Here is a 144,179-nt window from a genome sequence, read left to right as displayed (position 1 = left end):
ACCTTTCAATCATCATTGAACCACGTATATGAAAGATTCCTTGTATTTCATGCCCAAATCGCTTCACAGCTGCCTTAAGACCTTCTACACGTATTGTTTAAGTGTGACAGAGATTCCTTAGACCAGGTAGTACACGGAAGTGTTTCTCCAGCTGTGCCACCCTCAAGTTCTTGCAGGAATTTATAGATTTCATGGATTTTCAGCTTAACTCTAATCCTGTCGTTGTTATCTTTCAGTTCTGCCATTTTGCACTGCCTGGAGATCTTACATTATGAACCGAACAGTTTTAGCATAAACTTTGGCGTCGAGGTTCTCGAAATTACTCAACGTACTTAATATCAACTGTCTTTCTTCAATAAAACCACTATCAATTTTTAAGCTCAAATACTTTTGTTCGCCAACCTTCAAACAGGTTGGATGATAGACGTTTTAACACGAGATGCATTTTCCTGCATCCGTATTTCGAAGTGATTTAAACTTAATACTACATACGGCTAATTAATATACATAAACTGTAACCGCTGCTGAATACGACGACGATACCGAGGAGTCATGCACAATATTATGATGCGAACAAGAAGTCTCATGTAATAGAGCTCGGTTCACGCTCGACCTTAATCCGCTTAACTCGTGATAGTAAAAAACATTGTATTCCAAATGTTTGAGGTGAATGGAATAGATTTTGAACAATTTAAATGGTATAGAGCATACTCGAATAATTAAAGTATGTAAAATAATGAATTATGTAAAATCTAAACTGACATACTGTTATTACCCACTTCCTGAGCAGTGTAGAAAAAAATATTGTAAAAGTGATTGATTTAGACTGTTCGTGTAATATTGATGTTCTTACACAACATCAATGTCAATACAGGGTGAGTGGCTCTTGGTGTGACAAAATTTTTTTGGGTTATAATGTAAAGTAAATGTGATACAATGGTGGTTATAAAAAAGTCTAAATCAAAAAATTAGGTCTGAAAAAAATTATTTTCAGTTTTTCGAAAAACCCCGTGTTTTTTGTACGTACGTTTTTTTTAAAATGGCAAAGTTTTTTAATAATACTTGACACATTCTTGTGTACAGAGTTTGGCAAAAAAATGGGGTTCAATTATATTTAAGTTTTTCTGAAACTTAACAACTTTGCCATTTGAATCGACCTGAAGCTTAATTTTCTTTTATTACCGTTTGAACCGATAACTTTTTCAAATTGAAAATTTAACAGAGAATCTAAAAATTAAAATTTTGCTCACATATGTCTATACGTTGCTGAGAAATATCATATTTACGTACAAAAACACGGGTTTTTCGAAAAATTGAAAATAATTTTTTCAGACCTACTTTTTGGAGTTAGACTTTTTTATAACCACCATTGTATCACATTTACTTTACATTATAACCCATAAAATTTTTCTCACACCAAGAGCCACTCACCCTGTATATACACAATCATATTATAGTGTATGTGAAACAAGTTGTCAAATTTGCTGATACAGACTTTACAATAACTAGATATTAACCTAGATTAATCATGTATGGTATTAATTATTTATATAAACACACAGGAATCACCTCATGCTCTTTTAATTTTAGTAAAAAGTTTGTAAATTTTAGTTCCAAACAGTATCACACTAATGCCTCTTCCCAACTGTGGGATATGCTGATGATCCGAAAGACATCATTCCAAATGTCACTTAAAACAATAAAATTCTAGAGGATCTGATTATAAATGCCTTACATTATTATGTGCTCATATATTGGGTAATATATTAAGATTTTTTTATCATTATAGCAATAACTTGTCCGATAGTTAAACAGACACCATAAAAAACTAATTTGTAGTAGAGGTTAGACTGCGTTGGTCACTGGCGAGTAACATTGCGAGAAATCTTGAGAGATGATGTGAATGAGAATAAGCAATTATAATATAGTATGTATAGTATTTGCAATAGCTGCATAACTGGTAGTTGCGAGAGTATATTCACGACAGTAATATTTCGGCAATGTTTAGAATGGAAATATTAATGTCCGACTCAGCTCTCCAACAACTGTCGCGACACACACCGATCGCGGTACCAAATTGTTTACACTAGACGGTTTTGATATCAGAGCGGCTGACCTGTGCATCTGTCTGACACTAATCTATGGTAAGATAAATGAAAAGGAAAGATGTTTTTATTATATCTGGTAGGGAAGAGATTTATGTAAAATTAAATTATTACTATATTTAAACATTTTCAAATAATCAGACGGAATATAATTAAAATTTGTTATTAAAAATATATTAAGGCTTGTTTGTCACTTATTCTGTGGTACCTATCAAGATGCTGAGAGTATGTACTCGTGTTTGTACTGAGAAATAGTTTTATTCTTTAAAATAAAAATACAAATTAATAATCATTATTTACAGTTCTAAAGGTAAATAAGGCAATACATGTTCAACTTAAATTTAATGCATCTTGGCAATTAAATTGGCAATAAATGAATAAACGAAAAAATTGGTTCTATAAAGAAACTACCATGAAATAGAAACGATATAGATGATCCAAAAATGCAAGATAAGTTTTAATAATTAAAAGTCATTTTCTGAAATGTGCTGCAGAGAAAGCTTTTCTTCTGGCCACTATCCAAAGCTATAACTGTAAGTCACGTTCTTAATTCTTCTAGCTACTCTCAGCTGGCTCTTTGCATACTTGTGGTTCATTATAATTTCCTAATTTTATTTTCAATTGTTCTTAACTTTGTAAAAAATACTTGAAATTTAAATGAATTCAATTCAATTCTGGGTTATTTCTTTCGATGTGTTACGCTTTCAGCTGTCTTGGCAGCGTTTGTAGTCGAGATATCCTCCGTACTGTCTACTTTGCTCACGTACAATCCATCTAGAGGTACAGTGTATGGTTTTTGGGGAAGCTCAAGAGTCGGTAACCTTGAAAGGCTGTTTATTCTACAGAAATGATGCCTCCGTTCTCTCATCGGGCGTAAGCGGGCTGAGTCCTGTAGACAGTTGTTTAGGGAGCTTGGTATATTGACTCTAGTAGGACTTGTAGGGTACGAAGCCTGTATGTATGGAAAACGTAATGTGGCTGACTTTCGTACGAATAGAGACATGTTGCCAGTTGCCAGGCACTCCACCAGTGGGTTCAAGAGGCCAGTATAAATATGCAATATATTATAACAGGCTGCTACGGAATATACGTGTGACATCAACGGTTAATAGATTTAAAATTGAAATGAAAGCTTATTTTTTTAAGTAAGCGTGCCTACTCGATTGATAAATTATGATTGTTTTATTTATTATGTAATATAACAAACATCACGTCTAAGTTTACATATTATAAAATAATATCCTTGTTTGTTTCATTACATTATCTTCTATTTATTATGCTGACGTGTTCAAGGTTCTTTGTTTGGTTGAACGAATAAAAATTTAACTGACACTAAAATCACATACATACCAGGACTTTCGATCATCATCACGTTATGGTGATTAGGGAATGGAGTACTCGTACAACGAAATAAAGTTAGGCATTAGTTTTCAATCTTTGCTGGTTAGTTAAATAATACAGAAAATTCTAATATAATGGGAAATTGTCTGGATAATTTTAAAACCGATCGATGGGTTCCTGTGTACAAAGACGGTTTCTGATCAAATAAAAAAAGTCACTATAAAAGAGGCGACGCTAGGGCTATTTGCCCCTCTGTATCACGTAACCTCAATAATAATAATAACATTCTGTTTGTATCTAAACCACCTAATTCTGTAGTTAAAGTGTTTAATAAATTAACAATCCTATCCTAGGATTCTTTATGCTTCAAACATTTAGTAGTTTATCCACCTATTATCTATCGCTTACAAACCCTTAAGGGCTGTGTACTAATCAGAAAAGTTTATTTAAAAATAGTGGAACATAGTAATCAAATTTGATGAATACTATCCTAAAGTATTTTGTTTGCAGGATTAATATCACAGCGTCCCTATCTGCTAATGTAATTGATATTGTACAGTAGGTATAACAGGAGATTTTACTTATTAACAGATTAATTCATCAGGGTGCAAAACAACAGTATTAAACACCATCCAGTCCCAGCAGAGTAATGTTCATTCATTAAATTTAGACAACATTTTACCAGCATGTATCGTACATGAAAATATTTAACCGGTCAGCGTGTTTGGTTAAAAAAAAGATATATATATATTTATTTATTTATTTATATATCAAAGAAAGTGGTTATTTAGGTGAGTTTAACTGTTTTTGGCATATAAAAGAATGAAAAATATTTAATGCCGCCATTTAAAAATGGAAGTTTATTAAATTTTTCTTTTAATTAGCTTAAAATGACTGCCAATTCTGAGTAATGGGTTTTAAAATAAAAAAAACACATAAGACAGGGAGACAAAAAACAATGTGAGATAAGACAAATGTTCATATGAAATTCTTTATTGAACTAAAAGAAAGCTAAGTGCGGTGTCAATATATAAATCTGTCACTTAATTTTTTTTATTAACATTATCCTTTACATTATTATAAAATTGCTAAATAAGAACAGCAAAAACGCTTTACCTATGCCAAATTTCACGTTATCTGACATTATTGTACAAAAGTAAGTAAGACAGTATGATAAACTTCATATTATATTTGTTAAGTATTATTGCGTTAAATAACTTGTTTTTTATTGCCTAATAGGAAAAAGGCTACTTTTATTGAACAACAATTATGTATATATTTTTTGGGCAATTTATACTCTATATTTGCCTTTATTTTACTAAACTGTATATACTGCATTAATTCTATATCTCTTTCTGCGGCCTAGTGCCTACAATACCATTCCTTACTGGATTAAAATATTTATGTATAGTGACAGACCAATGAACCATTGTTTCAGCTGTTTACTGTACACTCACCAACCAATCACAACGGTTGACTTATCAAGGCTCCGTATTGCCCACCTTGCAAGCGACGGCACGCTTGCTCAGTACACTCTCAGTCCCGCCTGGGGCACTTAGCACTCTATCCACTGCTGACCATACTTACTCAACACGTGACTTTATGCCCCATGTGTTACTCTCTCACTTAAATATTAGTTTTTATCTCTATTTGTTGCACATTTACATTAACATTAAAGTCAGTGCTCTGGATTGGCAATCTTTACCAGAACGTCTCTGTTCTCGGACACCCGCGTCTATCGTGCTCTACAGGACTGGCCACAGTGTTATGAACTATTCGTTTGCAGTCTTATTGTGCGTGAGTGAATCCGTGAAGGACATCTTCCGTCTTCACGCCTGCCTAAAAGACAGCAGCCTATTTCCACACTTCCTGATCACAACCTGGCCCTAGACAACAGCAGACTACGATTACCCCTCATGAAAACAAAGGTAACTGTTTATTTTCTGCACTTTATTTGAATATGCACTGTTCATAAACTCATTATGTGTAACCTGGTGAACTCTTGTTAAAATGAGTGTGTTCGGCGTCTTTACTGCCTAGTGTGAAGTGGTCCTTCTTAATCGAGCCTCTAAAATCTTATTTCACGGTTCTCATAACCAAAATTCATTCTTGTCAATATTAAACTTATCATCGGCCACTGAGAACCATTTTATGACTAAATTACTACTGTTACTCAACGTTACTGAATAGATAAGTTAATCAAGGAGAAAAATCCCTAGGGGCTTAGGTGGCTAATGGCTTAATTTGACCAGTAGTGCGGTTACCCAGGTCATTACATTACCGATGGAGAGGGGTAGACTAACAAAGGGATTTGGTTACAGAGAATTCAATATACTAAAGGGCTAGTTGGATAGGGATTTAGTTTTACTAAGTTGGTGCTTAACCAAAGAGAGTAACTCATTACCATGATAATTACACACCGTTACGTTAATTTTTCCACAGTATAGTTAGTTTGATAGGTAGAAATGTAATATGTAAGGGATTTTATGTAAAACGATGTTTAGTTTATAATTCCGTATCTATTATTGTTGAATTAGTAAATTATAATTTTTATTTCAGTTATTATGATAAAAATTTTGGACGCAAAAGTGTTTGAGATTCAACATTTATAATATTCAGAACCATGGAAAATGTCCGAAAAAATCCTGTTTCCTTCACAATCCTTCCATCGTCAAAAATAAACTAAAAAAAAAAACAAGATCTGATTATAAGTTAGATTAAGCGCCTATATTTTTCTATCAATTTCAATATTCAGTGAAAGTTTGTAGTATTAAAAATTAAATTTTATAGTAATAATTTATTTCAATATCTTAATAGACTTGCAACCATTTTATTTTATTCTGTTGAACTAAAATGTAGTCTCCATGTAACAATCAATTATCTAAAAAATTTGCCTTGGCTTCAAATTTAGCAATATCTACAACAGTCCCAATGTAATAACTTGTAACGTAACACATCTATGCATCAATTTAAATTTACATTTTTAACTGCTTAATAAACAATATGAGGCATTACATATCTATGTACTCAATTCGATCAATACCAATTACATACATATAATTTGAGTCGTACGTATTTTAATGAAATATATTTAGGTTTATAAGTTATAACGATGTAGTAAATGTGTAATTTACATAACCATATTTTGTTTAGATGCTATGTGTTAGGTATGTAGAAATATATTAGTCTAACATTTCTTATATGCGCCTTAAAATATGGTAAGATAATTAAAAAACTTTTCATAAGATACGAATAAGTATTGTTGGTTCTTTACTGCAATATAGTAAGGTATTACGAAATTAGGTATTATATGGGCTATAATCAAAGTACACGTGACTCTGTACGGTTATAGGATATGCAATATATTTATTCCACTTTGCAATTTTAAAATTGAAGCTTTAGTTTATAATACTACCGTAAACCAGTTCAGGCTCTTGTTCAAACATTTGTTTCCTTTCTTTCGGTAACTGTATAGTTATAATTTAGCAATTTCTAATCTACTGCATACTTTAAATTATCTGCTCTTTTTAATTATAAAATATATATACATATATTTTTGAGAATTTTCAACAAATAGTTTTAATGTATATTAACTAGCAACATTATACAAAATTTATGGTTTTAAACATGTTTTATAAAAACAGTAAGATTGTTATTTATTTAAAGTTATTTATTTTCACAGACAATAACAATAATTAGTGTGAGCCTATAGCAGAGTTAAAATGTATGAAGAGAGAGTAGAGAGGAAGTATATCAGGTATTGCGTACCCCTCCAGGAGCATCACCCAGGCGCTACCACTTAGTCCTTCGTCAAATGTTCAGCCATCATGTATTTTCTGTAAGCAGTTCCTCAACCCACCTCATATGGTGGCTTTTATGAGTTCCCTGTTCAAACTAGCAGTAATATAAACATCCCTCTGTAATTTAATTAACAGTTTTACTTTTCAAACACCGGTTTTACCCCTATAAATCTGTGAATGGTGCAAGTGCTACAAGATACAGTGTGCAGAGACTTTCGCGCGAGACTACCACGGCTGTTGTTAACTAAACGTATATTTATTTAGATAAATAAATTTCTTGGATTTGTACAAAGTCTTTTTGTTATTTATTTTAGTCATTTTACAAGGAATTTTTAGTTCAAAAACTACTTTTTAATCATGATGTCGGTTGTTCAGAGGGATAATATTTTGTTTGTACTAATATAGTGTATTTTTACCACAAAACCAATCCATAGAATCGTGCTTTAACAATACAGTACAATATTAGGCTACAGAGTTGCAGCATAGCATGTGTATTTTATAAAGGAATTAGTGAACCCTCCACAACCACAACAGGCCTTAGATTTTGTAAAAATTGTGATATTTCTTTGTTTAATAAACAACCAGTGTGTGAGAAAGCGTGCATTCATTCCTGTACGCCCTGTGTAGATGGACATGAATCTGTGTCTGCCGGTAGCAGAAATTCGTGGATTACAAGAGGACAATTAGAGAACTCGATATCTCAGTAAAAATATAAAATAACAGCCATTTAACACTCGATTTACACGGATCTTGTCAGTTTGCCATTACTACCGAAATAAATAAACACTTTTTATAATGAGATAAAACGTTTTATGAAACTAAATAATTTGTTTTTAAAATACATAAATATCATTCCAAGGAATTTAATGCTCTTTTTCGATGCTGTATCGAATTATTTATAGTTCAGGACATAAAATGTTAAGTAGCAAGGACAATTTACACAATGCATCACCTGCAGTTCACAAATTCTTCTACAATACTGGGTGCGATACTATTCTGGCAGCCTTTTCAAAGATAATATTAATTTGTTTAGGCTAACTCCAATTCATTTAGAATCTATCTATAAAGTATATCTTCAAGATTTTTTCCCAATCCCTTCAAGATAGCCAAACGCCTTACAAAAATCCAACTAAATTTACAATTTCACTAATTTTGGTCCTGTTTCTCTCTATATTGTATTTTTGTGTTACGATAACTGAACATATTTAAAGAACGAACTAAAATTTTCTACAAAACTAGATACTAAATTCTCTCAACATGGGTTCTGAAAAAAAACTAGAATACTAATATTCTGTGTTTCAAGTTTAACTGAAATAACACGAATGTGTCATGTGGCAAAAACGCAGCCTGGTACTTTTGCTGCACTGGGCTGAAGGCTTTGACTGGGTTGATAGACTCATATATAAATCCAGATGCATAGGTTATCACGAGTACACTTTCTCGTGGTTTGAAACGGTTATTATCCAGGGTAGTACACTGGAGTAGATAATGTTTCTAATTTATACAACATCATTGTAAATATACAAGTATCAGTCAATTTTTATCTTATTCCTGGAGAAACTGAAAAAATTAATTAACACCTCACAGTGATAACTGGAACGAGGTTAAATGTAATGTATTTGAGGATCTGGAAAAGTTTAAGAAATTGTGTTATCAAAATTCATTAACACACCACAGTGTAGCTAAATAATTTTTTTTGCGATTTCAAGACATCTTTTATCCAATCCAAATTTAAATAACTTAACGTTACATACTTTTTGGGAATTTCATTGATAATTCTTGTGCGTTCCACTAAAAATACATATTAAAAAAATAGAGTATAATATTCAACTACAAAATTCTGTGGACAGCCTACGTAGATTACTTACAGAGTAGCATATTTTTGTTTTCAGGTATATAAATAGTATTTATACGATATAAAACTGCTATAGTTTTATTTCTGCAAGTCCTTGTTTTTGCATGGCACATTGGCCTGAAGTGCTGAGGACAACATTGAACTCTCTAGTCTTGAATCAGAAATTAATTGTTTTAGCAGTGCCAAATGTGAAAAAATGTTTCCAACGTTCTCTTCAAGACCCTTTTTCTAAGTTTTTAATCGAACACAACATTTTATTAAAATATTAAGGATATTCATACACAAAAACCTTTATGTTTCGTTCAAAGTATACACTACATATATTTCACAAGAAGCTCAGTTTCTATGAACATACAGTTTATCACACTACTTTACCTATATTATTCTTTGGAATATCCCACCGCACTTGAAGAAGGAATTAGGTAACATATATGAGTATTTAAAAAGCAGGTCGCAGCTTGGTTTGTGTAAGTTAAAAAGAACGCCACATAGGGGCATAACACTCGTTATCTGGCACGTATACTACAAGACATATGAGCCCTAGATGACCAATATTTATTTACGTACCGAATCAGAACAGAGAAGTTTGCTGTATATAACTATTCTGTAGGATTTAAAAACTGAACAAAAAGAGAAACTTCCCTGCGAAACGTGTTTGAAAACAACGACAAGGCGTCTTAACTTCCAAAAAGATGTTTTCTTGTATTCTCGTCTCAAATGCGATATGTATAAGAGATGCATATGGATAAGAAAACTCAATATTTTATGAAAAGTATCTTTGTTGTTGTGAATTTGTGATTCCTTTTTGCTACTACGTACCACTTTAAAAAGGAGTAAAAATTTTTCTTATTGCTTTAATTTAAGAAGAATTATCACCTTAAAAATGATTAAAAGCTTAGTAACTTAGACCGCAACTTATTATTATTCTATAAAGAATACATCTTTTCGAATATGGCCATTGCTTTGATCAATAAATCTTATCAGGTATTAAAGGTTTTTTTGTACCAACCTGTTTACCGCAGCCCTTTCGGCGTTATCTCATTGTAACGCTTTGTCTTATTGGTCTTATTTGAATTGCTGAAGATGAGCATATATTAGCATCTGATATGTGTCCTGCTCTTTATATAATATAATTAGTTAAGAAAAAAGAAAACATTAAATCATTTTCAATAACATATCGTTTTCCACTTTAAAACACTTTAAAATTTAAGTATCGGGCAATTATGATATTCATATATTGTTTAAATGTTAGTCAAAACGTACATTTTCAATCGAGTTTTTACAAATTATATACGATGTTTTTAGTATTAGTGGAAATTGCTCATTTCTTTAATGCTCCTGTTCACCTTTTGGTTTTTTTCCAAACGTTCAGGAGGAAAGAAGTTTTTTTAATAAAAATTATAACCTTTTGCTTTTTGTGTTTTAAAAATAAATAAAACCCTAATAAATAAAATTTATGTATTTAATATTTTGAAAATATATTTAGATATAAAAAATATTATTTGAGCAACAAATACGATAGTGGGGAAATTAGTTTTACTGATAAAATCAAACGTAATTAAACTTTGAATGTGTAACAATTTCTGAGAAAAATTATTACAAAGTAGTCTAATTTAACATGGGTTAGATAGGTATATAGAAATTCCTCCCCCTTACACCTCATTGTTAATTCACAACGCTAAACTATTAGTATCATTAATCTTATCTTTATGTATTCTAAAGCACTGCGCTGTATGAATAGTTACAGAACAAAGGATAGAACCTTGTGGTAACAAGTCAGCATCAAGAATAGATTGTAGCTATGGCTACAATCTCTGTTCTTATTGTTAACCGTAATGTTATTTATGATCTTTATTTCCAGTTATTTACACTCCAACACTTTCTGTAGGGTTATTTATGTAACGTTTACGAGTTATTTACGGCGATGAAAATGGGCACACACAATTAAAAGAGCGGAATGGACACAAAGGAAAGGATTTATACTTATGCTCTCGATATTATCCTTAATACCTGTTTAGTGTTATAACAGTTAAACATTTCATTAGCTGTAATTATTTTCCTCTACGTAATTTTAATTACTTATTTGCGTATTTGAAAATTTTAAAAAATATTTTTAATTAAAAAAATCTTATACAAATAAAAAAGTGTTCACCGACTTACAGACGGTTTGTATAATAATATTTTTATGAACAAAATAAATATTTCAACTGAGATTTAAATAAAAAATATTTGATATCTCAGCCTCATTACTTCTTTTTAATAATAACGTATTTTATATACGATTGTTTACTAATTAATTTCTAACAAATTGGACAATCCATTATTTTACAATCCTATAGCAGAGTTTAAACGTATTAAGAGAGAGTGGAGAGGAAGTATATCAGGTACTGTGTACCCCTGCAGAGAGCATCACCCAGGCGCTATCACTCAGTCCTTCGTCAAATGTTCAGCCATCATGTATTTTCTGTAAGCAGTTCCTCAACCCACCTCATATGGTGGCTTTTATGAGTTCCCTGTTCAAACTAGCAGTAATATAAACATCCCTCTGTAATTTAATTAACAGTTTTACTTGTCAAATCCCAGTTTTACCCCTATTAATCTGTGAATGGTGCAAGTGCTGCAAGATACAGTGTGCAGAGACTTTCGCGCGAGACTACCACGGCTGTTGTTAACTAATCGTATATTTATTTAGATAAATAAATTTGTAGGATTTGGAAAAGGTCTATTTGTTATTTATTTCAGTCATTGTAACAGCATCTTTTAGTTCCAAAACTATTTTTTAATCATGATGTCGGTTGTTCAGAAGGATTATATTTTGTTTGTACTAATATAGTGTATTTTTACCACAAAACCAATCCATAGCATCTTGTGTTAACAATAAAGTACAATATTAGGCTACAGAGTTGCAGCATAGCATGTGTATTTTATGAAGGAATTAATGAACCCTCCACAATAAAACTCGTGGATTACAAGCTCAGCGATAGCTCAGTAAAAATATAAGATAACAGCCATTTAACACCCGATTTAAACGAATTTTGTAAGTTTGTCATTACTACACAAACAAATAAACACTTTTCATAATGAGTTGAAACGTTTTATGAAACTAATAAATTTGTTTTTAAAATACATAAATATCTTTCCAAGGAATTTAATGCTCTTTTTCAATGCTGTATTGCATTATTTATGGTTCAGGACACAACATTTTAAGTAACAAGGAAAATGTACACAATGCATTGCAGGTCTCCTGAAGTTCACAAATTTGTCTACAATACTAGGTGAAATACTATTCTGGCAGCCCTTTTGAAAGATAATATTAATTATTTGTTTTAGCTAACTCAAATTCATATTTATAATCTATCTATAAAGTATTTCTACCAGATTTTTCCCCAATCTCTTCAAGATAGCTTAACCCCTTAAAATATCCAACTAAATTTCAAATTTCAATCATTTTGGTCATGTTTCTCTCTATAGTGTATTTTTGTGTTACGATGACTGAGCATATTTAAAAGAATGAACTAACATTTACTAGAATAGGCTACTAAATACTAAATTCTCTCAACATGGGTTCTGAAAAAAACGAGAATACTAATGTTCTGTGTTTCAAATTTAACTGGAATAACATGAATATTTCTTGTGGCAAATTAGTCAGCCTGGTACTTTTGTGCACTGGGCTAAGGGCTTTGACTGGGTTGATAGACTCATATATAAATCCAGATACATAGGTTATCACGAGTACACTTTTTCGTGGTTTAAAACGTTTTTATCCAGGGTAGTATACTATGGTACATCATTTTTCTAATTTATACTAACAGCTTTGTTAATATACAAGTATCAGTCAATTTTTATCTTATTCCTGATGAAATTGAAAAATTAATTAAAACCCTACAATGATAACTGGGACGAGTTTAAATGTAAGGTATTTGAGGATCGAGTAAAGTATAAGAAATTGTTTGATTAAAAATCATTAACATGCAGTGTGCCTAAATAATTTTTTTGGCAATTTCAAGACATCTTTTATTCAACCCAAATTTAAATAATTCAACGTTACATACTTTTTGGGAATTTCCTTGATTATTCTTGTGCGATGAACAAAAAATACATATTAAAAAATAGAATGTAATATTCAACTACAAAATTCTGTGGACGGCCTACGTAGATTACTTAAAGAGCAAAGTAAGGAAGCATATTTTTGTTTTCAGGCATATAGATAGTATTTATAAGATATAAAACTGATATAATTTTTGTTCTTGTTTTTGCATGTTATTATGGCCTGAAGTTTTGAGGACAACATTTAAATCTCTAGTCTTGAAGCAAAAAATTAATTCTTTTATCAGTTCGAACTGTGAAACAACGTTTCCAACGTTATCTTCAACACGATTTTCTAAGTTTTTAATAGAACACATCATTTTATTAAAATATTAATGATATTCATACACAAAAAATCCTTGATGTTTCGTTCAAAGTATACACCACATATATTTCACAAGAAGCTCAGTTTCTATGAACATACAGTTTATCACACTACTTTCCCCATATTATTCTTTAGAATATCCCACCGCACTTGAAGAAGGCATTAGGTAACATATATAACTATTTAAAAACAGGTCACAGCTTGGTTTGTGTAAGTTAAAAAGAACGCCACATATTGGCATAACACTCGTTATCTGGCACATATACTACAAGACATATGAGCTCTAGATGACCAATTTATTTACTTACCGAAACAGAACAAAAATGTATGCTGTATATAAATATTCTGAAGGATTTAAAAACTGAACATAGAGAAAACATTCCCTGCGAAACGAGTTTGAAAACAACGACAAAGCGTCTTAACTTCCAAAAAGATGTTTTCTTGTCTTTTCGTCTTAAATGCGTTATGTATAAGATATGCAGAGGATAAGAGACCTCAATATTTTATGAAAAGTATCTTTGTTGGTGTCAATTCGGGATTCCTTTTTGATACTACGTACCACTTTAAAAAAGGAATAAAAACCTTTTTTTATTTTTTTTATTTAAGAATAATTATCACCTTAAAAATGAGTAAAACCTTAGTAACTTAGACCGCAACTTATTATTATTCAATAAAATGTACTTGTTTCCAAATACGGCCATTGTTCAGAACAATAAATCTTAACCAGTAATAAACGATTCTCGTACCAACCTGTTTACCGCATCTCTCTCGGCGTTATCTCACTTTAACGCTTTGTCTGATTGGTTTTTCTGAATTGCTGAAGATAAGCAAATATTAGCATCTGATATGTGTCCTGCTCTTTATATAATATAATTAGTTTAAAAATTTACATTAAATCATTTTTAATAACATATCGTTTTTCTCTTCAAAACAAATTAACTATCGGGCAGTTATGATATTTATATATTGTTTAAATGTTAGTCAAAACTTACATTTTCAATCGAGTTTTTATTAAGTATATATGAAGTTTATAGCATTATTCGAAATAACTCATTTCATTAATTTTTCCTGTTCACTTTTCGGAGTGTTCAATCAACTCTTTGGGCACACCTCCGTACTTAGGAAAAAGTACCTAAATTTGAGCTCGGGTCACGTGACTGCTAGTAAATGTTTTATATTTATAATACAAATGTTTAAATTTGCCTCATATAGCCTAATAAAAAAACTTGCAGATGAGGACAGAGTTTCTTCCTCGCTGACATTGCTTCTTTTGTAGAATATACAACAAAAAAACGATTGTCATGATGATATGTAATTGACACAATATGTAAAATAAAGACGTTTATTTCTAATAATGTAATATTTATGTCTCCCATAAGAAAAACCGAACCAAAAATAGTGGCTTACGTACAATACCAAAGAATCGTAAAATAAAAGTAGGGTGAATACTTTAGCTCACTCTTTATAATTATATTTCCGAAGATATAAAATATGTTGTAGCTTGTAAAGCCTATCAAGCCAAATTAAAACAAATATTGCACGATGATAGTAGCTTTTAAATACTTTAGCTATAAAATCGTTAAAATTATTTTTAATTAATTAATTTAATACATAAATTTTAATTTATATATTGGTTTTCTATGTTAGTTTTAACATCACTTGTAGCTACAGTAATATTTGACTCGAGTCACTTTGAAACACTTTTGTAAACAAGAATCGCTTTAAAAAGGCACTTTCATTTATTTATTTATTTAGATGAATCTCGCTGTTTCACATAAGAGAACACAAATAAAGACTCACCTTAGAAAATTCGATCCCATTTTAAATTAATCCAGCAAAGTTAGTAAGCTTAGTATAAGTAATGGATTTGTCTTTTTAATATGTTTATTATCTTATTTCTGTATTTATTAAACTAAAAACATTACCTCAGATTATCACAACACGATAACTTACAAGAGAAAAACTCGCAGACAATAGAAGGTCAGATTGAGTCAACGGCTTTGGAACAGAAGATCTCACAGGCCACCGATATCATTTGTGTTTCTTTCTTTTCGAAGTAATTGCAGTGCGATCGGTGTTATTATTTAATGTAGTATTAAATGTCAAATGTTTCTGTTCTAATTTAAAGTTATTTGCGTAGAGACGCGAAATAACGATCATTTACTTTTAACATTATATATCATCTAGTTTTCTATAAGCTAATAGTGAGGGCGCTGGCAAGGAAAAAAATAAAAGGCTACACTAGAAATCCCTGGAATAGGACCCCACACGATTACAACTACCAGGTACAATGGAATAAAAAATTACTATCCAAAAGAAAACCTTATTTATTTAAAAAATGTATTTAATATTAATTCTGGTGCACTATTATTTAGTGATAAGTTTTTCTGGTATTGATACATTAAGAAACTATTTTAATACTTACAATCTAAATATATTATACCTAAATTGAAACACAGATCTTATAGAAAACCAGTTAATAAAAACTAAATGCTTTATAATCGCGTTCCTTTAATACACAATGGATACCAACAGTATCCCGTACAATATATTGATATATCTCATTTTTAAAAGTTACATACAAAAAGGGCAGCAAAAGTCTGGAGTAACTTGGGAAGTCAATGCAAAAGCTTATGGCAAATTTGACTTGTATCTAGCATACTCCACTGACGGTTATTGCGAGCGCTCAAGTCAAGTCTGGTTATAGTGCTCATGTCACGTGGTGAAAGAGATTAATGTAGAACCACATTACCATGGCTTCCTTAACTGTATCTTATAACTCCGTAAACTGTTTCTGTATTCAAGTGGATTGATATGGTTCTAGTAATGCCAAGGGGAGATAGGCTGAAGAGGAGGCCTATGAGTGTAGTGGAGAGTCCAAAAAATAACCATATTTTGCGTTTTTGTCGCAGTCACTCATTTCCAGAAGATATGTTTGAACTCCAAAACACTAATTGCGAAGCTCTTTCACTGACTTCGGCTATCGAATTTGGAACTGCAAATGTCGTATATTACACACAATACGTGTATTTTTCTTTATTACCTGTTGAAATCAGCACACTTTGCTGTAGCTGTTTGTTAAATTTTTATATTAAACCAATAGCGAAGCTCTTTTACTGACTTGAGGAGTTGGCTTTGGAACTGCAACTAGTATATAACCCTTTGATGGAGCTTATAGTTGTCAATAATTTTATTTAAGTTTTCTAACATTTCGAAAACAAGTGTTACCATTATATAACTATTACTTATCTATCTATTCTGACGATTAACTTTTTATTAGTGTGTTCCTGTATAGCCGTAAATTGGAAACGTAATTTAAAAGTTTAATATGCCTATTCTTATAATGCCAACGTTGGCAACCGCATAATTCCAGTACAAGCCATTAAGCGCAAATTTAATGCGAGTCTGAATCGATAAATGCATGTCACTCCAGCGCGGCGCCAGGTCCCAACTGAATAACTGAACATAATAACCTATTATTTCAATCTATATATAGTTTGACTGATTTAAGTGTGCCAGCTGTTTATTTAAAAAATAGGAGAAAATATAAACGGTTAAATAGCGATTTCCCTGGATATTTTAATATAAAACATTTTGCGGTTTTTAAATGTTCGTTATGTCAGCAGATTTTTTCCGAAATGGTAACTAACTCAAAAACTATAAATAAAAACAGAATGTATGGTTGAATTCGGGTATAAAATCCACTTTTAATAAATTTGTATTCTTCTTGCAATTTTTCATTAATTGCAAGAAGAATGCATTTGACGTTTTAGACGTATTAAGGTCTTGGGATTTAATACTTCTTCCCCTAGTAGAAGTATCAATTTTACTTAACAAGTACAAAAGGATTTGTTCAAAATGAAAATTTTCATCACATTAGAGTTTTAAAACATTAAGATTACTATTAATTTTCCGTACGAGCCCAATATGTACGCCCAAGACAACGTTTTCCATGGCTTCATAACCAATTATGGAAATCTGTTAACAATCGCAAAGCTTTTAATCATAATTTTAATCTCAATCAGAATTTTTAAAACATTACAATCACAATTAGGATCCTACAAGTCCTATAAATACGCTCAAGATGAGTTTTCCATGGTTTCATCAACAATCGAGGAAATACAAGAAAGCCTTTGTTACTGTTAATAGAAGCGTTTCCCACTACGAAATATTCGAAAGTAAATGACTGATTTAAATAAAACTTTGTCTACACGTTTCTCTTATATCTTAGACAACGGGGTCTAAGAAACGTTTTCAAATTTCGCAGCATATCCGTTAAAATCGGCGGAGAACAGGGATATTTCTAATAAAATAAAAAAACTGTTATTGAATGAATAAACTTGTTATTATAACATTTCCCTTTATTGAAAAAATTATTTCCTAGACACGGTACAGCCCCCTAGATTTACCTGTAATAATATATTCATACATCGCATATTTCAAGAAGTCTCATATAATTTAAATTGATATACAAACTTTTGTTTTTCAATTTAACTTTTTATAATTCTAGCTTGATTCTTTTGTTCGCCTCTCTTGATTTTAAAATGTAATCGATTGTTTAATTTACAAATGCAAGAAGTTATACTGTTTCATTCAGAAGTTTAACTGTGGGCTTAAGGTTGACTTCTCCACTCCAAAGTAAATTATGTTTACTCTTAAAATTGTCGTTCAAGTAAAAAACATATTTAATTCATTGAAAATTTCAGGTAACTTTAAACAGCTACTACATACTTCTGCAATACGATACTGGCCTATTTAAGAATACACACCATAAATTAGGTTTTATATTAGACAGTATCGTATGGAATATGAAGTTCGATTATATTTAATACGAAAATGTTTTCTCTAAATATGTTCTTAATAAAACGGTACAATCGAGTACACGACAGAATGTTTGGAAACCTTATCTTACCGAACAACCCTCAAATACCATGACACGAGATCTATTTATATTAGACAAGGAAAATACCACTCACTCATTATTTCTGAAAAAGAACACAACGCATGTATTTGAAACTTGTGGCACGGTGGTTACGCTTAAGCTTAAAATGTACAAACTTTGTATAGGACTATAAGTTATAGCTCACTCACGATAAGCTCACAATATACGAAACTGTATACTATAAGGAACATTCGGCCCACATAACATAACGTAGCTACGGTGGGAAAAGATTGATTCAGTTGTCGTGGGGGGATTACAGATTGTGCACATGATGAGATAATCAGAATACCTCTTCACTGTATTTTGTTTTCTAGGTGTCTATGGTGTCGAAAAAATATAAAGAGTTCCTTGGAGCTTCTTCGTCGCCGACTTTATTTCGTCGAAAATGACTAGAATATACTCCAGATTCCAGGAATAAATTCTATCACTACGTCATATTCTAGACGCTGCACTAAGAGGAAACTGAACTGGACATAAACTCAACATTCACGAGTAGATTCTGTTGCGATGCTAAAAGATAAGTTCAATATCGTAAACAATTTCACTACCTTTTAAATCCAACTCAGAAACTTTGCAATTACATGCGACTGCAGGTTAAGGCTTTACACAGAAACGGTAATGAAGCAACCATATTCATAGGTTGTTGTGCGGGTGAAACAGTTTTTTATATCTAAAATAACTTTGATTCTATCCGACTACTTTCGGTGTAAACGGATGCAAGGTCCTACTGAGTCTTGTTTCGCCATGATAACAAGGAAACCACAAGATCAGCCTTTGAAATTGACTGAGTGAATTTAAGGAATGGCTGTTTCTCCGACGGCTGAATGTTGCCTTCTCACAAATGAGCTCTTCCGACAGTCTGGTAATATTGTATCCTGAGAGGTGAACATAAAACTTGACTATCAGAAGGTTATTAAATTCTATGTTTTGTCCAGGAATTTACCATTGGAAGACTTATCTTGCGGATGGTGTAAGTAAAATTATTATCTTATATCTTCAAACCAAACAAAGCTATCGTCACATTGGTAATTATTTATGGTTATGAAGCACGAGAACTTTCAACTAGCTAAAATACATAGAATCTATATGTAATAACACATGACAAAGCCCTACGACACATAAAGAGCAGTAATTGTATACGTTATACACTCCACACAAGAGCGATCAGCTGTTTTAGTCCGGTTCAAGGTCACGACCGGCTGGCTGACCCATTGTGATACATTGACACCAGACGTTCACTTGCAAACGAAGCTATATTATTTTGCTTTTGTGATACCAACATTCCCTCATTTTATTATGTAATTTATACACCTCTCATTTTTCACAAATTGTTTCATATTTAAATTTAAGGCTGATCAAATCAAATCAAAACAGTTTTTTATTGTCGGAACATTATACAACGCATGGCAAATGTAAAATTTTTGCTTTTTACTTGCTAAAATTTTTGTCAAACACACCACAAGATATCTCATTCAAACATACAATTTTGCAAATGTACCTACATCCATTCCTTCACCAATTATTCCCACTTCCAGCGACGAATTTTGTCACTCTTTTTATTGGTGGTCTCCCAATCATAAGCGAAAAACTCGTCAACATAATAAAATGTTTCTGACACTAAAAAGCGTTTCAAACGAGTTTTTAACACTTTGAGCGTTGGAGTGTTTTTAATTGAATCAGGTAACTTATTGACGAGATGAACACCTGCCTGTCAAGGCAAGCTTTCATAAACCACCGTTCTGTGTGTACCAGTTCGGTAGTTATCTCTGCCTCTAGTCTCATACACATGTATGTCTCGGCCATTCGTCATGGCACATTTAGACACACAAAACAGAGTTTTTTTCCAAGATGAAGAGACTGGGTAGCGTCAACAGTTGCAAATTTGTGAAGGCTTCCTTGCACGACTCTCTAAATTTCAGCTTAGCGATAATGCGGATCGCTTGTTTTTGCAGCTTGAACACTCTCAGGAATTGATTGTTTGCACAAGCTCCCCACAACACCAGCCCGTGAGTGAGGTGGGGGTAAATCAAGCCATAATACGCCATCATCAGAACCTGACTCGGGCAGTATTTGGCTAGAGACATCAAAACGTAAATGCCTGAGGCCAATTTGGAGCAAACGTGGTCGATGTGATCGTTCAAAGTCAACCCTCGATCTAGGTATATTCCCAGGAATTTCGAACAATATACTTCTACCAGCATGGTTTCAGCCAACATAACGGCTGGGTCATCATGACTATTTACGGATCGTAAAGCAAAATTTATAAAATTTGATTCTGCAGAACTTGTTTTAAGATTGAGGCTGTTAAGATTTTGGACGTAGTTGTTAATTTCAACAAAACTCTGCTGTTCCAGAATCAATTTTGATTTGCTAGTGAAACAGGGAGTCGTGTCATCAGCATACTGCACTAGTCTTCTGTACATAAGTGATGAACCTACATCATTGACATATATCAGGAAGATAATTGGACTGAAAGTTGAGCCTTGTGGGGTACCATAACTCAGGTGAATTGGTTCAGATAATTTGTTCGAGATCTGGACAATTTGAGTTCTGTGGCTTAGAAATGATCTGAGCCACTGGAGAGGCACGCCTCGGATGCCATGAGATTCAAGTGTGTCAAGCATTGTAACATGGCCAACACAGTCGAATGCTTTCGATAAGTCCAGGAACACACTTAATGTGTGATCCCGACGTTCTAGTCCCTCTACAACCATGTCGACAAGATTTACAACAGCGTCTATTGTCGACTTGCCCTTCCTGAAGCCAAACTGGTATTCAGATAGCTGGTTGTGGTTATTCAAAAATTGAAGCATTCGTGTCAAGAAAAGCTTTTCGAATATTTTGCTCATAACTGGCAAAATTGAGACAGGCCGGTAATTTTGTGGGGATTCAGGATTGTCTTTCTTGAAAATAGGGGTTACTTTAGCGGTTTTGAGGAGTGAGGGAAAAAGTCCTTGTTCAAAAGATAAATTTACTAATTGTACGGCGCAATCAGCTGTACAGCCACCAGGAGTATCGAGCGGCGACAAGTTCGCTACAAACAGCTGATCGGTGAATTGGAGAAGACATCCGTCCGACTGAATAGAGTGGTCGAGTATTTGTTCTCGTTCAGCCGTAAGTTGGACGATACGCCTCCTCAATTCCAAGTTTTCGACTTTCCAACCCACTTGTACTCCAAGGAAGGGCGGAGCCAGATACGACATTGGGCGATGATACGGCAGGAGATGGTGTGACGAGCGTAGCGGGTGACGGGTAGCCAGACGTTGCAGTATGTGTCAGCGCCTCAATGGGTGACACCGGGTGCGCTGGAGAAGGCGTCGTAGAAGGTCGGGGCGTAGTGGTCTCGGCCGCGGGTGGAGTAGCCGGCAAGCTCATCCGCGGAGATGTAACAACACATCCCCACCGTGACAGAGTGTGGACCCATGTGTTTACAGTTGACTGTAGTAACGGTCGTCCTCTCTGAATTCGATTTAATTGTGGCTCCACAGTTCCTTCCCAGGCAGCGCCAAATAATTTTTCCAGATTTTAATGAGTATCTTTCACGGTACTTATTGCTGTTAAACAGAATATTTGGTTTTACATTTTTTGTGAATTCAGTTTTTAAACTCATGTCAGAAGTTCTAGTTTTGTAAAAAATAGTTAACGCAATAAACATATTAATGGTTTAATTAAATATTTAGTTACCACTGAAAGTGGTGTTTTATTAGTCTCTGAAACTGATACTGACGATTCATTTTCTAGCCTTTCACTTGCGTATTCATAATCTCATTTCAAATGGAGATATTTTAAGAAGGGTGAGAGATTGGCTCGTTAAATAAACAACAAATGCTCAGTGCAAACAATTATAACTGCCTTTAAATTTACAGTTTTTGAAATAAGCTCCTTACATGGTGCGAGTGTTTTATACCATAAAAAAGCCTTCTTCTTTAGTCATAACGAGTAATCAACTCAGAAAGAATATCTAATAATCAATATTAATTTTAAAAGTAAGAATTGACCTACAATAATTCAATACGAAGCATTTTTAGGTTACAATGGGCTTTCTACATGTAATTGAGATTTAACACTACTGGAGAAAAAACAAATTAACAAGCTCATTACGTCATACCTAGACTATTTAAAATTATATTTAAAATTTGTTTAATATAAAAATACTTCGTGCTTTTTATCATACAAACTACTGTACCTGAATTATTTGATTAGCTGATCTCTGTTAATGGAAAATAATGTCATAGAACATTCAGAATCTAATACATCAGTTTTAAATAATTATATCGTTTAAGAAGCGTTATCAAAAGCAAGCGTCTCTAGCTGTCATGCGAAAGATGGTCCGAATGCTGTGTACGATGGCATATTACAAATATGGAAGGATATTTACGAAGGAGATAAAATAAAGTTTTGCTTTGTTATAAAACAAGTATAAACATTGTTAGATGGAAAATAATATTCAACTGAAAATAGTCAAGACTACGGATCAATCTTACAGGAGGTGTCATAATCTATCTAACTGCTTCTACAAATATAACCACGTTCGATAGCAATTAATAGCTTTATGACATTATATATATATATATATGTGTGTGTGTGTGTGTGTGTATATATACATTTAAAATTAAAAATTTACATAAATGTTTGGTTTTAGCACTAGTTTAAATGCTTCTTAATGCAGCGTCTGAGATCTGGAGCTGTTGCAGAAAATTTAGCTCGATATTCTGGCCGATTGCTATAACATTGTTTTTATGTTCTACGCAACAAATAATTTATTATTATTATTACTTCCCATTTAAAGTAAGTAAAATTAACAATGATGTTAATATTGCTAATTCTAGTAAATTTTCTAATAATTCAAACTTGGGTATTTGCGAACATATGGTGATAAATGAAGACTATGATATCATATCTTATATAGATTTTTTAATTACATTTTTAAATGTTCAAGGTCTAAAAGATAAAACTTCAGTTTTAGAGAGTGTCTTACTAAATTCAAACATTTCCATAATATGTTTGCTGAACATTGGTTGAAACGCAAAGAAATAGATTTTGCTTTCCCTGGTGTATTTTACTGGGCAAATGCTTACAGTAGAGAAAATCATATTAGAGGAGGATCAGCAATATTTTTATTGAATAAATACGAATCAAGAATGTGTAACCTAAGTTCAATGAGGATCTAGGGTTTGAAGCAACTACGGTGTTCATAGACATGCTGAAAACTGTTTTAGTTTCATTATATCACTCAACCAATGGTAATATTAACTTTCCAAATATCTTAAAGCCTGTAACAAATCTTAGGTCAGTATAAATCCTACAATAGCTTAGTGAGGTTATAGCAGCGTGTGATAAAAAAATAATAAACATTAAGACACTATTATTAAGTGTAACTTGTAAGTTTACTATGAAGAAAAAAGATTCAAATGAGCTGCTCAATGGTAATTTCTCAACAATTACATTCTAAGTTAAGCACTATTTACCAAAAAAGTATAGCAGCATAGGCTTGAGTTTGGCTGCTTGTGATTGGTCAAAGATATTAATAGTCAATCTAGAAAGTAAGTGCTCAGAAACAATATTTATGGCTGTTTTCAATTTTATAACTCATAATATTTATCACTTTAAAACGATTTCAAAACCAAGAATAGTTTTTTTAATAAAGGAAATCCAGATAAAACATTTTTTTAGTGAGTAAGTTGTCTTCTATGACACAAAGACTTCCACTTTTGAACTCTTTGTTAAAGCATCTGAGCAATCAAAATAAATCATCATTTAAAGCAGTTCTTCTCAATCTATTACCAAACTTAATATCAGGCAATTAGTTGAACGTATTCATGATTAAAAAAGCAAAACAAGTGACCGATACCTGCCAAAATTATTCTCGTTATGATTATTATGAAAATCAATATTATGACTCAATTTAACAAGTTCTTCTTAATTTGTTGGTATCTAACTCCAGTTACACTATTATTGAGCCCTTCATGTGTATTCGTCACCTTCAGATTTTGGTTGTTGTTGTTATTTTATTCAGGTAATCTTTACATGTACAACAACAAAATTTGTGTATCTTTTGGCGAGTTTTAAGATAAAGTGGCTTTCCTTAAATTTAAAAACTTGTTTTAAGACACCAGTAACTCTGAGAGTAAATAAGAAATATTTCTGTTCTAATCAAAACTTAAGCCCATGTTCTGGGGTAATAAATTAAGTACATTGTCGGATTTCAACGTGATTATGCAATATGATCATGAGATACTTACTGAATAAAGAGCTAACGTGCTTGAAAGTCTTTGTTTAGAAATAATAATATATGATTTCAGCCCATCTGAAAAACCATGATAATGTATAGTTTACCTTTAATTTAAAAAGTAAACTAAAACCAAAAAGATTTGATAAACAACATTTTTAAATAATTAGAGTTCAAAAATATTTACATGCCAATATTGTTTGTGTACATTTTGTACAAGTGAGACACAAATTACCATGGAATTTTCGAATAAAAAGGCTTTATTGACGAGGTAAATTTATTACTCAGTTTTGTACAAATACAAATATATTTACGGAAAGTCCTCTTTCTATACGTCAAACAAATCATTGATGGAATATAACGTCCATATATATATACTGTGATTTTTTATAGGCAGAATGCATGTGGTGATCGGGAGTAACGGCGATGCGTTTAATTCAATTTTCGGCGACATCGCTTACTTATGGAAGGCAGAATACGATAATCGTTCATCATAGTGACTTTCAAATGTCAAAAGAGGTTAAATAAAGTATTTTCTGTTTATTGTTTACTGTGATTTATTTTCGTTCCCAAAAAGGAAAACTCTAAAAATAGTAGCCTCCGGATAATACCAAAGTACCGTATAATGTATACAGGTAGAATCTGTATACATTATAATGTATAAACTGTATACATTATACCGTATAATGTATACAGTAATGAATCAAAGATTACAATTTCGTGCACACTATGACTGGAAAGTATGGGAACCTTGTGAAAACAGATGGATACTTTAAAATTTCAAAATTACTTGCTGATGGTTTCAATGAAGTGTATTTAAATTTATTACAAATAATTTTAAGAACCTAACAAAAAATTTAAAATATCTACTTAGGTAACAGTATAGTAATTTGAAGTGAAAGTTTAATACATATTCTTCTACATACCTTTCAATTTTACTTACAACCAGATGATGTATACGTAATACGGTATAATATAAAAGAAGTTAATATACAACGTTACATGTGTTAAAACACATTTCACTAAGTCTTTCAATCAGTACAAGAATCCTGCAGAGCTGTTGTCTCACGGTGTATGGCGTCAGATTTTGAACATGGGAGATACCGCAAGGTTAGAGTTCTTCTTGGAGTGGAATACTGATAACTCCTACTGTACAATTTTTGTGAAGGTCTATCTTTTGCTAATTGGTGGCGTTAATAGTAAAAATACGTAATAGTAATCTTGAAAAATTTTACAAATAATATTAAATATAATTTTACAGTTTTTAGGAAATCGTTTTATATATTGTAAGAACGTTCATTTTATGTATTTAAAACAAGACAATTTGTTTGTGTTATAATTATTAAGCTCTTATTTAGCAAACACTATGAAAAATTTACTTGACAGAGTCTTAGGTTATTGGCACTTACTACATTAAAACAGTTAAAAAGGTTTTACTGTTTAACCTTATTTTACGTTTAAGGGTAGTTTCTTGATTGGATATCCTGTTTTCCATTTCACTCCCACTTGCCAGCTTTTCCAGATGTTCCTGAAGGGAAAATCTCAGAATCCTGTTAAAACTCAAAATGAGCTGTCTAACGGGAGAGGATATTATTAATAGTAGTATGAAACAAAATATTCAAAACATGTCATTGTGTAAGCAATGGTTCGATGTGGTGTTGAAAACTTCACAATTACAGGAGAACTTTGTAAAATGTAAAAACTGCGGAGCGCTATGTACACCACACCGGTTGAATTATTATAAACTATTCGTATCTACACATGGAACTTTGTAAGTGTTGGTCTGGGAGGGTTTAAGCAACCTCATGAATAATATTGAATTTTAAAATTAGAAGTGCAACGTCTATCCTTAGATTACAGCAATGGCGGGAAGATAAGTGGAATATTGTAAAGGAACACTCATAATAAAAAGTAAATTAAATCTATAATATTAAAAAATATACAACAAAATTAAAATCAACGTTACATTTATTTAAAACCACAACCTCAACTAAACACACATTCCAAAACCATTCCAACACACATTTAAATAATAAATGTATTTTAAATACCAAATAATTATTTTAATCTACACATTTCCCTATATTGGTCATAGACTAGTACAATATTATATTAAACCCTAATTGTAATATATTCATAGTATTAAAATATATAAGAATAAAAAAACATACGTAAGGAAAATTCATACGATATACCGTAAATTAAATTTGTAATAATTATATTTTGAGAATTGATTGTAATAATATTTTGATTAATTTATATAAAAAACCATTTGTAATAAGTTTTACATGAATACAGCGAAAAAAATGTATTGTACATTTTTTCTGTGGAACCACATAACACTCATCACATTTAACCCATCATGGTTATTTATTTAGCAGTATTTTATGAATATTGCAATGAATACTAAAATCTTCTATTCCTAAATTGAATTCAATTTCTTAATTATTTGCAAATATAAATGACGAAAAATCATACTGCAAAGCAAACTAGTACAAATTACTCATTTTAATTAATTGCTGATAAAAGATCCCAGCTAATTTAACCAGGACTACCAAACAACGCACTTATTCTCAGGATTCATAGCATCCTCAGAGCCACACTGGAACACCTTACTAAACTCTGGGAAGTTCTTCAGAACTCCGTTAATTCTAAACTCTGCCGGGGAATGTGGGTCTGTATGGATCCGCTCTCTGAGAGACTCGGGGCGATACCGCGTGCACTCGATGTTGGCCACACCGATCATAAACAGCTGATCGTTGCTGTATTGTTCCAAGTTTGGCAGCCCGGGTTCCGGTTCCATCAGCTGATCTGCCATCCAATGGTACGCAAGATAGGCCAACTTGAATCCACCGTTGTCCGCTATGTTTTCTCCCTGTGTGGTGATGCCGTTCAGCTGTAACATATGGGAGTTATTTATTATAAGTAAAAGCTGGAAATCGATACTTTCATATTAATTTTTATTATATATATTATTTATACCTTTGAGGGAGCTTAAATCAATGTTCAAATTATCTCGTTACATCAATCGCACCAACGACCATGCTCGTTCTCTTCCAACATTAACTTTAGGACGAACGGATTTGTCCGTCTTCTTTAACTGTTAAGATCAGAACAGCTCTAACGTAATCAGTTGTAATAAAAAAAATTAGGAGCATGATAGCATTGAGTTTTAAAACTTATTGGAAATTTGAAATTTTGAAAGGACTGATAACAAGGAGACGCTGAAGGAGTAGGTATTAACCACTGAACGACAGTGAGGTAGGGCAGGAGCTGAACTTGAGACACACAGATTGAGCATCAATTTAAAGATGGATGCGTTCCCTTGAGAGCTTTCAATAAAATAAAATATTCTTCTAAGATCAAGGATTGAAATTGTCTGTAATGTTCGTAAGGAAATGCGGAGCTTCCTCTAAAATACACCCCAAGTGTCTTTACATTAGATGAGAGGGGAAATCAGGGTCGTCTCTTACTAAACCACATTTTATCGTTTTCCCTTCCGCACGACGGTTGCAAAATAATCAATAATGATTTTCTGCCAATAAATTTTGGCCTATAGGAGAAACGAATTCTGCCTGAATTAGGAAATCAAATTGATTAAAAGTAAACACTGAATAATCTCTTTTAAAGTTAGATATTAACAGAAAAATAGGGATAACATTCAGCTAAAATTTGTTTTATTAGGTAATAAAAGTCTTTTTTACTTGTAAAATAAATACTAGGTGCATAAAAATATTAGCATAAAATATCTGAATGAAATGGCATCCACTTATATTAATATTGCATTGAAATATTAACAGAAATATGATCTGAAATAGATGTATACTCTTTAAATAACAGAAGACATTACCATGATGCCCACTACAAAAAACAATTTCGTATAAATGGAGAAAAGCAAATTAAGCGTTGGTTTGTCTATTCTGAATCGAAAGACTTTGTGTTCTTTTTTGCTTATCATTTATTTCATGATCATTCAAAATATAGTGTTAGTGCTCTTGGCTCTTTCACGGAAGTAAGTGATTGGAAACATTTATGAGAGACACTAAAAAGCCATTAAAACAGCAAATTCCACAAAGAGGGCATGATAAAATGGTTAACTTTTCAAAATAGGTTGTCTTTGGAAAAAGCAATTGGTTCTCAAATTAGGGGCAAACCGATTTAGAACAAGAATGCTGGAAAGATATCCTGGAGAGGTTCCTGTCGATTGGGGAGTTTTTGGCCAAGCACAATTTATATCTTCGAGGCCATGAAGAGAGTTTGGTTTCACAAAACTCTAGTGCAAACTTCCTACACATGGTTAGGCTGATTGCATGGTTTGACCCACCCCTCGAGAACACTTATATAATCCATATTCAGAAACCATTAACTGAACAAAAATATTTAAAATGATCTTATCGAAATAATGGCAGTACGTGTCAGAAAACAAATTGTTGAAAATGCAAAGAAAAAAATATTTTTCAATAATTCTGGATTGCAATCTGTATATTTCTATACTTGAGTAAATGTCCTTCATTTTGAGGACAACAAATCAAGAGTATGCAGAGATCGAGGAACACTTCTTATAATTTGTGGCTTTAGAACAAGCTATAGCAGAGAAGTTGACAGAATATATTATATACAAATTGGAAGGGTTAGGGAGGTCCATTTTTTTCACGGAGGACCCAAGCCGGAACCCTTTCGGATGACATCTTGTCTGGTCCGTGTGTCTTATGTCCCGTCCAGGACAAAATTACTTGTTTCGGAAGCTAGGGGTCAGCCAGGCATCCATCTTCACGCTTCTGATGAAGGGTCGCATGTACATGAGTAGTGACTGCATTCCATGCGTCCTCTCTCTGCAGCATCAGCTCCACAATGGTGTCTGCCAAAACATCGCCAACTGTGGTGACGAGCGTTCGCCTGGCCTCGGTGAAGCGCCCGCAAGCGAAGAAGGTGTGATGAACATCATCATCTTCCTCCGGGCAGTAAGCACACCAGGAACTGACACAGGTAGAAATCTATCTCCCCGTGGCTACGATCTATCCAGGATTGAAGCTCTCGAATGAGACGGAAGGTCCAGCGACCGTCCGATTCTTCCGTCCACCTCCGCTACCAAACCTGGAGAGTATCCACCCTGGCAGCAGCCAAGGAATCCTCTCTACCCCGCTCGGCAGCCTCCTGAAAGACGGTCTGTCTCTCGATGGCCAGCAGATTAATAGGAATCACCCCAGCCACGACCACCACGGCCGGAACCGGAAACGGTGCGGTAGGCGCAGGCGACCCTAAGTGCCGCTCTTATCTGTACCGATAACAGCCTTTGACTGTATCGCCTTATCCTCATGACACCCGCCCAAACCTCTGCGCCATACAGAAGGGTAGAGTTTACAGTAGACATGAGGAGGCGTCTCTTACCTTACCTACGTTAGCCATCAGCCTGCCGAGAGACAAAACCACTTTAGAGGCTTTGTCGCACACCTCCTGGATGTGCTCCCAATACCGAAGACGGCAGTGGAGTAACACACCCAGGTACTTCGCCGCAGTCCTTGTGCGAACCTCGACACCCTCTACATTCATGGGGGCTGTCCATTGCTTACTGCAGGGGTCAAGGTTAAGACAATGGGGCCAACATGCGTTGAGAAAAAAAGTGGCGTGAAGCGAAGACTTCTAAGTTTAAACCCTCTGGCATTCTTTGCTCTTTGTGGATAGCACAGCTGGAACTTATTTTAGGAGATGCTGGTTCTTCTTGTATTCAAGCACAAACATTTTTTTGTATTTTGCAAAGACTGTATACAATCTTTTCTTGCTCTAGTGAAAGATAAAGCATTTTGAATTCTCTTGTGACCATATCACTTAAACCACTTTAACAGACTAGATGGGAATGTAGAATCTGTTAAAGCTCTAAGATATCAGCTCAGTAATGTTTTTGATGCATTTTCGACTGTACGTGAAAAAATCTCAGTTTGTGGTTTTATAAATGAGCGTCAATCCTTGGACAACTTCAACAAAGTTTCAATCTAGGGATTTTGTTATATCTTTCGAAATATGGTACGAAATTCTCGTAAAAATCCATACTATGAGTAAAGTTTGACGAAGTGTAAATATGCAACCGGACTCGTTTTTGCAAGTTTTTCGAAATTAAAACTAATCAAGACTTACCTTAGAAACACAATGTCTCAGGACCGCTTATCATACCTGGCTTTACTCTACATAGAAAATGATTTGGTATCCAAAATATATTTTAAAGATGTCATTGAAGAGTTCAGTAGAAGGAAAAGTCGTAGAGTAAAGTTTTAACACATTTAAAGATGTCTAAAATAAAGAGTATATATTGACAAAGAGTTTTTGTTTTTATATATTAAATTAAATTAAAACAAAAGTGGAAATTAAATTAAATTCTCTAGAAGTGGAATTATGTTGCTAGTTTTAAACGTTCAAACGTTTTGTGGATGTTAGCTGTTTTGCTATCCTCAAATCAAACACTATCGTAAATTGACTTGGATATGGTAATTTTGGTTGTGCGCCTCTATATGTGTGAACATCTGTTTTTTCTTTTAGTAAGTTACTAAATAATAATGTCAGACTATGCAAAACATATATATGTGTAATGTATTTAGTGTGATAAATACTAAGTTGGTAATGTACCCATAGCTAAATTTAATGTCTGCACCAGTTATGGCGGCAGTATGGTATTGTCAGGCGATGTATCATACGATGTGGTCTGATACGAATAAAGAATGCTCATAGGCTGCTCTCCTGTGACGTCACATCACGCCACTACCCTACAACCAGCAACGGTCCAAGCTGGCTAGCCAGTAGTCCACCACCAGACACCGTCATGTAAACGTCAGTGTCCCGCCCGTTCCTTTATGAGCGGTCTTAGAGCAATGGTACTCTAAAATGTAACGTCTTATTATTTATCCCGAAACATAAAGTGTACAGTGACGACCCGAATACCTTACAATATGTATATAAGTAGAATCAGAATATTCAATTGTTTGACAAATAGACTACGTTAATTAAAACTTTTAAAATCATTTTAAATTTACCGTTGTTATTAGATTTTAATATTAATTTTAATACATTCTTTGATTATTTGTTGTAACTTCATTATTTCATCGAATACACATACTTAAAAATACTAAACAAATAATAACTAATAATAACTTTTTACTTTACAGTAGCTATTTCTAATTGTCATTCTATTTAATTCTATTATGAAACTATGTCAATTTTCTTTTTAGTTATAATTTCAGCTGTGTTTTTGTTTTATATTACTTCTCTACAATAAAACCTTATAGTTCTGTAATAAAAAGGTTTTGTTTTAATTTTTTCCCTCTCGCTACTAAATTATTTGGCGAAGAAGTTTCCACTTTACTTTTTTGCAACACCAAATAAAATTAGACGGTGGTATTGAAATAAAACTTGAAGGAATTTGATGAATTTTTACTAGTGGCTAAATTTACAGTTTTAATCTAGCATATTTCATGGCAAACCATGTCAACTTTTGGCTTTATATCCACAAAAAACGCACTATTTTGTATAAAAATTTCAATTCAGTCAATGCATACTACTTATAGTGCCAACCAATCAAATTTTCAGGCTCTTAATTTAGTACATTTGAAACTACTATAGTAGTACACAAATAATGTCAGTTTTATATTTTGGTCAAACACAGATAACTAGTTTTAAAAACCGCCCCAAAAACGCATTTTAGAATAATTAAAAATTCTAATAATAAAGCGAACTAAATAAATTTGTTCAATGAATCCTTACAAATAAAATAGAACTAAGTTACTCGATTGAGTGTAGCCTACAGGGTGTTTTAAAATAACATGCACAGTACGCATAGCAGCCAAACATATTGAGACTCATAGTTATATAAACTAAGGTCGTATAGTATGGACCATAAAACCTCAGATGTAGCGTTATCAATTCCCAAAAATCCAACTAATTAGAATATCTTAGGATGATTTTTGAATATATTTTTTTTATTACCATTACTTTCAGGCCAAAACGTTTTATTTATTCTAATTCTGAATTTGGCCTGAAGTCACAAAATCTAGTTCAAGTCTAAAAGATATAAATAGGCAATCAATATTTTTATCAGAAAGACAAACTAGTTTCCTTAGCTTTATCACATGCATTCAAAATAGTTTACACACATGTTGTGCATTTGTTAATTTTTTTGAAGATGACCTCTCTTAATTTACTTGTTTACAAATGTTTAATAAAGGTAAACGTTTTATTTAACATAAGAAGTTCGTAAACCATAAGTTTAACGAGTTTTTACAGGACAAAGTTTCCTGCTTAAATACCATATTTAATGTTCAATAAACTCTGTAAATATGTAATCTTTACAAAATTTAGCTCATTACGGTGAATGTATGAATTAGTGCGTTACCTTTATATTTCAAAAAATATAATTAGGACTCTCTGACTAAAAATTCCAAGGTTTATAAACTTTCCTGTTCAAAAAACTAAACAAAATAAATAGCAGGTGACTAATCTTTTCATGTCATGTTTAAAACTTATGTTAGTGTTTATTTGGCTATGTAAAATAATATTTTGAATATTTAATCCATAAAGTAGAACGGACTTCGAGATTTTTTCTGTCTAACCAATAAAACTATTGGATAACTAAAACATGTTATAAAGATATTCTTTTAATACAGGAGTTCATAAAAGACATAAAATGAAGCTTAAATAAAATTGCTTAAGTCATTAAATAAATTTAATTCAAATCGAGAAAATAATATATTTTATTATATGTATTTGTAAAGTTTATCACTTCCAAATACTGTCAAGATGTTAGGCAGTTGTTATGCGTGTGACATCTTTAAAGCAAATACTTTGCGACCTAACAAATTTATTTAGAGCGAACAAAATAATTAAATTAATATACTACTGTCATAGCCAAACGCCTCTTTCATTAGTTAAAGTAATCATTCATTTTTTACATGTAGATGTAAGCTGTTATTACGTTATTACTGTTTGTATAAAAGAAATTGCTTAGAACAAATGTGCTGACAAAAGGTCTTTTTATTGCACCTAAATGTGTCAATATTTCAAGAAAGAATAAAGGTACATAAAAACGGATTCCGCATCGTCTTCAATTTAGCAAAACATTTATCCGTGTTTGCCAATACCACCTTTACATAAAAACAAATATTCAATTAATATGGTGAATCCAAGATGAGGGCAAAAAATATGAACTTAATCAAAATGAAGTACTTATTGGACAATGGTCAATGATTGGGTCTGGCCAACCATACTGCACTTCCCCACGTTTCCAAACGTTTCAGATGTAGACCAGTTTGAAAAATTTTGAAACATGGGGGAATGTAGTTTTACAAATTCATCCTATAAATTATATGTTATTGAGCAGAACCGTACGCAGCAGTTTTAGAATTTTACTTACTTTCAGTTGAGTCTGGCTGTCTTTATAGCTGCCATATTGGTCTATTATACACATCTTCTTCTCATTAAAATTCTCCTTGCTCTCCGCCTCCCACCAATCGTTAAGATCACCCTTGTAGTCAAACTGGCTTCCCTGTAAGAAAGAGTCGTGCTGTAAATTTAATAATTTCTGCTTGTATGAATAATTCCTGCCTCACGTCAGGACGTTTGTATAAATGAAATGAAATGAATTGAAAAGTGCCTTTATTAGAGGCGAAGTTAGGATTGTAAAGTTCTCTCTATCACTTAACCTCGTAAAAAATTATACTAACATACATATACATGTATAACTAAGAATAAATCTATTTATTTACCTTATAATTTAAAAGAATCTTATCTTTACAATAAAAAATATATAATTAATGTAACTTTATAAATATTTACAATACTATAATAAGACATACACGCATTCATTCAACTTGCATTCAGTTGCCCTAAGTACCACATTCCAAAGCCGCCAACCGCTATACCCCCTGAGCCCCCAGTATCAAGGCCTTGACCTCCGCCCCAAAGCGAGCGCGCTTATCAATGGCTCTGAAGGTTATAGGTAAGGCATTCCACAATCGACAGGCTGAAACCGTAAACGACTTACTAAAGGTAGTTGTTCGATGAATTGGTGTAGATAATAGGGATGTACCCCTCCTTGTACTTCGTTCACTTATTTCAGACATAAATTGAAAGTTTTTTGAAAGATATCTGGGACAATTAGTATTTAAAAGAGCGTGCAACAGAATTAGTGATTGATAGTCTCGAAGATCTTGTAATTTTAAGATAGATAATTGTTTGAAGAAGGGCGTTACGTGATCATCACGTCTGAGATTGAAAATGAACGTAATTCAAAAGTTCTGAGCACGCTGGAGTCTATTTGAAAGCTCTACAGTCATGTCATTAATGACTATGTCACAGTAGTTGAAGTGAGGCAGTACAAGAGTCTTTATCAGCATTATTTTAACTTGCTGTGGTAGATATGAAGCCAGCCGCATGAGGCTGTGAAAACCGGCAAAGACCCTATTACATATCAAAGAAGCCTGTTCAGTCCATCTTAAGTGTTTGTCAATAATAAGTCCTAGATTTTTTACTTTATCAGAGTATTCTAGCTCTTGGTCATTTAGTTTTAATTTGGGAGCCATAGTGAAGTCAATTTTACGAACAAGCTTTGAATGACCTATCATAATACACTGAGTTTTGTCTACGTTTAACTTTAGTCCATGTTTCAAAGTCCAGTGAGTAACAGCGTCAATATCGAAATTCATGAGAGTCACACAAGTTTGTATGTCTCTTATAAAAAAGTGGCGGTATATTTGTAAGTCATCTGCATGTAAGTGAAAATTGGAATGAGTAATCTGAGTAGTAATGTCATCGATGTACAGTGAAAATAAAAGTGGCATTGAACCCTGTGGAACTCCACGAGTGACTGGTCTCCATCTCGACTGCTTCTCACCCTGACACACTGGCGTCGTCCCGAAAGATAAGACTCAACCCACTTGAAAATACCATCAGAGAAACCATCCTTCCTAAGTTTGATGAGTAGAAAGTAATAATAAACACAGTCAAAAGCCTTTGAAAAGTCGAAAAGGGTTAAAATGGTTACCTGACTCTTATCAATTCTAAGGCGTATATCATCAACTATTTTTAGAAGTGCAGTAGTAGTGCTGTGGTTGGAGCAAAAATCAGATTGAAAATTTCATAAAATGTTATTACTTTCCAGATATATTGAAAATTGCTGATGAACAATCCGTTCCAAACACTTTGATAAAGCAGGGAGTATATTTATTGGCTTGAATTGTGAAGGATTTTGTGGAGAGGAACACTTATGAAGTGGGAGAACTAAAGCAGACTTCCATGTCAATGGGAACGTTGAAGTAGCCAGAGATTTATTGAAAATAGCAGTGATAATTGGAAGAGTGACTGGAAGAGTATCTTTTATTAACCTTATAGGAATGCCATCGGCCCCGACTGCGTTACTGGACATCCTTACAATAACCTTTAACACATCTGTCTCTGTTACCGGAGTGAAAGAGAACTGAAACTCAGGTTTATCAAAAGTAGCACCTTCGAGCTCGGAGACATACATACTCCTGAGCCCCAGACCGATCAACAGGAATCTCAACAAAGTAGTTGTTGATATCATCGAGATTAAGGGAAACCGGAGAGTAAGTGTTAGGCTTGCCGACTCCAAGATCTTTTAGTTTTGACCATAAAACTCTGCTAGATTGTTTTTTAGACAGGAAAGAGTAGTAAAACCTGATCTTGGCACTTCCAATTTGTTGTTGCAAATTGTTTCTTTTTATATGCAGCCCAGTCATCACGTAACTTGGATCGCTTAGCCTTAATGAAAGCTCTATCTCTTTGCATCTGGATGTGTCAAATAAATTCAGAGATCCATGGAGCAGGCTGTTTTGTTACTCTTATTGAAACAAATGGAGCGTGTTTATCAAGATGACCAATCGTTAATGAATTAAATTTTACCATAATGATACCATAATGTCCACATTATCAGCCGATGTGACATTATGCCATGGAGTTCGAGAAGCATCGATAAGTAGGGAATAAAGATTGATATTTTTGTAGTTACTATAAAACGCAACTATTGGTTCGATCTTGGGAGTTCTTACTTTATAAGCAAGAAAAATAAGGTCATGTTTGGAAAGGCCAGGAGCAGGAAGTTGCCCGTGGTGCGCAACCAGGGTTTGGCCACAGACAGCAGTGATATCAAGCCATGTTTCGGCAGTCTCAGTGTGGTGAGTGGCTAGCAGAGGAAGTATGGTCATGTTACACGAGTAAAACATATTAGTTAAAAAAGTTTGGTCATATGTAATTGGTCCAAGTAAATCAGTATTAAAATCTCCCATCACAATAACATGACTGTAGTGAGCCAAAAAACCCAGAAGATCATGTTCAAACTCAGCCATGTAGCCCAGGTGAGGAGCTCTGTAACATACAGCAATTAAAATGTGTGTTTCATTAACACAGACGTCCAGAAACATGTATTCTGGTCGTCCATCTCTGGATGTATCGGATGATAGCAGGACAGAGACAAGGAAGTGTGACCTGACGTACACAGCTACCCCGCCACCTCCTTTGTGCAGGCAATCATTTCTGTACAGGTTAAAACCTGGAAGCTCGACACTTCTGTCACTTAAGTGAGGTTTCAGCCATGTTTCTGAAATTAGAATAATGTCAACAGGAGATGGTTGAAAAAGGAACGAAATTCATCAATGTGGCCATAAAGAGATTGTGCATTGACATGAGCTGCCTTTAAGAAGTTTGAGAAAGGAGTAAGAGATTGGCAGAGAAGGTCCTGGGATAGGTGACGGAAGCACGCGCTGGCTCGGGGCAGCACCGTCAGAAGCCAGCACCACAACACGCCGCGAGGCCCCGCGGGCAGCGACCGGCAGACCGTGGCTGCGTCACTGCAGGAAACCCTTTCATGCAACACACACACACATTTCCAACTTCAACGTGTAGTTTTAATGTGCAAAACTTAAAACTAACATTATTCGAAAAAAGGGCTATATATAAGTAACATACAGTAACACAAAATAGATCCATCAGCTCAAATCAATTCAATCTAATCAACTAAAATAAACAAATCCATATCAATAATGCTAAAATAGTGTCTAAATAAATACACCACAATTGACTTCCACTTACTTAAAAAAAGTCACAATATAAACAAATCAATTATTATGTAATAAAAATTTTCTATATAACTAATACTATTTACAATTTACCACAAACTTGTATATATATTATGACTATTGATTATTATGTGAGACTTAATAGAATATATCATTGTTTTGTAAAAAAAGTAATTTTCTGAATGTTTTAAAGAATAATATTGTGTACCGAAATAAAATTCATGTTTATGAAATAAATGTATTGTGTAAATGCAATATTTTATTAACAGAAAATAGTAAATGGTGGAAATATATTGTAAAAAATATTATTTTACTCTAAACTTGTATAGAATAATATAAATAACAATTATTATACGATTTTATGAAGTAGGTGTTTATAAAAACGGAATATTTAGACTATTTCATTAGAAGAAGTACTATTGATTAACAAAATAAAAATTGATATTAATAAAATAATATTGAACTAAACATAGAATATAGACTGATTATTAATTGAATGATTTACAGAAATTATTTGTATTATTAAACGAAATAGTTATATTATGATATTTGTTTTAAGTTTATTTGGAATAAATAAAATGTGTATATGTAAAATTTAATTATATTCATATTCTTAAAAAATAAGGTAATATTTATATAATAATTTTATGAACCAAAAATAATAAAAGCAACAAAGAAATGAAAAATAAATAACTTGATAGATACAACAAACGATTTACTTGGTGCCTGTTGAATTCGATGCGAGGTCCGCCAGCCGAGTACCAACACCTTTCCTGCCGCCCCGATCAACCCACAGAACACGACCATACAGCGTCCAAGTGTTCCTCGGTCCCGTGCTGAGCTACTGCCGCCCGGAACACCTCCATTCTGCGTGTGGTCAGATCTTCGCGGATGGTAACTCCTGAGCCCTTTAACTTCTTCTTCGATGCATGCACTTGCTGGCGCTGCCGGTAGATGGTAAACCTCACAATAATAGGGCGAGGCAGCTGCTTCCCATCAACGTTTTGCCTGGGCTGTTGACCGATGCGATGACTACGGTGAATCGCGGCATCGGACAACTCCACTCCCAGCTTCTCCCGACACAACTCGACGACCAGCTTGTCCGTGTCTTCACCCTTGGTCTCCTGGATTCCAAAGATTCTCAGGTTATCCCGCCTTTGGTATTGTTCAAGATCGTCCGTCTTGTCCAGCATTCGATCCTCCAGCTCGCCCACTCTTGCTGTCATGGTGACCAACTCGTCATGCAGCCTCTTCAATTCTTCTTGGAAGGTAGCTAACGCAGCTCGTACCGCTACCTCCACAATGTCATTTATTTGGTCTGCGAGGCGCTGAAGAAGCTCATTAATTACACCCGCACTCGACAAATAAGAATTGACGCAACTATCCACAGATACCGAATCGAGACCTCCCGTGTTTTTATTAGAACTTGCCATTGTTGTGGATCCGGTCGAAGTTATCGCTGGTGACGCTGATAATGAACGATGGAAGGTAGGATTACTCTTATCAGTTGTAGATAAGGGAAAGGGTTTGCCCTTCGCTCCCGACCTCAGATGCGGTGTCGACGGAAACATAAAATCTTTTTTATAAAATAATAAAACTCTTCGGCCAGTTTACCCGTAACTATTACACTAAAACGAAGTGGAAGGAAATGCTTTAAAAACTTATATAACTTTAAATAAAAACTGTGAAGAAAAAGCACGTGAAATTAGACATAAAAGTATGAGCCGATGAAACTCGTGTTCACATGCAAAGAGTCATCCCCTCTCTCATACAGAGTGTCCCACGAAGAGGTTTAAACTTTTGATTTTATATTAATTGCCTATTTATGCACCGAAAATTTTCAAACTCCACATAATTGATAAGATAGGTTTTATAAGTATTCTGTGCAAATTAAAGCCCCCTATTAATTGTAGAAACAAAATGGTGTCGTATTGAAAATTTTACTATTTTGTTTCCTATAAATATTCATTTCTTTTAATTACCTGATTTGTTTACTGCGTTAAAGTTTTAAAGAACGAATATTCAATAACGTTCATTTTTGAAAAAAACATGTTTGAAGAATATTTCTTGTACTATAAAAACACTACCTAACCTACTCTATTACACTTTTACTGATATTGAAGTTCGAGAAATGGCTTTTAATGTTGAAAAAAGTGAAGTGTTGTGCGTGGGCTACTGCTTTTGGCAACTCTAGTACTCTAGAGGATCAAATGAGGAAAGAAAAGTGCTAGTATGCTCATCAATGCTCCGCTCTTCAGGTAAACCGAAATCATTAAAGAAGGTTGAACTTGAAACTGTTGTTCCAAAGTCGGCGGTACAGAGAATATTTCAGAAAAACTAAATTAAACTTTATAAAAGTCACCTAGTCCATAATACTTTTGAAGACGATCCGGAAAGGAGAGTGGAATTTTTTTCTCGTATTCAATGATACGAGAACAAATTTCCACTAATCTTGAACTCAATGGATTCATGATCCTAATTGGCATACTCAAATTGTATTTTCAGACGAGTCCACTTTTTTCCGCAATGGTGTTGTAAATAGGTATATTTGTAATTATTACGACACCGGTAATCCACACATTCTTGAACAGACTCTACTCAAATCAAAAGGAATTGCTGTTTGGGCAGCTGTCAGTTGTAATGGTGTGCTATCTTACGACATTTCAGACAGTACAATGACTGGGAATAGGTATGAACAGGTTTTAAATGAACATGGCTCTCCTCATTTTACGGTTGAAGAGATAGATCAAGCAATCTTCCAACAAGATGGCGTACTTCCTCATTTCACAAATACTGTCAAGCGATTACTAAATGACAACCTTCATGGCCGTTGGATTGGTCGTGGAAGTGATTTTTTAGATTGACCACCCCGATCCCCAGATATAACTGTGTGTGATTCCTTTCTGTGGGGTTACTTTAAGTAACAAGTTTATACTCGTAGCTTTAATAATGATGAGGAATTAAAAGAATCAATTGAAGAGGAACTTCTCCGGATACCGCATAATTGATACTTTTTAAGAGCTTACGATTCATTTGTTGAGCGCTGTTATCAGTGTGTCGATGTGAATCGATTTTAGTTCAAATAATTGTGGTCTGTAATTCTGTAATTGTAAGTTTTTAATACGATATGTTCTAATTTACTGATTGAAATGTGTTATTTCTCTAGAATATAACAATAAATAATTTTAAAAACCGAAAATACTGTTTTTACTGTTTTAAAGTGTAGTTTTCCAAAATACCACCATTTTGTTTCAACAGTTGCGAGAGAGTTTAAATTTTCACAGAATATTTTAAAAAGCTATTTGATAAATTGAGTAGACTTTGAAAATGTTCGGTGGCAATGAGCAAGTAATATAGAATCAAACGTTTAAACCTCTTCGTGGGACACCCGGTATACAGAAAACTTCCGAAGTACTTTAAAGTTCAAAAGTTCCAGCTCTGTAAACTATTGCATTGAGAAATTGATCTTATAGCAGAATTTAATGAAGGTTATTATTAAAATTATGAATATGTATACATTATAATACTTTTAGTAATACAATAAAACATAATATTAGAATATGGTTTATTACCGAACGAACAACAGGGAAAACGTTGCATTATAACAAAGAACTTACATAAAACTGTACCATACATGCCTAATCTCACTGACCATAAAATCATTTACTTACGACGCGTATGTTATAGCAAAAATTAATATAACTTTTCAATCTTACTACCCGTAAGATTGAAAAAAACGTTCAATTAATTTTACGGATTTTAACGGATTTTACAAAAATATATTTAAAATACATTATTTGATAACACTTGTTTACGTCGGGCTGGTAGTCTACTTTAATTATTTGTCAATTACATTTTATTTTATACATTCTTTTTCTTAGATATTCCTATTTATTTATTACTTTTTTTCACATGCTGAGCAATTCTCATTATTTTAAAACTAGTACAACTGAAAAAGAATATCGCATTAAAGTTAAAATAGATTGCACCACAAAATACATCATTTATCAACTAACCTGTAAATTCTGTTCCAAAGATTATGTTGGACAAACCATCATTAGTTGGTTTTTAACCATTAGTTAAAAACTCCATTAATAGTTGAAAATGACCAATTATTGGTTTGATGTTATTCATTACAATCATGAAAGACCATTATCTGCGTATTCGATTCAACACAATCAAAATAAATTAGAAACTTGCTTCAACCTAAAAGGAATTTATCACTTAAAGCCAAATACCAACCAAAGTATTAATCTGATTAATTTAAGAAATGTTGAAATAGCACATCAATTATTATGTTTACAATCAAAGCAACCAGATGGGTTGAACCTAAGGTGATTCTCTTTTCCTTCTTTTATACAAAAGTTACTTTCATTAATGAATGTGTTTCTGAAGAAGGGTTCAGGGAACCCTAAAATTAAAACATAAACTGTTTTACTGTTTATTATTAAATTTTGAACTTTTTGTTAGAATTTTTGTTTCCATTAAAATATTTAAATAAAGCAGCTATTTTTTACATTAGCTTTGTTTTTTTATATGTCCCACATCGCTCTACTGCGTCACGTGGTTTTAGAAAAAGTAAATCTTAAGGACTTCCTGTCACTTTTTTAAACACGTCAGATCAGTAAAATATTTACTTTCGTAATATGTTAAATTTTCAACCTTACAAAATTAATAAACTTAACAGTAAGTTCCATGTTATGTCGTAAACAAAAATGAAAATTAAGAGAGAAAAGAACTTGAATTCCCTGTGAAAACTTTACAAAAAAATATTTTGCACCTAATCAAATTTAACTATAGTAAACAAAGTAATTGAATAAACATAAATAATCGTTGTATATTTGGTATAAATAAAAGTGAACTTGCTAAAAATTTGGGTAGGATAGCTTTAAATGTCATCATACAACCTATTTACAAAATTTTAGTTTACAAAAATATGTAAAAAATTTGTAGAAATTAAACGTTTTGGATAGATTAATAATTAAAGGAACATATAATGAACAATAATTAATCAACATATTTAATGACATAAATTACAAATTGAATGAATTCCCCCAACCATAAATGCTGGCTGAAATAGTTGTCAGAACGAACAAAACCTTATCTAACCGTAATTTCTACAACTAGTTGCCAGAGCTATTAATTCTCTGATAAAAACTATTTTATTATATTAAATATCTTATACAGACAATGTAAAATTTTTGTCATACAATGTATTTCTTTTTATTCTTAAAACGTCTTACGTACAGGCAATAGTACAGAAAAGGTATTTTACATGTTCACGGCAGACAACAGAGAAATGGTGACAACCTTATGACTGGTCCACAATGATGATCCCATGTACCTGTATGACATGCTCTGACAATTGCATTAAGTTTCAATAAGCAATTCCATCAGTTTCGTTTATAACGTTTTGTATTTTAATACTATGAAGAAGGATTAGTTCGTTCGCGTACAATATATCTATTTAGTGAGTAAATCTGTGTGTAACAGCGGGCATAAAACATAACCTAAATGTTCTGTGGATACACGATAACACAGAACTTACACAGGCCCTGTTTAATTGTTACTCCTGTGCAGTGACGGCCTGAAGTGCTCGTCTCACACTGTAACTCGAGCCCTCGTGGAGCCGCGGCAGCGTTGCGGCGCTGAGTGTCTAAGGTCGTGCGTTCGAAACTAACTCAAGACTATATATTTCTGCAACTTATATAAAATCCAACTTGCTGTTTTACAGTGGAAAATGATTTTTTTTATTTTCACTGACTAGTTTTATCTAATAAGTAATGCGTACGCTATCACTAGAGTTTAAATAATCATACAAACTTATTACTGCTGTCCAGCGCATCCTCTCCGGATTTAGTATACTCTCGTGTATTGCATACCTGCACTGAAGTAGTGGAACACAGACTGAAGGCGTACTGAATGGTGACAATAATGACTCGACGTATACGCAGCAATTTACTTAAAACAACCCAAAATGATCTTTCGTCTCTGAAAGAGGAACTAATCCATGATGAAGTAATCGACTCAGCAATACAATTTCAAAGTTTACTGAAAGTTATTGCTGACAAATACTCAAATGATGCTGTCGTTGACCTGATCCTCGAGCTAATTCAACTGTTAAATAAATTAGACGCTGCTCTTAAGGTCAATGACGACTTGAAAAAATCGCTGAGTGCTATAATGAAGAGAATTCTGCCATTAATAAATGTCTGGAAATCGAAAAACGTAACAAAAAAACAAGTTCTGGAAGAATTTTTGACCTTAGAGGATTCTATGGAAAATAAAATTGAATTATTGAAAGCGGAAATAAACACTCTCAAGCACTCCATAAATAAAAACGGTCGAAAAAAATTTACATGAAGAAATTATAATCAGTACTCTGAAATCTGTTTGAAATCAGTACACCTAAACAGAATTCTGATTCTGAATAAAATATTTAAGGAATGTGCTGTTCAGGTTTCTGAGACAGAAATCAAGGCAACTGTGTCAGTGAACAATAAAGAGTTACAGCAACAAAATAACTGCGTGGCTCCACCGAAATATCTCCGGAGGAAAACGATAGTCTTAAATCGGAAATATACAAGCAAGACAAAAATAATGTAAAGCCAAGTTTTGAAACCGAAGATACAAGCCTAATAAAAAATCTCAAAACAATATCAAAGCAGGAATAAAACGAAACCGAAAAACACAACAGCCGAACAAGAAAGTAAGAAGTAAACGTTTACACAGATAGGCATGGTCGGCATATGTCTAGGCACCTAATGTCTCATCTGGATAATAATGAATACAAAGTGATGGTTGAATGTAAACCTGGCGCTGAGACAACTGAAATTTTCCCTAAAATATCGGATTCCGAGTTAATTTAAGCTATTAAAAGTTCTTTATTTCTGAGTTGGTAAAATTGGTAATATCATTATTTGTCATTCCTGTTGCTAATGAAAAGAAACTAATTAAAACAAACAATACATTATACTAAAGTAATTGGAATGGAAACAAAACAATTTTTACATTACAGAAGAAATAAACAGCTGTTTACATTAATCAGCTCATTGACTTTAAATCAGCCGTTCAGAGTAAAACAGTTTAGAAAACTATACTTCCTGTTGTGTAGTGTGTAAAACACGGTATTATGTTTAATAGTACTAATCAGTTGTTTTTTATCCGATTTTAATAAAACAACCACTGTTAGATTTAGAATAAAGGTTACAAAATTTTAATATTCTTGTAAAATTTTCATACAGGGTATCGATTTTGCAAAATTTAACATCAAAATTTATGATTGGCTGCCATTTTGAAACGGGTAAAGGTAATTTGTGTATATTTTTTTCTCAAATGAGCATAAAAACGCCAACACAACTGCAAAGTTGCATAACTTTATCTTTACTGGTATAAAAGATATACATTTTTTGGTAAAAATCACATACAGACAGATAGACGGAAAACTAAACGTTTTAGGACATACCTTCATATGAAGTTTTTTTTGCTCATTTTTACGTCTAGGATAAAATACCAAAATATTGTTCCTTTAGGAAAACACCCTGTATATATACGAAGGTCTCATTCTCACTTATAAATATCTCTATTTCAATACAAGAAATAAAACTAAAGTATGCTTTCCACAGCACAGAACGGCCAAGTTTTAGAAGAGTCCGTTTTACTTTGGTATCCGGCTGTTCAATAAGTTACCGGAACAAATACTGTAAGAGCAGAAACCTCCCTTTCTGGGTTTAAGAGATCGCTGAGAAACCTCCTAAAGAGTTCAGTGTTTTATTCTCTTAAGGAGTTCCTTGATTTAAATTTTTTACTTTCTTTAAATTTTTACTTAGAAAGTTAGGGTATCTCGTTCTTGCTTGTCTTTAAGGGGGGTCGGGAGCTCCATTTAAGCCCATGTTAAATTCTCAAACTTTAAGGAACATTTACCAAAAAACTATAAATGATAGCACTTAGAACTTTTTTTCTCTTGATAAAACACAACAATATACATATTTTAACACAAGAGTTTTGTAAAAAAATATTTTTTGGATTTATGGGAATTTTTTTAAAAATACTCTAAAAATTAGCAATAATTTTTATAAATTAGTCGCAATAAAATATTTTATGATTGAAATTTTTTTAAATCCATGTGTTAAAATGTGTAGAATAATGCCCTCTCCAAGTTAAAAATAAAATATTGATCTATCATTTATAGTTTTGGAGATAATGTTCCTTATTTACAGAAAAAATTCATTTTCGGAAAAAGCCATTTATTTGGAACATTCATTAGCTTAGCAACTAAACTTGCTTTATAAATGCATTCCTGCACCATATGAGGGATTGTCTGCTTTCTCTGCTTCATAGTCATCTTCTAGCCTCTTTTTTGCCAGTGTAGTCTGTCTTCGACACTTTTTTTCTATTTCATCGACGGCTTTATTCGCTTTTTTGATGCGTAGCATGTCCATGTCTTGAAGCACATACACACAGTTTACCTCAGGTACAATCCCTAATTTAGCAAACACTTCGCATCTGAGAAACCTTTGCTTCTTTCTTCTTTGCTTGCCTTTGTTGAAGACAGCAATAGCATCATATACCCCTAATTCTAGAGTTGATAGCATGACAAAAGTTCGCTTAGGAATACGAGCCCAAATCATGTTATTGAGCGATTCACTTTCGTTCTGTTCAAGCAGGTTTTGAAGAATTTGCAAATTTACAATGCCATTAGTGCCACAGTTACCTTAGTACTTATTGTAATCTGCAAGACAAGAACTAATTTTCTTACTAGTCAAAGTCTTCTATTGAGGCTCTGGAGGAATTGGGCTTGGTGCACTAGTCCCAGGTTCTGGGCTTTGTGTACTTTATAGGCCTAGATTCTAGACTTCTCCCACAGTCACTATCTACAAACACCACTTTAGGCTTCCCTACTTGCTTACGTTTTTTAAAGACTTTGTTACAAAATCTAGGCATTGCTATACCTTTGAAATAAAACTTCTAACACACAGAAAACACCAGGAACTTCAGAAAATAAACTGTGACATTTGAAATGTTATTCTTGGTTATAAACAGAAGAAAACAATAACAAACAAGGTAATGAAAGAAAAAACAGGTGACAAACAACTGTACCAATAGCAAAAAACGTAATAGTAATACAGCTCTATTTTGCATAAAGAGTTATAGTACAATATAAAATACTGTCTCCTCAATGCTGAAACTCTTACCAAAAATTTGAAGTACAGCCTTTAGAAAAAAATTTTTATTCAAGAACTACTTGACCGATTTTCATGAAATTGGTCTTGAATTAACCGCTATGAAAAGCAGAATAATATTCAACAAAAACACAAAAAAAGGAATTTTTGACCCATTTGACCTCCCGACCCCCCTTAATTGATTATACATTACTCCTTTATATTACTTGACAAAACAAAATATTTGTATATTTTTTGTAAAATTGTACAAATCAAATGTGTGAATAAACAATTGAATTGAACTGTCATAGAACTAAGTTTTGTCTATGAAAACTAAGTTTCATGCACACTTTTCAGTCTACAGATCATATGTTTCTTGATACATATTACAGATAGCTGGGCTGTATGTGATACTGTTACGTGTTATCATTATTTATGAATGTTCTCCAATTGTTTACAAATGAATGTATTCCACAAATGTTCTCGTTGCCCTCACGGTTAAAAATGATACTAATGTTAAAATATTCGCTACCGTTCAGTCAAATTCTATGGAGTGTCATGCTCCACCATCAAACTGGAATAGAAATTAAGCATTAATCTAAATTACAATCCTATAAGCAATATCATTCTCGAGATATACGTACAGACATTCAGTTAGAAATAGAATTCTTCCAGCCCCTTGAATAATAGACTTCGTTAACACTTAGCGAATTACATGTAGCTTTCAAACTAGGGACATTTTCTGAAACGTTCACATAACTAACAGAAACTATATTTGAGTTGTTTGTTAACACGTGTAGACAAAATCGATAGCTCAGACACATTAAAACCACAAGATTGTTTAGTAGTCAAGACTAAAATTTGGGACCAAAAAATGGGATTTTTCATAACAAAATCCATATTTATTTCATTACCAAACAATCTTCACTTTTTTAACTACACCTTTGGCAGTGATCTTCCGTGCACTCAGCGACCAATTAGGGCTGCTGGACTCTATTAAATAATTTGTTGTCAAATGTTTGAGAGGTCTAATTACATAGTTTATTCCACGACTCGACATTTACCTCATCATCAAATCCATGCGTAATCTCGTGGCCGATAGTGACCCCTATCGTGGCGTAGTTCAGGTACTGAGGAACCCGAGCACTGAAGAACGGCTGCTGGAGAATCGCAGCTGGAAATTCTGGAACAAGAAGATGCGGGTTTACCATTGTATCAATTCATTTTGCCTCTGCCTTTAATGTAAAAGTACAGATTATTTATTCAATTAATTACTGAATTAATTCACATAAAATGTACACAGCATTTGTTTCTTGTATTAATACCTTTGACAAAACCTTTTGCCGATCCTCAAAAAGCGAAACTTTATATATAAATTGGTTAATAAGTAAAGCATAGTAATAGTAACCCGACCGTGTGATAGATCATCCTGAAGGCCAAGATAAAGAAATAACTTTTGAGAAAATTAGAATTCTCAAAGTTTTCTTATGCAGCATAACGTCCAATTAAAGTCCACCCTTGTTAGAACGTGACCTATTTCGGATTGAATGGCATAAAACTTATCTTAAAGTTGGATTAATTTTGTTTAATCAAGACTTAATGAGTGGTATCGGCCAAATGGGTTTACCTCCTGTAAAACCTTTGGGTTTAGAAAAATTGTAACTAACTTAATTACTATATTTAATCGGAAACGTCTTCAGAGTTATTACATTAGGACACACACACATACACGCACGCACGCACACACACACACACACACACACACACACACACACACACACACACACACACACACACACACATATATATATACCTTTATATACATACATGGTCTTGAATAAGGGGTGTCACAAACTTTATACAAACAGTTTTATACACAGATTGGACGATGAATGTTTCGTTTAGCTGCTAGCTGTAATTTTTTTAACAAAAACATAATTTCAAAAAATAGTTAAGGTAAAGAAATCAAATTAGCATATAATGTTTTGTAGGTAAAAGTAAGATTTTGAAATTGCTTTGATATAAAAAAATTGCACCTGGTGAAAATTTTTAAAATAAAATAAAAAAAATAATAAAAACTAATATAGTCATAAAAATGCTCGTCACCCACTATTTAGTACTTTTAACTAAAATTCCAACGGTACGTTTTAAAATGAAATCCGTAACGGATGAGCGAGCACGACGAATTTATAGGTTCGCTTCCGGGAGCAACAAATGTTTACTTATTTAATAGGCATTAGGTGTTTTAAGTAGGTTGTAAAAGTTTTACAATACACTATCTATGATTAAATTTTTATATAAACTCCAACGGTACTTTTTTAGTGAAATACGTCAACGTACAAGTGAGCACGACCACTTTAAAGACACCCTATATAATAATCTATATATATATATATATATATATATATATATATATATATATATATATATTACTTTGTTAAAGTAGGGTTTCTTGTGAGCACGTTGTTATGTATCGCTAACGATAAGCTTTTAGTTGCGGTTCGCGTTCCTTTTGTACTTTGTATTGTAAAGAGCATTTTACTTTTATCTAAGCGTAAACGCATCTTCTCTGTTTCATTCACACACTTGTCCTCGTGTTCTTTACATTTCTAATAGAACAGTCGAATAGTTACATCAATAAACAATAATATACACAGTGCTTACATCAAATTTAGTTCACAACAGAAAGATATCTATACCATTATATAAAAGTGTGTGTGTGTGTTTATGTATGGTGTGAAAGCTACTAGACCGATTATACTAACATTTAAATGGACATTGTTAGGGTCCTTGATTAAATCATGGTTTATTCTAATTTCAAAAGTCCCTCCGGACTACGCCTCATTGGTCTCTGAAGTTGCATTACAGATGTAATAATAATAATATTCTTGATTGCAGAAAACAATTCAGAATAATTGTATTGCAAGCGTCGTATCAAAATAAAAGTATAAATCTAAGCACTAACACAATTTTAACTGTAAGTAAAAATATAGATTAATAGATAAATATATAATTAATATTACTTTTTGGGTACTTGACACCTTCCGCCGGTTCCTCGATTGTGGCCTAATTTTCTTGGATATCAGAAGGGGAATTAGACAAATTATTTCATAAATTTTACTGAAGACTATCACAGCGGCCCATCGCAAACTCGTCAACTGAGTAAAATTCCATAGACACTAGGAAGTGTTTTAATCGAGATTTAAATTGTTTGTGGTTATTCACGGATTTGATCTCTTCAGGGAGCCTATTGATTAGCCTTACACCAACTTGAGATGGCAAGCATCCAAAAAAAGTTCTGTGCTGAGCCATATGAAAGTGTCACGTCCTCTAGTTTCGTATTGGTGTACGTCGCTACCCCGAAGTGAGACGCACTTGAATCTGCAGTATAACTCGACGTCGAGAATATAGAAGCTAGGCAAAGTCAGTAATCCAAGCTCCCCGAAGGCCACTTTACACGACTCACTTTGATTTATTTGTAAATTATTCTGACAGCTTTCTTTTGCATTCTAAAAACTCTATTAAATTTGTATCTAGAACAGCTACCCCACAATCTCAGACCATAAGCTAAATACGCATGTATTAGGCCACAGTAAGCTGTGTTCAGAATGTCCAATGAACAGAATTTTGCCAAATTGCTTAATATATCAATGCCTGAAGCAACCTTTCAACAGACACTATCAATGTGATCGTTCCATGTCAGCCCTCGATCAAGGTGCATCCCAAGAAACTTGGTGGGTTATTCTTTTTCTATTATGGTTTCATCCACCATCACAATTGGTCGGACTTCGTTTTCATGTAGACGAGAACAGAAATTATTCACGCTTTTTTGAACTATTTGTTTTCAATTTTTTTTTTAATGTTCAATGCATGAGTTGAGCTCTTCAAAGGCTCTGATTTCAAGATTTGGTTTAGTTTTTTTATCTAATGTAGAGAGTCGTATCGTCAGCATACTGAATCATCTTTTCATTATGGATTGATGAACTCAATCTGTTGACGTAGACGAGAAATAGGGCTGGCCCTATAATCAATCCATAGGGCCCGCACTATACGGACCAAATCCGCCTCGCTCACAGGACACAGGGCCATGAACGAGAACGGTCCCGTCAATGAGTCTTCTCGGGTGCTGTTCCCATTAAACCATGGGTCCGGCTCAACAACCGTGGAGAAAATTTTATTGACTGACTTGCCACTTGAAGCGCATGTTTTATAATTTTACCGTGTATTTTTAGCTTAGGTTTTAAATGTTTTGGGAGATGAGTTTTTGTATTTTTAATTATAATCCGTGCACTTTTAGAAACATTTTAGTATTTATAAGTCTATTTTCGATATCCCGAGCCTTAGCGGCTTTTATTTATTTGCGGTAATTTAGCTTATATGCTCGAAAGAAATCTTTAAATTCTTCATTTTTCGATTCAATGTAAACTGAATGATACAATTTTAAAGTTTCTCTTAAATTGAGAATGTTTTGATTAATCCAAGTGTACTTTTTTCCGATCGCTCTTTGAATGACTAGGGGCAAGTGATGCTCAAATAAACGTTCAAACGGTCTCTAAACGCAGAAAAAGCTTCCTCCACATGATCGAAATTATCTAAAAAAAAAACGATTTTTCCACCTGGTGAAATATGTTAAGAATTTGGATATTTAGAATTTAAGATTGCGACGATATTCGAAAACTGAATTTGGAAAGACTGGGTCCTAAATATTAAACGAGGTCGTGAAAACGTTGATTGGAAGGTAGGCATACGATATTAACACCAAAACACCGTGCCGGTTCGTAGAGGGAGCGGGCAGCCAGCTTTGATTTTGTAACTCCGACCACACAGAAAACTCCAAGATGTCCTTGCCCTATGGAAGTCAGAAAGAGAAGAGCACAAGAAACTTAATTCCAGATATCTAGAAAACCTGAAAATACTAGAACCAATCAAAAAGCCAGAAAGCCACAGAAACATCTAGAAAGAGAACAACCATCTGGTAAAACAGATGGCTCGACCAGCTGTAAGGAAACAGCTCCCGGTCCGTCCAAAGACCAACAAAATAAAGTGGCAAAACGCCACATCCTCCCCCTCTACCCCGGGAGAGAAAAAGAAAAAAACTCAAAGGATAAGGTAGGAAGACAAGGACGGAAAGATTAGAGACTACAACTGGTACTGCTGTCGTTAGCAAACAGCTAGAAATAGCTCTAGTATGGAAATCCTGCACGCTCGCGAGGGCGCTCCAAAAGCGTAACGGCTAGAATCCATTCCGACTGACCACACTACTCAAGATTAAATCTTTTTAGTTTAAAGAGGCTTGAGGAAAAGCCTTAGTAGTAGTAAAAAAAAACTTGAACAAAATTAACTACTTTCTGTGGTAGCTACCAATAAATAAAGGTCTGAAGTGTTGACACAAGGATGGGTTTTTTCGTTTGTTTCTACATCACTAATACGCTTGGTGGTCAAAAGGCTACAAGAGGGTGTTCCAGTAAGGTTGGGAAGGAAATTAAATAAGTGTACACTTATTAGCCAAAGCTTATTAGCCAAAGCACTTCCTAAAGTCTCCACCCTCGGGTATCTCCACCCCGGAACCCAAGGGCCACTTAAGCACCCGAATGGAAACCCCGAAACGGCTGGCGGAACTCCTTGGACCGCCGGGAGAGTATTACTCCAGACATAAGGTCTGTATCTTTTTTCTTCAAAGATGGGAGGAACAGAAGGGATGAAGAGACCATTCCAAAGCGAAAATTAAAAATATGAGAAAATTACACCCATCATAATATCAACAGACCCAAGTTCGTGTTGTAAAGGCTAATTAGGTAAAAAACCTGGTACTGGCAAAATTTAGCAATAGTGGGCCAGTACTCTCCTCCCCCTACGGGACGGCTGAGAAAAAAAATTGGTGGCCAGTGGGAAAAAGACAAAATAAAGTTTTATTTTTTCCATACTAGTTTTTTAAATTTAGAGACTTGGAGCAAATAAATTCAGGCTCTTAAAAAGGCGTGAAAGAAAAAACTGTAGAGCTACGGGAAGAGCTTAACGGAGTAAGGAAATCATTTGGTCGTGGTAAAGTAAAGTGGTTTAATTAGGAACTTTAAAAAACAAAAAAAAACAACTAGTTTCTAAGTGTTGGCCAGGAAAGGCAAAAAAAACCCTGAAACCTACGGAAAAGAGACCCAAAAAAAAACTAACTGGGCCAAAACCCAACAAAATTAGGTTAACAATCAATAAACCTCTAAAAACAATAACAATAAAAAAAGCCTTCAAAGGATAACAGTAAACAACAGTAAAAAAAAACACTTCCAATATAAACACTAAACAGCAAATAAATAAGATAGCTGCTGGAACATTTAGCAGCTTCAGAGACAAAAATTATAAAGTCTTTAAAGACACAAAGAGATAACAACAACAACTAACTACAAAAAATATATAGACAAACTACAATCTTCAACAATATTTTCAACATAAAAACTAAACCTATCCATCGCTGCTAAACTTAGCTGAATAACAAAGAATTCCACCTACTGCCAAAAGACTGACCCTACTAAGCAAGAGAAAGACAAAGAAAAGGAAAAGGGAAAGAAAAAGTAAGGTTGTGTTGTAAAATGTAATGGGTTGGCCGAACCAAGGATAGCAGGCTGCGCGACTGCATTAGGGAATGTTAAAAATAAATAAACATAAAATTCACTCCCAATGTACAGCCTAGAAAAATTGCCGAAGCAAAAAAAAATTCTCTAAACAGCCAATGCTAATCCTGATCCCCCCGTGTATATGTACTGTAAAAGAAGAGGAGTAAAAGTATCAGAGTGTTTAATGTGGTGTAAGGAAGAGAAGAAGAAGAAGAAGGAGGAGGGAAAAAACTAAACTAACATCACTATGCCCTAAACCATCCCTATAAACGTCCCGGCAGCGGCGCTTTGGTCTTAGATAGGCCCAAAATATTTCTTCAGGTGGGAAACATGGGCCGACCTAATAAGTTTCCCTGACTTGGGACACCTCAAAGTCACAGCAAAAAGTATTCAGAAAATCATTAGAGCAATTTTACTGTGGTGTGTGCAAAAAGTACAAGTTAAAAAAAAACTATTTCAATTCATAGTATTACAAATAAATAAAAGCATAAAGTACATTGCCTTATTATTACCATGAAAACCAACTTCCAGTGTCACCAACAGGTGAAGGCAGAAAATAAAATCAACAGTTTTGGCTTTTCAGAGCAAAAAATGTCGGCTGCCATCAGTCGGGGGTAGACTCAATTTGTTTCCTCTCAAAAGGTTGAGAAAGTTCAAAGTATTCAAAAAAAAACTAACAACACCTTTCAAAACCTAAAAAGAATAAGAGAGGGAAAACAAAGTAAACAAAAGAATTAATCAAAAGCAAGAGCAACTGTACCGTAGAAGAGCAAAAAAATATGTGGAGCAAGTCGTAAAGTAGCGCTACAGGTAACTACTACATAAAGTTCAACAAGTCCCAAGTGAATAAGACACAAGCCCAAATAGTAAACTCTCCCTTTAAACTGTAAATAATTTAGAACACCCCCCAAAAAAAAATCTCTTTTGAGGCCAAGAATCCAAAAAAAAAACCCCAGTGAAAAATTAAAAATTAAGAAATTAAAGACCAAAGGAAAAAAAAATTATTTAACCACTTAAGGCTTAAATTAGGCTAAACTGAAATTTAGGTAAGTTAAACACCCGAAGCTGAATCAAGCAAGCTGACATATCAATCAATCCAAAGAGTCCACTAGGGTTTGGTATATTATAAAATAGTGAACCCTCAAGGTGGCAAACTATAGTTTTAAAAGTTTGTAAAAGAAAGGATGTTTCAACATTTTGGAAAGAAAGTTTTAGTTTTGTAAGTAATTAAATCACTTATATGTATGTCAGGCAACGTCCAAATCCAACCCCAAGCTGCAACTTCATAAAAATTACAAAACAAGCCTAGGCCTATGTTACTTTCAATACTAGTTGAAACTAAAGGTGTACTCCATATTAACTTTAACTGTTTTAATTTAAACAGGCACTAGTCAAAAGAATCAAAGGCTTTTAAAAATAGACTATGAAAGAATTATTATTTTTACAATAACATTAAAGTTTTGAAGAAGGTTTTAGAAAAAAAATTGCAAAAACTGTTAGACTAAATCAACCCCTTAAGCTTGAACTGCCCCTAACAATCAAATAGCATAGGCCTACATAAAAGTTTGACATGTTTCTAAGTAGAAAAAATATCAGATAAATTTAACAGTAACACTTCACTTTACCTTGTGTATAGACTAAGATTAATTAACAAAATTGTGTAAGACTCGAATAAATTCAACGCAGTAGACAAAATCATCAAATTAGTGCTATTAAAAATTTAAACTCTTATCAACTTAAAACATGTACAAGTGGAGTAAATCCGCTGGAAGAATAAATAAATAACTAAATAATTAATTAAAATCCTAGAATAACAACAATTAATTGCATTTGGAACTAAGGGTAGGTGTGGAAAGGTTAAAAATTTTAATTAAATCAGATGTAGAGATGAAATATCAGAAGGAACGCAAGTTATATAAAAAAGAACACTTTTAATTATAAGCCAACCCAAAGTAAATAATCAGGTGAAACTGAATGGGGTTTCAAATATTAACCAGAAAGCTAAGAACTTTAAAAACAAAAAGGTAGGCTATACATAGGCGGCAGTACAATACGCAGTCACCAACAGCATCTAAGAAATCCTTCGACTTTACTTGCACAGATCTGAGCCAAAGTTTAAATTAAAATACTAAAAGGTGCTAATTAAAGTTTAGAAGGCACAAGTAATTAAGTACCAGGTATGTTTAAGGCAACAGGCTACACTGTAGGTGAAAGTAAAAGATAAAAGGTTAAGAGTTAACTTGGTGAGAGAAAAAAATTTATTAAAATTGGTTTAAAGTAAAATTTTAAGCTAGAAAAAAATCAAACCAAATACCTATGCCTAAATAATTAGTGAGAATAAAGTTACTAAAGTTTAAGAAATACTGCCACTCACATGTTCAATTATTACACAACTAGGCTTAGGTAGCAGTTGGTTGCAAGAACTGCTTGGCTCAGACTTGCACATTAAAAAACAAGCTACTTCGAAAAAGTTTAACATTTTGAGTAAAAAAAAAAGGCAGTGTAAGGAAAATTTAGAAAACTAAAAAAAAATTTAGAAAAACGTCTACCCCTTTAAAAAAACTTAAAACTAGGACTTAGCTCTCATAGCTGTGTAGAATTCCTCCGCTCCCACCGGCAAGCCTAGCCTTCCATTTCAAACCACGCTCTGCTACCAATTTGCGACGATATTCGAAAACTGAATTTGGAAAGACTGGGTCCTAAATAATTAAAACGAGGTCGTGAAACGTTGATTGGAAGGTAGGCATACGATATTAACACCAAAACACCGTGCCGGTTCGTAGAGGGAGCGGGCAGCCAGCTTTGATTTTGTAACTCCGACCACAGAAAACTCCAAGATGTCCTTGCCCTATGGAAGTCAGAAGAGAAGAGCACAAGAAACTTAATTCCAGATATCTAGAAAACCTGAAAATACTAGAACCAATCAAAAAGCCAGAAAGCCACAGAAACATCTAGAAAGAGAACAACCATCTGGTAAAACAGATGGCTCGACCAGCTGTAAGGAAACAGCTCCCGGTCCGTCCAAAGACCAACAAAATAAAGTGGCAAACGCCACAAGATCTCTTCTTATATTTTCCGATAGAGGTTCGAACTTAGGACTGAGATACCCGATCAAGTAGTCAGAGATAGCCGGGTCCAGAACGGAAACCGAAACGTCTATTACGTTTGTAATGACGTTGTGGATGGCCGTACTCCATGTGGCACTCACTCGTGTTGGCGTGTTCACGGACCAAACTAAGCCAAAAGAGGTGAAAATATTGCGTAGCTGCTGGGTCAGGGAGTTGGTGTAGTCCAAAACATCTATGTTAAAGTCTCTTGAAATTATAAACTTTAACGAATTAGAAGAGAGAAAATTTAGAAGGGATTCAAATTTTTTTAAACTTTATGGAGCAACCATTTGGGGATCTGTATAACCAACGATTGTAATTTTTACTACGAAATTTAGATTGACTTTTATACTTTCCACTTAAAAGTCTAGTTCACAACTGTAGTCAACCTTGAAGGTTTGAATATCAGTCTTTTCTTAACGAAAATTGCCAAACCTCCACCTTTTTAATGTTCTCGGTGAAATATTGCTGCCTATTGAAAATTATAAATTTTAAACACAATATCCGCTTCAGGTGAGAAGCTTTGCTCCGTGGCTATGAAAACGTCCAGATGGAGCTCCCCAGCCATGAGCGATAGCTCATCCACTTTGTTAGAAGCTGTTTGTGCGTTTTGGTGTACTACAGAACATTTTGATTGTGAACACTGAATTTTGTTATTGTTTAGAATTTATGTTATTCTTCTGATGCTGATATCCTTGATTTTATGTTCCATTTGATGTCACTTGAAGTAAAGAGTTTTTTTGTATTGTCGCCGTTTTTGTTGTTTTTAAACTTCACTGTGTCCGCAAACGTCTCGAAGGCCAGCGTCTGAGGCTCTACTGCAGCTAGTGACTTACAGGCAACCGATGTCTTTGACAGGTGGTCAGTCTGAGGCAGTGACGGTCTACAGTACTCGAGAGGAGGCTGACGCGATGTCGTGCGAACAGCACGGCTGAACCTTCCCATACACTCCACCAGACGCGTACTCGTACACTGAGGCTTTAGATGCATCCCATGGTTAGTGAATGCACCCCTTCCGATACGGTTGAAGTCCACCACCTCCACTCCACTCTGCCTCACGCAGAGCTCCTCTATGTACGCGTTAATTAAGGATGTCTCCTTGTTGATCGGATGCTGGGCGGGTAAGTCGTGTCGGTGATGCAGAGTAGATACCACTACCTTAGCTGTCCTCAATTTGGAAGTAAAGCATCGCTCCAGTTTTGTAAATGTTGCGCTGGCCGATGGTGACGTCGTTGCTGCCTGCAATAATTACATAACAGCTGTCTAGGGGAAGAGGACTGTTAGAAGTAACACTCAGCAGCCCAACCCCGGGTTGCAGACGCCCTTCACTGTCTTGTCAGCAGCCACCATACAGTGGACGAGGTCGACAACACCACGGCTGTGACTAATCAAATCAAATCAAATCAGTTTTTTATTGCCGGAACATTATACAACGCATGGCTAATGTCATATTTTTACTTTTTACTGGCTAAAATTATTGTCAAACACACCACAAGAAATCTCATTCAAACATACAATTTTGCAAACGTACCTACATCCATTCATTCACCAATTATTCTCACTTCCAGCGACGAATTTTGTCAGTCTTTTTAATTGGTGGTCTCCCAATCATAAGCAAAAAACTCGTCAACATTATAAAATGTTTTTGACACTAAAAAGCGTTTCAAATGAGTTTTTAACACTTTGAGTGTTGAAGTGTTTTTAATTGAATCTTGTAACTTATTGGCGAATTGAACACCTGCCTGTGAAGGCAAGCGTTCATAAACCACCGTTCTGTGTCTACCAGTTCGGTAGTTATCTCTGCCTCTAGTCTCATACATATGTATGTCTCGGCCATTCGTCATGGCACATTTAGACATACAAAACAGAGTTGTTTCCAAGATGTAGAGACTGGGCAGCGTCAACAGTTGCAAATTTTTGAAGGCTTCCTTGCACGTCTCTCTAAATTTCAACTTAGCGATAATGCGGATCGCTTGTTTTTGCAGCTTGAACACTCTCAGGAATTGATTGTTTGCACAAGCTCCCCACAACACCAGCTTGTAAGTGAGGTGGGGGTAAATCAAGCCATAATACGCCATCATCAGAACTTGAGTCGGGCAGTATTTGGCTAGAGACCTCAAAACATAAATGCCTGAGGCCAATTTGGAGCAAACGTGGTCGATGTGATCATTCCAAGTCAACCCTCGATCTAGGTATATTCCCAGGAATTTCGAACAATATACTTCTTCCAGCATAGTGTCAGCCAACATAACAGCTGCCTCATCATGACTATCTACTGGTTGTAAAGCAAAATTTATAAAATTGGATTTTGCAGAATTTGTTTTAAGATTGAGGCTGTTAAAATTGTGGACACAGTTGTTAATTTCAACAAAACTATGCTGTTCCAAAGTCAATTTTGATTTGCTAGTGAAACAGAGAGTCGTGTCATCAGCATACTGCACTAGTCTTCCGTGCAGAAGTGATGAACCTACATCATTGACATAGATCAGAGAATTGGACTGAGAATTGAGCCCTGTGGGACACCATAACTCAGGTGAATTGGTTCAGATAATTTATTTGAGATCTGGACAATTTGAGTTCTATGGCTTAGAAATGATCTGAGCCACTGGAGAGGCATGCCTCGGATGCCATGAGATTCAAGTTTGTCAAGCATTGTAACATGGTCAACACAGTCGAATGCTTTCGATAAGTCCAGGAACACACTCAATGTGTGATCCCGACGTTCTAGTCCCTCTACAACCATGTCGACAAGATTTACAACTGCGTCTATTGTCGACTTGCCCTTCCTGAAGCTAAACTGGTCTTCCGATAGCTGGTTGTGTTTATTCCAAAATTGAAGCATTCGTGTCAAGAAAAGCTTTTCGAATATTTTGCTCATAACTGGCAAAATTGAGACAGGCCGGTAATTGTGTGGGGATTGGGGATCGTCTTTCTTGAAAATAGGGGTTACTTTAGCGGTTTTGAGGAGTGAGGGAAAAACTCCTTGTTCAAAAGAGAAATTTACTAATTGGGTTAATGGTCTCACAATATGCTTTGAACATTTTTTTATGAGCCACGTTGACATTGAATTTAAATCATTTGTTTTTTTTGGCTGGGAGCTGCTGAATTATTTTTTCAAGCTCTTCCTCAACGACAGGTGCCAGTGCCAGGGAGGCTACTGGACACTGCCTACGTCTTGTGATTCCTTGTGGGGGTGATGGGCAAGGGCCTTGCTCACAAGCCACAGATCCGAAGAATCTGTTAAACCTATTTGCAACCTCCACCGCGTCCTCCACAAGTCTATCACCACTTTTTAATTTGATTTGTTTGTTACTTGATTTTTTATTGTTGATGATGTCCCATGCAGTTTTAGAAATATTTTTGGAAGATATAATCGATTTGGAAACATCATAATTATGCCTTTGCAGCTTGGATACCTTTTCTATAAATTCGTTTGTAATTTCGAAAAAACCGCTTGAATTCTTCATTTTGGGACGTTTTTTTGGATTTCTGAGAAAATCTTTAGTTTTTCTTTAGAAACCAAAATTCCTTTAGTTATCCATTTGTTGTTTACCCTTTTGGGACAAACTTTTATGGTTTTGAGTGGACAGTACATGTCAAGATGAAAGTTGAGTGTATCACTAAACCTTTTAAAATGCTCATCTACTGAATGAATTGAATCTTGGTGTTTCCAATTTTCTTTAGAAAGGGAAGTGTTGAGAAGAGCGATGTTTCCTGGCCTTAAGTCTCTTATTGTTTTCGTGATTTTTAGCTCCCTCTCGATTTTTACTCCACTAATTATGGCCTCTTGGCCATAGTGGTCCGAGTTAGCTGTATTGACCACGGACACTGCGACACTTGATAGATTGGAGATGATGTTGTCAATTGTCGACTGTGTTGAATGTGTCACACGCGTTGGCGTTTTTGACTAACAATTCTAGGTCAAATGACCTTAACAAGTCGACAAATCGTTTGGTGGAAGGATGATTAGTGTCCATTGCATTAATGTTGAAGTCACCCATTAGGACATAATCCTGTTGATGTCTAGTCAAATCCATCAGTAGGGCTTCAAAATGTGTAAAAAAATTTTCTTCATTGCCATTGGGAGACCTATAGATTCCGATGACGGTTAATTTTGATCTGTTTGAATTGAATTTTATCCCAACTGCTTCAAAATCTTTTTCGCTAGTTTTTATGGGTGAAAATGGAGAAAAAGTATAATTTTTTCTAACAAAAATGGCGACTCCTCCTCCTTTGGAAAGTTGTCGGCAATATGAATTAGCCAATGTGAAATATGGAATTTTGCATAGGTCGATGTTCTTGTCATTAAAACCGTTCTCAGTTAATACAAGTACATCTGTTTTCATTTCTGGACACATCAGTTGAATTTCGTCAAGCTTGTTAGTGGCAGATTGGGCATTTTGGTGAAGCAGTCGGATTTGAATCTGATTGAGAAATTTTGAACTCGTTTGTATTTGTTGGGTAACGTCAGTTAATTTTGTTCGTCGGCCAGGCGTGGGGCCCCTAAAAAAACAGAATAAAATTTGACCAAAGGCACCGGCGATGAGGTGGCAGGCGGACAGCTGTTGACGGCCTCGGCGAATGTCTTATTGCCAGGACGTGTCATCGCGCCCTCTGGAGATGGCACCAGCGCGAATCTCGAGGAAGCAGGTCCTGGCGTCATAAGTAGAGGAACTAGTCTCGATGTACTGGACCCAACGATTACCGGCTCCACAGGCTGCACTGCCGTTGGAGATAGTGCCTCCGAGCTCAGTTGTTGGCGATCTTGCACAGGCAGTGAAGACAACGGAGTGGAAGAGGCCCCACAAGAAGAGGCAGCATGAGCAGGCGAGGTTGGGGGTCGGATGGTTGGTGACTGACCGAAACGATCAAGACACCCCAACAGAAGCTCAGCCAGCAGCCGCTTGCCAGGCAGTCGCAAGTGCATACCGTGTTGGGTAAACCAGCGTCTTCCGATCTCGTTGAAATTTAGCACCTCTATTCCTTTATATCGAACAGACAGCTCCTCGATGTAGAAGTTAACGAGGGCAATACGCTGGTTCACGGCGTGGTCCATAGAGAGATCATGTCGATGCGGAACAGTTGACACGATGACGGCCGACGAGCTGAGGCGAGCAGTTAACTGTCGCTCTAGGTGGTCGAAGATGGTATAAGACTCATCGGCGGCGACATCGTTTGTTCCAGCGAACAGGACATAGCAGCTCCCAGGCGGAGGTAGACCATTATCAGTCACCGTCAGAAGCTTGGCCCCCGGCCTGCAGGTGCCGCCCACCCTGGTCGATGGACTCACGCGCTGTCGAACAAGGCCGATCAGATGACGGACATGGCTGTCACCCTCGATATACACCGCTGGAAATGGCAACTTTTTTTTCTCCGAACCCTTAACATTTTAGGGGTGGTTATTACCTGGATGATGGATGTGCGATATATTTGAGATGTTGTTCCTGTGGGCATTTTTTGTTAATTTGAATTTTGAATTTTGGTTTTTTTGAACAGATTTTATATGGCGCTTATGCTCGGATAAAATATTTTCAGATTTTGGGTTACTTTTTGAATTTCTTTTTGATTTATTTTGTACCACCACCCAGCCCTCATTTTCTGAATCGCTCCGAGTCTTACTTTTCTTCACCGTTTCAGCCTTAAAACACTCCAACTCAGCCTCCAGCACCTCCACGGTGGTCTTGAGGCTGGCATCTAAGTTGCGGATCTCACTGCAGCGCGGGTCTTGGCAGGCAGTAGACGACGACAGGTCACATTGTACGGCACAATCAGCTGTACGGCCACCAGGAGTCTTGATCGTCGACAAATTCGCTACAAACAGCTGATCGGTGAATTGGAGAAGACATCCGTCCGACTGAATAGAGTGGTCGAGAATTTGTTCTCGTTCAGCCGTAAGTTGGTCGATACGCCTCCTCAATTCCAAGTTTTCGGCTTCCAACCCACTTGAACTCCGAGGAAGGGCGGAGTCCGAGACGGCATCGGGCGATGATACGGCAGGAGATGGTGTGACGAGCGTAGCGGGTGACGGGTAGCCAGACGTTGCAGTTTGTGTCAGCGCCTCAATGGGAGACCCAGGGTGCGTTGGAGAAGGCGTCGTAGAAGAGCGGGGCGTAGTGGTCTCGGCCGCGGGTGGAGTAGCCGGCAACGATGAGCTCATCCGTGGAGATGTAAGGGCTCTCATCGTAACAGGGTGTGGACCCGAGTGTTTACAGTTGACTGTAGTAACGGTCGTCCTCTCTGAATTAGATTTAATTGTGGCTCCACAGTTCCTTCCCAGGCAGCGCCAAATAATTTCTCCAGACTTTAATGAGTAGCTTTCACGGTATTTATTATTGTTAAACAGAATGTTTGGTTTCCCATTTTTTGTGAATTCAATTTTTAAACTCATGTCAGAAGTTCTAGTTTGTTAGAAATAGTCAACGCAATAAAAACTTTAAAGATAAATAAATAAATAAGTAGATAACAATTATATAAATAAATAAGTAGATAGCAGTTATATAAATAAATAAGTAGATTACAATTATATAAATAAACAAGTAGATAACAATTATATAAATAAGTAACAGATTATAAAATATAAAAAGTGTAATAAAATTAAATGTGTTTACTGAATTAGCAAAAAGTTTAATCAGGTACTTGGACTTGAACCGGCGATGTGGATGCTACGAAAAGGAAGAGTTCTTATTTGATTGGAGACCGGTTGCCTAATTTGTTCCGCCCTCCGTTTAGCTCTGCAATCTACTGTTCTGTGTAAATATTGTTTATAACAGCACAGCCATATTTTAAATTAATTTAGCCACTGTGTGTGACGCCACCGATAACTGCCAGTTGTTAATAAAACCATTGTTTGAAAATGTTACTGAAATTCAGACTATTTATTTGCCAAATATATTTCTTGTAGAAATTTCCTTCAATTGTTTAGGCCAATAGGGTACAGCCCGTGTAATTTTTTCCTTCTATCTTGGTTATTAACATATTTTAGGATTTGAGTTTATTGCTCAATTTCAGCTCGATTCAGTAATGAAAGGTGGTTCAATTTAAGTCTTGGTGACATACACATAAAGAGAGTTTGCAATTTAATAGTAGGAAGTGAAAAATACAGTGTATTTAATTAAAAGAACAAAATTTTATTATTTTCATCTATATAGAAGCTTAGACTTTTGGAACATTCCGTACCATAATTGTAATATAATCTATCACGCATCAATATTAATTATAACGGCATGTTAACGGTGGTTCTTCGTCAAGGTGTCTAAAAGAGATAATCATACATTCGACGCAGAAGACTATCTTCATATAGTTTATGTAGTTCAAATTTTTCACAAAATCAAATTTGACAAAACATGAAACACTAATAATTGTTCTGCATATTGAATCTTGTGTTTCTATTTCGTTACCTGACTAAGATAGCATATATATATATATATATATATATATATATATATATATATATATATATATATATATATATTCTCATTTTACCAAATTTAAGCCAGCTGTTTAGTCACACATAATTAAAAGTTTTGAATGCATTAACAAGAGTGTTATTCTATTCAGATTCAGGGTTGCCAACAAATTTAACTCCACAGCTATAAAGGTTATGCCTTTAACAACCATTATAATCGGATTGTGAGATATACGCATGAAACGCATAGATCAGTTATATTTTTTTAATATTTTATGAATATATCGATAGTTAGTTTGTTGTATATATATTAGTTGCTTAAGTTAAGAAATCATAGTGGAAGGTGATACAAAAGAATTGTGATAAATTGACAGTTGTAAACCAAGGTTATTCAGCGTGAAGCATCGATACACTTTTCTGAGATAATATCATCATAATAGTGAATAAATACTGTCTACTTACCCATGGAATTCTCCCAAGGAACATAGAAAGCGTTTACTTCAGTGACTGTACCATGTGACCTCCAGTCTGTCCTGTTCACCACCTCTCGCAGTTGGCGGAACATGTAGTCGTTTTCCCAACGAGACAGATCGATCAACGCCTCAAAGTACTGATCCTGGTCGATGTCCAGCTGGGAAACAAAACTCTTACAGCAGAGTTGGCAAGGCATCAAATTCCCAATCCCTAATCCAATTTTCACATCGTGAATGGGTTAAAAAGTTAGATCCCAATTGCGTCTTCTACTATGTGATGAGGGGGAAAATATACACAATTATATCGATAATATATTATTTAGAGCAGAAAGATACTTTCTAATTCTAATGTCTTTTAAATATTTGTAACATCCGTTTCATAATTTTTTTATTGTAAAAACATATTTAATAAATTTAAGGATGAACAGCGTTGAATATTTTCTTAACGTTGATGGTAACACCTTTAACACTGTTCATGCTTAAATTACTTAATGTCTTTTAAAAACATTATGCCATGGTATTATAAAGATTTTCTTAACGTTGAGGATGGGTACAGCAAAAACCGATGTGTCACTTAAATCCTGGCAAGCTTATGGGTGTCCAGGAGCAGCAGATCACTAACCACAAATGTAAAGATTCTGGGGCGCAAGTTTGATAAGTCTAGTCTACTACGGAAGATAACTGATGGAGTTGGTGAAGTTTGTTCCTTAAGAGTCAGCCTAGAAATAAGGGTGTGCCACCCCCTGCCTGCTTTGACTGGAGAGGCTGGTTCAGAGCTGGCTTAGCTTTCTTCCGAAAGGATGCGACTAAAAATTAGAATTTTTCCTTATGAATCTCGACAGGAGGTGGCCCCTACTTCCAATATTACCCATCCAAAATATCCTGTCACTCCGAAAACAGTGCAAAGGTCCTTATATGACTAGGTTCAATTTTCTAAGCTTCTCTTGTAATAAGAGAATAAAAAAGTTGACAATTTTCTATTTTGTTTACAGTTCTACTACAAAGATTATTTATGTCAAAAATCCGCTTTTCATGGGAGTCTTTTTAAACTCAACAACTGTAACTTATCGCAAATATTTTCTTGTGTAAAATTAACGTTATTGTGCGTTTTACTTTGCGCAATACAAATTAAGGCAATTTTTGTCGAAAATATTATTTTATAATATTGACAGCTGCACTTTTTTGACGAAAGTCAAGTTTATAAATTTGTGAGCGTATGTCTATTGTTATATAACCCACTTTGATTTAACAAATTTTACTCTCGTGAAAGTAGTGGTCCTATTTACGTTGTATTAAATTATTAATTGCATTCTATTCCACTAAAAATTCTTTTAAAATCTTATACTCAAATTAATAAAATTAAAAAAGCCCACACTTTATTCTGAAACAGGTTCATGATAGACTATTTCAGTATAACAAATTTCGTTCTTGTTATTTTACTAGTACAAATAGTCTAATATATATGTCTATATCTATAGGTTTTGCAGATTTGTTATTGTTTACAAAGATTCTAATAAATATTTAATTTAACTAACCAAATTAAATATTGAGCTTTAGTTCATCTTCCTCTGGTACAACGTCTGGAATCTGTCGCTGTCCCAAATTTGACTACTGGATTCTGGGGTCACGTTCATCTAATGTATGGTATAGATCTCCTAATGGAAACGTTGATACTTTACAGAAAAAAAGAACCGCTTCTACAATGTTTGGAAAACATTTATTGAAAATTGCCTCTACTATTTTATTGAATAACTTAGTTTACCCACGTATATCATAAGGCATAACTTTATAGGGAGAGTGTGCTAATGTTCATCACCTGAGGTATTACGCCCTTCAGAAGAAAGATATAAGTTTCATTGTAAAGACAGGAATCAGAAAATGCTGCAGACATTGTTCCAGAGAACCTTATTTTCTGACCTCACCGGCCCTCTATATTTGCGAGGTCATCGTGTACTGTCGCTTCACACGCGAGCTGACGCGGAGCAGGGACATTCATGCGTACATTACCAGAGAACGGGATGCGTTTGGATCCGCGCAGCACAGGCTCTACCTGTACGAGGCCATCGTGTACTGTCGTTTCACACGCGAGGTGACGCGGAGCAGGGATATTCATGAGTACATTACCAGAGGACGGGATGCGTTTCCATCCGCGCAGCACAGGCTATTCATGTACAAATCTCTCGCTGTTAAACTGAGTGATTTAGGTTAAATATTCCTACTTATCTTTTGAAAACGAATTGTTAAGGAGAGCTAAATTGTATAGCCTAGTGTCTCTTACGATTTCTTAAATTTTGGCCTCTCGTTCGAATATCATGGCTCTTTAAATTTGATAACAAAATACAACGCGTCCTCGTTTAGAGTGAAGATGGCAGTACGCATAGGTCAGTTTTAATTTTTTATTTTGCAAAACTGGATATTTTCGTTGATAAACCAGTTTTTGGTTATAACAAGAAGATCCGCGTGCAGATCTTCGCACATAAACAAATTCTTCTATTTTGTTTGTTGCAAATTGGAAATTTTGGTGAAGCAGCTTAAAGTTTATTAATTCATAATTTGACTTGGTCAAACTATTGCGCGGTTTTGAAATGGGTTCCCTAAAAAGGTTTTTGTCACGGAATGCTGCTGGAGTACTGGAGGAGCTGGATGACTGCAATAGCTGCAGATGCAGGCGGGCGTACGTCCGCACAGGGAAAGGTTGAGGAGGCAGCGGTTTTATGTTGGCCAGTCTCCACACAATGGGTGGGGTAGGAGTCGCTTCCCACTTGCTTGTAGGTGGAGTCCGTGAGGAGAGTAGTGATTGCTGCCTTTCCGTGCTGCTAGTGTCAAGCAACTCTACGCCGCTATGACGGTAACAAAGTACGACCATATAATTATTCACCAAGTAGACGGTGTTGTGAAGGGGGCTGTTGGGGCTGACGTCGAACCCGGTGGTGATAGTAATTAACAGCTTTATATTTTTCCTTGGACGAAGTCAGGACGGACTCAAGATGGGAGAACACGACATCCTCTCTTCCATCGTCGACATCATTGGTCCCCGCGATAAACACGTAACAGAAGTCTAGAGGTGGTGAACAGGTAGGTCTGATATCCAGCAGACCGCCTTCAGACTTACATAGTACTCCTCTTATTATCGTGCCTGATCGCACACTCTTCTCCACGAACTTCACCAAACCGTGGATATGGCTGTCTACCATCTACGTAACTGTTAGGAATGGGATGTAAAGGGAGGTATCAGAAGTCGGATTGTTTTTGGAAGCTTTACTTCTGATGTTTTTCTGCCTTTGGCTTTGATTTTCCGCCTGTTCTTTCTTACTACAGTAAAAAAGCTCTTCTATCCGACTCGGGCCTTCATAAGCTGTCACATGGGATATGTTAGGCTATATACAGGTTTAGTTGAGGCAGTTAGTCTAACTGGCATGATGGACGGTTGGTGCATCCTATCATTTTTAACTGTCAACTCTCAATTTCTACGCATCTTAGGCTCTTCTATGAAGATAGTGCCTATCTAGCATGGTTGTTTAAGATTTATTATCATTTCCTCAAGCTCCTTAATTTTTCTTTGAGGCTATTCCAGGCCGTCTAGTGCGCAGCTGATCTCTTTTTCGTTGCTTGGTGTTTGGACGGTCTTGGAAGAGGGGTGCAGGAATATTTATTCGGTATATTGAAGAAGCCTCTGATCTGAGTAGATGAAGAGGTCGAGCACAACCTGCATCTCTGCCTGAGGTTTCTTATTTTCTCCTTAAGCGCGGCGTTCTCAACACGCGGGTCCAGCGATACCCGTTGGTCGAGCTTCCCGGAGAACTGGCATCTGCGGTGTCAGCAGAGGAGACTGTAGCATTTCGGGATGGAGTGGCAGTCTGCAAAGCACTCATGGTAACGTGGTGAGGGCTATTGTAAGTCGCACTAGAAGAATGTATAATTGTCTTTTCGCTGTCGGTTCTGACTGACGCTTTGCAATTCTTCCTAGGCCACACTACTTCTCCACATTTTACAGAATATGATTAACGAAGTTTATAATTCTCAAAAAGGATTACGTCTTTTCCGTTTTTACAAACTTTCAAAATGAAGGACGTTATGACGTTTTGCAGATTTAACATATAGAAACAAATAAAAAAGTAATTAAAGAACATAAAAGGCAAAGTTGCTATAACACTTTTAATATACATTTATTAAACCTATTTTAGTTGTATTTTTAAAAAGGTAGTATTCACTGATATGTGAAATTTATTTTCTTGGTCGGAAAACAAGGCAATACCAGTATGAAACAAAAAAATACTAAAAATGAAGTAAATTAGAATGGCCAAAAATATGACTTTTTGACGCATTTCTCTGTCCATAGCCAGAACAACATAGCATATATAACAATATAATATATTCTCGACATTGGCGTCGAAAATATAATTCACTCGAACTAGAAGTGCTTTGAATCTTAAGGTGCAAAAACTAATAATTGTGTGCAATGAAGTTACCCAAACTGTGTGTTGTGTGAAAACTAAGTATTTTGGGAAATTTATTTATAGAGAACTTTACTAACCTTATTCAGTGTGTTTAAGGAAGTTTGGTTTCCTAATTAAGAAATTGAATGAATAATAAATAAAAAATAAAAACGTCTTTATTGGTCGAGCGTTCATCAAAGTACAAACTCTGCCTTTCATGACAACTCCTGTCAAAGTGTACAAAATACATTATACATAGATCACACAATAATAAAATTATGAGTAACTTTATCACTTAAATATGCCTGTGAAGCTTTTCTTCAATATTAAGAGGCTGAGGTGCTTTATTGCAGTGGGCAGAGCATTATATTTTTTTGGTCAAAAGTGTCCAAATTCCTTTTTCCCTGTCTCTAAACTTGTCCTTGGTTGGTTTAATAGACCATCCTATCGAGGACAGCGCTGACTCACCCCGTGCCTAAAAACCAGCTTTCTCCTAAGACATTCCGGCCTTCTCGTCTGAAGAACCTTATGAATCAGCTTAAAGGTTTGAAAATGGGAGCAACCATCGACATCACCCAAGCACTTAATCGGTACTCGCTTATGTGATCAAACTTCCTCAAACCGTAAACAAATCTCAATGCTCTATTCTGTAAGCGGGTTAGAACCATCACGTTTTCCAGTGTTAAACAAAAAGCAAAGGTTGAAAGGTCATATGTTGATGGGAAAAATGGGAAAAAAATGGGAAACTTGTTGATCTTATAATTTCTAATTTAGAAGAGACTGGGAGTATTGTGCTTAGCTTAGATATAAATTTCAACTTGGTTGTAACATCTTTACATATGAATTTCAAGTAGTAAGAAAAGTAGAGTTGGCAATCAAGAGTGACGCCAAGAACCTTCAACGTATTACAAGAAGTAAAGGCTTACCCTCTACATGTATACAACCTTCAGCCATGCACTTTACCGATTGGCCATCCAAAGATGAGCCATTTACTAACAAAACAGTACATTTTTCGGAGTTTAGCCGAAGACCATGATCATCTGAGCACCTCTTTACTCTCTCCTAGTCATTGTTGACTTTACGTGCAGCTTCAGCCGACTCACCGGTTCGATAAGACAACAAAAGCTGAGACTCATCAGCATAGGAACTTAGCAAGCAGTATATTAACTGATACCTCAGATCAGCGGTATATATGAGGAAGAGAATGGATCCCAGGCAACTGCCTTGAGGAACTCCAACTGATCTAGGAATTGCTGATGACAATTTCCCGTCAACCTTTGTGCTCTGCGTTCGTCCAGATAAATAAGATGAGAACCATCTAACCGAAGTTTTATCAAATTGATAGAAAGCCAGCTTTACCAGCATCAACTCAAAGTTTACCGAGTCAAAGGCCTGTGAGAAGTCCAATGCAGTCATAAAACTCTCCAAACCAACATCCTTAGCTGAAATCATGTCATCCACTAGACTGAGGAGTGCCGAGCATGCACTAAAACCTTTCCGAAATCCTACTGAGACTCCGGTAACAGCCCTTCAAATTCCAAAAATAAGACAAACTGCTCTGAAACAACTTTTTCCAGTATTTTGGTCAGAACTGGAAGAATTGATATTGGCTGGAACTGGGATATAGAAGTAGGGTTATGTACTTTTGGAAGAGGTATCACCACACTCCCCTTCCAGCTGGTAGGAAAAGTGCCGGTTCTTAAAGAGAAGTTTATAAGGTGAGTCATTGCACCAATGCAGTAAGGACTCAAACCCCAAACCATTCTTATGGATATTCCATCCGCACCAATTGCAGTGCTTGTTATCCTGTTCATTAATTCTTTAAATTTATTGTGTGAAACGGAAGAAAACGCAAAGGAAGAACTTACTTCTTTAGTTCTTGAGATAAATTGAGATATATGGAGGCAAATAGCGTTACCTCTGGAGGGCAAACCCAAATTTACTGTGGCACACTGTAAAATGCAGTTAATCTCTATCAATACTACCAATTCCTTGTATATTACTTACCCCTTTATAGAATTCTTCAATTTTGTTTATATCCTTCAGCTCATCAGGATAGCCAATATGTTGAACAACGTGATATGCCTTGTACACGGCTCGCATTCTGGAAATTGTATGTCAATAATTTTGTAACGAGTTGTGCATTATTGGTTCAAATGTTAATAATTTGTAGTAAAACACTAAAATACAAACTTATTAACAAAATACATTTGTATTACTCATCATAGGATAGAATTTATGAAATACTGTTGTTAGTCTTATAAAGGTTATGTTATTGCAAGTAAGACAACACATCTCATCCGCATAATGCTTGTACAGAACATATTTTACCCTTTACCCAAGTATAACACGTTGGTCTATTTTAGTTATACCTTCTCGGAAGTCTTACGCAGCTTATTACTTACTTGGTTTCTTCATCCATCCAGTCTAGTTCTAGAATGCCACGCATCATCTCCTCACGTATCATATTGGTCATATTCAGAGCTACCTTTCTGGAGGTATCATCAAAGTATCTCTCAACATACATTGAAGAGAGGGCCAGTGGAAGTCTAAAATAGATAAATCAGCTGAGAGAACAATATATTATTGTTTATTTTAGAATTTACTATTTGATCATTTAGAAATATCAACGTCAATCCCACAAACAACTAATTGGGAAGTCCACCACATATTTGACAAGAGAAATTTAAATCAGCATTATGTTATCCTTCAAGCTTCTGTTTGTATAACGTTTACTTAAGGTTAATTGAAATATTTAAGATGATGTTACACACTAACCTTGAAGCGACTCCGATACACTCCTTCCACCGGGGCTCTCGCGCAGCTATCCCTTCCGTGGCACGGAGATATTCCATCTTCCTATTCCTCATCTGTTTAGTCAGATGGTCCGTCATACCTCTAGCTGCTTGCCACATCATGTAGTTGGCAATAACTCTGACCACAGTAAAAATTAAATTCTCTCTCTCTCTGTCTCTCTCTCTCTCTCTCTCTCTCTCTCTCTCTCTCTCTCTCTCTCTCTCTCTCTCTCTCTCTCTCTCTCTCTCTCTCTCTCTCTCTCCTCTCTCTCTCTCTCTCTCTCTCTCTCTCTCTCTCTCTCTCTCTCTCTCTCTCTCTCTCTCTCTCTCTCTCTCTCTCTCTCTCTCTCTCTCTCTCTCTCTCTCTCTCTCTCTCTCTCTCTCTCTCTCTCTCTCTCTCTCCTCTCTGTCTCTCTCTCTCTCTCTCTTTCTTTTTGTTTAGACAACAAAGAATCAGAACAAGTAATGGTTTATTGTCAGAATGGAAATGTTACGCAGTAGGAGTTCCGCAAGGATCTACATTATCAGCTCTATTGTTTACTTTACACAGAAATAGAATGTGTGATTCATTAATTTTCACTAAAACAATGCTTTATGCAGATGACTTACAAATGTATACTCATTCTTTTGTTAATAGAATAGTTGATGCTGTTTATTACTTGAATTCAGATTTAAGTACACTTATTCAATGGTGCAATAACCATGGCTTGAAACTTAATATTGCAAAGTGTAAACCAATAATCATGGGTACAAGTACATTATTAAATACAATAAATCTGGAAAATATTCCTAAAGTCATAACTGATAATAATTAATTAGCATATGAAGACACAATAAACAATCCAGGTTTAAGAATAATGAATAATTTGTCATAGTCAGATCAATTAGATTACATACATATAACAGTGTTCCAATGTTTATATTAGTTTAGACGTTTATGTTTTTATCCAACAGAGAAGGTTAGAAAGATGATGGTTTTGTCATTAGTATTTCCACTTTTTGATTACGCTAGTGTTGCTTTTAGTGATGTAAATAATACTCTTTTAAGTAAGTTATAGAGAGCTCAAAATGCTTGTGTAAGATTTATTTTCAAACTAAGATTAGATCAACATGTAACTAATTATTATAGGTAATTCAATGTTATGAAAATAAAAGAAAGATTAGAGTATAATAAGCTGTCTTTGGCTTACAAAACACTTGAAAGAGAAGAGCCGGGATACCTATATTAAAAGTATAAATTTATGAGAGATGTACATTTACGCCAAACAAGATTTGGTTAAAATGCCTTGTAATATCCTTTACATAGAACAGTAATATATACTAATTCTTTTCATACTCGGTCTATTAGGTTATTTAACTCATTGGAAAATTTTATCAGGAATTTTAATAGTGAAAAACTGTTTTAAAAAAATCAAAAGTATGTTGTTAAAAAGGTATGATGATTTTTGATAAAAAATAAACATTTGTAATAATTCAGTACAGAAAAATTGTGTAAGTAAAAATGTTGATTTTGATTAGAAGTGAATGTAGTTGTAGAAGTTAAAGTTATACTAAGAATAATAATCATTATTGTAGAATTATCTGTTTGAAGAAAAATGTTATAGACAATATTGTAACCAAAACTCATGTATTTTTGTGAATGTATTTTGTAGTCATTGTATTTGACTTTCACCATGAATATTCCAAAGTAAGACGTAGCTATATTTGTCAAAACAACTTAGTTCGGTGGCGAAAACAATTTATTCTTACCCTACTTTATTTCAATACATAATATTTCACCATTTATTCTGTAAATTTAACATGTAAATTACTATAGCGAGGAAGCTTATGAACGCAGAGAACAGGTTGGGACAAAATATTCACACTACAACAAATACTCGACTATAGAATGTCGGTAATTACTTTTATTGTTCAGGGTTGTCAATAAAGTCTTCCTTCAGTTTAATATTTTCTGAACGATTACAGATAAAGCAGTAAAACTTATTATATCACAACTGCACCTAAAAATGTAATTTTTAAAATAAATATCAGTTTTATGACACTGATATTCTATTTTTAATGATTATTTTTACTAATATATTAAACTACCCCATTTACATCCATTACTTTGAAGCTTGCCTTTTTAACAAAGATAAAAATACTTAGAGAAAAATAGAAACTGCAGAGAATAGAAAATCTTTTAGCTGGATAAAAACAAATAGGTACCAGACTATACCCCTTTCTATAAGTATTACAACTTACTCATCAGAGTGCTTCTGTAGGAGCACCTCAAGCTTTTTGAGGAATTCCACTTCTTTGACCAGTATCAGTTCGTTTTTTCTGAGCTGCACAGACGCTGGCATTATGCTTTCCAGAAGTGCTACCCAGTCTACCCACTCGAACTCTGTTCTTAGATCTTCCAGCTCGTAGGAATTGTACATGCGTTCAAATTCACGCCTTTGTTCTTGTGGTATTGTTATCTAGAAAATAAAGCATTCTTATATGAATTTGTAGCAGTTGTGCTTCAGTTTATTAGATTCACGATATAGGATATTGTCGTAAAGTTAGTTAAGGAGCATAATTGTCCAGATATTACGAATATTCTAAATTAATTATGAGTCATTGGAACCTCCAAAAATTGAGGGAAAATTTTTATCACCTAACTATGTTATTATCACTACTGAGTATAATCACCATATATTCTGTCCACCACTAATGAATTCATCCCGTGGCAATTGTTTTTGTATTAAAAGTTATTGTCTTAATTGTTGCACTCCATATTTTTAATTACATTTAGACAACACATTAATTTTTAAGCCATAAAACAGTAATGGATGTCTGGATTTGAATTTATTATTATAAATAATTACTATGCAGGAGAAAATTTTTAACTGTAAGCGGAAATGTGACACTGACGTCTAGAGAGAATTTATAAATGTAAAATCTTTAGTACACCTATTTACTGATTGTCGCGTCCTTATTTGGGTAGATCCACAATATTATAGTCTACTGTTCTTACCGATAACAAGTTTTGGTACGAATTTCCTTTATTAACACAACTGCTGATATGGTCTGAGTCGATGGTTTTCCTTATATATCCACTTTTATTCTAAATGTGCTAGAATTTCAACTAAACGAATGTAAACTTGACAATGGCTTTCACTGCAACCATCCGGTGCAGACAATAATATTAAGGCTAAAAATCATGGAAATTCACGAAGGTAATTTATTTATTGATATGGGAATCAAAATGTACTTGTGTAGGGCGTCTTCGATGCCCAGGGCTCCTGGACAGAAGTATTTCCTTCCTACTGTTACGGGTCTAAAAAGAAATTTTGTAATAAACTGAGGTGATTCTCATTAAGTAATTATACATAGAATGTTTTGTTACGAGTTTGCTTGAATGAAACACTCGGCGCATATTGAGTCCACTAAATATTTATTTATTTTACAAATCTAAATATAATACAGGCTGGAGTTAAGTAAACTACTTGTTTACCAAATTCACTGTCACTAATGTATTCTAACACAATCCACTGTGAGCTAAGTTGACTATCTAATTACAGTGGATACTATATTTAACACTTACACACTCAATGGCTATAACAAAACTCCAGCTGTCACGAGTATGATCACTAGTTTCTGTCACTTCATGAGTTCACTTCTTCAGCCCAACTCGACTCGCTGCGTTGCTACAGTTTCTTATAAGACCACTAGCGCTTCCAGAACATTCAAGTGGAGAAGTCCAGAACCCACGAGACGAATGGAGGAGGGTCACAGCGCCCATCCTTAGCTCAGATAAGAAAGAGTGGTGACGGTCGGATTAAAAAAAACCGACCCACCCCACTTACCACTCCTCTTTTAACAACGATATTCATCTATTATCTCTTTGTATAAGGGGTTTCCCCCCCGTGGGGGACTAGCATCCTCATCGGCATCAGCCATTGTCCCAGATGGGATCGTGGGTGATGTACCATCCTCGTCTTGTGCTGCAACTTCTAAGGGAGTGGCAGGGCAAGGGGAGGAAGCCACCTCCTTTTATCACTATTCCAGTGACAAGGAGCCAGAAGATCCTGGCTGACGACATAGGCGTGGTCCTGATCCAAGAACCATGGACCGTTGGCAGTCTTGTGATGGGGATGAGCACCGCTAAAGGTAATTTGATATACGATTCTGGCAGTAACAACCCTAGAGCATGTATATATGTCAGTAACAAAATCAAATCACTAAAAATGGCACAAATGTGTTCTAGAGACACAGCCGTGACAGAGGTTCACTTGCAGACAAGTGATGGCAACATCAGAATCCTGTTTGCAGCGGTTTACCTCCCATACGATTCTCCAGAACCACCGCCAACTGCGGAGATGAGGCGGATTGTGGAGTTCGGAACCCTTACGCGGAGGCACCTGATTGTCGGTTGTGATGCGAATGCCCACCACACCGCTTGGGGGAGCAGCAACATCAACAATCGGGGAGAGTGCCTCTTGAATTTTATAGTAGAATCTAACTTAGTTATTATGAAGGCCGTAAACCAACTTTTGTACAAAGAAGAGGTACAGGGGTAAGAGAAGAGGTCTTAGATATAACTCTGGCTAGCAACTATATTGCAACTAAAGTTTTAAACTGGAGTGTGCTAGATGAAGGATCTGCTTCAGATCATAGGTATATCACCTTTGACATGAGGTCGTACAAAATAAATATGAGACCTATAGAAACCCAAAGAAAACAGATTAGGTAGCTTTCAATGCAGAGCTAAAAACAATCTAGTAAGGGAAAATGGGTATCAGGGGCAAGGGGTCGAGGACATGGCGAACTCTTTGAAAAACGCCATGAAAGAATCGTACCACAAAGCCTGCCCCGTGATAGAAAAAAACTCAAGGAAAAAAGCATGTTGGTGGAACCAGGGGCTGGAAACCTTGAGGAAAAACCTTCGCAGAGCATATAATACATGCAAACATGCAGGGAACTGGGATAGCTACTCTGCTGCCCTAACAGAGTACAATAAAGAGGTGAGAAGAGCTAAGAGAAACTCGTGGAGAGAATTCTGTCAGAGTATTAATAAGGTACCTGACTGTGCTAAACTCCAAAAAGTCCTAGCTCGAAGCCCCATAAATGTGGTGCGTACTATACTTAGGGAAGATGGGACTCACACCAAGGATCCTGAGGAGACTCTTCAGTGTTTAGTGAATACACACTTCCCAGGATCTTTTCAAACCAGTGAAACAGTTGTTAGTGAATGGCGGCGAGAACCTAGAGATAGCTCGTCTAAGGAGGACTGGAACTGTGCAAAGACTGTTATCAAATACTTAGGGATAAAACGGGCCCTGGAGTCTTTTAAGCCGTTCAAATCACCAGGTACCGATGGCATTTTTCCTGCTTTACTGTAGGAAAGGGGGGACTTGGTGATACCTCTGCTTCTGTTTAGAACTAGTCTAGCGACAGGAGTCATACCTTCATCCTGGAGGACCTCTAGGGTTATATTTATCCCGAAGCCAGGTAAACCCTCCTATGAGGCTGCAAAGGCTTATAGACCAATAAGCCTAACATCCTTCTTCGTCAAGACCATGCAGGAGGTTCTGGATAGGCATTTAATGGACACAGTCCTCATCAACAGTCCCTTACATCCAAATCAACATGCCTATCAGAAAGGTAAATCTTGTGAAACAGCCCTACACTGTCTGGTTGGCAAGATTGAGCAAGCTATTGAACAAAATGAAATAGCTTTAGCAGTATTCCTGGATATAGAAGGAGCTTTTTATAATACGAGTACTCACTCTATAGTGTCTAAGCTTACATCCAGGGGTACGGAGAAAACTGTTGTTAGATGGATAAGTAACATGCTTAAGAGCAGAAGAGCACAGGCATCTCTGTGCGGAGTCACAAGAGAGGTCAAAACGCAACGAGGATGTCCACAAGGAGGTGTATTATCACCAAGCCTGTGGAATATAGTTGTGGATGACTTACTCTGGACTCTGAATGAACAGCGTATGTATGCTCAAGGCTATGCAGATGATGTTGTCATACTCATAAGAGGCAAGCATATGGTTACGTGTCTGGAAATGATGCAGAGAGCACTGGCCATTGTGGAGCGATGGTGTGATGAAGAAGGACTTGCAGTGAATCCTTCGAAGACCGTCATGATACCATTTACAAGTAGAAGGAAACTGGAAATCACACAGCCAGTCCTATGTGGGGGCCAGATACAGATAAGCAGGGAGTTCAAATATCTAGGAGTCAAACTAGATGATAAACTCACCTGGAATAGTCATCTGGAATACATAATCAGCCGATCTCAGACTACATTGATGATGGTGAGACATGCGGTAGGATGCACATGGGGGCTTAGACCCGACATGTCACATTGGCTGTACACCAGAGTCATCAGGCCAATGATGGTGTATGGCTCAGTGGTATGGTGGCCAAAAGTCCAACAGGTAACTGCCGCAAAAAACCTGTCAAAGGTACAGCGGTTGGCATGCTTGGGACAATGGGTGCCATGAGAGGAACACCAACCGCTGCTATGGTAGTAGCGCTAAACCTCCCACCTCTAGACATATTCGTCATAGGAAGAGGCTAGGATGGCTGCCTACAGACTGAAGTGCAATGGGAACTGGCATCATCACTATGCTAGTAAGCACTCCAAGATCGTTGACATTCTCAAACTGGATATTCTAGAAATGATGTCTGACAGAATGTCAAAGGTTACGGACTGGGAAAAACCATTTCAAGTCAACATTGTTGAAAGGAAGGAATGGTCAAAAGGTGAGCCTGACTACATGAAGAAGGCTCTAACCTGGTACACGGACGGGTCAAAGACTCTGAAGGGTACTGGGGCAGGGGTCTGGGGAGCCAGACCTAGTGTTAACTTAAGCTTTAGCCTAGGTAAACTGGCAACTGTCTTTCAGGCTGAAGTTACAGCCCTTGCAGAATGTGCAAGAGTTAATGTGGAAAGGAGCTACAAAGGCAAAACCATCTACATTAACTCGGACAGCAGGGCTGCTCTGCAGGCCTTGGACAACCATGACTGTAATTCGAAGACAGTCTGGGAATGCCATAAGGTCATGAAATTGCTGGCGAAAACCAATAAAGTTATTCTAACTTGGGTGCCTGGACATAGAGGAATCACAGGAAATTAAGGGGCAGACAGTTGCGCTAACTTGGGAGCCAACTGTCCTCTTACCGGTCCTGAACCAACGTGTGGGGTCTCATATAACTTAGCACGTAGATCAGTTACCAAGTGGATGGTTAACAAACACCTACAACATTGGAGAAATACTGAGGGGAATGTACAAGCAAAGCGGATGCTCAAGGGACCATCAAGGAACATTGCAGCAGATGCCCTTAGAATGAGTAGAACGGAGATCCGAAAGGTGACTGGTTTTATTACAGGTCATTGGATATTCCGAAGTCACCTGAACAGAATAGGTATTCCAGTTCAGGAAACACTGTGCAGGAAATGTGGCGAGGCTGACGAAACAGCCAAGCACGTCATATTTGAATGTCCGGCATTACAGAGCAAACGCTCAAGGTCCCTAGGTGTTCTTATGCATGCGGAAGAGGGGTTGGAACAGGAAAGCATTGTTCAGAAGATCTCATGGTTTTGTAAAGGCCTGGGATTTGATACAGCTTAAACCTGGGAGAGGGTGCACAATAAGCCGGATGGCTGATAGGCAATTACCAGGCCTAGGAAACCTGGCCCTCTGTTACAAAAAAGGGGTTTCCCAGTTCTTCTAGAACATTCTTCCACACCCTCTTAACAGTATCTTAGTGTCTGTCTGTCTGTTTGACAGCATTGTTATAGCCTAACGCATTGGCAGATTGCTTTACTGTATATCCATACGTGTATAAATGTGTCTTAATTTATTTATGTGCATGAATTACTGAAGGTACATTTATGTCTACATTGCACACATAAAATAATCTAATGAAAAGAGATGGTCACAGAGAACTACTACTTAAACAGTATAATATAATGACGCTCCTGCATCGGTTTTTTAGACTAGTAATTCTAAATTACTAGGATGTAAAAGTTTTAAATGACTAATTGTTTATCATATCCATTCTTAAGAAAGCATGGCAGAACAAACTTTAAGACTTGCAGTTGACAATACTCTTGAATTTTTTTCTGCAACCATAATTTTATCAGTACTAAGACTACATTAGGCCTTTCTAAGCGGTATTTGTGACTAGTTAACGTCCAAAGTTAATCAACATATATTTCAGAAATAAAGAGAAATATTGAACTTTGGAAAAAGAAATTATAAAAGTCCGCTTATTTAGGTTTTGTATACAAAGCCAAACTATTGCAATTGTATTCATGATAGCACATACCGAAAGGTTTTTCATAACTTCGCCAAACATGATCCTCATATGGCAAAAAACACCCCCGTTCCAAAGTTTCTATAACAGGGTGACTCAGAACTTTTATCAGATTCTTTGGTGGAACGTTCCAACGGTTATATTAAATTCATTTTTAACAATATTTTGACTTTTAAATATTTGTATTGTGTATGTATGTATTTTTATAGCACATTTTTCTATAAAACTTTTACTTTTAATTAACTCAATTATGTATGGGTTTAATCATTAATATTAACTAATAAATAAATAAATAATACATTTTACATCTAGAGAACATTTTACATCTAGTAATTTTAAGATAGCGACAATTTTTAAATTTTGACTTAAAGCAAAAGCATTTTACTAATATTAAAAAATTCTGGTTTAGAAAAAATATTTACAATTCATAATAACAAGTAAATAACAAGTAATTCATTATTCATAAATTGTTAAGTAAATTGGATGTTGAAGAAACTAAATATTGGAGCTTTAGGAAAGGTAGTACGCGTAGTACTTGAGCCGGTTCTTAGCACGATAATTTTTGCGTCAAAATATTTTATTAACTAACCAATCATTTATAGGATAGTGCTAGTAGTCATAAAGTAAAAGGAATAAAGTGTATTTAATCCATCTTTATGGTATTGAATTTATTGTCATACAAAATACATTAAATTTTTCATCGGTTATTATAAAGTACTGAGACGATTATTTTTGTTGCAATACTGTATGGTTGACAAACACCTACTTGTTTGGAACTAGCGCGTAATCAATCAACTGTGAAGTACATTGAAGTATTTTACTACACCATGTATCTAGTTTTTATGACAACAGCAGTAAACAGACAGGTTCTTATAGTTGACGTTTTTACGGATTCCCTGTAACAATGATTGTAGTTATTATAGAATATCCTTAATCGTAAAATTGTGAAATTCACGTTTATGAGCTGGCTGACGGAAAATCCGCTGAAGTAATAGCATTACCAATAACAAAGGGCGCGGTGTTTAATAACGACTGATGATGCATTGAAGGTCTTCTTGCAACGTAATATATTTTCTCACGGGAGCTTTAAATACATGTTATTCATTTAACGATGTGAGCACTACCAGTAACCTACATTTGGTAGTTAATAATGTCTTGTCACTTCAGTAATTTGAATTGTTGCGCTAAGAACCTACTCCAGTATTACCTTTACTAAAGTTTAAATATTTCAGTTCTACATTTAAAAAATATGTCGTTGGATTTTTAATAACTTAAAAAATAATCCATTTTCCATAATATGTGTAAAATGCTTATGTTTTGAGTGCTATTTTAATTGTTGAGTGGTAGACTGGGTCGAATAACTACGGAGTGTGCGTACTTACTACCTTTACTAAAGTGGCAATGTATCGGTTGTTTTACATTCAAATGTCTTAAACTATATATTCTTTGATTTTATAAAAACGTTATACAAACCATTATTCTTCTAAAATATTAGTAAATGCTTGTGCTTTTAGTGCTATTTACCTGTTGAGTGATAGACTGGCTCCAATAACCACGGAGTGTGCGTGCTAAAAATACATTTACCGAAGTTGTAATATATGGATTATTTTTCATTAAGTTTTTCTTAAGCAATATGTTCTTTGGATTTATAACACCGTTCTAAAAATCATTTTTCTTCCAAAATATTAGCAAAATGCTCTCGTTCTGAGTAATTTTAAGTCAAAAGTTCAAAGTGATAAATTGTAGATTTTTTAGATGTTAATAAATGTTTAAAATACATTTTATTAGTGTAAATATACGTGCAAAATTTTGCTAATGTATTTTTAATGGTTTTAAAGAATAATAAATTTAATAAAAACAGGAACAGGCCTATAAAGTACCCGAAAACAGTTCAGAAACACCTTATCACTGTATATAAAACACCAATATCATAATGCCGCCTTACTTACAACTAGAGAGTGTGCCATTGAGTGTTCACCAGCTTGATATTGAATATCCTATACAATTTATGTACATAATCTAACATTGGAGAGGGCTTTAGAGTAAATTGACTGTGTGTAACTTACCTTTGCTAGCTCTATCTCGAACATCAAGCTCTCGTTGAGTTTCACTTGTGCCAGACGTCTATCTGCCCCGTAAATCTCCGTTATGTCAATAATAATCATCGGAGAGGGCTTTAGAGTAAATTGAATTTGTGTAACTTACCTTTGCTAGCTCTATCTCGAACATCAAGCTCTCGTTGAGTTTCACTTGTGCCAGACGTCTATCTGCCCCGTAAATCTCCGTTTATGTCAATAACAATCATCGGAGAGGGCTTTAGAGTAAATTGCCTGTGTGTAATTTACCTTTGCTAGCTCTATCTCGAACATCAAGCTCTCGTTGAGTTTCACTTGTGCCAGACGTCTATCTCCCCGTACATTTCGGCTATGTCAATAATAATCATCGGAGAGGGGATTAGAGTAAATTGCCTGTGTGTAATTTACCTTTGCTAGCTCTATCTCGAACATCAAGCTCTCGTTGAGTTTCACTTGCGCCAAACGTCTCTCTGCCCCGTACATCTCCGCTATGTCAATAATAATCATCGGAGAGGGCTTTAGAGTAAATTGACTGTGTGTAACTTACCTTTGCTAGCTCTATCTCGAACATCAAGCTCTCGTTGAGTTTCACTTGTGCCAGACGTCTATCTCCCCGTACATTTCGGCTATGTCAATAATAATCATCGGAGAGGGTTTTAGAGTAAACTGACCTTGTGTAACTTACCTTTGCTAGCTCTATCTCGAACATCAAGCTCTCGTTGAGTTTTACTTGTGCCAGACGTCTATCTGCCCCGAACATCTCCGCTATGTCCACCATGTAGCTGTAGTAGGCCTGGACTATGGGGTTGCTCAGCCCCTTCACTAGAAACTCCCGTGACTGTCTCAAGACCTTGGGCTGGTCAATCTGTATAAATACACCGGTACTAAACATTTTGTAATTTAAATTTCTTTTCAAATATCTCCTATCTTAGTATTTCAGCAATTTCAATTAGATATGCACTCACATACGAGCCCTATAGTTTGAAGTTCAACATTGATTATGGATAACTTGAAACCAGTTCAGGATTATGAATAATTACCACAGTGGTATGTCTAAAAAATGAAACACAGCGGTTCAACAAGAAAGATTTGCTCTCTCTTTCGGCTGTTAAACTCTAGACGGCTGGTAAATTATCAGACATGAAGGTTAAGAACTGTTATAACTTGGGCATCGAATTCTGCTTTTTTTATTAATTTGTTTATGTTTAGTTTCTCGTAAATGATATGTTACAATTTTAGCTGTGGTGGTGGATTTGCTTTCAACATACTCAGTTTACTTGTATACTTAGAATTTGTTTACTTTATTAACTTTAAAGTTTACGATTTCTAAGTTCAAGATGTGAGCGGACTCCATCTTGACCGTGAGTCTAAGAGTGGAGTTGCATATGAAATACAATTTTCTTTTATTTTAATTCCAATTTTATTTGGATATAACAGGATATTAAATATTGGGGTCTACTCATGTTTCATATAATTAATAGTTAGGCTGTAATTATAGTTTAATACTTGATATAATACAAGGTTATGATCAAGACTATAATCTACAAACATCGTAGGAAAAACATTAAAAATACCAAAGTTGCCATCACTTTAAAGCTTTCAACTGTAAAATATCACTTCAATAATTTCAACTTATCTGCACCTGATAGCTTGAGTCGAAGGTAATGCTTTCAAACGGAAATGAACATACCACGTAATGCTTTATTAAAAAAGATTTGATTTACTAACACTGCGGCCATTCCATTTTTGCTTGATTATTAAAAATATAATATTTTTATTCCTTTCTGTATTTTAGGAAAATTAAATGAAAAAGAAAGAATTGTCTCATATTTTCTTCTCTTATACTATTCCCTAACTTTTACGCTATACACAAAATCACACCTGGATGACACGTTTGCTGGCATTCTTTAGATCTACGGATACGTCTATCTGGAAGAGACTTCCACCACCGATAGAGAGGTTTCTCAGTCGTATTTCGGTGTCCAGGAAGCTCCAGCCAAAGTGCCTCCAGTTTCCCAGCACCGGCCAGCCTCCAGCAGCCTCCAGCCTAGAGACCGCTGGACTTACTCCTCTGTCATCTATCTTGTCTAAAGCACCGAGAGTCAAATATTAAATAGTGTTATATAATACATTAGGTTTTGCTATGATATACGAGTGATGGAAAGGTCATTAATAAAAAATTTATCCAGAAATCGAATAAAATCTGTATTTTACGAAGATATAAAACATTTGTTTAATCAACTTTATTAGTAATTATAATATTATTCTTTATTTTTGTAATTGAAAATTCTAAATTTAAATTATGAATTATTTAATTCTTTTATTATTATATATATTATGTAATTTTGTTACTAATTAATGCGTAACACCGTTCTAAACAAACAATAGAATTATAAATCTCATTAATACTCTAACAAAAAGACAGATATATTTTATACTACACTTACCAAACAGACTGTTTGCAACATAAACAACTTATTTATAATTAATTACTTAAGTTAAATTTAATCTTAATTATAATAATTTAGAAGTTTAATATACACGTTTTTCATGGGTTTAATGTAACAAATAATTTATTTTACATATCATGTATTTATATTTAAGTTTTGAATTTTGTATAGTCATGTTAATATGTTTTATATTGTATAAATACAATATTGTATACATTGGACAAGTTTTATAGTTTAATAAATACAACAACATAACAAATTGCAACTAAATAATCAATATATTTATGAATAAATTTCCATATAAGTACTGTACAATGAAGCTATAAGAGATATTTTATCATTTTATAATAAGAAATATACTTTCAACATTTATTTTGTAAAACATAAATATTTTTGAATATCAGATAAAAAAACCAATCCATAATTAACTAAACAATTCAAAAGGCAGTGAATTTGACAGTATTTCGCATAGTATAGTTTAATTCAACGTTGTGTACTTTCAATTCTTATGAAATTCAGATAAAATAATAATTCTGTAATCTTTAAAGTGTTCATAAGTATTTAATTTGAACTAAATATTATTCAAGTACTAAATATCGACAATTATACCAAGAAAACTTATAAAAACCTACTATTTTTGAATACAAACATGAAAGAGGTTAACTAGCAGAAATTACAGAACCCCTAGATCTTCTAAATCCTTATGAATTTCGAAAACTTCCAAAAATTCCGTGAATTGAGATCAAAATCATCAATGATGACCATAATGGGTATGAATGCTATTTATGTATTGATGAGTTAAAAGACGGAAAACTGGAGGGACTTAATGTAAACGAATCCAATAGTTCGACGAGTGATAAACTTTCTTGCTATTATAAATTGATGGAATCTTTTATCAAAATGAAATAAAAGTTTAAAAACCTTTATATATTAAAAATTTAAAAACCTTTATTTAGTGAAAACCTTTTTTATACAATCTGTAATAAAAGAATTTTATTATCAAAATTTGTACACAAATAAAGAGTGCGGAGCAGTAAAAGCCTACAAAAGTTATTAACTAATAATTGTAAATTAAACTTTTTACCGTATGTAATTTAATGATTTAATTATGCAGTGGCTAATACAAGAAATGGAAACTAAATGCATTGATGTTGTATTGGTTACTATAAACTTAATTACACTTAAAACACACAAAACCAATACATACAAACTTTAAGTTTTGTGAGGCCTTTCGATAGCATATTTTTGTTTAAAATGTAATTAAGTTAAATTCATTCATATTATTATATTATTTTAAAGCCAATTTTAAGTGAAATGAAAATTTTAAATTTATTATTGCATTAATTATTAGTAAATATTATAAACACAGTTATATATACAAATATATATATATATATATATATATATATTTAGAATAAATAATAACAGCTTTATAATAGGTTATCGTACTTTGTAGTTATCGTAAATTATATTAGGCCTAAAGTATTATTAAATGTTTATAACCATATTTATACCAGTATGATACATAAATATTTTTCATTATAACTGGAAACGATTATTAAGCTTCATCCATCTGTTATAAAATCAATGAAACAGGCATACAAGCTTGTCTAAGTACTTATCGCAATTTAGTGCACACACAATTACCTTCATCCAAACACAGAGAAAACAGATGTTTCATTGTCTTGTATGGGTTAGGTTCATCTGGTGTGGACTCTTCGAAAAGGATAGCCTTCAACTGATCTTCCACTATTTCGTGAACTTGGATGAACGAAGAGTTACTTGACTGAAATCATGTTTTAACCATTGTAATAACACTAGCAAGATATTTACAATAAAATTATTGCTTGTGTTTTTATATCTGGATCATCAGATGTTTATTGTCAGATAAACAACCAAAATATTATAGATGTTTAAAACTTGACAAAATGTATATTTCTCATTGATATATTGAAACGTGCCTGTGACAGTTAGTACTATGACATAATGAGATACATTTGATGTAAGGAAGTTTTGTTAAATTTGTATATTAAACTTATCACTACAAGGAAATAAACATTCATTTACACCTAATGTTACACGTACCTTTGTGACACTTCCAAGATATTCGTGAAAGGCTTTTAACTACTTTAAAAACTTAAACCTCAGCTTGTGTTTACAGTCGTGGCAGAGTAATCACTCGCAATTATCTTGTGCTCTTTTTCAAACAAAATATTATATTAAATTCAAATACTACTAATCTTATGCCCGTCGTTTCTTGATTAATTAATCTCTGTTCCATTGTACAAATGAGATAATATGTGTTCTGTTTAATAACAGAAATAAACCAAAACCGGTTGTAGATAGATTATACGTAAATTTCAATCTCAGAAAAAAATACACGTTTAGAACCCATAAAATACAAGTGCACAGAGAGCATTGGTAGAAAAATGCATGTGTAATTATATAAATGTTCTATTTTTGAAAACTTTAACGATCTTAAATAATTAGGAATTAATGTTGATTCTTATGTAAATTGCAAAATTCATTCAACAAAAGTAATAGAAAACATAACATCACACTTAGATATTTCTGTTTCCCACAGAACATGAGCAGTACAAAGATCTTGAGAATTCTGTATTTTGTCATGGTACAAAGCAGGATAGAGTATGGAGTGATCTTATGGGGTAATACATATGAAATCTCCTTAAATATTATATACAGTATTTCCAACAAAATTATTTTACGAGATTTGTTCCATTTAAAAATAGTGTAAGCCCTCATTTCCATTATTGTTACCGTAAAATTTAGTTTTAAACTATCTATTCTTGTTCAAAGTTCTGAAATTGTTTTATGATACAAATGAAAATCTTACCCAGAACGAAAATACTTATGAGCTATGGCTGAGATATATCAACCTCTATACAGTTTCTAAGCGATACAATAATTTTTTTTTCAAGAAATGTAAACTTTATATCACCTAGAGCTTTTAGTGAATTTACAGAAATTACAAAACACTTTACATAATAGAAAAGTATTCCTTTTGAAGTAGAAATAAATTGTTGATTGATATTGACTGATGTTGAGCAAATACTGCTCATACAGCAATGATTATACACTTTTGAACATGTTTTATATAATTGAGTCTTGAGATTTATTTTGGATTATAGTTATTTTTAAAGATAAAATGAACTGAAACAGTATTAGCAGGAAAAACATTTATTTTATTGTTACTATTTTATATGTTAAATTATAAATTATATGTATATTTTTAGGTAATGGCATAGATTTATTTTTAGTGTTAGACCGCACTAAAAAATAACAAAATTTATCTAATCACTCATTAAATATTGTATTACTAACGATGATATCTCTAAACAGGCTTAGCTATAGATACCCTAAATTTCCTCAAATTAGGTGCTGTAATTGATATTTAGTTGTAGAATTAGTGATTAATTGAATGTTTTACTTAATTTTTTGTCTACAACTGTTAGTTAATTTAATTTATGTTTTATATGTCAGAACATCTAACATTGTTATGGAAAATAGTACATGTCTCAATATTAAATTAAAAGTAAAGGATTTAACATATGAAATAAAGTCACTGGAAGATGATTTTCGAACCGCCACGAATTCTTCAGATGGGCTACTTGCAAGGAAGGAGTCGCTCAGCAGTCGCCCATCCAAGGAGCAGCCCCACACGGCGTTCCTTCATTCGGTTATCTAATTCTAAGTGATATTTGCTTTAATACTTTGACAAGGTCATGGTCACCCCATCGGGGGACCTTTTCAAAATACAACTGGACTAACGTAGTCCGATTTAAATATGTACATTTTTTATGTTGAAGTTTAAATTGATTAATGTGTACAATTTATGTAAATCTAATCAGAATAACAGCCATAATAAGGGTTTAGATTAACAGTTTTAAATAAAGGTCATTTTAAAGTAATACAATAATATACATATAAAAGTGTATAACATTTTTAAAGTTAGCTTACAAACTGGACGTACCAAATAATCACGTAGTTCTGCAGATTCCAGGAATTTCCCGCAAGCAAATTTGTAAAAGTCATCGCAGGGCCTGACAGATGGATCCATGTAGTTCAGGATTCTATCGGCTGACAAAAAGCAATAATTTTATATATACATATACTGTATGTATGATATATTATATATAGTAAATACATATATATATATATATATATATATATATATATATATATATATATTAATATTTTGTTTAAACGCATTAGTTTTCATAAACCCCGTTTGTGAGGAGTAGGAATTTTGGTTCATGTTAGAGTTTATATGTTTTGTGTACGTAAAATTGGGTAACTATTTGATCATGATTTAATACTTATTTTTCTGGCGTTTCTTTTTGCGAGTCAAGTTAATGAGCATAGAAAAGGCGATGATAGCTTAAAGGCGTATTTCCTCATGGTATACTTACTCCAGCTTTTAAAACGTACTGATTATTAAAACTTTAAAACACTCTGTCGATAATTGCATGCTCCTTTGTGCTTTATGATATCATTTCAAGGCCAACTGAACATCGAAATACCATCCTTGTTAAGGACACGAGACCTTCTTAAAATCGTGTCGTCTGTCCTGTGATAACTCGATATAACATTATAAGAATGAAAAGTTGTACATAGATCCCTCTTGGTCTAAGACAAAATTGCTTTCGGGGTTTTAACAGTTAATACTATAGAAATAAACCCCATAATATGTTACGTATTTCTCGTTACTATACATAACGTATTTCAGCATAAATACGCTTTAAAATCTTTTATCTATTTTTGCTCTTAACAATTCTTTCTATAGTACCCTTAAACTTATATAATTATACTCCTATACATTTTATTTATACTTAAAAGAATACATATAAACATATTAGTCCATAATTAGTTATCCTTATAATTCTATCTGCATCCATTTTATTTATACTTATATAACACATATAACGTATACACATATAACGTAAGGGTCAGTGATATAGTTACTAAAAATCTGTCATAAAAATAGAATCAGTAGTTCATGATCTGTGGTCCCTTAAACAATAGCACAGTTTTAAAGTAAAATCTGCTTAATCTAATCGTGTAAGCGGAGGATAAATAATGCCTTACCAGCTGTCTTACATTCATCTGTCTCGCATATGGGTCGGATTGATTCACCTGCAAATTATAATAGTTTAGTATTATATAAATCTGAATTATCTGTCTGGTTCACTGACTTACTCATTCGTGCATTTACTTGCTGAGACATGGTATCAAGTACTTCAAATCCATTTTGAATAATGAAATTTCAACAATCAAAGGTTTATGGTATATTTTTAAAAGGTGAGCCCATTTGGAAAGTTTAAATTGTATTTACTTTTTGATAATGGGAAGATTTTGGGGAGGAAATTACTATTTTTCCCATAGGGAACAAAGGGAAAATAAGTTATTAATTTCCCCTCAAAATTTACTTATTTAAATATTACTAAAGAAGGTTCGTGCGTTCTTTAAAACCAGGCATTTCATATTTATATTTTAGGACAACTAACAAACAATGTATTGTATTGGAGTCAAAGAAATCTAAAACATTTGAAACATGGAGTTGTGTAAGTTATAGGCTGAATAGTAAAATTCCTCTTACTTTTTTATTACTAAATATTTACCAAATGTGTGTTTAACTAGGCCCAAAAATATAAAACATTGCTTAGTACTTTATAAAATTGCCTTTAAACATACTTAAATTACCTACTAATTTATAGGCGTTGTATTGGTAAAAATAAAATTATTTCAGATGTTGAAATAACTTCTGGTTTATCAGATTCCAAAAATAAAAATTTAAACTATTATTAGTAATTTTGAAAACGGTAAAAATGTTGTAAACATAGTTATACTTGAATAGGATATACATAAACAAATATTTTGGTATGTGTCAGAAAATCTCATTGATTGTTTCCCAAAGCTTATAGTTATTACTGTTACCAGAGCATTAATATTAAAACGTGTTTTAACAATTTCCCCCGTATATGTATGACACAATATTGTAATAAAACAAAAACAAAAATAATCTAAGAGTATTTTACTGAACACACTTCACCCTGTTGTTTCCCATGAACATTAGAGGGCGGTAACTATCGAGTTAAAATAACTCATTACGCTATGAAAACAACAATACGTACCTTAATCAATAATTACTTTCTTACTTACATCTTACTTTCTGGCGGGTAAATAAGATGATAATGCCGTAAATGATTACTTATGCAAACAATGTATGCTTGTGTTTTAAATAAACCTTAACTAAAAAGTTTAAATTATGCACTTACATTCAACTTCTGATGCACTTACTGCAGCGCGCGTATGTACTGTTCGCTAAGCTGGAATGGCATGTACTACCTAAGAGGTTAGCGCTCAACTTTTCGTCCTAGAGGTCCGGATTTGAACACGGTATTTTTCGCATTAGAAAAAATTAATTATTTTACCTTAGCCTGAAGTAATGTGACGAACGATTCTCAGGTCTAGCTTTCAGCCGCTAATACAAATAAAATTCTAAATATTTAAATAAATCCAAAACAATGGCATAAATCAGTACTTTGTGCCCACTTTAGTAGAATTAAATGCAGAAAATTGGTGTTTTTGATATTTAAACTAGACAGTATAGCTAGATTTCGTACATTTGCCATTGTTATTTGTTACAAAAGGTATAACAAAACGAGGATTGTAATCTATTCTATTCATCACATGGGGGGGAGGTTATGAATACATACAAAAATAAAGAACAGAGAGAAGAAAATAATGGAAAGATTTTGTTTTCTTCCGATCCTCGAAAAGTTGTGTTATACCTTTTGTTACATACAACGATGGCAAATTTCCGAATTCCTGTTATGTTTTCAAACCTTCCATCGTCAATAACAGACTTCCAGCATTCATGTTCTAGACTAATATCCCTATTTATAACTACAGCTGTAATGTCGAGCCAAGGTATTGAGGCCGCGGTGTGTGAATCGACATCCACGTGAAGGGAAATTATTTATATTTGTTTTTAATGATTAATTTCGCAGCCATAGAACATTGAACATTTTATAAAACATTGGAACCATTAGGCCCACCCCCAGATATCATTTAAGTTCATTAATTATGATGAAATAATTAAATTTATTCCTTTAAAATTACAACATACAGTATAAAATATACAGTATAATGAGAAAAAATTAACAAACAGGAATATTAGTTGACCATAATTACAAGTATGTGTGGCCAACTCTAACATAAAAACAACTTATTACACTATTTTGGCAGCAACGTGGCAAGTAATCATTTTATTTTATCATATAAAAGTGGCGTTTGTGAGTTTTATTTGTTACAATTAACCTTCTAAGTAAACTTCGCAAATCTAGTATTTATTACTAAGAGATCTCCAACCTCACGTGTTTCGTACATTCGGTAAAATCTCAAGGTGTATATGAAGTGGAATTTGAATAGTTTGTAAGGTGGAAGAAAGCCTGATACGTAAGTACTGTTAATGATTACATTTTATTTGTTTTTCTATCTGAATAATTAAAACATTTCAAATCTAATAATTATGGGAAAGGTTTTTAATCATTAAAAGATGCATAGTCATGAAAGAAAATGTTAATGTTTCACAATTTAAAATTAATTTCCTTCATCATTTGTCATTTGGAAGAGTGTAAAAGGGACGATTTACTTAGAGTACAAATGATGTTCATAACGACGAAGGCTTTTTAGTTGTTCTCCTAAAGAAATGAAAAAAAAACTCATCTAAAAATATTTTTACTATTACAATAAAAAACATCCCTGTGATGTGCACCACATGTATAAAGTAGTATGTAGAGTATATGTGGAAACGGAACGTGTAGTACTCAGCATGTTGGGTGTTACATTATCAGGTAATGTTGCTGCGTTACAACCCTGACAGTTACAAATTATACACTAAGAATATCATCGTCAACCTTGCAGGATGAAGGAGGTGGTGAGCTTCTTAATTTAAAGAGACGTGGATGATGGACTGTTTCGGAAGGGTACATCGAAGACTATAGCTGAAGTTGGATGTATTCCGTAAGTTTTTTGGAACTCGACCTCGAATATTAAAAAGTCAAATATAGCCGAAAAACAGCCAAAGATAGCAGAAAAAGGTAGGAAAGTGGAAAGGTATTTCACAGTTTACGAAACTTTTGACAGCGAGCCAGAAAACGAAAATTTCGAATATAACACAAATGAAAACAAAACTATTTCAGTCCTTTAAAAAGCCTTAACAAACAAAGGCAACAACATTATTGGCAATACTAACTCCACAATCTACCTTACTTTTCAAATGTAAATTGTAATGGGAATTTAATAGTGCATTTCAGTAGGTCTATGAGAGTTTTGTGTTATAGGATGGATTCAGTATGCTTACGTTAAGGTAATTAAATTATATAATTTAATGAAATTTAACTTATAGGCTTTAGTTTTGTTGTCCATATAGTAAAAAATGTGTATCTTTCGGCGTTTCATCTCATTTCATTAATATGTAAAATACGATTGCATACGAAAATGAACCACGTTCGCTACTAGTGATTGCATATTTTTTTACTACACTTTTCTTAAAATTAAACTAAAATAACTGGATCGAGATATTAAAATGTTGAACAGGATTCTTCTATAATTACTCACATCTATCTATAAAAATTCTTATGAAGCACTTCTATCATACTACTGGATTTTATAACTATATATATTTTATTAATTTAAGATAAATCCTCCGTTTTTTTAATCAAAATGTCATTTAAAAACTTTTCGCTATCTTGAGCCGAAAACCCACCCAAATTTTCAATTTCAAGGCTCGGACGATTTTGATCCGTGGAAGCATGTGAACTACTGCCTAGCTTCAATATCAAACTAAAAATGATTATCAATGAATCGATTCTATGCATGACTAAAATTACTATGGTACCTTCCTCTGATGGTTACTCTAGCTCTGTACTCCGTATGAATTATTCATCACTGTTTTTATCACTCAAAATAGTATATAGTAACCTAATTTACTTAAATGAATCATCAACTGTTACTTGCACTTTACTGAAATATTGAGTACCTTTGTGTAGATTATATGTAGAAAAACATAAATAAAAAGATGTATGATCATAAATTTATCCCATTTTAATTAATAAATTGTTTTGTACCTCCCTTAAAGATACAAAATGTACAATAGGAATGAGTAATGGTTTACTTACATGAACCAATGGTAAATAATATTACGAGACAAGCCCAGCCATTGGGTGACATGTTGCCAGTGAGCAACGACAACTAATGTTGTATGTGGCAGTCTCTCAGCATTCCCTCTGACACATCACTGAAGGACTTTTAAGTTACGGGGATTGATTAATTGTAATAAATCACCATGTTTAAATCTTAAGTAAAGTCATTTATTACTAAACAGATATTGCACATCAGCTGTTGATTGTGTAAAGATTTGATTTGTTTATTGTACATTTATTTAACGACCTGCAATAAAGTGCATTACTGAGGAAATGTACAGCGTTTCACTCCATAAAATTGACTTGTTTGAGCACTTCTGAGACTTTCAGTTACCACGAGACCCGTAATCAGACCGGTTTATTGAGACAATTTTACCGGAACCTGGGCCCTCAGGGACGTCTATTTGATGGGACCGTGCGCGGTGGCGGGACATGACGGGGCCCGAAAAATCAGAGTTACAACTGAAATTTTCTATATATTCGGAACCACAATCCAACCCGTATGCAAAGAGTAATTAAATATGTTGTAGCTATGATAATTCCATCAACTTTGTTTTGTCATGTAATACGTAATTGTTCTTATTTAGACCATAGGTGTTATATAAATATTTAGGAGGCGGTGAGGGGAGGAGTCCATATAACTGATATTTTCCCGTAGTGGACAGAGAGTATGACCTCATTTTGTTCCTTAAACAATTCTTTATCAGTTTCTTTGTTAACAACGATCTTTCAGCAGCACATGTCAATAATACTGAATTATTTAAATAATAATAATCGTTTACGAAAAAATTAATTGAAACATTTAAAATTGGGGGAGGGGAGTCCGGACCCTAGGACCCAGTCGCTGGGTACGTCCTTGTACGATTACAAATACGTTTAATTCAATAACATTAATTGATAGGAGCAATATTTAAGTACCTTTGAACAAAGGTAGTGGAGTAGCTCAGAAACAGTCTTTTGTTACAAAGAAACCAATCTCAACAATGCCATAATATAATTAAAATGAAATAGAAACGTTTATGTTCTCTTTACAATCAATGAATTCCTACAAAATATCAATATTATTATATTTGTATACCTAATTTCCAAAAACATAAATCGTTAAGCAATTGGAATATATTTTTCATTCTTGGAAACTAATAATAAAATAAAACTACACAGAAATATAAGCTGTCGCAGAACTGCTGAGAGAATAAGTTTTACACGCAAGAGAAGATAAATGGTGTTGTTTCTTCTTAAGAGTAATCAATATTTTATATTATCAATTTTGATCTTAATTTTAGCCCCTGTTAACCTAGCAAATTGTAATGCAGACACGCGGAAACACACACACACACACACACACACACACACACACACACACACACACACACACACACACACACACACATATATATATATATATATATATATATATCGGAATTGATCAGAAAAAATCAGCTATTGATCGGTAAACTCCAACATCGGCGACGTAATTATAATTCACTCCATCCAGCAGTGTTTATGCACGTGCAAAGCCTACAAAATTGCGTGCGCAGCCGCGGGTAACTGTCAGTAATTTATATAATTTGATTCAAGCCATATTCAAGTCGGTTTTGTTGAAATTTCTAAATCTATCAGCCTTAGTATTATTTTATTTTTCATGTTCGTTTGTATTATTAATAAAGCAGGTATAGATGGAGACGCTACATTCACAAACTTCTTATCAACGAACTAAACAATCACAATCAGTTGTATTAGTTAATAATTTATTGACAAGTATGAAAAACGACTTATATGTCTTTTACGCCAATTAGACTAAAACAATATAAAGTACACCCACACGTCGTAGAATTACCATATATTATTATTTATGATCCTTTGGTTTTTAATTAAAGCACACTATCAGTGAAGAATTTTCTCATTAAACAGCAGGTTGACATCTTATAAGGTGACCATATAAAAACTGAACTTATTTACTTTAAATTATAGATGTAATAAAAGTTTTATGCTTGTGATAGAGATACACTAAAACAATGAATTTTTTTGAATGTTTATGCAAATTGCAAGGATTTTTTTGACAATATGTTCTTGAATAAATCAAACGATTACAACGTTTTTTATTTTTAGTACAAAAAATTGTTTCTCACAGAAATGTATATTTCAGTAATGGCTTGGTTATCGGTATATATATCATTGGCAATATATTATTCTGTTTAGATTTTGTTGTGACTGAAAATGGCTTTAGTAAGTCTACTCTGTCTCTGCCTTTTAGTAACATCGGTTGGCAGCAATCCTTTGACGGTAAAGAGTTTATTTATTTTATGTTTAATAGTACTTTATTAGCTGGATTTTGGCTTCACCCACAATCTAAATAATATATTTCTTTAGATAACTAATTTTCTAAATATATGCTATAAAATAAGTTTTAAATATCCTTGTCTGCCTTTACATATGTATTTATAAATTATATATTAGTATAGGGATTGATCTAATTCGTTTTAAATCTGCCTCAAGCTTTGTTTAAAAGTTAAATATATAAAAGCTAGATGCTCTCATAATATAATTTAATTGAAACATTTTTCTCTTTACAGTAAAATAATTACATAGATTTATTATAATATATAACAATTTTAAATTCTTGTAAGCCGCCCTCTCGTGGCGGCCCGGCGTTATAGCCGCTACTTTTGACTATATATTCATATTTATAGAACAATTCAGTTACTTGATTTGCGTGCAATTTTAACATAATAAACTTTTTGTTGTTTCTCAAATACAAAATTTTTGGTCTTGCGGTCCGAAATGGTTTTATTTACTGTCTCCACTTACGAAAATTTATTGAAGTAATAAATATATTATACTGGTGACGAATAGGTATATTCAAAGAATAATAATAAGTATCTTGACATAGTTTAAAACTTGTGCTGTGTTTCTTATTAAATGAAAAGTTGAAAATTGTGTAGTTTAGAGCATGGACTGAGACGTATGCTAGCTTGATATCTCTGCTGGAACAACTTCCGACTCTGCCCTAATTATGATAAGATCCCATTTTGTTCATAATCGTGCAATGACTTATCATCGTGCAATGACATAATCGTGTACAAGGTTTTTGATATCTTTGAGCACAGAAGCTAATATCGTGCCTCCTACGTATAGAGTTAATCTGACTTGATTTATGACTAGAAACATTTTGAACTAGATTTCTTGGCACCCTTAAATGTACAGTTATATTCTGGTTAACAAAGATAACGACCTAAATCGCACTACTGGCACAAATATGTTTTAAAATAGGGAAGATATTCCTACCACATGATATAACACCCATAACGCTTAATTTGGAAAACATATGATTCGTCAAATCAATTTATATCCATTAAAGAACTTTAAAATAATAATTCGAATAAAAAAATCTAATAAAGAAATAACTTGAAAGCAATAAGAGCATAATGATTAAGTTAACCTAAGGTTTAATCAGATGAAGAATTGTGCTATAATTGCCTTAACTTAACAGTCAAGAACAGTCTAAAATCCCTGATCTAGAACGTGATGGGTTAATAATAATCTTAATTGTGCCAATTTCTGAAGACTAATTTATTCATTAGGACGCCTATTATGCAGTCTTATGTTTCTATAATTGGTCATTTTTTAGTAAAAATAATCAGTGAATTGGATAGTAAATACTTTCGTTTATAAGTCAGTAATTTTAAATTAAGTTGTTCTGTATGAGCATTGAATTAACAAATCATTTAAATAAATGGGAGGAAGGTTTTAAAACTTTAGACAGTAATGAGTCAGCGCATCACTTCAAAGCAACACTTACAAAGCCAATAAACAATATTAACAATATATAGACACTTTCCCGACGTTAAGTGTAATATCTGTTAAACAAAGTGTACGTTATTACACATTTTTGAAACACACACACGCATTTTTCCAAGGCGTTCATTGTTACTTAAGTTTTGTAAAACTGAGCCAATTTAATATCTATAAGAATTTTATCTCTATTATCGACAAGTAATTAATAGTATCTATAAATTCATAAGACCTAAGAACAGAAAAAAGGAATATCACATTACAAATCGAAACAAATATTCTCCGGATGTAAGTCGATGGCCAAGTCAGTCTAAACTACTCTGAAACACAAACAGGAATTGATACCACATGGTTTTTAACAATTACGCAGAAACCATTGACACAGATAGTGACGCCGGAAATAACAAGGTCAAAAAGTTCATGGACAAGCAACCATGCTGATTTAGAAATTATTGGTATTCACCGATTACTATTGAAACATTTAGCAGGCAAGCTGGCGGAGTTTACATCGAAAGATCTTGGAGATCAAGGGGAATATTGGCAGTAATTTGAAAGATTTAACGGCGAAAGGAACAAATCTGGAGTGTGAGTGAGAGTGTTCGAGTGCGGGGTATAATTAATTTAATAGTGGCATGTGTCAGTGTCAAGTGAAAATAAATGTCTTAGAAATTTTGTATTTAGTTTTACATATGTATTGTTCCAAAATATCTGGGTTTTATTAATCGCTTTGATATGTTTCATTTAATTTTCGTAGGTATTTGTACCTCAAGTGGATAATTAAACTACCTCGAATAGAGTTTACAGTAATAGTTTGCATTTGAAATGAATACGAATATTTATAAATTTTGTTTATTTTAGGTAAATAGTCATAAAATAGAAAATTTGGTAATTTATTTCCGTAAAATTTATCAAAATGTTTACATATTTTAAAAGAAAGGTCTTTCCATGCTTAGTATCCGTATAAAAGTAAAGCGAAACAAAACAATGTTGGTGTCATGATTAACTACAACATGTGTAATAAAAAAAAAAAAAAAAAAAAAAAAAAAAAAAAAAAAAAAAAAAAAAAAAAAAAAAAAAAAAACACATAACTTGTAGTATAGAATCTAGTATCAAATTATATTCATCTTTGGTATTGGTATATTTATATCTAAATGTGTATTGCTGAAGTCTGTTATTTAAAATTTACGTAAATGAAAATAATAAGATTTCGTTATAGATAAAATATTTGCTAGTTTATTTTAATGTGTTGTATTTCTGATTTATCGTAATTTAACCCTCCCACAATTGTTCTAGATTGAAATATATTTTTATTCACATTTAAATCTTACTTGTTGCACCCCCAATTAGACTTTGCATGGTACAATCTAACCCCAAACTTAAAACTCCAATTCTTAAAACTATAAAATTGGTACAGCATACTAAACACAATGTTATTACTATATCAAATATTATAAATACATTTATTTTGAGATATATATATATACTGTCACGCCTCCTGCTCAGCTGGGGCGAAGGGGGTGTACTCAGGAACCAAACGCAGCTCAGATTACAGCAACTTTATTAACTTAAACAACAACACTTCCGAACCCACGGACACCACGCGTCACGACCATCACTAGGCTAAGCCCTACACTAGATCGGCCCTCAGGGAGCTCGGACGTCCGCTCGCGCCGGAGTCCTCTCACGTACACACCGCCTCGGGCGCTCACCTTGCTGACCTCCCCCTCCAGTACTTCCAGACGGCGGGAACATGGGCCCCGACGTCACACACCCCCAGCCAAATTAAGGGTGGTTGTTGGGGTGGATGCCCTCTAGGAGTTCGTCTTCTTCATTCTTCCAGGCCCTGGCAGCTGGTCCCTTGGTTGTGTTCAGCTGGGCGGCTGGGTCACGTGCACAAGTTACCATGGCGTCTACCCTCACGTTTCGCCGCGTATCGCTAACAGTGTGGCTAGCGGTCGGGGTTCTCCAACAGTCAATAGTTGTCTTTAGATGTGGAGGAAACACATGGGGAACAACGACACTGCGGCAGCCACTTCTCAGGGACAGTCATTTACACTGGCACATAAAGTCTCTGGCGTTGGGACGGCTCGATCACACATAAAGTCTGTGGCGTTGGGACGGCTCGATCACACATAAAGTCTCTGGCGTTGGGACGGCTCGATCACACATAAAGTCTGTGAAGTTGGGACGGCTCGATCACACATAAAGTCTCTGGCGTTGGGACGGCTCGATCACGAGCCTCAGTCGTTCGCTCCCATCGGTACCGCTTCACTAATACATTTCCAGGGAAAGTTTATTAATTTTAATGTTATTCCAGCAACAGGCAATGAATCGTTCCTCACAAAGGTTTGCCTTCTACAAAAACATGTTGTCCTACGAGAGCCTATCTACCTACTCTAGTTAGCAATGTTTGCTATTGGTGTAATCGCATTTATTTGACAAAAACATTAGTTCATAGAAACTTACTCTTAAATACCCGCGGTGGTGTCCATTCCCTTATATTATACATCTATCCTTACGTGTAGGTATATTCGACATTTTATATTTAAAATACATTAATCAACTTTACATGTCTTTATAATTACTTGAAGCGAGAAATTATAATTGTATATGAATAAATGAGTTCATGACACATTCCGGAACCATTCAGCTGTTCTGTGCGAGTCATACAAAACAAAATATATTAATCCTCTATATTGCCCTTTCTTATGATCTAGTACAATGACGATATTCCAATTCAAACATGATAATATTATTATTAGAACTATTTACCATATTACTAACTAGTACATTAATCCTTATTATCTACCCATACTAGAACTTACTATTGCAAAAACACTTTTTTTTACAGATAATAACCTTACAAAGTGGATATTATTATAGGGACCCAAACTAAATAATTGTAATTATAAGTCCACGAAAAGGCTATTCTAGATATTTGACATCTTCCTACTCATTAACATAGACAAGTGAAACAAACTATAGTAGGACATTATAAGCGTAACCATGTACTACAGGATACAGATATTTTACAGTGCAAGAGGTGGTACAAAGTTTTGTAACTGAAGTTGTGCACAGCGGCAGTGTCTACGTGACAAAAGTAGCTGTGGTCAGCAGTAGCCGTCCGGCCTCTCTGGTCACCTGACCTCTCGGGTCACCGGCCTGGCTCTGAGCTACTGGACTTCCCACCGGTGCTCTAAGACTTAGCATGAAATGACTTCATTTTTCAACAAAGCTCTTATCTCTTAAATTTTATTCTTTACATACATCTAACTAACTTTTAACATAACTACCTCAATACCACACAAGAATATGTTAATAGCTAACTATACCCGAACAACTTATAAGTTACTTTGTATGCATTGACAAGTTAATACTTGATTATTTTTATTCCCCAAATTACAAACAAATTACAAAAGTAATTACCTAGTTTCTTAACATTGGTTAGCATAACCATATACAACATTTGGTTTCGTATACGGTGTTACAATCTTAGAAACTAACTTGTCAACGCTTAATTCATAATTACGTTAATGACAACTGGAAGAACAACATAAATTATTATTAAATGTTTTACATCAGTGTTATAATACAATAGGCAATTATATTTTATTAACAAATTAATATGTCATTGCGACGTACCAATCCTCTTAAACATTAAGTCTTATCCTAATCTAGGAATTCTAAAACTATTTCAAGGGTCCCCTGTATTTACAGAATAATTATGAGTTTACAATTTAATTATTATTAGTCAAAATCAACTTCTAACCATTCCACGCTGATATTGGCGTATGTATACGTACCGCTGAAAACAGAACATGAATTTCACCTAGTCAATCATAATAAACAGTTTTTGGAATATAAACTCTTATATTAGCTAATACTCATATTCACTCACATTCACTCTGAGTGGCCACTCGGTTTTTTTTTCATTCAAACTTTCACACTCCCCACATTTTCATTCACACACTGGACTTACATGTTTACGAATTCATGATAACAATAATCTCCTGAAATAATATATTTTATACACTTTATTAATCATACACTATAACGTTCACAGTTATACAGTTTACCTCGAAGTTTACCTATGGTTACAACGATTACCTGGTATCCTTTATACCTGATCACGAACTTGGTCCCACCATTCGAGAGTGATTCTCAGCTCCTTTCCATCGACCTCCGTGATAGGTAAGTTCTTTGGCAAGCCATCGTCTCTGACGTCACGTTTGGCGGTCATCGCTATGTCGTCGCCTTTTTGTCTCGAAACCTTGGTTCTCCAGTTTACCCATAATCCCACGACGTACCGACAACCAATCAGAACCAATATTATTATAATGCCACAAAATAAATCCACAATAAATTGTTCCTGATTCTGGGAGAATATTTCATTTTCTGCTCTCAAAAATGCTCCTATACCTAAGCCTACTAGATGGGGATTTCTCACAACAATTATGGTTAGTATACAAAAATAAATGGAGTGCAGCACGGCTGACAGTGATGTATACATGTCCCTCTCCACTGACAAAACCTTAAGCGTCGGGCTCTCTAACTTTCTATGTTCTGAAAAAGATAAATTCCAGTGCGGCAGCTGACTAGGCCATTCGTTGTCTAAGCATTCGTCTAGTGTCTCCAAAGTGCTGGAAACATGATTAATTTTAGAGGTGATTTTAAAAGTTTTTAATTTTGACCACGAAGCTGGAAGTATGTGTGCCACAGCTAACTTATCCACTTCCTGTCTACACGGACAGCTTTCTGAAACCAAAATGTGGGAGTCAGCGACTAAGCTACAATCACACGGCACTCTCACGTGTAGTGCACCCAGGCTCTTACGCTCTGTTATCTTAACTGTAGTGTTCGAAGTGTATCTGCACACAAACTCTAAATGCTCAACAATATGGGTTAGTACATAGGTGAAGTCGTCTATCTGGGTGATAAGTGGCACGTCACCTGACACACATGAAAATACACATAGTGAGCTCAGCTCTTGTATGGTCGCACCCATAAATGTTTTTCTAGGGCAACGTGAACCGGACACAGCGTCACCGGCGTATCTAGGGACATAGCATAGTGGATTAATATTCGGCTGACAGTGCTGCAAGGCTGCTCCCTGTATCACTACCATACTGTATTCAGTGTTAACCAAAAATGACGTTTCCTGCTTAATGGTACAAGTCTGGTTATTCAACGCGAAAGGTATTATTAAACGGGTATACAATCTCCATTGGGACGTAAGTTTCTTGATTGGAATCTGCAAATAATGATTATTTAAAACAGCAAACGCAGTGGGTTTGCTTTTCCTGCATTGACAGGAACGTTTGTGATAGTCCCAATCAGTCCAATGAGCTCAGTCCGCTTGGCTTATCTGATAATGTTGATAAGATAATGACGGGTGCTGAAAGTCATGCAACAATGAAGCAGTCTAGAACGGTAGATAAGATAGTAGAATTTCAAGCAACAATGAAGCACTCTGGAACTGCAGATAAGATATCGGCGGTCCCTCCACCGGTGCTCGGTCTGGGACTGGGTGATGTAACAATGCAACAGCTGTTTATTGAAATTTCTAATTTGCGAAGTGAGATTAAACAGTCTAACGCTGAGATTACTACGTCAATGAATAAATATGGCGAATGGATTGTTGAGAACGGTAAAAGAATGGAGGAATTGAGTAATGTGTTTAATTAAAACTGTAGCAGATATTGAACATTTGCAGCAGGAAAACAACAATTTAAAAAAATCTAACTCTGAACTTACCGCAAAAGTTAACGCCCTAGAGCAGGCCACTAAAGAAAATGTTGTTGAGATCTTTGGTGTCCCATTTAAACAACAAGAAAGTCTGTTTGACATTATAAGCAAATTATCGCAGGTTATTGGTTTCAATTTTAACCAAAATATGATAGATAACTGTTATCGTTTCAAGTCATCGTCAGGACTTTTTGGCCCAATTGTTGTTAAATTTGTCCGCAAATTGGATATGGAGGCGTTTATGGACTTAAGAAGGCAAAAGAGAAACGTTAATTCACGGGACCTGGGTTACATGGAAGGAGAATCCTCGCAGATATACGTCAATGAGTGTCTTACTAAGGCCAAAAGACTACTATTGAATGCTGCGCGTCAAGTAAAAACAGACAGACATTACGCTTTCCTGTGGGTGAAGAACGGGAGAATATTTATGAGGAAAAATCAAGGGGATCGTTGTGTCGTAATCAACTGTGAGGCTGACCTTGGCAAATTAATCTGACAGTCCTTATTCTACAATACACTGTTTATTTGTTATATGTTCATTGTCGAGTTGTATGTTGTAAAATTGTTTTTTATCAATACAATCCAATTGTCACACACTCTCCGTTTAAATACATGTAAAATACTCTATTTGTACAATTATTATAAGATGAATGCATGTTTTCATTGTGATGTAAGTGTCTTTGTTATTTATGGAAACAAATAATATTATAATACGTGGAAATTGGGGCCCTTTAAGTGAACTAAAAAAAATATTTTGTGAGTCAAAAAAAACTTTAAAAATATCACATGTGAACGTTGAGAATTTAAGAGCACACAGAGAAGCCTTTCTTAAAGTATTCAGTGATGGTATTTTTGATGTTATAGTAGTAACTGAAACCTTTTTGGACCCGGCTTTGCTATCTGTACCATATATGATTGATGGTTATTGTATCATAAGGCATGATAGGGAAGGAAAGGAGGGGGGAGGTATAGCTGTATACTTTAGATATAGTCTAAACTGTAAACTAATCACATCATCCAATCCTAGATATAGTAAGAGAGTTGAATATGTAATATTAGAGGTGACATGTGTATGGAAACTATTATTGTGTGCAGTCTATCGACCGCCCAAAGCAGGAGGGCTTGTAGAGTTGTTCGATGTTTTCGCAAACCTATTACCTATGTATGACAACTTTGTATTATTAGGGGATCTCAATACAGATCTTAGTACTAATAGAATGTTTGCTGACAAAATTACACTATTAAATTCTGTTGAAACTCTAAATTTAAATGTTTTACCACTGGATACAAACTTACCATTTACCAAATAGTGATACTTTGTTGGACCTAATTATTGTAAATAATCTAAACCGAGTGAAGCGGCATGGACAATATCCCATATCTGGTATTTCATACCACGATTTAATTTATTTGGAATTAAATTTAAGGGTTAAGTTACATGTAAATAAAAATAGAATAGTCGTTAGGGATTTTAAAAATGTAAATAACAAAGATTTGCAAAATGAATGTTTAAACACGAATTGGAATGATGTATATAGTAGTAACTCTGTAGATGATATGGTTAACATGTTGGAGGAGAGATTGTTATATTTATTTAATAAATTTGTACCTGAAAGAATCATTCACAAGAAAAGAACGCCATGCCCTTGGATAACTAATGAATTAAAGGCATTAATGATACAAAGAGACTCTAAGTATAGGCATTATGTAAGGACAAAAAATAATGTAGTCTGGGAGGAGTATAGACAATTAAGAAATAGAGTTAAGAGACTGCTTAGAGATGCTAGGAAATCGACACTTCACTGTATTCTTAGAGGAACACAAATCTGGTAAAAATGTATGGAGAGTTTTGAATAACCAAGGCGCTGGTAAAGAGCAGAAGAATGTATCAGATCCCACTATAGATATAAATGAATTGAACAATTATTTTTGTGGTATTAATCATGGCATAGATAATAACTTAATTGACTATTATAGGAGTAAGAAAGGACTAGGGGAGTTTCAGAATTCATTTGTTTTCACTGATGTTAATGTAGATATGATCTGTAAGGAAATCAACGATATCTACTCCAATGCAATGGGCAATGATGGAATTCCTTTAAAATTTTTAAAATTAGTTTATAATGAAATAAAGCATGTTCTATGTTTTTGTTTTTAATTTCTCACTCACCAGTGGTATATATCCGAGTCGTTGGAAGAGATCATTGATTTTACCTTTGCCTAAGATTCAAAATCCTTTAGAATGTAAACACTACAGGTCCATAAATATTTTGTGCGTTTTAGCAAAAGTACTTGATAAGATAGTTTATAAGCAGGTCAGTGCATATGTTGGTGCAAATAATATTTTGTATAAATTCCAATCAGGTTACAGACCCTATTTCAGTACTCAGACTGCCTTGTTGAGAGTAACAGATGATATTAGACACGCCATAGATCAGAGAAAAATTAACAATATTGATGCTCCTGGATTTTAGTAGAGCTTTTGAGTGTGTAAACCATAAACTCTTATTATCTGTACTCGAATCTTACAACTTTGGAGATATTGTAATTAGTTGGTTTAATTCTTATTTGACTAATAGACTTCAACAAGTAAAAACTTGCAGTGGAGGGCTATCTGAATGGCAACATAACCCTGTTGGGGTGCCTCAGGGGTCAACTATGTCATCTTTGTTGTTTACCCTGTATATCAACCGAATTGATGAACCTGTAAATTTTTGTAGGACAATGCTCTATGCCGATGACATGCAAATGTACATTCACTGCTCCTTAGATACTATTGATAACGCTGTGAACCAGATAAATGCAGACTTAGTTATGTTATGTAAGTGGTGCAAAGATCATGGGCTAAGTCTGAACGCATCTAAATGCAAACCAATAGTATTAGGAACATCAAGGATGTTATCTAATGTGAATTTGAATGTTATTTTACCTGTAACAATAAATGGTATGGTACTTGATTATGAGCAATCAGTTGTTAATTTAGGTATAAGAATGTGTAGCACAAATGGCATGGACAGAACAAGTCAATTACATCCATAGAAAGGTTTACCAAAGTTTATGAGATATCTTTCGCGTATCGCATGAAAATTGTTCTCCAGCAGATACGTCCACCCTCCAATCGTCGTCCAGTGTATATCTCGGAACGTGAAGTAGCGTTGGATCGCAGTAGTGAAGGAAAAGAAAGGACTGGATGCCACGGAAATTTCAACCCTACTTCAGCCCGGTCCTGTATACATAAGCGAACAGCTGACGAGTCGCAACAAAGCGCGTCTGGCTCGTGCCAAGAGATTGATGAAGGAGAAGAAACTACACTTCGCCGGGTTCTTCAACGGTAAGGTGCTTGTCTGCCATCGGAAAGGAAATGAACCAGTCAGGGTGACGACCATTGAAGACTTGGACAGGTATGGGTTTGTAAGTTTCACCCCGTTTTCGTTATGTTACTTGTCAAGTATGGTCATCTATTTGTTAACATCTCTGTATCTAATCACCAGTGCTATGGATCATTCCTTAAAATTTTTCATATATAATTCATTTCAGTTATGTCTGTTTTCCGGTATCATAATCGTATCGTTAATTGTTTTTATTAAAGTTTATTCTAACAAAGGTATAATATATATATATATATATATATATATATATATATATATATATATATATATATGGGTTTATTGTATTTAACAATTTAATTTTCTACTCATACTCAGACTTTGGTATAATAAAATTAAATTAAAACAAACTTAAAACTAAATACTAAATTATTACCTAGCTGAATAATTGTACAGAATATAATTCAAGACCATAATTAATTTATCATGTATACAGAAATTAGTTTAGTTTTCTTGTCGCTATGTAATAATTATTTTCCTCTCTTCTTTTATTATTGAATAAATTCCTTCTGTTGCGTGAAAATCACATAAATTAAGTCAGAACAATTCGTTCATTTTACTATATTGACGAAAATCTAATATTATTAAATGATTATTATAAGATAAAGAAATTAATTTTTCGTTAAATTTTAAGTTCATCATCCCATGAACTTAAATGTTAATATAAATATAATTATAACATAGGTAAACTTTTTTTTTAACCTAATACTATGGCATTTTTCTAATAACTATTATTTTTAATTTCACTGACTCCGCTTTTATTTTCAGTTATTTTGTTACCAAATTAGGCAAGGGTATAAATATAATGACACGCACACACACACACACAGTATGCACTTAAATTGATTGATTTGTTTTGACCGTTTAAAAGACAAATTAAGTCGTATTTTTAATAGATGACAATATTACTTTAAAACTGTAAAATTTATCTTATAATATATTTATTCAACGGTGAATTTTCATGCACAACATATGAATATACTAAATATTCTAGTTTTGATTGTTATTTACTATGAGTTTAATACTTTTCAGTGATATAAGAACTAACTTTTAATTTTTTTAAGTTTAAAATCTGATAGTATAGCTTTTATTTTAGTTTTAGATATACATTTTTACTATGTGTAATTCAATATTAGTTATCGATATATCAATACATAGAACATGTTATATTAGTTTTTAGTACAAGCACATATAATATTTATATACCTTATATTTAAAGCGTAGAAATGAGCACTTGTCGACTAGTTGCAAGCTGTGTGGGATATGAGTATGCGTATCGACGACTACCCAAGTAATAAATTTCCCAGTAGTTAAGGTCTCAATTTTTGTGAACCTGTCTTGACCATATATTTGTTATACAGGGTGTAAAAATCGTCCCACACGGGCTTGATATTTCCCGAACGATTACAGGTAAAGTAATAAACTGGGAACCCGTGCTAAATTGTACTGATAATTTTTCGCGCTGTAGTAAATTTAATAGATTGGTAATTCCGTAATAGAAAAGGGAATAAAACCAATTTAGAATAAATACTAACATTAAGATACTGAATCCATAGATAATAAATACCTTAATACGCTTCATACGATACAGAGCGAAACTAAGCAAAAAAATTAAAAAAACATTTTAATGGTGAATTGAGGAGAACCAAAGTAAGAGAAGGATGTAATAATAATGAACATATGTATAAGTACAGTGTTTAATATATCGACATTTAATTACAAATTGACACCTTCACTGCAACACGAGTATGCGGTGATTTAAAGATATTTAATGAAATTCATAGCTTTCATTCTGAAGCCGGAGAATAAGCTCTTTATAAAAGCTATGAGTCAAAGCTCTAGAAACGAAATATAAATATAGAAACGTTTATACTCCATATAATCCACATGTAGCATAATAAAATCTCTCAAGCCCATTTACATGATTAATTAATTTTTGACATCATCCTACTGAGAATTATTAAAATGCAAAAACAGCAAAGGGTCCTATGTGTCCCATAGATGTTTTAGAACGTCGCTTTTCTATCCTAACTCATCAGGTTTGGTAAATATAGATACGAGGAATTGAATAAATATAGGAATATAATGAAAAATATTGTTAATTTTAATTGTTTTTACAATACACAGTAGCCAGTAACAATCCTTAAATATTCAATCACACCTAAAAGCCACTGTCCAAACGAAAACATAAGAGCAGACGTATCACGTTGACAGTATATTCATAAACACTTCCTCTCAATATCTGTAACAAGGATACAATTTATTTAGGTAAAAGCAACGTTGAAGTTTGTGAGTGTGTGGCTACAAATATCATATTACTAATGGAACTGGACTTGCAGGTGCGCTTTTAGAGAGTGAAACTCTAGATTTTACTGCGGTACAGTTTACGTGTGATAGCCTACACTCTTGTTTTGTGTAACAAACTCACAAAGAAAGTTAAATATGTGACCTAATAATATTATAAAAATAAATTTAATTACCTTACAGTAAAGATATTGCCACCGAAGACTAGAAATACTTTAGTTATATATATATTTTTTTACGTAGGGAGAATGCATTTGCACACGGAGTGTGGGACTCCCTTGCGGACTACCCACTAGACCCCCTACGGGCCACGGAGGGGCCCACGCCGGAACCCTTTCGGATGACATGTCCTATCCAGGACAAAACTACTTGTTTCGGAAGCTAGGGGGTCAGCCAGGCATCCGTCTTCACGCTTCTGATGAAGGATCGCATGTACATGAGTGGTGACTGCATTCCAGGCGTCCTCACTCTGTAGCATCATCTCCACAATGGTGTCTGCCGATACATCGCCAACTGTGGTGGCGAGCGTTCGCCTGGCCTCGGTGAAGCGCCCGCAAGCGAAGAAGGTGTGATGAACATCATCATCCTCCTCCGGGCAGTAAGCACACCGAGGCGACCTGATTTCTTCCCCCCATTCTGTAGAAGTACTTCCTAAAGTAACCGTGCCCCGTCAGGAACTGACACAGGTAGAAATCTATCTCCCCGTGGCCACGATCTATTCAGGGTTGAAGCTCTCGAATGAGACGGAAGGTCCAGCGACCGTCCGATCCTTCCGTCCACCTCCGCTGCCAAACCTGCAGAGTCACCACCCTGGCAGCAGCCAAGGCATCCTCTCTACCCCGCTCGGCAGCCTCCCGGAAGACGGTCTGTCTCTCGATGGCCAGCAGATCAACAGGAATCACCCCAGCCACGACCGCCACGGCCGAACCGGAAACGGTGCGGTAGGCGCAGGCGACCCTAAGTGCCGCTTTTCTCTGTACCGATAGCAGCTTTTGACTGTATCGCCTTATCCTCACCCGCCCAAACCTCTGCACCATACAGAAGGGTTGAGTTTACAGTAGACATGAGGAGGCGTCTCTTACTTGACCTAGGGCTTCCTACGTTAGCCATCAGCCTGCCGAGAGACATAACCACCATAGAGGCTTTGTCACACACCGCCTGAATGTGCTCCCAATACCGAAGACGGCAGTCGAGTAACACACCCAGGTACTTCGCCGCAGCCCTTGTGCGAACCTCGACACCCCCCACATTCATACAGATCAGAGTGGGGATTCTCCGTCGAGTGAGCATAACGATTTCGGTCTTGGCGACCGCGAGCTCAAGTCCATGTCTCGTCATCCAGGCATTGACCCGAATCATTACCTGATTAAGGCGTAACTAAGTCCGGAGTCCTCGCCGTGACGATGGCAGCCACGTCATCAGCATAACCCACGAGGAAGACGTCGTGGGGCATCTCGAGGCGAAGCAAACCATCGTATGAAACATTCCACAGGTCTGGGCCGAGAATAGACCCTTGAGCCACACCGGCAGTGACCTCTTTCGTTTTCCTTCCGTCTTTGGTTTCATACAACAGCCGACAGTTCATCAGGTTGTCCTGCACAACGACCAGGAGATAGTCGGGCATGCTGAAGTCCCGCTGCAACGCCTCTAGCATGTACTCCCACCGAGCACAGTTAAAACGCGTTCTTTACGTCAAGGGTGACCAACAGCACAATCGGCCTGGTGACAAGCTATTTTGGCTTGCTGGACGGCACTGATCACCTCTGTAATTGAGTTCAGAGTTGAGTGTCGCATTCGAAAGCCGTGCTGACGGGGAGAGAGATCTCCGGCGGCTTCGATGGACGACTGCAATCCGGGTTTCAGCAACCTTTCATAGAACTTCCCCGCGGTGTCAAGCATACAAAGTGGCCTGTATGCCGTCGGGGAGTTCGGGTCACATTTGCCTTTGCTGATCAGCGCCAACCTAGCAACCTTTCAGCGCGACGGGAACACACCCGCTACCAAACATGTATTAAAAATATTCATCAGCAAGAGCGGATAACTCGCCGCCACAACCTCCAAAATCTCAGCTGGAATGCCATCAGGTCCTGGAGCCTTCTTGTTGCGCATGGTAGATACCGCCGCTACAAGCTCCTGCTCCGTAAAAATGGGAACGTCTGGAACCGGTCTCGCTACTCTCTCCTCCCGCCTAACAGGGTGACTTGGGAAGAGAGCTTCCACGATCGCCGAAATCGTTTCAGCACGCATTTCCGTTCTGTTAGCCCTTATTCCTCTGAGATTTTTTGTCTCACAAGTCTGTATCCTCTTCCCCAAGGGTCCGAGTCCAACTCCTGGCAGAGCTCACGCCAGCATCGTGCCTTGCTCAGACGAATTGCTGCACTCAGAGCTTTCTTAGCAGCCTTATGCTCTGCCGACCTAGTTATAGCTTCAGGCCGGTTTCGAGCTTGTTGCGCTCTACGTCTGCACATTAGTGCAGTTCTTCTGAGCTCGTCGATTTCGTCCGTCCACCAAAAGGCTTGGCGACGACCTCGGTAGGGTCGTTTCCGAGGCATTGACGAATTGCAAGCGTGTTCTATCAGTTTTCATGGAAGAGTCGACATAAGCCTCAATCTCAGCTGTTACAGTGGACCCGGGAAACCCCGGAAAACTAGCCTCGATACTACGATCTAGCTGCTCGACGAGTTTTTCCCTGTCCAGCTTAGCCAGATTCCAGCCAAGAGTGATTCGGGTATTCGCTCGCCGCGGCAGCCGACTATCGATAAGATGGAAAGCGATGAACTCGTGGTCACTAGCAGTGTAGACGTCCATCACTCGCCATTCCACTACTAAAGGGAACAAATCGGCCGATACCAGCGTAATGTCTGGTATTGACTCACCGAGAGTGCTTCGGAAGGTCGGCCTTGTCCCTCTATTCACGACTTCCAAATCGAGTCTCGTGACCATCTCCAAAATATGTCTTCCCCTCACGTTAGTCACGGGCATACCCCATTCGACCGCACGGGCGTTGAAGTCACCCACCACTATAACATGCCTAGGGACGTTTCGGAGACTGTCTTCCAGCGCTTCCAACCTTTCCAGATACTCTCGCGCGGAGTAATTGGGGGAGAGGTTACACACTGTAAATGGTAACGCTGTTCAACTTAACCCAGGCATAACCGTCACCGGAACCATGACTCAGTACACGGATCCCAAGACTGTCTGAGATCCAAACAGCCGCAGTGCCGAGTCCATCGAAAAACCAAGATGAGCTGGTTTTGGTTCGGACTGGTTCACTGACGATCACTATCTGAGCTGTGGTCTCACAGGCCAGCTGTTCAAGGATTGCGTCCGCAGCGTGACATCTCTGCAGATTGGCCTGGATAGACCGGATCATTTTCGTGTCCTAGCACTGGCCTTCCTGTCGTCCAGGGCTTTCTTGAAAAACCCCGCAGGCACCTGATCCCGGAACATGATCCGTCTTTGCTCCAGGTTTTCCGGTACATAAGACGCAAGAAGGAGTCCCCGTGCAAACCGCCGCTTTGTGTGAGCCGCTGCCGCATTTCCAGCAGTTACTGCTCCTATCGGATCCAGAACAGTTCCTCCTGGTGTGAACGTAGCCGAGACAGCGGAAGCATCTGTCCACCTCCACACGGCCCCGAATCCGACAGACCACCCACCCGACCTTGATCTTCCCCTTTCGGAGTACTGTCATGGAGTCACTCTCGAGCAGCTCAACCATGGCCTTCCTCTGTCCCTGCCGATTAAGCGTGAAGAGGGAAACCCTAATTTCGCCACCAAGGACAGGAAACTCCCTGCTTAGGGCGTCCGAGATGTCGGCTTTGGTGGTCAAGGCGTCCAGATCTAGGATCTCTAGCCTTGCCTTAGGAAACAATGGAGCTAACATCGCCCCAATCACCCACCGCCTTCTGTATCGCCTCCTGGAGTTTCCTTCTGTCGTAGCATTTTGCAAGGTCCAGTAATACTCCTCCAGTGGCAATCTTTCTTATGTGACGTACAATGGTGCCTGCCTTTTCGGGAGTAAACTCCAGCTCTCATTGTACCAAGAATCTCGGCGTATGACTTGCCAGCTTTAGGCTTGACAATCACCACCTGCCTCCCAGGACTGGAACGCGGGAGTTTCTCCCGGCTTCTTTACTTGTGGGGGAGGAGGTAGGGGTAGGTCTTGCCTCTTCCCGCTCTTATCTACAGCCTTCGCTTTTCTTTTTTTCTTTTTTGAGACTACCGGGTGAAACTCGCGTCGACAGAAGCAGGCACTCCGGAGTCTCTCTGCCGCTTTTCCTCCCTTGGATGTTCAGGGGGACTTCCGGCCGGTCGTTTCCCAGCCGTGGTAGAGGCTGCTGCCACCATAGATGGTAATGGGGCCTGAGTCTCTTTTTCACAGGTTTCTCTCTGCAGTCTCTCCATCAATAACTTCCAGACCTGCCAAAATGTATCGATCAGATCTAGAGACGACTCCAGAGAGATCATGCCATTCCTGACTGCCGTGCTTAGGCTCTTTTGTCTCGACGTGGCTGCTCTCAAGTCGAGAAGAACGTCTTTCATCCTCTTTACTTCCGTAAAGATCGTGTCCGTCGCATACTCCATTTTCTTCCCATCGGAAGAAACCAAGGGAAAAGACTTTTCCTGACCTCTGACTGGTGTCTCCTCAGACTGAAACTCATCAGAGACAACCGGTATACCCGTCTCTTGTGGGGTACAGGAAGCCATGGCCTGCAGAGATGCCGAAGGCGGAGTCTCACTACGAGGTCGCGAAGGAGGGGACCTCAATACACGTCTACTCTTAGCAAACGGGTCTGCAGACGAAGGGAGAGGGGGGAATTCCTTCCTTAACCTCTCTGTGTCGTTTTCGATGGGTTTTTTCCGATTCCATACTCTAAGATTACCAGCGCATCGTGCGACAAGGGCGGCCCGGAAAAATCGGGAACGGGTGTACCCTCGAGGACTGAGCCTCTACCCTAGTTCCCTGGGGCCCGACCTCCGTACTCGCAGCACCGGAAACCAGGACGCACCGAGGGCCGACCGTAGCAATGCAGAGTACGACCTCTGCATCCATGGCGCACTTCCTGACTAGTGCCCGAAGGGGCTGGCTCCTGGCGTCATACCAAAGAAAACACCATCGGCAGTGCAAAGCACACATCAGTCCCTGCGACAATTCAGGAACACTCCCCGGGTTCTCCGGTATGCGCCGGTCGAAAAGAAGGAGGAAATGACACCCACGTGGGGCCGAAGAAAAGAAGAGGTGGGCGAGATTTGCCCAGAAAAGTTAAAACATGTCGAGCTAATATCCGAAAGAGAGAAGAAAGACCTTAGCTGTAGAAAGACTGTGAGGAGAGTCTTACAGCTAGGCTCAGGTAGCCCCGAGGTCGCCAGCCTCCCAGAAGAAAGGGGAGGCCTCCCGTGTAGTCGAAAGCCGACTACCCGTGAGGTTAAGTTATATTGTTTCTACAGAAATTAAATTATACGCTGTTTTCATAATACCCGTTTGTTAGAAAATTACAGATTTTTTTGAAAGATTTAATAAATGAGAGTATACTACAGTTGTCATAAAACATAATCGTGATTAAAAACAAGCAAAATTTAAATGGTTAGTCGCGGCCGTATTGACCTTACTTTGAGAATTAATAGGCGGATCTACGAAGATTATAGGTCAAATCTGACAATATTTTAAAATTTAATATACTATAAAAAATATTATGTTGGACTTACTTTTGTACATTAACAATGTGATGTGCATATCGCAGTAGAAACTGGAGACAGAACATATATTACATTTATATACAAAGATTTATAATTTTATCTTTACATTTACAAACTTTGTATTCATAGTTGACAATTAATTTTAAACCTATAGTTTTACTGTTTTATATATATATATATTATATATATATATATATATATATATATATATATGTGACTTGAAACAAAATATTAAAAAATACTTTTACCCTAATACGAGTTTTACCTATGCAGAATGTTACAATAATAAATTATACGGTTAGGAAACAACCTGTGTGAATCAAACCTAAATCAATGTTTATCATTAGATATAGTACAACCACCTAAAATATATTAAAAAACTGTGCTGTAATACTAACACGGTTGATTTATTTATACATGGTTATAATCCAGGTGTAGTAGAATAATAGTGAGAGATTAAATAAATCAATAATTTACAAATTTTTAACACTTATATCTAATTTGAAGATGATGCAAGATACATTTTTAAAAACCAATGTAAAACTTAGATGTAAAGAGCTACTCTAGACGTTGTCAATGAGTTATGTTTATAAAATAAAGCTTAAATTACGCCACGTATGCTTTAAAACTAAAGATAATTTTTTTTCTCTTTCGTTGTCATTTAGAAACTGTAAAGTTACTATAAACATTGTAAAAACCTAAGAATTTGCTGTTACAGCCAGTTTTCTTTTTATTTTAAGTTTCCATAATAACGGTCTTCTACGTAATTAGTAGAAAGTTTAGTATGCTGTTTCTTTGTCACACAAATTTCTAATTGGTTGATAACTGGCTCCACCTAATCAACACTCTTGACCTTAAAAGTATTTTTAGGTGTGTTCTAAACTCAGTACATGGGCAAAGCCTATGTTAAAAGTCCTTATCAACGACTGACAATCTATTATTCTTTATGATATTTCGTCAGCCGTTAAACACATATTAACTCAAAATGCAATAGAAAACATTATTACTTTGAAGTTTGTTTGTACTGTTTATAAATTTCTAACGAATTAAACATTGTAGTATAGATATAAAAAAATATAAAATTCCAACTTTAACCCTTTTGTATAACTTACTTCAAATATTAAAGTAATAATTGAAAGATCAGTTCATTATTAGTTTGTTTCCTTCTGTAAGCCATACGTTAGTTAAGGTCATGCATAATTTTGCCTTATGCCGTATGTAGCTGCAATCCTCTAAGAATCTTTGATGAACCTCTCTTAGTAATCAGTAATGATTGGTTCTGAATTTATATTACCTGATGAAACCTCACATACAGCTCAGCGGTTTCCCTCTTACGACCATTAAATTACCCAGTATACCACAGTGTGGTTATCAACTTGCCGTCCTGTACTATGTATAGCAACCTTTTAGTGATGTCTCTTTGTCGTTTGCGGTTCCATTTGAAACACATTATCTCTGTGATGTATACCCGCCACAGCCATATTACATCAAGGTGATGTGATTTCAATGAGAAGAGATTTCTCATGTAAATACTAATATCTTAATGTAATTAGGTCTGGTATAACACCATATTTTATATTTCTGGATTGTGGTTTCACATTTAATTACATATGGATACGATATAACCTACCAGTGTTCTCATTGCTTTTGGCCTTAGTTGAGGCATCGATATTAAAGCAAAACATCAATAACCTTTACTGATCTAAATTTGCATTGTCTTTGGCTCTTGTTGCAATACAATTGACACAAGCTACAACAACATTGATGATTGAATTAAACTTACACTGTGCTAAATCTCATTTAAATTTTTCTCCAGGTAAATAAATTTGGAGAATTATGCAAGCCTAAAAAGATATAGCAATTTCAAATCTGGAGAGGTAATCTTAAATATAACTATTTATGTACTGTTTTTTTCTCAATTAATTCTTGCACTCCCTATAGCATATACAGGAATAATATTTAACTTAGCTCAATTTAAGTTATCTTATAATTTCACTTTTATCAACCAAATCCTGAGATACGAGTTTATAAAACTAAATTTGCATTGAATTTTGCTGCAGATTAAGGTAAATTGCTACAAAAATACTTATGGATAATATATGAGCTAATTAAATCATCATTTATTAAATAGGTTAAAACCAGGTTTTAACATAACAGATTAATGTATGTATGAAACTTACCATTACTAGTTTGGAAGGTCATTATTCTTATCTTCTGTGCCATAGACACATTCCAATTAACACAGAAATGGTATGATAAGTTCATACTGGGCAATTTTATATTTGTCAGGCAGAGCCCTCCCAATCTGGTAAAAGTATAACTATTTTGTCTTCCATATCTAAACTTGTTGTTTATTTTTTGAAGGTTAACAAACTTTACCTTTCAGTAACTGTGTGCGTATATTGACTACATGATTTTGATATATTAAAACCTGGTAATATTATGTGTTCATAAATACAAAGTACTCATTTACCTCTAATAAGCAGATTGATTAAGAATGTTCGTGCAAAAAATAATAATGTCATAATAAAATACGTTAAAAATAATGGAATTTACATGTATTTAAACCAAGGAATCAAATATAAACAGTCTCAAGATATATAAAGTCTAAGTAACTTTACTATCCAGGTAGGTACAGTATAGTGATACATTAACTAAGGCAACTTAAAGAATGGGAGGGAATTATAATCAAGTATTAGCGATTAGAGTTGAAGTTACAGAATGCTTAATTAGATGTTTTGGATGTGAAAAATTAGATAACAGTTTCAGAGTTTCAAAAACTTAATAATGTAAATGATGATTGAAAAATTCTAAAGCTGATAATAACCTAAAGTTTTAGAAAATCCTGAGTTGTTTTTAGTTCAACAGTCGATGTCTTCCACCCTTGACAAAATATTTTCTAATAATAGAAATTATATAATACCACTTAAAGGTATTTGTAGCCGTTTATAAAATTACAGTAAACCAATTGTGGGATACCTCTTGATATTCTTGAAAAATATTTTAAATTTGGGCTGGAAACCCTTAGCACAAAACCTACAAGTAATAACCTTGAAATTGCGATATTTCAAAGTCAAGAACTACTGCTTTCTAAAATACGAAAACAAAATACTGCCAATGTACATAAATGTCATAAATAAATATTCCTTATATATTTAAAAAGCTTAAAATAGCGATAAAATTAAAATATTTACATAATTGTTCAATGAGATCTTTTCAAACAGTCATAAAGATAAAATAATTTTTAAATATTGAAATCTAATGTCACTGAGAAGAATAAACTTGATTTTTACAATTCTGATAGAAATTAATGCTAGAAGTAAATTATAAACATAATCAACCTAAACATACTTACTCGTTCATATTGTAGAATTAATAACAAAATAAATAAGACTTATGCCAAATACAACGGATCCTATCGCATTGTATCAAGATTTCCCATTCTTATTTTCTGTTTAGAATTACGTAACTTAAAATATTTGATTTAAATAATTCTGTATTCTCAGGACATTAAACCAGGGGTAGTAAATCTAAATATAAAATTCTTATAAGATTGGAAGAGTGAATTTTGATATACGGAGTCAATTAAGTCCCGGGGCAGCTTTACATTATTATAACCATTAAAAATAAAGCTAAAAACTGTACATTTTGTTAGAATATAGACAATTATTTTATGTACTCAGGGGACCGATATGTTTCTAGAACATAGGTCGAGTATCATACAAACCTAAAAAGGCCTTTACATGTACAACACAATACCTAAAACCCAAACTAAAAAAAGATTTAAAAACATTACAGGTTACGGTTTGAGTTTGAAAGCACAGTAATTAAATTTTGCATTTTCTCTGAAGAGCATGCGCAACGGTGATAAAGCAAATTTGTGAACACCAAACTGAAAGCTTGTGCTAGTTTTTCAAGTGCACTAACAACAATATGTAAAGTTGTGAAGCCCTATCTAGAGTCGTTGAAGTAATATTAAGCTGTGCTGGGACTTAAAGGTAATATTAAGAGCTTCTTAAAGATAAACGTCTTCTGTTGAAGAAATGAATAATTGGTTATGTTTAGTGTGTTTTAATAAGGTTTCCTGTACAATGAAGAAGACGTGTTATCTATATTTAAAAGACCTTTTTTTAAGATTATGATGAGTATGGGGTGACTATTTCAAAGTATTTGAAAAAAATGCATAAAATTACTACAGTGTTATTCTTTAAAATTGATAAACAGACAGCTCAAATATCATAAGAAACTCAATTAAAGCTATATACCTCTCTTTATTTGTTAGGTTTTAGATGCTATTTATATACATTATTGAACTAATTCATAATTAAATGTAGCAAAGTATTCTGTACTAATGAATATTGTAGAAGTACCGTCACGGTTTGTTGCTTACTTGATCAAACGTTTAGTCTTACACTTTACTCCTGTTACTAAATGAGCATTTGCATAACATATTATAGATGTCAAATGATTTAACATATAACATTTTATTACGTTTATGAAATTTATGAAGTGTTTTTTTTTTCTTTTTTGACAAAGGAGTCCTAGAAATGTTATATTTATCATACTCTATATAAAAGAATCCTAATACCACTGACTGACTCACCACGAAACCTACGACCCCTCAGGCACAGAATTATGTGGGGATTCACTACAAATATTTTTGTCCAACCTCGAAAAACGCTAAGTTATTGATGGACATTCAGAACTATTAAACCCTCAAAATCACCACGATGGACCCTCATGAGGGAAACAGCGGTAACGTTATTAGTAATCATGAAATCTCCAAAACGATGTAAGGAATTTTTAAGAAACGTTATAAAATATTTCTTTTGATTTGTAGATGCTTGTTAAGAAACGAGTTTTATAAATTTAGTGGTGTACCTAACCTCGAATATCCACTAAAAACCTCGATTTTAATAATTTCCATCACATGCAGAATTGTTGTTAATATTACACTTGAGATCCCATAATATAATTCCTATACGTTCAATCAAGACGAGTTGTTTTGCATGTTTTTATAAACTATCGCGAGAGCTCGTGGATAACCAAAACTTGAAATTTATATTGAAAATTTCAAACATTTGCTGTCGATGATGAATATAAAGGCGCACAATAATATCAATATTTAAACCAATGAGATTACAGGCCTGTTGCTTTGTGGAAAATTAGGATTCAAACCTTGTGTAATAATTCGCTGTACAAGCCTCAGTGTATTATTTTTTTACTCTTCAGGCTTTCATTTCATTAAATATAATGTGGACTATATTTTTAAACTTACCTCCTAAAATCCACTTAGTATAAACATAGAAAACTTTCACATAAAAGTGACAGAACATTGCCTCGACATCAGATAACAGATATACAGGATTACATTTAGCAGGGCGATAATTTTGTTTCATTATCTTCACTGAACTAAGTTATATAACCAATGAATAGTGACTGATCAATATTAAAACTGTAATTCTTTGGACTGTAAGAATTCTGAAACTTTTATCACGGTTACGATTCACCAATGAATAACAAAGTTTCAAATCAATTAATTCTTCTTTAGACCGTGATTTATTGTAATTTGCTTTTCTTTTCAATATTTTAACTTCCTAATGAAAAATTAACTATTGATTAACACTGCGTCCGACTGTTGTCATTGTTTTTGTCTTTACTAATATAAATATATGAATCAGCAATTTTATAGTTCTAATGAACTGTGCTATATGATAGGGACAAACTTCTCTACATAACGCCATTAGTACTGAAATAAACATTTAGAAGTCCCAGTTAAACTATTTATTGTTCTATTAAGTTAAGTTTAGTTTTAAATTATATTTCATAAATGATGTTGAATAAATTTATTTATTTAATCAGATTATAACTATAAACACTGCAAAAAGTTTAATATTAAGGTAAATATATTGAGGATTACATTTTTCTAGTCCACAATTACCTAGTTTGTAATTATGTATTGGGTTAGTTCTTTACATGAAGAAGAGATCAGATTGCAGATCTCGAAATGTAGTGTTACTGATTTCTTGTTTCACTGAACAATGGCAAATGTCCGGGAAAATCCTGTTTCCTTCACTATCCTTCCATCGTCAAAAATAACCTTCAAACGAAAAAGTAAATATATTTATTTTAGTTCATTAATAATACCAAACGCGTCACATAGAATTTATTTATATTTATTTGTAATGGCACAATATTAAAAATTTCTTTTTGAGGCCATTTTATGCAATTTCAAGAATTATATTGCAGTATTAGAGACAAACGGTTGTTAGGCTATACTGAAGATCTAATTCTGTGCATCCCGAATGTTATATATGAGAGCGTTTTTCGATCAAGCAAAAGTTATTGTTTCCTTATTTAAAGCTTTTTATTGACATTGGATGGTTTGAACCTATAGCAGGTTTTCTTGCAACTTCCGTAGTTAATGTTACGAAATAGATCAGTACGTTACGAAGGTTTGTCTCTATTCATCAGGTGGCAATAAAGCACGAAGCTAAGCATACACAAAAATCTGATCAATGAGTGGCAATGAACTGTCCTAAGTCACAATTAACTACAGAAGACTAATCGTTTCACCCCTGTCTACAGGGTGTGCTGTGGAGTTCGGTGCGCTTGATCTGTGCACTAACACAGTTGTTACTTGTTCTAATATCTCTTACCATCAGGTATACTGTGAATTCCAAATTTTAAAACTTAAGGAATCTTGAAAAGTATAATAGATACAGCAAATATTAAATGGACAATGTTACGTGTAACATTAAGACCGACTTATCAATGCCATTAACTATTGACTGCGTCTTTGACTCACTGCCATCTGAATACTGCAATAAAAAATTTACTTCCAACAATCCTCAAGAAATCTGGGTTTAATGAATTATTTGGCAAAAATCACAAGGAAGGCGTAAACTATATGGGGTTTTTTATATCAGTGGAAATTCTACATTCTCCTGATTAAGGAAAATATAGTTCGTTGCATTTAAACAAATGATTGATTCCTATACCTCCTGCTTACTGATTTAAAAATATTTTACCATAATATTTAAAACTAGAAGACATTTCATACAGATTTTACTAGAAAAACGTTCTAGTATAGGTCTTAATGAGAATTGTAACAGTTTGGTAACCTGGACGCAATCAGCTTCAACACATTGATCCGTAGAACTTTGTCCATTTCATCTTTGCTGTATATTTTTATCGTTTCCACGATCCTCCGAAAATTTTAACACAGTTTATACTTGTTTTTTATAAGTACAACTTTTTCTGCTGTTAACCGTAATGAAGTGAGATTGTTGCCATATAGTAATCTGACTTGTGTAAATGTCTAGTCTTTTGCTTTATGGTTGTTGTCATCTAAAGAAGAGAATGAAATCCTCGAAACGTAAAAATCTATTTTATAACATTAACTGCGCTAGATGTAAAAAACCCCGTTACTATATATTCAATAATTTATCTTCAATAACATATTAACTAGTTTTAATTTGTGCGAATGCATTAAAAAACATCGCAAATAACATTGCGTAATTTCCAATTTCAATTTAAACATTTCACTGCAATACTATTTTAAATACGTTTATGAATTTTTAATCAAACAATTAGCGTACACTTTAGTGTGAAGAATAATAAAATGTACGGCCACTGCCTCAGGTGCTGCACATGTTGAGACCAGCTCAGGCATGAATGGTGGCTGTGCAAACCTCACTAAGTGAGTTTTATTTTATAAAGTGTATTTATAAGTAGTAAGTCAACAAATAACTGTGTTTTTATGGTTTGTATTTATTTTAATATTTTAGTACAATATTTTATAGTTTGTTTTTTTTTACCTGGTTAACAACTACATATGAATTTTGCATTTGTATTCTAGAAGTTTGCTGTAGTAGTTTCCGTTAAATTACATATTAATAAAAGTAATAGAAAAAAATGTATTTGTGTTCAATGAATTACACTTTTAACAGATTAAGATCAATATGAACAATTTTATTTAGTTATTTCAACCGATAACACTACATTTCTATAATAATATAACTATTAGTTGAAATAAAAATGACATTATCTTTCATTAGATTTATGTAATACATTACTGTGGATTTTGAATAGTTAAAAGAATAATTTTGAGTTATTGCATTAAATAAGAAATAAAATGTTTAGTATTTACGATTAATCTTCAAAATTATATTTTTATATTATTAAATGGACAAAGACTACAGATAGTACCAAAAGGAAATACTATGCAGGAAAACTGTAAATCCTATCTTGGTGATCTACTTGTGTACAACATTTTAAACAGTGAGTGTTTTGATTATATCACTTACCATTTACTGCCGGCTATATTTACAGTTTTTATAGCTGGCACAAACTATGATTATTTCCGTTGGAAACAATATTGTATTCTAAATTATTTTCGAGATTTTTATCGAACATCCAGAACGCATATGCCTGTAGAAATGATGTGCTTGATTCTATGTAATCCGAATGGCAACCACTCCATATTAATACTAAATTTATTCGTTTTATTTATTTATTTATTTTAGTTGTAGGAGTTAGAGAAGAGAGGTTTCTTCCTAAAATTCTATCTCTATCAATATACGTACCAGACAAATACTACTGAGTGACGCATCACAAAATTTCCAAAACCATAGCTCGGATTTACATAGAACTTTGTACACATATTATTCTTCCCTATTATGGTAATGGTTCCTAAGCCTCAGCTGTGTGAATTAATTTCTGGGCCCATAAATATATACATAATTCTAACTGAACAAATTACTACGTAGATTGTTTAAATTGGTCGTATACTTTTTATGACTATACAATGAGATTGGTTACCACTAATGAGGCTTTAAATGGATTAAAGTTGGATTAGAGCAAAAAATTAGCTTTTTCAAATTTTAAATTGAAGGGTGCCGGATTCAGTAGTAATATATCCAAATTTACCTAAAAACAGAATAAATACTTAACAAAAGGTTTTATAATGCCATAAAAAAGCTACAAACAGCATCTGGGAAGTCGGATTTAGTGAAATTAAACTGATTTTTAAGTATGATATCTCAATTTAGAGATTTTGTTTATACGCATAAAATCACTTTTGTAATTTGTTGTAAATTGTGTCCATTTTTAGTATCTACACGACGATCATCCAAAAGTTCGAGATTAGATAAATGCAGTATTTGTAAATAGTATTTAAATTTAAATAATGTAAAAGGATATGTAGTAGTGAAAATGAACAAGAAGATTATTAATTATTAATATATCGATCAACGAATGATATTTGGTGATTGAAGACTTATAGCAAGGAAAGGAATTGAATATTTATCTATGCATAATTTAATTTATATATATATATATATATATTTTATATATATATATATATATATATATATTTATATATATATATATATTTATATATATATAAAATAATTCATGCATAGATAAATATATGTATGGCTCGATCTCTCGGGGAAGACAAATATTTATTTCTTAAAGAATATTTCCAAATATTTCACACTATTTGCACCTAAAAAAGTGTGTCAAAGTATAATAGTAGTTTTATGTTACTAAAAGTTCTTGATGCACATAGGTCAAATGAATATGAATAGTAATAAAAAAATTAAATGAATATCTACCTAACGAATGTGAATGTATGCAAAGATAGAAAAAAAATAACTTTGTGAATATTTACCTGTAATACAAGTAAACAAACTACTTTAAAAGGTCGTCAATATATATATTTACAAATAAAAGTCAGGCGCTGCCTTGGAGTAATGTATGATTCAAAAATAAAACATTGTTGGGTTCTGTACAACCTGCAGTGTTAAAAGCTATGTTTGAACCTACTATGAGATATTGAATAGGAATATGGATGGTTTCAGGAAAAAAATTCCATAATTATATTAGTAATCTTATATAAAAAATGCTTAAAGTTATGAGGGGTGTCGGATCGTCTTACCTCACTAATGCCATATTATTCCAACTTAGGAAAATTTGATTGTATAGATATATTAGATATCGTTACTTATATTACATAAATGTCAAGAAAATGTGTAATATTTTATTATTAAATCTTTTCTAGGTAACTTGTTCACTGGAATTCCATTTAAAGATGAACCTAAGTCATAGTGAGCACTGAACTACCCTTGTTAAACTTCCCAGCTCTATAATCAGGGTTGTCTGGACCTTTTCGTTCCTAGTACATATCTTCAAATTTGTCTTAGCAAGCTGTAATTTCTTTTAATACGAATATATTGCGTGTGTTTTTACTAAGCACAGCCCAAGTTTATAAACTTTTTTTCTGAAAGCTATTACATTTTTTAGGAAGTCTTAAACTTAAATAACAAGGAAGAGATGCAGTTTTTATTATGATTTAATTTGGGAACAACTCTCACTGTTTAGTATATGAGATCGGAAACATGGCCATATAAACTGCAAACCATCAGGCGCAATCAATAAATCTCTTAAGTAGCGTCTTTCATTAAGAGCTTCTTAAGTATCTCTATCACCATTCCATCGTGAAAACGTAATATTGAAGATCGTCCACGTCAGGTAACATGAGGTTTTTAACTTTGCCCTTATACAGGATCCCTTACTATATAGAATAGAAGTAGGCCTGTGAAAAACTAAGGTTAAGTGTATTATTGCAACTGTTTGGCGTGAAGACTTGCATTATTAGAGTAAGAAGTGTGAAGCGCTTACCCGTATCTGAGTTCTATTCCTGGAAAATCGCTTGAGAGAATACAATCCAGAACGGCAATAGTAGAAGATAGATCATGATAATAGGTTCTGTCTGTCTACTTATGATTCCGGTAATCAATCTCCATCACGAGATACGGAACATCTGGAGTACTATTCAGGAGTTGGCATGTGGCCAAACTTTCATAGTTACAGTGGCTGGGGAAGCATCTCCTCTAATATATATGTACAAATTCTAAATGTATGTATAGTAGGCAACTTCCTCACCTTGACCACAAGTATTAAGACGTATATTGTCAAACATACAATAACTTTAAAACGATTTTGGAAGACCATTATTAGCTGGTACACAGGTCGGGTTACTTCTTTCTTAGACTAGAGATGCAGTTGTTTTTTAATTGCGTGCAAGATTATCATTAATTGGTAACTTAGTCATAAATCAACAGGCTAGCCTGTAAAATGTATCTTGATCTCACGATAGGACTTATGGGTTAGAGATTAACCATTGATTTAGATTTAAAACTAAGTTTATTTCATCTTTAAGCTGAAATTGTAACTTACTACTTTGACAAATTTTTATTGCACGTCGGACTACCCATATGGTATAGATAAGTATTTAACTCCACGCGGTACAATATACTTCACGACTAGGAGTATCTCAAAGCTATATCGACAACCTCTCACAAAATTCATCTTGGCAATCTAAAAAGCAAAACTAAATATATTGATGCAATTCATAAGGAAGGTAAATAGTCTCAACAATGTGGCTTAATTACAACGAGTACTAGATTCCGACCCAATAGGTCTCATGGGATCTGTGAGGCCATTAAGTAATCACTGGACTCCAAAGAATAAGACAGATAAACATATTTAGACACAACTATTTATAATACACTTCGTTTTAAAAATATATAGCTAATTAGTTACTCTCCAAGCATTCAGGTGCTATAAGGAACGGTGCAAAACCTAAAAAATTTGTTCTTTCTTTATGCATAAATTAAAACTGCGGATTGTTACAAAAGTAGAAAGGGCAAGTTAATAGCTCTGTTAAGGTTATGTTTCATCTTAGTTGTTTGGTTGACGAACGCTCTAAACCGCTAACCATATACTACCATGAAACAAAACGTTGGAAGTTGGAATGGTAGCTCTAGAAATAAAGTCAAACGTCTGTTGGGCTTATCGATACGATCACCTCAAAAAATTCCATGCAATTTTTTCTGGTGGGGTTCATCATAAAAAGTCAACTAATCTCCTACGTCTTTAAAACCTGCAAGGCTTAAGAAAGTGTATGACAGAAGCGATGTAATCTAGATCACAGGAAATGTAGTATTTGTATTAATTATCTATAATATGAGTAATGAGCAGGATACATTGACTATACAAAATGACGTAAAATCGTTTGATTTCTCCCCACTGGCCGGGGCAGTATGCCGACCATGTGGCAGTCTTTTACTACGTTGAGACATCTCAGCCGTGCCGTACTGCGCGTGTGACAGGTGAAGACGACTTCGTTAAGTGGCTAAACTCCTCTATTCAACCGCTTTTCTCTCTATATATTTCCTTCCTAGCCACATTCATTTAAGTAATTCTTGTCTTGGGAATAATAATTCATTCAAACTAAACACTATCTATTGGGTCTCAGATTATGATTACTCTTTTATTTTACTATTAGTGTCGACATCATTCATTTTCCTCTGAACCTGGTTCTCTAGCCCCACAAATTCAGGTCAAAATTGGAATATCAACTCCAAATTTACAGAGAAAGCAACGGAGCGAATATCGAGCATGTATAGTGAAGTGTTTATAATGTACATTAAAATCTGCTAATATAGCAAATGTTTTATTGAGTTTTAATGATTTTTACGTTCATCAGCAAATAAATGAACTTAATTTTTGCACTCCTCATGCATTGCAAACTTAAACTTTGACTGCAGTAAAATCAATTAAATTTGTCTCCTGCAGTATTTTTCATTTATTCATTTTGCACTTCTTAAGGGTTATGATCAGAACACATAAGGCTATTCTTTCGCTTGAAAAATTATAACCCGTAAAAGTTTGCTTTTTAAAACTGTATAGTCATAACTGTTTTTGAAAATAGACAACGTGCTTCGGATAAACATATATTAAATTAGTTTATAATAGTTAAACATTAGCTCAGTAAAAAAATGTTTAAACTTTAGGAATTCGGAAAATTCGATTTTCTATACTTCTGGTCTCATATTTTAGATGAGTAGTTCCCAAATTGCCACTTCTGAGATAAAAAACCCTTAATACCTTAAAGATAAATAAATCCTGCAAAGGCAATATTTTAAGTGAACAAAAAAGGTGAAAATAACTATCTCCTCTGCTTGTATAATATAATTCTCATAAAATGGTTCTGAACTACTCTTAACTTGTCTATTAAGTACTTATATGTTCCCCCCAGCAACATTAGCATTTGACATTAGCTCAGTATAAAATGTCATATCTTAATTCATTAAAATCAATCCCTAAATAATCTATATCAATAACACAAACTCCCATTATGTATTAAATATCCTTGTCATCTGTTTTAGTCCGAAAGAACTGATTATAGATAATTATAAATTACAGATCAAATAAGAAAACCTTATCCTGACGATACTTAAAACTTTATTCTTTGCTACTATATTAGTTTAATTGCAATCTGGTAATATTTTTACTCATTTAAAGAGACGAAGTATTATAAGTTAAATGTATAATTTATTGATACAGTAACTGAAGGCCACTGTTAACTCCAGGGCTAAGGTTTAAATAAAACAATACTTCATGAATTAGTAAAACCACGTATATACTAAAACTGCAAGGTTTAAAATGTATGTATTTACAGGTCCTTTTTCTGAATACTATGAAGATTACTAGTTTTATAGTAATTAATCAAAGCTGGATAAATTTTTATGGACGGAACTGAGTATATATATATATATATATATATATATTATATATATATATATATATATATATATTATATATATATATATGGTAAATAATAATAATTTGTTCTAGAAAAGTATCTTCCTTCCTGTTGCGCCACTCAAAAGTTGCAAAATTTGTTCAGGAAAGTTTATTTCTAGCAGGTATAAACCTTAAATTTGAACCAACACCGAGTACAGCAACCAATATCAATACAACCGCGTAGATGTTGAGAAACGCACATCACTAACAGAAAATATTTTAAATATTAGGATAAAGGGTTTTATCGATATGTTTAGCTTACTGCGGAGGATGACTGTTGGAGAAGGTGGAACTCCCTCAGTGTGTTGATAGCCTAAACATTAGGGATTACCATCCCATTCACGTCTTTCCTGGAACAGAGATAGCTTCCCTTCCTTCCAATGTAACATGACCGAGGGATACTGCCTGCTGTTCCTCCTCATGGAGTCTTCTATGGTGGCCCCTACCACCAACCCTTACCATACTAAACATACTGTCATTTTGAAAACAGTTTAAAGGTCCTTATAGACTAAGACCAAGAAGGATTTCCTCAGTATCTTTTCGCAAATTTAAAATTTAACATTTAATTTACCTAATATATTGAAATAGACATGCTTATTTGTACATTTCTACATCATGATTGATAAAGGCCTATCATATTAAGCCCTGCCTTCATAATATCAAGTAGTAAAAATTCATGAAGGATTTAGGACACGATATCTAACGCTAATGTACATTTGAACAACCTTATTTTAATGTGTACACTCCTTATTAATGATTATTCTGTAATGGACTATTTGTTTGAATAGCAGCCCACACATGTAGACCAATCAAATAGTATACTCTCTAATTGCAAACTCCGCGACGATCCTAATATTGGTATATGGTACTACTTTGACTTATGAAATAGATTAACATAGTATTAGATACATTTAGTATGATTCTACATGCTGAAACAGGTTTGGTTTTATTTTATATATCACATAAGTGATTCTGTTATATCCATACACAGGCTACTTCTATCTATATTAATCCAAGAATATTACACAATAGTCATATAAAAGGTGTCCCAAGTCCTCCAATACTAAACTTTGAATGAAAATATATGAAAAAACATCCATGAGAGGTATTTATAAACAAAAAATCATTAGTTTTTTGGAATATACGAATACTTTAACTACTACAGCTAAATAAAGGGTTGTTTAAATTGTTAAGTGTGAACTCTCAAAAATATTAGTCTACTTTACTTTCATTTTTACGTTATTTTATCAATAAAAGAATTTTGTTCACAAAACAATAGTTTGTAGCATATTATTTATTTCAACTTTGACAAGCCAAAATTTACACTGGAAAGAGTTAGAGAGCTCTGTTTTGCAGCATTGCTCTTCTTTTACAAGGACGTATAATAACAATGACAAAATGAAATATCCGGAAGAAAATCCTGTTTAAGTTTTGTTCTAAAGTCAAACTACGCTAAAAACAACATGTGGTGCTTTTAGTATTTAATTTACCTGAATTATTATTATAATAATATTTTTATTATAAATTTAATTATACTGACATTATAATTTAAAACACAAAAATTATCATCTAAAATAAAATGTAAACTTATTTCTTATTTACACGCAACTTTAATGTTGTTGTTTTAATTATGTTTCCTTCTAAAACTAATATTTGTTAATAATACAATAATACTCTTAATTTTAGTGAACATATCATATCAAAAATTATGTAAAAGCATTTTTAGATATATTTTAATACTTATTGAGTATCTCCATTCGATCTGTGTAATTCATTAAAGTAACAGCGAACGTGACAGCTGACCGAGTCTGTTTTACAAACAATCCGCCTACCGGGCATTGCTTGCGTTTTCGAACTTTAAACCGTTATTCTATTGTATTTATATCACGAAATCGGCAAAAGGAGATCTATTGTTCTCCGCCATTGAGTTCTATTGAAAATAGTTTCTGACCTAAAACTTCCTCGTCTTCAAAGTATTATTGTACTTTATTTACTTAAAATTTATTTCGTGGGTTATGTACGCAAATTTTAGGTGATTCTTTAAATTAATTTTAAAATTAAAATTATTGCTTTCATAAAACTTGCAGAGCATTTTATATAGGAAAAAATATGTTTAAATCCTCCCTTTAGGAACGAACGCAAAACAATAATAATAGGCTATTTCTATAGCATATTATTCTATAGATACTAGCTACCCACAGTTTTGCACGTAATTTACTATTGAATACCATGCACGTCATAAGCATATCCTTTATAATGGGATATATAATCACTTGTAAAAATGATTAATTATCACTGGAAGATATCTTAAAATCTATTTTAGAATTACTAAAATTTAAGTCTCTATTAAATTGTTACAATATTTAAAACGAAGTATTCCACCAATGTCGGTAAGTAAGACCTGAAATATTTTTTTTCCAGAATGGATGAGTAATAATTCCGAGGTTAATACTTAGTGTAAAAAACTTATGGTACGTAACATTTAAGACTTATTGGTAAGTGGTTTGAAAGGGAAAAACAATTTTCCAATGCCTGTTATATTAGGTTTAGCGTATGGAAAAGCATTCCTAGTTCTGTTCAGTTATATTACTCGTACACACACGCTATAGTACAGTTTTTTGTTTACACGATACAAAAATACGACCACATACTCAGTCTGAGAAGTCAACTTTAGTGAAAAGGTGTCTATTCTTGGCAATTGTAACCTTCTCCCGGCTTAAGTTAATCCAGGTGCCCAATTAACATTTGCATTGTTATTCCATATGAAAAAATATACATAGAAAAGTCTGAACGATCTCCTTCTGTCAATAACCGTCTACTTCCGGATAACTTAATTATACTACTAATCAATTTTTTGTATTACGGGTACAGTTCGATGTCAATTTGATACACATGTCTGTCAAATTGCGTTTTAAAAAATTATGGTTTTTCCAAAAGTTCGTGAATACATATTTAAACCTTTTATCAGAAACTTTTGACCAGTTTCTTTTAGTGAAATAGAGATATCTCACTGTGTTTTTAAATTGTATTTGGCCAAAAGTTTTGTATTTAAACATAAATAAAAACTTTAGATTTGGGGGGGGGGGGGTGGGGGGGGGGGGGGGTGGGGGGGGGGGGGGGTGGGGGGGGGGGGGGGTGGGGGGGGGGGGGGGTGGGGGGGGGGGGGGGTGGGGGGTGAAAACTAATGTGCCGTTTCCGTACATCGCATTATGCAGTTGACAGCATTGTGAAACTGAGGAAGATTTTCTAATGACTGAAGAAGACATCAATAAATACTTTGACAGCAGAAAGATGCATACAAAATATTGAAGTTTTATTAACAGTTGAAAATAGGAGGTTTACCTTCAGATCTTCAATTATATAGTTTAACTTAATTCAAAACTGAACTTTCAGACCTATATTTTATAGGTAGGTTTATAAACATATTTTGAATGCTATATTTATTAATTAATTTAATTTTTTAATTATTTAAAATTTGTTTATTATAAGCAAAATTGTTAGACATATAAGTTTTTTATACTTTCGATACAAGTCTTAAGTTTTAACTTCAAGAGAAAAAAAGCACTTTACAAGTAGAATTTTTTTCAGTTTTTAAGACCAGCAGATATCTGTGAACCAAGTTATTCTGTTTGATAAGGATCCTTGCACCGGTTAGTGGCCCATGAAAGTGGACAGAATAAGTTTAAAAAAGAGGATCGGCTGTTGCTTGTAAAAATAACTGTAATCCTTGCACTGTATTAGTAATTGGTAGTTAGTACATCTCTCTATCCATATATCTTTTCATCAATATATATGTGAAAGTACTTAGCCAGCCTGCCTCCTAAAATCTTTCAATTCCTTTCTAGAGCGAAAAGTGTTTGAGACCCTTGTATAAATTATCAATAAAGCATATTATTTCACTGAAGGGAATAAACTCTTTAAAATTACCATTAAAGTATATAATTTGTTATTTTTTAATAAATTTGAAGCTTCTACATAGTATTTAAACCATTTATACTACTCAATTACTTATCAGAATAAAATAATCTTGTAAAACACACACGAGTTTTAATCCAGGCTGGCTAAAGAAATGAGCCTAAAGGCAATGGGTAGTCATAGACATAAAGCTAATGGGTTTTTTTGTTATAGATGCTTATCGAATTAAATCTTTATTGTAATCAAAATTTTGCCCTCCAATTTCATTTAATTTGTTTGTGATGCAGGGGGGGAAGAGGATTGAATGGGTGTTGTATTTTAATGCAAACAATTTCCCATTGTTGTTTTTCATAAATACATATTTCGAAATTAATAAACGCAACCTGTATGTTTACGCATGTGTGTGTGTGTGTGTGTGTGTGTGTGTGTGTGTGTGTGTGTGTGTGTGTGTGGTGTGTGTGTAAAATGTAATACATATCACAGTAATAAGTGAGACATTTATTTTGAAGGATTTACAATAAATGTCCCACTATGTAATGTTTTACCTTTTAACTGTTATGCTTTGTCGGTTGTGTAATAATAATAGTTTGTTGTGTTTCCTGGCAGATGGTTCTAGATTACAAGAGTAACTGATACGAAAATTTACACTGTGTTTTCCTCAAATTTTTACAATATCATATAAACGTCATTAAATGTGTTACAGCGTTTAATTTCGTCAAACAAAACCTAAATAAAGTCCTGCCTTTGAAATAAATTGGACCATCTAATAAAATTTATACATTATCTAGTTACAAAGGAAATTTTTATTTAAATCAATAGATAAAAAACATTTTAAATATCAATATTACAGAATACGGACATAAAACATCTTTTCTATGTAAGTGAGGAGAGAGGTTTAAATATGCAGTTCTTGGTGGGACCGTGTCGTGTAAATGTCACTTTATAAAGCCACGTGCGCCTCACACCGCCGCCGGGCGAGGACCGATGCAGCTAGGTGTCGAAAGAAATTCAATTCTTCTACCTTTATCGTTCCCAATACCCATGTTACATACATAATATTGAGATTAAGTCTGTTCATGGGGACCACTTAACACCTCAGCTGCGGCCCGTGTTCTCCTTTTTTGGAGGTAAATAGATTCCAAAATTTTGTTTTTTAATCTATTTACCATCTCTCTCTCTCTCTCTTCTATATATATATATATATATATATATATATATATATTTTTGCGATTCAATGTTTATTGAAATTAAATAAGCTAATTGCCATTATATACAATTTAATGTAAATATATATATATATATCTCATTAAACTATATATATATATTATATATATATATATATATATATATATATATTATTAAACGTGTTTATAATAATTGGTGTAGTAATAACTCAACAAAATATTGTGTTTAATATTCTGTACCAATTTTATAGTTTTAATGACTAGAGTTGTAAGGTTATGGTTAGATTCTACCATGCAAAGTCTGATTGGGGGTTCGCTAAATAAGGTGTACATGTGAATAAAAATATATTTAAAATTTATGTATATTGTGAGAGTATTAAATTAGTAGGTTCGATCAAAAATACAACACATTCAAATGAACCAGCAAATATTTTATTTATAGTTAAATCCAATTATTTTTTATAGTTATGTTAATTTTTAATAACAAACAGCGATCAGCGATATATATTTAGCATATAAAGTTGCAAATACTTTGAAATTGGTTTCTATACAAGTTACGTCTCATTGTTTCAAATACAAAATTATAATTTTAAACATATTAGGATGGCCTAATATGTTTACCATTAAAAATAAAGTTTAACATTAAAGCAAAATAAACTAATTTTCATAATTATGAACATTTACATAAAAGAAACAAAATTAATAAATACTCGTATGTATTTCAAAAGTAAACTATAAATGTAATCACTACGTATGATAATTTAATTAATCATTTTCGGTAAAGGTACCTTAGAAAATGAAACGAAACATATCATTGACGATCAATGAAACCCTGATATGATGGAATGTTACAATCCTAAAACTAACTACAAAATTTCTAGGATTTATTTCCATATTACACTAACACACGACACTATTTCGTCTAAAGAAATGCTATCCCGCACTCGAACACTCTCACTCGCACTCCCTATTTATTTTTTCCCCGTTAAATCTTCCACATGACTGCCGATCTTCCCTTTGCACTCCAAAATCTTTCGATGTGGCCTCCACCAGCTCGCCTGCCAAACCTTTCATTGTTAATTGGTGAGTACTGTTTTTTTTTATATCGGCATGGTTGCTTGTCCTTGAACTCTTTAAACTTGTTATTTCCTGCGTTACTGTCTGTGTCAATGGTTTCTGTATAATTGTTGAAAAATAAGTGTTTGTACGGACGTGGGCATCCACTTACATCCAGACGATGTTTGTTTTGATTTGTAATGTGAGATTTTTTTTTCTGTTCTCGAGTCTTATGAATTTTATATATACTAACAATTACATGTCGATTATATAGTTTAAATACCTATACATATTAATTTAATTGGCTCAGTTTTACAAAACTTAAGTAAAAATGAACTCCTTTGAAAAAATGCGTGTGTGTTTCAAAATGTGAAATAACGTAACATTTTGTAAAACACATATTACACTTAACGTCGGGAAAGTGTCTATAGTAGCTAATATTGTTAATATTGTTTATTGTCTTTGTAAGTGTTGCTTTGAAGTGATGGGCTGACTCATTACTGTCTAAAATTTTAAAACTAAACACTAATACCTAGTTATAAATTATAAATTCTGGTCCTCAGAAAGCAGCTATAGAATATTATAATATCAAATCAAATACGAAAAATAATTTTACATGATGTAATATTGTAATATTGATAAGGCTTTCTTAGGTGCTGATTCCGTTATGACGACAATAAATTATATACAAATTATTATTGACAGATTAAATTTCATAAATTAAACATTTTAAGAATATAACATAGGCCTATTGATTTACTTACATGCTTACATACTTACATACTTATTATACTTGATACATTATTGTTAATAGAGGGTATTATAAAACAATAATAAAGCACAACTGACACCCATCACGTGTTTATTGTCAAACCGTAATTTTAAGACCCTGTGCACTGGTGACCATGTTGATTTTAGACCCAAAAAAGTAAACTTAATATGCGTTTAAATGTTTCTTAGTTTGTTCAATAATGTTCTTAATTATTATTCAGTAAAAAGTTATTCATTTTTGTACCTTATCTTTGTAATATGTCAAATATATACATATTTACAAAAGTAAATAAAGAATGTACTAGTGTTGTTGGCCCGGCTACAAAATGCTACAAGACAAATTCAAATTTATATTATAGCCTGTCCACTTGAAATATAAATTTACTGGTCTCATGGTGAAATTCTTTGTTTTGAGGCAGGTTCACATCTTTGGGGTAGACATTTTCTACAACATTAAGCAGTTTTGTTTTCCTATAAAAAAGGTTATACGAGTACTACAAATTTATATTCAGAAGCTTCAAACCGCCAGTTACTTAGTATTCACTCTTGAATTGGGCGTTAAATTAAAGTGGAATTACTAGACTGGTGGTCACTGATGCTGCTATTGTAGTTAACAATTGCCTGTAGATCTGGAAATATCCTCTTACAGAAAATTCCACGGTTTGAACATCCAGCTGCATCAAGAACGACTCAAGTTGTCTCTGCAGTATCGGATCTAAGTCTCTGTTGAGCTTGCAGATTATTTGTGCTGTCTCGTCCGCCGCTTGAGTGGACGTCACAGCTCGAGGAGACAACCAGCAGCAGGAAAGAAATGTGACAGAATATCCAAATTCCTGATTTAACAAGGGCTATTGGATATTCATAATTGAGATACAAGAAAAGAATGTAGAGGGCTATAGTGACGTGTACAAATTTATAGAAGATTGCACTCATTAGAACGTCACAGTAGAAAGCATTTGCTTGGTCTACAGCGTCTCGTAGCATGTGGATAGCGCTCATATAGAACTTGATCCTATTACTGGAGCCTTGTTCTTATCCATGGAATTATATATGGGGGATTCTGGTGTCCCATTGGTTGACTACAACTTTGGACGATTATTTCTTGTTTGTTCTAAGCTTTGATGAGTCTCAATCTCTGCGCAATACACTGAGTGACTTCTTGGAATTGAATCAACACCCAAATGTATCTGCAATTCGCAGTCATAAAACAAATAAACGCTATGATTGGTTGGCTAATTAAATCTTCATCTTTTGCCAAGTGCAAAACCATGTATAGGTAAGTTCCTTCAGATATGAAAGGAGTAACTGTTAAAATAGTAATGAGTGCAGTGACCTTAATTGTAATCCAACTATCAGGTGGCACCAGTTGCAGACTGCGGTCAAATCTCCCAAGTCTACCCAGTGTGTTGCAGACGTCGAGAAACTTTGAGTACTTCCTAGCACAAGTGAAGAACATGACTACTTCCGTCAAAATTGTAGAGATATGGAGTATTTCCCTTGCAAATTGAGTGGTCTTGGTATTTGAATTAAGTACAAAACATTGCATTGCATCCATACTAAGGCTAACACTCAGTAACCCTGTTTGTAGTATAGTCACAGTGAAGCCTCTCCAGAACACTGCTGAAGAGAACGTGAGTCTCCTGCCTGTGGCTGATCCTGACGTGTATTTCAGTGGGAAACCCATAAAAACTTGATAAAATATGAGTGATAATTCTGAGAGAACAGACATATTCTACTGAAAGTTCTATATCTTTCGTTTGCATAAAGGTAGTATATTAGTAATTTATGTATAGTATTCAATATTCAGATGTTTAAATCTTGTATTAAATATTTTTGTACAAAGTAACTGTGATATATTCGTTGAACTTTGGTTACCTGTTACATATTCAAAGGTTCTTTATTAATCAAGCTTATACTATTTTGTTACTTACTTTAGCTTGTGCTTAATCGAGGGTCAGCTATAATGGTGAATTTATCGACTTTCAGTTTACAATAAATATTCTCTTATCTTTTAGAATAAATATTTTGTCTGTTGCTTATATTGTAATATAGGTGTATATTGTTTATGTGGTAGACGTTTGAAGTGAGATGTATAGCGTGAGAGAGACCGCTGGGATCCGGCCCGTCAGGGATCTTGTTAAAAAAAACTACAGACTTGATACAAAATATTTACTAGATATTTGTTAACTTTTTGTTTTCATATCATAGTAAAGCTGTTAGATGTACGTGCTGAGCTCTCTATGAATGAACCATTCAACTAACCCCACGAACGAGTTATGCATAGGCACTCTATTCCTTTTGGATTGAAATCAGGTTAACAATATTGGACAAAATGTCCTTGAAAGGGTCATAACGAATGAATGAATAGAGTCCAATTTTCAATGCACCGACTTTCTGCGAATGCTATGTTTAAAGCGCACTTTACACAAAAGGTATTGAAAAGTCTCATGAAACGAATAATATTTACCTCATCTTGTGTCGAATTATCCGTTATCGAACGAAACAAAAATAATACAAATGAAAAAAAATGAATAAGAAATAATTCTGATGGTTAGTTTGTCTAATGGCAAAGTAATGACAAGCCTTAAGATGTTTAATTTATCTGAATATAGAAGTCTCAGTAATCAAATTTCTCTAAATTTTGCAAGACTGACAATACACAATAAAATTACCAATAACTAAAATTTTCCTAATTATTACGGACAAAATCAAAATGTATCCATTTATAAGAAATTATTATAGAGGAAATTATAAAGACGAATAATGTATTGTGTTTATTATTTAAATCACTATTGTAATACATTTGCAAGTCACACAAAAATATTCAATATGTGCATACACACGCATCACATATTACGTGGTTTAAAATTGCATTTAAACAAGAAATAACGGTTATCTATTTCAGATAATAATAACAAATTTTATGATCTGGAAATCAAAGAGAAAGATTCTCAAATAAATATGTTTATAATATCCATAGAATGTTTCATTACATTTAAAGTAAAGATTCGTACCATCTGAAGCTTTACTAACCAAAAAACTGAGTTGCTCAGCTGGTTCCAAAATAAATGAAGCTAAAATAAGACTCTACCAGTCGATTTTTGCCAAAATCCCACAAATATATAGTGATCGCCTATATACAAACTTCATTGTACTTTTCTTTCTCGAACAGGGCATTTATAGATGGAAACGCTTTACCAAGCCCTTGGGGTGGGAATCCACACCATTTCAACGTAGTAACTCTATAGCATGTTGTAATTGGTTATTTCTGGGGTCTCATAAGGTACTGAATTTCTGTATAGAGCTCGTTCTCTTTGCTTTTCAAAATACTTAAATGTTAAAAGTGAATTTTAAGAATTATTTTAAACATCCCCAATGATACAAGTATGAAGCATTTTTAACATCGCAAGATCTTAACTGCTCACTCTGTATATATACTACGTACGTATATACGGTATCTACATCTGTTGTTGAAACAGAGAACTGTGACGTCAAAGGAATCGCACATGCTTCCCTACTTATCACACGCGTTCCTATTAATATTAAAACATTAGCAAAGGAAAAAAAAGTATTTTACGATTGAGGGTACAGTGACACAAATAAATAAGCTATATAACAGAAAACTCAGGACTCTCCAGAAAAGTCAAATAAATAGCTTGCTAAAACTGTCATTCTATGAAGTATAACACACAATTAAAGAAGTATATAATATAACAACTCAAGAAATAGACTATATAAAAATATATAAATAATTATAAAATTATTCTACTGCTCTTAAAAGTTAAAGTTGAAAATTGGGTAAACAAACCTAGCTAGAGCAAGTTATAAAAACTAAGTTAATCCATTAATGAATTGCAACTTAATAACTCTCATCAATACATGCATACAATGCAATAATGAATATTTACTGCTTAATTGAATCTATCACTCCTAAACATATGCTTATTGGCCGTTAGATTAAAAAAAATATATTACATTAACTAAAATTATCTTTATTGACAGTGTGTGTGGTACACACAGCCTTTCTGTTTTAGCTTGGATTTATGTGGATGACAAATTTTAAAAATCTATTATTTCAAAACCAAATTTATCAAATAGCATTAAAATTACTAAAAAAATACTACTCAAATACTGAAAAACAAATATCATCATAATACTACATAGATTGAAGTACGTATACTTAAACATATAACAGATAAGATAAACTTAATAAACCTATTTGGTTTTAAAAGGTGGCTGAAATATTGTTAATTTTAGGAATTTACGTATCACATCATATTGTCAATGGATATTATCATAAAATAGTTTTCTTTTCGTACTTACTTTTCTGTACTTCATCGTTGAATTTTCATTAAGTTTACCTTCAAAAGAAAAGCTAAAAAGCGTTTAAATGCGTATAAGTCATATCTTCTAAAATGAAACAGCTCTATAAAGCTTAAGAGGAAATAATTGTACGAAGTTTAAAATTGTTGTTATGGAGGAAAACCTAATATCGTTTTACTTCAGCAATCCACCGTCTTGAAACTTGGTTCACAATTTCATCTCGGTCTCGGAAGAACCCTTTTGATTTTTTGGGGTTAAAAGATAAAAGGACAGTCCGTTCGATTGTAAGAAAGCTTTCGTTACGTTCTTCGATACTCCGTTGTATTGGATTATTTATTTTTAAAGTATGTTTCAAAAATTGATTTTGCTGAATATTGTGTTGCTGATCTGTGGTAATAAACAATAAATGTCCACAGTTTTAATAACACGTCTTAGTGTAAAAGGCATTTTAACATTATATATCGCAAAGATTTTATGTTAAAAATGTGTTCCTGTGGTATGAATAACAAAGTTATACCGTACATTATCTATGACGCATTCTCTATTATGTATGAATGACAGTAAAAAAACTCGAGTTTAAGTTTAGATGCAATGATTGAACAAAAAGAAAAATCGATATGTACAAATTACTTTATTAAAATCAAAATGTTGTAAAGCAAATTGTTTGTAACATAATAAAATTACGCAAATAATATAACATACGAGTATTTGTAACACCAAACCGTAATTCAAAGTGTTCGATGGTTTCAGTAGGCGTTGCTAAGCTACGTTTTTTTTATTTCATTATTAATACGATTATAAAAAAATGTACGTAAGGTAGTACATCTAATAACACTCAAGGTACATGTTTTAATCCGGAAAAGTCATCTGAAAGTTACATTATGTGATCCTTGCAAATCGATGGATAGGGGTCGTACTTAAGTTTATAAACAGCAATTTTAAATACCTTTTGACGCTAAAGCACTGAAAATGCGCGTTGTCGTTAACCTAATTCTACTCTATAGCTCCGATTTAGAAAATTCCTTATTGTAAAGTAAACACCAAATTACATAGAAATGGGTAACCTTTGAAGTTAGTAATTGGTTCAGTTCCTATTTTAATAAATAAATATGCGGCAGATTATTTCAACAATACATTAACTGATCAGCGGATTTATATCGGTCCACATACCATCTGAAGACCGTTAATTCTTGATAATCACCGCATCTTGGAACTATGTAAATTGGAGAGATTTCAGAGAATTCACTGGCAATAAATATCTACACCCAATGACCGTTTCATTATATGGGCGCCTTGAGACTATAGAAGCCCATTGAGGCAAATAATTGCCCAAGAGGTCGCTTCCGCTCTAATATACGTTTGTTTGTAAATTGAGTGTGAAAAGAGGTGTCAACTCGTAAAGCAGAGTAATACATTACTGATAACGAATTCAGAGTGAATGAAACTAGAGCACAAGTACGTGTTGGTTGACCTTTAGGATTTGAATGTAGCATATTTCGTACCCTTGGTACTCGGCCCATCAGTTGCTACCAGTCCGCCGATGAGTAAAGACCGCTGATCTCTAGCGCTTGACCTTATCTATACCCGTCGCAACTACCTGGTTGACCAGTCATTATAGTGCCGTGGCATGTATTAATAATTTTATTTGTCTCTAATCATTTATAATTTATTTTATTTTCTAAGTTATATTTTTGTATATTTTATCAAAATGCCGGAAAAATGTGGTAACGCCAGAGCCATTAATGTCCCGTACAAAGATGATGAGATATCTTTCGCGTATCCCATGAAATTGTTCTCCAGCAGATACGTCCACCCTCCAATCGTCGTCCAGTGTATATCTCGGAACGTGAAGTAGCGTTGGATCGCAGTAGTGAAGGAAAAGAAAGGACTGGATGCCACGGAAATTTCAACCCTACTTCAGCCCGGTCCTGTATACATAAGCGAACAGCTGACGAGTCGCAACAAAGCGCGTCTGGCTCGTGCCAAGAGATTGATGAAGGAGAAGAAACTACACTTCGCCGGGTTCTTCAACGGTAAGGTGCTTGTCTGCCATCGGGAGGGAAATGAACCAGTCAGGGTGACGACCATTGAAGACTTGGACAGGTATGGGTTGTAAGTTTCACACCGTTTTTCGTTATGTTACTTGTCAAGTATGGTCATCTATTTGTTAACATCTCTGTATCTAATCACCAGTGCTATGGATCATTCCTTAAAATTTTTCATATATAATTCATTTCAGTTATGTCTGTTTTCCGGTATCATAATCGTATCGTTAATTGTTTTTATTAAAGTTTATTCTAACAAAGGTATAATATATATATATATATATATATATATATATATATATATGGGTTTATTGTATTTAACAATTTAATTTTCTACTCATACTCAGACTTTGGTATAATAAAATTAAATTCAAACAAACGTAAAAACTAAATACTAAATTTATTACCTAGCTGAATAGTTGTACAGAATATAATTCAAGACCATAATTAATTTATCATGTATACAGAAATTAGTTTAGTTTTCTTGTCGCTATGTAATAATTATTTTCCTCTCTTCGTTTATTATTGAATAAATTCCTTCTGTTGCGTGAAAAATCACATAAATTAAGTCAGAACAATTCGTTCATTTTACTATATTGACGAAAATCTAATATTATTAAATGATTATTATAAGATAAAGAAATTAATTTTTCGTTAAATTTTAAGTTCATCATCCCATAAACTTAAATGTTAATATAAATATAATTATAACATAGGTAAACTTTATTTTTTAACCTAATACTATTGCATGTTTCTAATAACTATTATTTTTAATTTCACTGACTCCGCTTTTATTTTCAGTTATTTTGTTACCAAATTAGGCAAGGGTATAAATATAATGACACGCACACACACACACACACAGTATGCACTTAAATTGATTGATTTGTTTTGACCGTTTAAAAGACAAATTAAGTCGTATTTTTAATAGATGACAATATTACTTTAAAACTGTAAAATTTATCTTATAATATATTTATTCAACGGTGAATTTTCATGCACAACATATGAATATACTAAATATTCTAGTTTTGATTGTTATTTACTATGAGTTTAATACTTTTCAGTGATATAAGAACTAACTTTTAATTTTTTTAAGTTTAAAATCTGATAGTATAGCTTTTATTTTTAGTTTTAGATATACATTTTTACTATGTGTAATTCAATATTTAGTTATCGATATATCAATACATAGAACATGTTATATTAGTTTTTTAGTACAAGCACATATAATATTTATATACCTTATATTTAAAGCGTAGAAATGAGCACTTGTCGACTAGTTGCAAGCTGTGTGGGATATGAGTATGCGTATCGACGACTACCCAAGTAATAAATTTCCCAGTAGTTAAGGTCTCAATTTTTGTGAACCGGTTTTCTTTTCTAAATTTAGCAATACAAACATTGATAATAATAATATTTTTTAAGTTACTTCAAAGCAAACATAGAATGAATAATGAAAAATTCGTATTATTTTGTTTGTTTAAAATCTTTTATCAGCAACTAATTTACAGGTTAATCTAGGTGACCTTTTCAGTTCAAGTTTATAATTCAAATACACCAACGAGAAATTTTATTTGCTAGCTGCTTGCAGAACAGACGAGATTAATCACAATAAATGTCCTTGTGAAGTTAATGTGTGTTACAAAGTAAAGACACAGTGTGTTTTAAAAGCGACTTGAACCTAGATATATGAAGGTGTATGTTGTTATTATTATTATTATCACTGATAAATACTTACAGTGGGTGGAACTAGTAAAATGTGTAGACTAGCCGAGCTAATTGACTTATAGTACAACCTGTCTTGACCATATATTTGTTATACAGGGTGTAAAAATCGTCCCACACGGGCTTGATATTTCCCGAACGATTACAGGTAAAGTAATAAACTGGGAAACCCGTGCTAAATTGTACTGATAATTTTTCGCGCTGTAGTAAATTTAATAGATTGGTAATTCCGTAATAGAAAAGGGAATAAACCAATTTAGAATAAATACTAACTTTAAGATACTGAATCCGTAGGTAATAAATAACTTATTACGCTTCATACGATACAGAGTGAAACTAACCAAAAACATGAAAAAAAAACATTTAATTTTTACTATTTACAATAGCACGTTCATTCTCAAGCCGGAGAATAAGCTCTTTATAAAAGCCATAAGTCAAAATTCTATAAGCGAAATACAAATATAGAAACATTCATACTCCATATACTCCACATGAAGCAGAATCAAAATTGCTCAAGCCCATTTACATGATTAATTAATTTTTGACATCATACTAAAAAATATTATTACTACGCGAAAACAGTAATAGGGTCCTATGTGTTCCAGGACGACACTTCTCATTCCTAATTCAGCAGACTTGGTAAATATAGATACGAGGGCTTGAATAAATATGGAAATATAATAAAAAATATTTGCGTAAACTTCAGAAATTGTTTTTTTAATACACAGTATCAATGTAACAATCCCCAAAAGTTCAATCACACCTAAAAGCCACTGTTAAAACGAAAAC

General features: G+C 34.2%; 1 protein-coding gene across 3 annotated transcripts; it reads right to left on the bottom strand.

Moving 5' to 3' along the window:
* Nucleotides 1-26,633: 26,633 nt before the first annotated feature.
* On the bottom strand, nucleotides 26,634-99,091 carry LOC124369866 (neprilysin-2-like). Of its 3 annotated transcripts, XM_046827996.1 has the most exons (14): nucleotides 93,765-93,908; nucleotides 89,668-89,715; nucleotides 88,553-88,659; nucleotides 86,209-86,347; nucleotides 83,993-84,198; nucleotides 82,797-82,976; nucleotides 73,980-74,197; nucleotides 71,722-71,877; nucleotides 71,349-71,492; nucleotides 70,951-71,047; nucleotides 64,497-64,665; nucleotides 47,982-48,100; nucleotides 34,078-34,209; nucleotides 26,634-27,579 (listed from the first exon to the last, which is right to left on the bottom strand). In XM_046827996.1, the coding sequence occupies exons 1-14, from the start codon at nucleotides 93,814-93,816 to the stop codon at nucleotides 27,235-27,237; spliced, it is 2,112 nt and encodes a 703-aa protein (XP_046683952.1). In that variant the 5' UTR covers nucleotides 93,817-93,908; the 3' UTR covers nucleotides 26,634-27,234. The 3 variants fall into 3 exon arrangements, with proteins under 3 accessions (XP_046683952.1, XP_046683954.1, XP_046683953.1); XM_046827998.1 differs by lacking the exons at nucleotides 88,553-88,659; nucleotides 93,765-93,908 and adding an exon at nucleotides 99,039-99,091; XM_046827997.1 differs by lacking the exon at nucleotides 88,553-88,659 and having other exon boundaries at nucleotides 93,765-93,899.
* Between the last annotated feature and the right edge of the window lie 45,088 nt (nucleotides 99,092-144,179).

This window comes from Homalodisca vitripennis, chromosome X (genome assembly GCF_021130785.1).
Source record: "Homalodisca vitripennis isolate AUS2020 chromosome X, UT_GWSS_2.1, whole genome shotgun sequence".
Classification (NCBI taxonomy): Eukaryota; Metazoa; Arthropoda; class Insecta; order Hemiptera; family Cicadellidae; genus Homalodisca; species Homalodisca vitripennis.
Note: the sequence above shows the minus strand (reverse complement) of the source record. Positions and strands in the feature narration are given on the sequence as shown.

Excerpts from the sequence above, each read along its gene's own strand:
- LOC124369866 (XM_046827996.1), bottom strand. The coding sequence starts at position 93,816 with ATGTCACCCAATGGCTGGGCTTGTCTCGTAATATTATTTACCATTGGT. Across the intron at positions 84,199-86,208 it reads TTCTCTGTGTTTGGATGAAG|ACAAGATAGATGACAGAGGA; the intron begins GTAATTGTGTGT and ends TCGGTGCTTTAG. Across the intron at positions 48,101-64,496 it reads TCCTTGGGAGAATTCCATGG|AATTTCCAGCTGCGATTCTC; the intron begins GTAAGTAGACAG and ends TTCTTGTTCCAG.